The sequence below is a fragment of the Ursus arctos genome, unplaced genomic scaffold, assembly GCF_023065955.2.
Source record: "Ursus arctos isolate Adak ecotype North America unplaced genomic scaffold, UrsArc2.0 scaffold_19, whole genome shotgun sequence".
NCBI classification, from domain to species: domain Eukaryota; kingdom Metazoa; phylum Chordata; class Mammalia; order Carnivora; family Ursidae; genus Ursus; species Ursus arctos.
This window is the reverse complement of record NW_026622863.1, coordinates 13843926-13967776: the sequence shown is the minus strand read 5'-3', so window position 1 is coordinate 13967776 and position 123851 is coordinate 13843926. Positions and strand designations below refer to the sequence as shown.

At 43.8% G+C, this 123851-nt stretch overlaps 2 protein-coding genes across 3 annotated transcripts in view; both read right to left on the bottom strand.

Moving 5' to 3' along the window:
• The window catches only part of SLC12A3 (solute carrier family 12 member 3), a 43809-nt gene extending 36072 nt beyond the window's left edge, over positions 1-7737 (bottom strand). Inside the window, exon 1 of the mRNA XM_057314170.1 lies at positions 7453-7737. Within this exon, the coding sequence (XP_057170153.1) occupies positions 7453-7737 (285 nt within the window). The remainder of the gene's footprint in view (positions 1-7452) is intronic.
• Positions 7738-15114: 7377 nt separating this feature from the next.
• Positions 15115-118867, bottom strand: NUP93 (nucleoporin 93). 2 transcript variants are annotated; one of them, XM_026494801.4, is made up of 22 exons: positions 118758-118867; positions 100751-100943; positions 88707-88824; positions 51874-51936; positions 46795-46923; positions 36334-36408; positions 34282-34371; positions 32637-32776; positions 28328-28460; positions 26480-26637; positions 25129-25294; positions 24767-24860; positions 23830-24021; positions 23093-23219; positions 22907-22979; positions 22570-22614; positions 20836-20952; positions 19946-20064; positions 18952-19069; positions 18444-18527; positions 17699-17827; positions 15115-15379 (listed from the first exon to the last, which is right to left on the bottom strand). In XM_026494801.4, the coding sequence occupies exons 2-22, from the start codon at positions 100927-100929 to the stop codon at positions 15269-15271; spliced, it is 2460 nt and encodes an 819-aa protein (XP_026350586.1). In that variant the 5' UTR covers positions 100930-100943; positions 118758-118867; the 3' UTR covers positions 15115-15268. The 2 variants fall into 2 exon arrangements, with proteins under 2 accessions (XP_026350586.1, XP_057170080.1); XM_057314097.1 differs by having other exon boundaries at positions 15115-17827; positions 118758-118863.
• Between the last annotated feature and the right edge of the window lie 4984 nt (positions 118868-123851).

Sequence of the window (123851 nt, the reverse complement as noted above, 5' to 3'; positions counted from 1 at the left end):
GTCAGGTGTGATCTGTCACCACCCGTGGACTGACGAGTCCCTGGGGCCTGTGGCTGGTCAGTGGCCCTCAGGGTAACTGGTTACCCAGCCTGCACACTCACTGCAGAGGCTCCCAGGCCCTGCCTCCAGGACACGGGTTATAGAGCCCAAGAAGACGGTGCCTCGCCCAGGCCAGCCCAGACAGAGAGCCCCCGGCTCCCACAGCAGGCAGGGGGCAAAGGGCCCATTCTGGTGCTGAGCCAGATCAGGCTTCAGTTATGCCCGCAGCCCTGAGGTCATGCCTTGAAAGCATGGGGGGGGGGGGGCGGACAGAAGGGATAGGGGCAGCCCTCTGGTCACCAGAGGCACCCGAGCCATTGCAGGGGTGGGGGTTGAAATTCAAGTTGAAACCAGAAAGGGGTCAGGAGAGATGAGTTACTGGGGCGGATGCCTGATGTGCCACCGGAGGGAAGCCGAGCTTGTGCTCATGGTGCTGCTGAGTGAGTCGGGGAAAGGGACATGGAAACAGACCAGCCCAGCTGTGCAGTGAGGGCAGCAGTGGGATTGACACCCCTGGAGGAGGGTCAGGGTGGGGATAGCAAAGATGGGACAGACCCTGACCAGGAGTCTTAGAGGATGACTTGCTTGGACGGAGGCCAATGCCAGCTCCAGGCTTCTGAGCTTGCCTTATGCTCAGGTGCCAGCCATCCTCAGGAGGGACATGGAGGGACCCATTTTTCTCTCCCTCCCTGCCCTTCCTCTCGGACTTGGGCTCTCTGAGATGCCTGGAATTCTCCAGACTCCATGACCTCCAACAGCACGTCAGCCCTAGTTGACTGAGAACTTACAGAGGGGCCTTCCTATCCCCTCTCGCTCCGGTCCAGAGGGGCCCAGGACAGGTGTGCCCAGCTGTAGCGCCAGGCAGAAGGGGGCAGGTGGAAATGCTTGGACTGTGTCGCAGTAGCAAACAGTGTTAGAGAGTCACCCTCCAAGATAAGGGTGCTTAAACTGGGGTCCAGGAGCCCCACACAATTGTGGACAAGTTTTATACCTAAGTGCATTTTTCTGGGAAGGGGGACATAGATTTTGCCCAACTTGCTAGAAGGCAAGCCCACAGGCACAGGATCGGGGCCTGTCTTGCTCACTGATAACCGCAAGCAACTGGAACAGCACAGAGTAGGTACTCAATAAACATTTGTTGAATGAATAACGAAGGGGAGCCAGAAGCAAAGAGGGCAAAGAGCAGCTGCCATAGAAACCCTTGGCTGAGCGTATTACCCCAAGTCTGGGCTGCAAGGGGCAGCTCCTGGGCCTTCTCCCCGCTCAGCCAGACCTGGAGGTGAGCCAGGGATGACAGGCCCTCAATGGCAAACCCAAAAGGTTATTACGATCACTGTGTAGCTTTTTGCAAAGTTTATATATTCTTCATATGTGTTAATTTTTTAAAAGACTCTTCTCGGGGCTCCTCTTAGTGACCCCCAGTCTTGCCTACCCCCTTGCCAGGATCTCTAGCCTCCCCCCCACCCCCGAGAGGCTTCTGGAGAAGTGTGTCTACACCCCCACACCGGCTGCCAGTGGGGCCGAAGGCTAGGAGGTGAGGACTCTGGGTCAGTGTTCCACCTTCCCTGCAGCCCCAACTCCGGTCTGGTCAGGGAGAGGCCGGCAGTTACTTATTCCCTCGCATGGTGCCTCTGGGGAGATCTTATCATTCTCTCACCTTTAAACTGCTACTTGACCGGCAAAAGTCACAGCTGCTCAACACTCCCCTCTACCAATCCTACACCCTGTCCCTGGAGCAACTGTGGAAATTTCCCCATCAACGTCTCAGGAGAGGAAGGGGCCAGAAGGGGTCAGGGCTGGTTTCCAGCAGCACTGGGGCCACAGAGAGAGAGGCCCCAAATTGGCCGGGTGACCTTGGGCAAGTCACTTCTTCCTCCCTCCTTGAAACCCAGGCCCGGGTCAGCTCCAAGCTCCATTCCAGCCCCAGGGGAAGAACCTTTGCTGCTTCAAGAAAACTTTCCTGCCCCTCTTCATCTCTCTGGGGTGAGGTGGGAGTTAAACAGGACTCCTTGAAGGGCTTAGCAACGTAAGGAGCAGAAGAGACTCAGAACACCTTGCCCCAAAGCACAGAGCCCCAGGAAAGAGGATTCTTACACGTGGAGGGCATGTCATCCAATCTGAGACACTCTTCCAGGTGGGGCACACAGTGCTGGCTTGGACACAATACCCATCTTATAGGACTTCGGCTTCCACAAGGCCCCTGAGCCCTGTGGGTCTGGGAGCCAGGACTCAGAATCCGATGGACCCCGAACAAAACCCTGAGACTGAGTCTCCAGCTCGTATCTCAGGCTTCAGTTTCCGTGTGACTTTGAACAAGTCACCTGCCTGGGATGAGCCTCAGCAGCAGAACGGAATTGGTAGCAGCACCGGTGTTGGGTAGGACTCACCTTGCCAGTGTCAGCCCGTGGCGGAGAGCCTTAGGGCTCCTTGAGTCTCCCGCTTCTCAGGGGGAAGGAGAACAGAGGCAGGAAAAGGAACTAAGGACTCAGTGGTCAGGAAACTCCCTAGAAGTGAAAACCCCACACACAGGCTGAAATGATCAGGACAGGGCGGTGGGGGGGGGTCTGCTTCAACCCTTGGAGCTCGAGCCTCCTGTCTTCATGGCCACAGAGCCACTTAAGCATTGATTAAGCTCCTCCTGTGTACCAGCCCTGGAACTCAGTCTCGCCTGGCAGACAGGCCAGCAAGGTGATCACGGCAACTGGCTAGGAGAGGGGGAGGCTGCCCGGGAAAGGGAGGGGATTCTGGGGAATGGGGCCAGTGCAAGGGAAGACGTGGCCGGGTCTGGAGCACACAATGCCATGAGAATCAGGGGAGAAGGGAAGAAAGGGGGGAATATGAGGTATTTCTTCATTCACACACATTTATTGAGTACCTACTGCATACCATGCCCTGTGCTAGACAAGGGAGGCACCATGGAGAACGAGACAAAGACCCTGCCCTCCTGGAGCTCACATTCTAGTGGGGAGACAGACAGTAAATAAACAAACAATCATTGTAATACATTTAGTGACAAGTGCTATTAAGAAAACAAAGCTTTTAAAAAAAAAAAAAGTTAGGAGGGTCATTTAGGCCTCCCTGAGAATGAGGAATTTGAGTTGAGCTCCAACAATGAGAAGGAACCACCCATACACGAGCACGTATGAGTTCGGAGCTTCCAGACAGAGGGGAGAGCATATGCAAAGGCTCTGGGATCAGAGAGCAGTTGGAGATTTAAGACAGCAAGGAGGCCGGTATGGTGGAATAGAGGGACCAAGGAGATGGGGTTTGAAACATGAAAGGGGGAACACGGAGCCTGGGAAACTAGGGTCAGAAGTTTGTTACTCTGCTGTGTGATGGTCAGATTTCTATTTGTCAAAGATTATGTTGGCTATTGTACGAAGGCTGGACTGAGGGATGCAAGGCAAGGCGAGGCTAGTCAGGGGGCGCTGCAGGTGCCCCGTGGTGGTGGCCAGGCCAGGGGAGTGGCTGTGGGTGGTGGGGGGGTGAGGGGTGTTAGGAGTTGAGGTGTATTGTGAAGGCAGAGCTGACAGAGCCATGGATTCACAAAAGGGCAAGTGTTGGACAGAAGAAGGACCGTGTGGGGGAAATGGCAGCACCATTTCTGAGCATGGAAACGTGGCAAGGCCAGGGTGAGGAGCCTGGCCTTTGTCCTGGAGCACTGGATGCCATTAATTTCTGGAAAGCTGCTGGGGAGCAGCAGTTGTGTGAGCCACACCGGGCAGAGAGAACAGGGCCAGGGAGGGCCAGGAAGGACTAGGGCAACAGCCCGGCTTGGAGCCCCAGGCTCAGCCCTGACTGCACTCGGGCTTGGGCGTCACATGGGAGGGAACCCCTAGCGGATGCTGACTCTGCAGCCCCTCCCTGGAGATCCTAGGGGCCCAGGGCCGAGGAGGGGTGAGGGGCCGGCCCCAGTGTTTTTGGAAGGCTCCCCAGGTGATCCCAAGGGGCAGACTGACAGACCCAGGGAACCAAAGCGAACACTTTCACACACAGATCACCCCACGTGTGCGGCCGCCCGGTCCCACGAGGCTCGGCTGGAGAGGATGAGTATGGTGCAACCCTGGTGTGGTGAAATAGCCGGGTTAGAGGATGCGCTGCTCGTCGGCCTGATTCACAACACCAGCTGCAGCAGCATACCACAAGTGTCGCGTCCTCCTCTGAGTGTGACTCCGTGGCTCCGAGACAGTGACGGCCTGCGCAGACCTCCTCCCCGATGGCCGGCCGCCCGCCCAGGGCCTAGAGCTGCGGACAGGGGAGGCAGGGTCCCTGCCCGCGGCGGGCTTACAGACTGGATGGTGGCGGGGAAGTGGGGAGCGCGCACATACCCTGTCCAGTGCCAGGGGTGGGGCGGGGGCAGAACACCTGCGGGGGTGCCAGCCCCCGCACACACACAACCCCCCCGCCGGGAAGGCCCCGGGGAGCCAGAGGCGGGACCGCCACCCCTCCAGCGGGCAGGCCCAAGAAACAGAGATTTCTCCCACGCCGACGGACCACGTTAAGTGTGCCTGTGGCGGTCCTGGTCCTTCTACCAGACAACGTTCTAGCAGTTGGACACTCAAGTACCTTGAAGCTGCTGGCAGCTAAAGCAAAAAAGGGAACCATGCTTGATATATTTCCATTGTTAAAGGAGGGACTCCTTGTTCTTTTCCTTCAGGGTCAGACTTGTTTTTTGTTGTTTTTTTTTTTTAACCGATCGAGCCAACATTTGTTCTACAAGTAATTGCAGAAATTAATACTGCATTAGACACAGTCTGACTAGTGTGGAGGATACACAGAAGGACAAGGCGTGATCACAGTCCTCAAGAGGCATAGAGTGCATCAGAAGAGGCAAAGCCAACAGTAACCATAACCCAAGGCATGAAGGCATAAATCCCTGGATTCAGGGACGATTGCCTCTGGCTGGGGCAATGGAGTGGGGTGTACGAAATAGCATAGTTAGAACAAAGGTCAAAAGAAATAAGCAATCATTTAAGGAGGGAGAGTGTCATATGTCCACTTGGAGCTTCCTGGGAGGCAAGGCGAAAAGCAGGATTATGATCAGTAGTCACTACCCAATGAAAGACCGAGATCTCATTTTTCACCCTCTTCCCTTTCTCATAAAGAAAAGGAATCTCCACCAACAATTTACCCCTCCATCCGGGCTTAGCTGAGCAGATCGCCAGTGCAGGGGTGGCCCAAGCTCAGTCCAGTCACATCAACACAAACTGAAGCCATAATTCTAACAAAAAATCAGTCCCGTAGTAATATGACCACATGTCCTTCTGCCCTGATGGCTCTGCCAACATGCGCTCCAAGAGACCAAGAAGCCAAACCCATTGTCTCTCCTACCCCGCAGCCTCTTACTTTTATAAGACTGGTGCTCCAACCCCTGAGATCCAGAGACTAACCTTCCATTTTTAAATACATCTTTAGCTTTCCCAAGTTTACTGTAACCATTTTGCCTTTCTTGGAAGCAATACAAGAAACAGTTCTTTTGCTTGATTCTGGATTCTATGGTGTCTTTCTAAGCAGAATACTCTTTAATGGGCTCTTTCATGCACCCAGGAGCTCCCACAGCTGGGATCAAGGGCCCTAGAATCACAGAGCTGTCTTTAAAAACTCAGCTCCTCCATCCTGCCCCCCCAAGCCAGGCCCAGCCCTAGACACACGGAAGTAGGGGGGAGGATGTGAGCCAAAAGAGGCCTGGCCCTGGCTCTGCACCACATACCTTATGACCTTAGGCCTGTCCCTGTATGCCTTAGTTTCATCGTGGATGGATAATTCCTCTCAGTCAGTGGGTTTTTCGATGATCAGGAGAGGGAATGAAAGAAGTATTTTAGAGGATATTAATGGAGCTCTGCAGTGTAAATGATAAGTATACAATCTTATCCCAGCTCTTCAGCTACCAGGAAAAAAAAGTGGGAGAAAACCAACCCACTTTTGACTGCTTATGGCAGTGTTTCTGGTGAAGGCAGTTGCTAAAGTTTATTAAACAATAAAAAAAGTTGAGGCACGGGGAAGTGATAGGAAGAGTTGCTCAGAATTAGAAAGCAGAAACCCCAAGAGAGTTGGCTTTGGTCTTTTGCAGTAATCAGAGCTCAGGCTTTGATAGAAGCTGCGTCTAAAGGCAGGACACATTCAGAGGATCCTGGAAGCTCAGAGTGGGCCAGGCTCCCCCCTCCATCATTGCCTCTTCACCAGACACTTGAAATAAGCTGCTGACCACCTTCATATCCCAAGGCAGACTCCCAAAGGATCTTCTGCCATGGTTACCCTGCACCCCAGGGGTCAGGTGCAGGGTGACACTTGCCACTGAGGCTGCATTTGTGCCAGCGTGGGGAGAGGGGTTGGATCCAAGGGGAATCTCCCCTCCAGATTGGGTCACTCTGGCTGGGTGAGGGTCCCGCAGGGTGTAGAGCCCCACAGCAGGAAGTTTGAGGGGCGCGTGTGGAACGGAAGTTGGGTCCTTACCCCTAGGGAGTTGTTAGCAGCACCACTGAGCATGTGCACTAGAGAGGCTCAGGGCAAGCCCCCGTCAAGGCATGTGCCTGCCCATGGTGGACGCAGGAAGGGTGAGGGCAGTTGGACACTCCCGGGGATTCAATCAGAGCTGTCAGATGGTCATTCACTTGTGATTTCCTGCAAAATGTGCACCCTTCCCCCCCCACAGTGCTGCTTTTCAACCTCTATTTTTTTACTGGTTAATCACCTAGCACGAAAGACTGCGCTGGACGGCTGCCCTGGACCTTGGTGGGTACACAATGGGCAAGCTGACCCAAGGGTTTGGGTGCAATGCATAGTTTTCCTAACCAGTCAGCATTCTTATCTTCCTATTTAGTGCATCTCAGACATTCTAGGATTTATTGAAAACCTGTGTTGAGAAGCGGGGGAGGGGCTTCCACACTTAGGCCTAGAGGCCGACTTCTTAACTCTCTGCTTTCAACCAGAATAAGGGTTCTTGACCCAGGGAAAATAATCTGGGGATCTTTAAAAAAATACTTCAGTCACTGCGTAGGCCCCTCCCCAGGCCAACTAAGGCAGCAGCTCAGGGCGCAGGGCCTCAGATAGCAGTAGTTTTAAGAGCTCTCCGGGTAATTCTAACTCGGAGCCAGGGCTGAGACTAGAGGAAAGATGTGTTGACTGAGGCCGTGTGCAGCACAAAGCGTGGCTCTTCTTCATAAAGGGAATGCTGATTCAGAGTTTCTTAAAAACTATCTTCCGTGTTGTAAAAGGTTTTTAAAGAGCTTTTTCTCCTGGGTAGACATGTGATTACATAAGCAGGCCACCAGTCTTCTGGCTGAATTCATTGCCCAAGGCCAGCAAACAGCCTTTTAAATGATTGATTTGTGTGTGCCCCCAAATCAGACCACCCCCAATCTCTCTACCCTAGGGACCACACCTCCCCGTTTCCCCCCAGTCCCATACGCTTACCTCTTGAACCAGGTGCTTGGCCAGAAAGGGCTGAAGAGGAGGCCTAGGGCCCTTGGCAGCTCTCCACCTGGCTCCAGGGCCCCTCAACTCACCTGAGTCCTGCTGTTGCTCCTGCTTCAAGGTCGTAGGAGAGATTAACAGCTGCATGTCACGGCTGGTGGGTGCCGGGCTAAGAGGGGAGCTGGGGTTCACTGTGTCCTGGGCTAGCATGACAGCCACACCCACACCACACCCCCCCCACGTCTGCAGGTTTGAATCCCGGTCACTTGCAGACAGCTCCCGCATCCCCGAGCCACAGGAAATCCTGTCTGGGATCTTCTTTAGCTGGCTTTTTCTTGCGGCACTTCTTAAGGCTTCCTATTGTATTATGGAGGGTCTGTGGGTGCACGCACACGCACCTGCTTATCTCTTTCCCCAACCACATTGTGACCTTAAGCGGGAACTATGCCTCAGTCTCAAAAATCGCTCCACAGCTCTTAGCCCCGAGGCCTCTTGTGGATGCTGAATGGCTGAAGGAAGCTACAGGAAAAGGACATTTGCTGTGGGTCTCACTCCAGTAAAATCTAACCTCCTTGAGGGCAGGGACCTCGGTTCATTTCACCACTGTGTGCCCAGGGCACAGGGTAGATGCACCCACATTCTCCATTAGCAGTCAATAAATCAACAGGAATCACAAGCTGAACTTGACATGTCAACATCTGTCGCCTAATAGCAAAGTTTTAGCTTACCAATTTTGACCTAATATTGTTTTTTGGAAAAAAAAAAAAAAGCCATCCCTGGGGTGGGGGTAATTGATCTACCGCACACCCATGTGAAGAACTTGTTGTGAAGGACAGAAGCCAAATGGCAGAGGACATACCTAGAGCCCCAAAGACCCTCTAAAGGAGGCAGGGAGCAGAGTGGCCAACATTAACTTTTCTGGAGGGCCCGCACTGTGACAGGCAGTAGGTGGGTGACTTCTGTAAACTCTACCCCTGCCTTCTACTTGAGCAAACTGGTTTAGAGCGCTCAAATGACTTGCCCTGGGTCGTTCCATCACCCAGAGGTGAAGACGGGGCTTCAACCCAACTTCCAGCCCAGCTCCAAAGTTTGTGGTTGGCTCTTGGAAATGCTGGGGCCTGAGGCCTGGTGGAGCTGTTGCGGGCTCATTCCATTCAGGACTCTGTGTGCTGAAAGCCTTTGCTCTTGGGGCTGCTTTCCTGTCTTCTTTGCCCTGCCCTCTCTGTGCCCGCCCTGGTGCTGAGTTCTTTCCTTTCCGGATGGCGTTGTCTGGGAAGTCTGGAAATCCTTCTTGGGCAGTTTGTGCTAATGATAGCTGCTGGCCACCAGAGGGCCACACCCCAAACATCTGTATTTGAGGAAGCGAAGTGCCCTCTGTGGTTTGGTTTAATTTTCCTGAAAATGCAAGCCAGTTTATCTGTCAGGCTGATCAGCACGAAGGCTCACCCACAGACCCACGATGGGTCCTCATTTGGGGTGACCGATGGCCCTATCCTCTTTCCTTGCCACCTGTGTGGCATCTTACCAGGTTTTAACAGAAGGTTCCACTGTAGAGCCTCTAACTCTGAGACCCCAACAACAGGGCCACACTCTGCCCCAGGGGCCCTCTCTCCATCGGCCTCCACCCATCTCGACAGTTTCCCTCGCCAACCACAGGCTCACTTGGCGCCTGCTCTGGGAGGCACTGCAGGGTCCTAGGAGAGACGATTAAACCCAACAAGGGGGTGTAGGGCACTTGTATGAGGCCCAAATTCTCAGGTGATTCAACAGGAAATGGCTTCCCATGAGCTCCAGGGGCCAGAACAAGCTGAGGGACCCCATACAAAGGGAGTGGGCTGAAACTGTCCCGGAAGCCCCTTCAGGGACAGAACACTCAGGCCACCATGCAGCTGGAGCGGAATCACTTCAGAGCCTCTCACCAGGACAAGGTCCCCCCTGGTGGAGATGAACACCTCCTACCTCAGTCATTTGCATATCCCCAAACCTAATCCTAAACCCAGATCCTGAAGACGCCCCTCCCGGTAGGAAATGCAGGCAGATGCTGTCCAAGAGAGCAGGAAACACCTGTCCTGTGACCAGGCCCAAGTCTTTCCCACCATCTGACCAAAATTTAGCCCCCAATCCTGCCTACACTTCCCTAAGGCCAATAACTGGCTCTCAACCCCCATTTCAAATGATTTCCACTGACAGTCCCAAATAAACGGTCTTCCCAGTGCCAGAACACATGCCACATGCTGGGTTGATCACCAAAGACTCTTATCATCACCCCACCCCACCTCCAGCCAGACTCTGACCTTCCTCAGACCCCTGACCAGGGACTGAACTCAGAGGCCAGTAGGGGAGAGCAAGACTTCGGAGTTGGGATGGGAGTCCTGTACTTACACAGACCCGTTGGGACTTCACAGACCCAGGGACCCGGTAGGCTGTAGCCTTCCTTGCAAGGAGTGGAGAAGGGGCCTGGCTCAGTCACCCCCAAAGGCTGGAAAGAGGCACTTCTGCTGCCCTGTGAGGAGCCCCAGACTGTGCCTCAGCTAAGAACATTCCCAGGAAAGAAGGCCCAAGAGAGGTTTCTGCTCCACTGAAGGACTGAACAAAGGGAGCACATGGCATTTTGGGAGAACATTCCAGAATTTACTGGCTATAGACAGGGGTGGTGGTGAAAGAACCATCCTAAACAGAGTAAATGCAGAAGTTACTTTACACAGAGAAACATGCAGAACACACACACCGACTCTCTCCCACCTGTCCCTTCTCCCCACAAACACCACACAGTGACAATGTCAGAAAAGCAAAGACAAAAGGAAATAATTGAATAAAGCAAAGAATTCTCCCCACTGCATTTCTAATAAAAGTTACTAACCAAGTGAGAAAAGGCCGCACTTTGCCTCCTTCTTCTCTATTTATAAAACACACATTTGAAATTCCTGATGGAAAAATACCCAGTAGATGATAGCAGCTGGGGTCAACAGGGGCCCACAGTCATCCCACGCAGCCAGCCTGCCTGGCTCTTCGAAACTGAATTCCAGTTACTGCCTTCTCTGAAGTGACTTCATATCTCACTGTCATTTCCGCTGCCCACAGAAGCACAAACAGTGCAACAAATCAGTGTAATCCAATTTAGCTGGAGAGCTCCTGGAGCCTCGGCCAAACCTGGACGCCTCTAGGCAGCAAAAGCCAGCAGAGGCTAGCCTGGATAGGGCAGCCAAGTAAAATTGGGACATACAACTAAAAACTTATTGTTTATGGGAAATTTAAATTTAACTGGATGTCCTGTATTTTTACTTGCTAAATCTGGCCCAGATGAAGGGACCTTCATTAGCTGTAGGCCCTGCAGCTTTGGATGCCTCCTTGACAGCCTGTCTAGGCCAGGTCGGCTGGGGCCACTGAAGGGGCCATGATATGTCTGTTTCTCTGCTAGCAGTCCTTTCTGGGATCACTGGCTCCCTGCTTCCTACTCAAATAGAAGCCACTGTCTGAGGCACTCTCTTACCCTCCCATCCCCCAAAAACAGGTCCTCGAAAATCCCAAGGGTAAAGGCGACAAGGAGGAGAGTACGCCAATGCAATGCTGGGTTTTGGCCAGCCTTCCCTACCCTCTTTTTCCTTAAGATCTGGCCTTTATTGTTAATAGTAAATCAAATTTCTACCCCTTCTTCTCAACATCTCCCTGCACACTGTGCAGTTCTGCACCTTTCCTTCTTTGAAGGATTGGCTGTGTCATCTGACCCCAATACACTCCTCTCCACCTTCTTTCCGTTTGAATGTCTATTAAAGACCCCTAGCCTGAAACGGGGAGTCCGAATGCAGGCACGTGGAACTACTACTGAGGATGTGGGGAGGGGGGTGGCATAGGAAGCCAAACCAAAAAATCTGCTTGTTCCAACATTTGCTAAGCAATCCACTGTGGGCTATATATCCAGAAGGCACCCAGAAGTGATTTCAAAAATCGAAGTTAGGACAAAAAATGTTTCTACCTTCCTGGGTTAGCAACTTCAAACCACCAGTACTTCCACTTAGGTGATCGTGACAAAAAGAGGAAATGGGGTGGGGGAGCCCACTTTCTTAGACTTGTGAACAATTCTGGGAGGGCACCGTGATTACCCTGGCTATCCCCAGTGACCTAGCAGGACCCAGTGCATGCCGGGGCTCTGTAGCTGCTGAGCTGAGCCTGGGCTGGCACACAGACTCCTGGGCTTTGTTCAGCCAGGCCCTGGACTCTAGCCAGCCACATCAGCCATCTAACAAGGCGAGAAGTGCAAATCATTTCAGCTTCATTTTCAGAACATTTTAGTTAGTGGTTTTAAGTTTCTTTCCACCAACCTTTCCAGTTAGAAACAAGTGGCAGGAAGACAGATGTCTTTCCCTTCTCTCCCTGCCCTGTGAGGGATACTAGTTTACTATGAAAAGGTCAGAAGATGGGCTGGACACAGGTGACTTCTGAATTCAGCCTAGAATGAAGAAAAGGGGGACATTCAGGACCCCCCAAAAGCCTCATTTTTCTTGAAGGCTACACAATTCCTACTTAATGAGTTGCTGTCTTCTTCCTGACATTTCCAAAAATGCAGGTGCAAGAGCCTTATTTTATGGATATACAGTGAGCACTCTGAATGATACCGTAACATGCACATTTTCTCCCAGTTTGCTGGACACGGGGCCCAGTCTCTGTGATGGACTACTGCTGAACGAGAGTCCAGTCAGTGTGGAGCCTGCCAGCACTTCGGCAGGCCTGGGGCAACCCACCAGCCTGGGGTTTTATGCAGGCATCTGGCATGCTGGAGTCACTTCCTGAGCGGTGTGAGGAAATTTGGCAGTGATGCGAACTACCTAACGAGCTAGACAAAAGTTCTGATGCCTAATGGAGAAACAAGAACTGTGGAGATCCAGTCTATGGTAGTAGGATGTTGGCACATCCGCACGTAATTCCTAGATTCAGTATTAAGGGTTTGGCCAGGAGTTTAACTCAAACAGAGCAAGAAGTGGGCATAATCCAGAGTGAATAGCCCTCAGTTTGGGGGAGGGGAGGGTAAATAGGCCAATACTGGATACTGTGGGGGTAAAGCCTACAATACTGCACGTAAAGTAACCAAAACCCTATTTAAACGTTGCATCAAAAGAGTAACAATAGCTGTACTGCCATGAAGTCTCTAATGAGACTCCTCAGTTCCAGAGGGGCGGGGGCGGGGCCTACATTCAGGCCCCAGTGTGAACGGACACTTCCTGCTCTTGGATGAGCCCATCCAGCTCAGAAGTGATAAAACCAAAGGACCCCATCTGAGACAGCTCACCAGCTCCTCTCGTTTTCCCTTTGAAGTCAGGCAGCCAGAGCTGTTTCACTTAAAAATAAATAGATAAATAAAAGGAACAGAATCCTTGAAATCCAATCTCAAAGCCTCTGAAAAGGACCCTGATCGAGTCAGTACTTCCCTTTGAGTATCTCGGTGGTTGATTATGAGCCACTCTGAGGCAGGCACTAACCCTGTCAGTGTCCAAATGTCCTTGATTTTGTTAAAAAGACTGGAATCTCATCTCTGGAAGATGAGACTCCCAGTGCCACTTTCTCTGTGTCTCTGTGTAAGTGGTTGTAAGATCATGGACCACAGTCAAGGGAAAAGATTTCCCTGAATGGGTGAGCGGAAAGATGCCTTTGACCTAATGACCCGTCACAGGATCACAATTTCTGGGCACAAGCTGTAACCATGGATACACGGGAACCTATTATGTTGTGGCCTTGCAAACTCAGCCTCGGGCTCCTGCGTCTCTACACCAAACAGGCCATGTGCCACCACAGAACCGGCCCATTGGACAAGCCCTGGGATTTGCTCTGGGAGTCTTGCCCTTCTGGTATGAACCCAGTTATCTTATTTCTCCTACTGATGGCTCTCTCTGGGCAAGTCCTCAGTGCCAACCAGGGACAGCTTTCCTTTCAACTCTACAAAGCTCCCCCATCAGGGCAGTTCAAGGTCTGGTTGTTTTTCTAATTTTTTTTTTGTTTCATCCACAGGTCAAAGGGTGGGCGACCCAAACCCCTATGCAGGGCTCACGGGCAGTTCTCCTATTTGGAGCTCTGTAGCAGAACGGCATGATGCAAGGAAAGGCAAATCCACAACGAATTCTCATGGTGGGCATGACGAACAAGTGGTGAGCAAACACGTATTTCAACAACTTGAGCCTCCTCACGTTGGTGGCACTGTTACAGGTCTATCTGTGAGGAAGATCTAGTATTTAAAAGCAGAACACGAAGTCGCACTCCACGCAAAGCCCACTCAGTACTCTTTCTGTAAAGCACTGTCGAAGCGAATTGTGGGACTTGTTTAAAAGATCAATCGGCACATACAAACAGGGTACAACTTGCTAAATCAAGTCCCCTGCAGGGTCCATCTTCTGAGACTTTCTTAGTGAAGCCCCACTGCAGGCGAATGCTCCAGGGGGAACAGGTGGGACAGGAGGAAGGCAGAGGCAGCCCCTGCCGACCCTCAGGCCACGTCCTTGACGGATCACGGATTCCAACTGATGAATAGCAGATGGTCCCATTATTATTTTGGGAAAGATTAACACTTTCCCAAAAGGAAAATTAACAATTATTTTAACATCTATAGGACAGTGAGGGTATCCATGCCCTCTGATAAGAGAGAAACTTCTCTCTAGGAGGAAAAGCACCTTCGGAGACTCTGGGATCTTAACACCCTCCTGGGAGAGCCGGCCTTAGGAACAGTCGGTAAAACCAGCATGGCTGACCGCTGCCCGATTCCCTGCAGCTCGCTGGGCCCATTCAGGAACAAACAATCATCCTTATCTTCTCTCTAGTTCAGTATGGGGCTTCAGGACTGAGGGCAAGAGAAACAAAGCCAATGACGGGGGACAACCTCTGCTCAGGAACCAGGCACCCTCAGTGCTGATGCCCAGTGGTGTCTGGATTCTGCACATCAGCACTTGGAATGTGACCCATGAGCTTGCCTGGTCAGTGGGCCTCCTAACTGGGAAAGCGGGAAGGATGGGTTGTCCAAGTAGAGAAACCAACCCCCAGAGAAGGGAAAAGCAAGCTCTATTAGAAGTCTTCTGAAAGAGGGCAGTGCACAGACCCACGCAGGTGCCTCAGTGGGGCAGCTACAGAGGGAGAAGCACTGAGGTCTGCCCCTCCTCACACTCCAGCTGAGATACCTATAATGTTCCTCTTTAAAAAAACTATGTTTTCTAGGTCTGTTTTCCTCTCCAGCGGGATTTCAATAGAACAGCAAATTAATTAATCCTGGAATCAAAGCAGATGATTTGGAGGCTGGTCTCAGACCACGCGGACCCCAAGGCACACCTGAGAGAAGAGGGGGTTGTGGAGCATTTGCTAGTTCACACACAGATCCTAACTCGCCCAAGGCCGAGGACTGCTTTCACAAATGAAAATGTAAAAAATGAACCATGACCCTGCCATATGGAATACTATATCTGAATAAAAGCAACTCCCAAAGGCTTCATTTCCTTGCTCATTTTGGGTGAATTTTTAATCATTTAAGGTCAACTTTAACCAAATCACAGATGCCTATATAAGCCTATCATTCTCTGGCCCAAGCACTAGAGAAGACATTTCCTCCCATACAAATAAAAATTTAAAAAAAATTTCAAAGTAAAAACAAAACAAAATAATGAAAATAAAAGAATGTGAAAAGAAATACAAATCAAAGAAATTTATTGGTGCTGACAAAAATACATAATACAAAAAACAAAACAAAACACAACAGAAACAAAACCAGAAACTTCCCCTAGCGGGCCCACGTGCCCAAGGTACTGACAGCGTGCAGTCCCAGAAGCCCCTCAAAGCATTGCACTTAATTCATGAGGACCTCCATCTGCACCAGCCTTGCATTGGTGTCCCCGGATGTCCGGTACGGTATCATCCCAGCAAAGGTGATCAGGGCTCGCGCTTGGCTTCGGAGTTGCTGAGAGAAAGGGAAAGAAGAGAAGAAAACTGGTGAACTTCCGAGTCAGGGCACTACTCTGGGAGCAACCACCACGGTCTTCCACTTTCTACCGCTTGGCGTCAGGGCCAGATTTCTGGTGGGTGGATGACAGGCCTACCCTCGATTGTCACGCTGCCCGCATGTTGTAGAGCTAGCAAAGCTCGTCCCCTGGGGCCCCAGTTCCAAAGCCCTTCTACTAAGCAACAGACAGACGGGGTTGCCAGGCCAGCTGCCTCGCTGCCACAGCCCTGTGCTTCAGACGGCCTGCTCTACTCCACGTCTCTCGCTCTCTCCCGGCTGGTCTCTGCCCACCTGCCTCTGTGGGGAGCTGAGGTTTTTAGGCCCCACACAAGTGTCCAGTCCCATTCCAGATCTCTTCCTCTCCCACTGCTTCTCTTCTTCCTTTCACTCCTCCCACCATTTCTTCCCTCCTGACAGAAGTGCTGGGCCCTCTTTTTCAAGGCAACAATATTTATGAGATTCTTAGATCTCTTAGATTTCCAGGAGGGAAAAAGATATTAATTCAGGTGACTCCAGTAACAGGAAAAAAAAAAAATAAAGGACAACTTTCACTCTGACTTCCAGTTGATAAATTACTAAATCTGGAATGCAGAACTCAGAACAGCTTCAGGCTGCCTCATGTTGAGACGTGTTGGGGTTTACAGCAGCAAGAAAGGAAAGTGTATCTGGAGTGGAAAGGGAGGGTCTACAAACATTTTTTAGACCAGTAACAAGAATTTTACGGAAAACCCAAGGGTCACTTACTAGGCTTCCTAAAGACCATTCAAGAAGAAAACTGAAAGCCAACGGATTTTTTACCTGATATGTGAAATAAACTGGCAAGTATATGTCCTAATTAATGTCCAAACCAAAAGAAATGTTTATGACGACAGTACAAATTAGATTTTCTTTAGAAGTATATAAAAGTGCACGGGCTTTCACGCCTGACTTGAAGCTACTTTACCTAAACTTTAGGGGTGTTCAGGCAAAGGGGCCCATCCCCTACTGGGCAGCACTGCACTTCAAACCATGAAGCCACTCCTTGCACAGGCAGCTTTTACACAGACGTCTCTCCTTGACCCTACTCATCTCTATCTTTCATAAAAAAGGAGTAGTGGGTGAGAGGAAGACAGAATGGCTTTACTCTGATGTTTAAAAACAAAGTGCCTAAAAAAGAGAGCTTAAGACACACAGAATGTGAGTTCAGCTGGTCTTGAAACAGTTCCCTTCAAATGTGGGACAAGGGCCTGCCAGGCCATAGCTCTACTCTGCAGGCAAGCCTTCCTCTGGCCCAGAACACCAGAAACGTCCACCACTTCGACACTCGCCCACCAAGGCCCAGACATGGTGAGTCCACCGCTGGCATGTCTCCTGACATTTACTTTTTATGTGCTTCAGGCTTGTGCCTGTCCGAGGGTGGATGGCAGATCAGTGGCTGCCTCGGGGACACACACGGATGGGCCTACCACCAGTGGACCACTCCGAGCACCGCTCTCTACGTGCTAAAGGTGCAAGTTCCACCATCACTCACTAGACAGCCTATGGGGTCACAGCTGAGAGCCCAGACACCCTTGGAGGCAGAAGACAGGATTTCAACATTACATGGGATAGTTAACAGAAAGGTACTCTTAATTGGGTCAAACACCTTTGCCCTTCTGTCAAATCAACCAGACAACACATGCCGTGTGAGTCCCAGACATCTACCCAGACTCGGCTTGACCCACACAATGCTGGAGGCCCCAAAGGCAGCGGAAAGGGACACTTCCAGACATGGCTCCTTCACCTCCCCCTAAGGGACCCACAAAAGCAAACTGCTTCCTGACTCTGGGGCTCAGTTCCTTCAGCTGTAAAATGGGGATTAACAATGACTGCCATAGGGACCTCTCTGGGGTCACTGTGAGGCTCAGATGAGAACAGAAACAAGGGTTTGCATCAAATTCATGTGTTGACCAAAAGTATTTATGGTTCTGATGAAAGCGCTGAGACTCATAAAATAACCTTCCCGTTTTAAAATGGGTTAAGACATTCCTATGGAATCACTATAAATTGGTATTGTTTCACTTTTTAAAAGGTGATATTGGCAGACTTCAATTTTTTTTTTTTAAAGCTTGAGAAGAGCGGCAATCCCATTAACGTTCAATTTCTTCTGAGAGACTCCTGACACAGGGTTTACCCAGCTGCTAAGCAGTAAGGAAAAAGAGTATCTGGGGTCAGGAGTAGGGGTCTCATGAGGTGGCACGGACGGCAGAGCAGAATGGTGGTTCTCAGCGATGGTTCTGGCCAATGCTGGGATCTTACAGAGTCACGGTCCTCGATGACTCGCTGGGGCCTGGATGCCGAGGATGGACTTGTCCCCTTGAGCCTCTTAAATTGTGTGAATAAGATGTTCATGGTGGCAAGAAGCACTTCTGAGAGGTTGTGCCTGATCTGCACAGAGAAAAACACATGAAGTAAGAAAAAAGAACCAAGCCCTGGGGCCAAAAAGTGTGTGTGCGTGTGTGTGTGTGTGTTTATGTGTGTGTTGGGGGAGGAGGGGCACACCACTTCCCACAGCTGTCAGGTAGAGAACTACAGGGTCGCCAAAAAGTAGCCAATGGCACTGAAATGTCAAGCATGAGAGCAAAAGCCAGGCAATGCTGCTCCGGTGATGTGTGTCACTCTTCTCCTCTCCTTTTGTCCCCCCTCCTAAGTGGGGGCAGTGAGCCGAACGCATGCTGACCGTATCTGGCCACCACGTACGCTTGGACTGGCCAGCAGAGTGAGTCGCAAAAGCAGTCTGGACTTCAATGTCAGTAGGTAGGGAGGCACACATTAGTTCAGTCCCCACCACTCGCCACTGTCTTAGACCTGCCAGGCTGTCTCCAGCGCAAGTGCACAGCCCCAGCAGAGTCCTCGGGAGTGCCCACAAGGGCAGGCCTGGTGCATCACTTCAGTCCCTAGAGCAGTGAATGGTCCATTCCAGGGAAGGCAAGAAACAACAAAAGGGCCAGGGGCTGGGGTGGAACTGACAGCAGGTGTGAAGGGCAGGTGGGCAAGGACTCACTTCATCACTGAAATTTCTGAAGGCAGCCACTCTCTCTTCTACACTTTCCTGATTCAGGGGCACCAGCTTCAAACGATCAATTATCTGTTTAAAACAAAACCCCACCAGCCCCATATGATACAACCATCACAGTCATTTCATCTCTTTAAACAAAAGGGCTTCGTAACAGAAAATGCTGCTCCCTCATACACAAAAAGGCTTTGATTCTAATTTGCTAACTTAATTCCTAACCTCACTTTGAGGCAATTCTAAAATTCCAAGATGGATTTCAACTCACTTTGAGGAACTGCCGTTTTCAGACTACTGGGGAAAGGAACAGGGGTGAAAAAGAAGAAAGAAGAGCAACACAGAAATCCCCTTTCAATTCCTAGGATCATGCTTGTCTTCTTCACTTAACAGGCAAAGAATGTGGTAACATTTCCTTTGTTTTAAATGAATCCCATGAAGTGTTTTGAATTTCCAAGGGCATACATTAACCTGCACTTCAAACACGCCTCTTGAAACTCACATCAAAGGCTCTGTCTATGTGACCACTGTGATACTCGTCAAAAAAGGTGATCAAATCCAACAGAAGATAGAATGTAGAGTCCACAAATTTATTTGCACTGATTCCCTGCGCCCTATACCTGAAAAACAAAAAAGAAGGAAGGGGGGGACAAGGGTAATTATGAATTTCTGTGCAACCTTGAACTTGAGAACAGCATTTGAAAAATGTCGAAATATCTTGAATCTCTAGATGAGGTGAATTAAGGCGTGGAAAGTAGTGTTTCTTTTCAAATGGCCAAGAAGTCGATGGTGGATTTGCGAAGAATCCATCTGTAAATATTTTGCCTGAAGCACGCTTTCTCTAGCCTCGGCCACCATCTCAGGAATCCAAGTCTCCAGGAAGGGTGAAAGGTTCTGACGGGCCAAAAGCCTAGCAGCCACCACTGGGGACTGTTTGCTAAACGGACTGTTTTTCTGTGCTACCCTAGGAAAGCATCTCCAGCCCAGTTTTCTCTGGGTCACTTTATTAGGACAGGAGTATCTGCAGAAGGCACAAAAAGTAACAACTTGTTGCCTCTACCTGGGAGTTCCATCAGTTAAAGTCTGATAACTCCGTTTTCTCACCGAGGAAGGAAGGGAGATTCTTAAACACTGGCCACCACCACCTCTAAAAATTCCCCCATCCAGCCATCACCAGCTTTGTTCCAAAATGACTTGGAGATGGCTGCCAACAGTACACAGAGGAGTACAGTGCCTAGAATTAAACCCAGTGTGCATGATTAGAATGATGAGATACGCTTTCATACCCTGCTTTATAGCAAAACTCTGAAATTCTGACAGTATCAAGTATTGGTTATGATGTGGGGAAATAGGAACTCTCAACAGTGCTGGAGGGATGGGAATCTCTGGGAGACTACTTGATGTGACCAGTGAAGCTGAAGATGCATTTGGTAGGCACTGGCGGCCTGGTGCTGGCGGGGGGGCCCGCAGAGCTCAGAGCCAGCTCTCCGCCTTACCGTTCTGCGATGGAGAGCGCCATGTTCTTCAGCCTCTCCTTGTTGGACTGTGGTGCACTGATCTGGGGGACGACAGGGCTGAGTAGCTTGTTCATTAGCTCCAGCACCTTGTCAGCGTTCTGTTCAGTTGTTTTAAAATTAAGGAAGGAATCGATTTAAGAATCAGTAAAAGAGAAAAGAAAAAACAAAGTAACCCAAAAGGGGAGCTTTCTGAGATGATGGATAAAAATGGTTCTGTATCTTGATCTGAATGATGGTTACAGATATATACCTACAGAAAATTCACCAAGCTGCACACTTAGTGTTTGTACATTTTTCTACATCTTAATTAGAACCCAATCAAAACATCTTTAAATTTAAGAAAATGAATTATAAACCTTCTTTTGGCCTACTTTTCTCAGTTTATAAAAAAAAAAGAACATAATCTTTTTTAGGCCACACAATGATCAGCAGTCACCATATGTTCTTATGTCGAAATACTTATTCTAGTTCTCTCAAAACGCCTCAGCTGTCGTTCCCTTCCCTCACACACAGTGCTCACCAGCATGTCTGTGGCTACCAGAAGGGTAAGCAGGAAGGCATTTTCACCCAAAGTTTCACCATTGAAATGTGATGGACGTTTATTCTGCTGCCAAGTGAGACTAGAGCTCAATGCCTGCAGGATATCCTTGCAATATGTTACTCTTGTTTGGCCAGAAATACCTTATGGCAGAAATAATTCTGTAAAATGGGAATTTCACTCTGACCGGGTCATTAGCTGTCTAAGCACTAGGAGACAATGCCTCAGCAGGAGAGTGGTACAGCAGCGTCGTCGTCAAGACGTTTGTGCATTTAATGCCAAAAGGCCAACAGATCTATTAAGTAAGGAGAAGGAAAAGGGCACATTTTACCTTGGCAAGGTCGTAGAGCTTTGCTGCTTCTTCAAACAGCCCTTTATTTTCTGCCACGGAAGCAACTTTGTTGATAATAGGCTTTGTGTCACTAGTAAACTTATCTATGACTCCAGGCTGACAAGACAAATTATAGAGGGGGAGGAAGAAAGAGGGGTGCACAGAGCTGTTATTTTAAACACAGAGAAGCAGTTAGGATCTGAAAGCTACTTTCACTGAAAATGCTCGCCCTGGGCAATGCGTACATGTCATCAGCTAGACTTTGGCTTTCTTGAAGATGTAAGGTCCTATTAAACATATGAAAGGGACCAAGGAAATGACACATGAAGAAGGAGACTCACAGGAGGCACAAAGGAGCCAGCAATAAGGCATCTGTGCTTGCTAATTGTCCAAAATGACCCAGAGGGTAGGTGAAACAACCAATGATCTTACATTTGCTGATGAGTAGGCACTAGGTGGAAAAATCAGGAGGCTCAGAGAAAATATCTGAAAGATTTTGGATTTGATTTCTAAGACAGATGGCAAAAGAAACTCAGTGCTGAAAAAATATATGGCAAGGGGTGTCAGGATATTTTTTTAAAAAAATCACCATCCACAGTTAGCAGCAGCCAATGGTCAGGGGCATGTAAGAGGCCTTAGGAAGCACAGGAGAGCTAGGGTGGCCTGCTCATGCCACCCCGGAGGCAGCAAAGGAGAAGAGTGAAGAGCATGGGCTCCAGGGTCAAATTCCAGTTCCCCTTCTTACCAGCTGTGTGATCCTAAGGAAAAGAAACTCTCTTGCCTCCATTCCCTCATTTGAAAAGCACCTTGTTGGATTATCATTGTGGTGATTAAATCAGAAAACACCAGTACAGCATTCAGTACAGTGCCTGGCAAATGTCACTGCTCAAGAAGCATGGCCATTGTCACTGGCACGGCACTGGCCTTTCTACTGAGCTGGAGAGTGTGAGCCCAGTGAGCCCATCTTGAGATCACTGGGTCCCAGCCACCCGTTTTTACCAGTGAGGAAAGGGAGTCCCTAAGAGAGGCAGGTGACTTCCCCAAGGCCACAGGGAGAATGCTCGAGGGGGGTCAGGACTGGTTTCTGACACCCAGGCCTCTGCCCCTCTGTTAGGCCTCCCCATGTGCGTGACGAGGCTCAGGGAATCACTACGGCTCACAGCTGCATTTCTGGGGGCCATGTGAACTTCTGAGCCCTCACAAACTACCTTCTGAGAGAGGTCAAGCCCATTGCTAACTTTTCTATCTCGGGAGAGTAGGTGCACTAAACAATTTCTTTCCTTGCATATTTTCTGTACCAAGAATGGCAAAAATGTAGGCTTCTCAGCTCAAAAAATGGCAGGCACAAAGAGATGAGTCCTGTGGACATACTAACAAAGCTATCTAACCAGGGCACCTGGCTGGCTCAGTCAGAAGAATGTGTGATTCTTAATCTCTGGGTCACTCTTGATCTCGGGGTCGTGAGTTCGAGCCCTATGTTGGGTATAGAGTTTATTAAAGACAAAAAACTATCTCATCATAATATTACATATTTTAAAGAGAAATATAAATGTGTGTTAAAATCAAGGGCCTTATTTGTGGCCTGTGATTTTCATTCTTTGTTTTTTGAACTAAGTAATTTCATTCAGATCTACATCTTTGTCACCCTGAATCCTGAAGTCTAACTACATTCCTTTGACAATTATACAACCCCAACTGCAAACTCACACATCACTAGGGGTGCATTTAACCCACCTTTCTGCTTCCATCATTCTCCAGTTTCCCAAGAATCATATCGAACTGTGGAGACAAAAAAAGGTTACTCAATTTACTGGACAAGGATATACACGTAAGTCACAATTCTGTGGAGATGAAAGAGGGAAGAAAATAGTAGAGGCAGGAGTTTTACATAAATCAGGACACAGTGAGACTGAATCAGTATTTTCACTCTCAGAAACCAAGGAACCCAAGAGAACGGAAACCCGCCCAGACCATATCCACCACAGCCATGTTGGGGTGACCACACAGTACCATGTGAGCATAGGCGCGTGCACTGCAAATCGTGGGTGGGAGAGAAGAGGGACCGACATACCTCTCGACTTTCTATCACAAGCTCACTCACGCAGCGCAAAAACATGTTTTCTCCTTGACTGTCTTTCTCGTCCCTGGAAGGGGACAAAAGCAACATGGTTTCTGGCATGGCCTTGAGTCCCCCAGTAGTCCTCAGGATGGCAGAAACCACAACCAGCTCAAGTAAACGGTCAGAGGCGAGTTTTACCTGAGGAAGTAGAAGTACTGGAGCGCCTCCCTCGGGTCTGTGGACTCAAACTGGCGGGTGTAGAGCATGAGCAGCCGCACAAAGTTCAGCCGCCGGATGCAGGGAGGGTCGCCGGGCTCGTGGCTGACTGCACCGTGGAGGACAGAAATGGTCACACCCACACTGCCCCTCTGAGCCAGGCGACCGGGGACTATGGGAGCTGAATCCAAAGACCCAGCAGCATCTAGTCCTGCAGCCTGGCCAACATTTGCCAATAGGCTTCAGTACCCTGTCCTCCCTTTCTTTCCACGTAGAGCGGAGGAAACGGCATTTTGTAGTAAATTCCTAGGACGCTGGTCCCTGAATGAAAAGCTGGAGACAACGGACCATGATGGCACGTGTGCTGGGGCGATTCTGCTGCACTGCGCTAAGGAACCTGCAGACATTCGTCCACATGTACGTCCTGCCTCTCTTCTGACTCTCCCACCCCAGGCCGGCATGCACGGAAGGGGGCTGCTGGGGTTTCCGTTAGGGCCGTGATGGGAACGCGACTCCCGACTCTAGGGCCTGCATCTTCCGCTCCATTCTCCAGGCCGTCTGACTGACTGGCCACAGGGCTGGCACTCTGTACAGTGCTGTCTACAACGCTCTGAAAGGACTTGGACCGTTGGCCCAAATCCCTGCTGGCTGCAGTTACGTGTCCGCTGCTGCCCGATGGGGGGTGTGCTATGGTGACGCCCCTGCCGGCAAATACTCACGGAGCTGAGCACTCTGCCCCGAGGATTTTAAAAGCAGCTTCAGCTCGAAGAGCACCAGCGCCACGTGCACAGCATGGCAGCGCAGCCGCTCCATGCGGAAGAGGAAAGCAATGGCAGCTTCGAACTGTGCCGTCAGGAAGAGGACTTGGAAGTAGAGGAAGGGCTGCTGGTTCACCGTGAAGTGGGACTCGCCTGGGGATAGGAGACAAAGCTGACCCAGGAGTCAGACATCGGCAGCCCCGACCCCGGGCAGAAGGCCTTGCTGGCAGGGTGAAGAGGCCCTGGCAGACACAGTGGGCTGCCATGGGAACCACAACCTGGCTCCGCAACCTTCTGCAGCCCTCACAACACAACCAGCAAGTAGGGTCGTGCTGTAAAACCCAGACCACCTGCACTAGGTGGGAGAGGAACAGAGTTCAGGATCTTCAAATGATACATGAAAGAGGCTGTTTATCTCCTTTATCCTGACAAGAGTCACTTAACAAGGACAGGAAGAAGATTTCAAAGAGGCTTCAGTTCACTCAGATTCATTGGTGTGTGAATTCAACAAATGCTGACCACTAGTTGGAATCTTCTTTTCCTCCCAGAATTCTTAAACAGTGAGGAGAAGGAGCTATTTCCCCCTCATCTGTGCTCAGATACAGTCATTATGAGATCCACAAGGAAGTAAGAGCCCAGTCCTTGCTGTGTCTCTCCCTGAGCAAATGTCTACCAGAGCAGTTCAAAAAACTGGGGAAAAGAGCTTCCTGTATAGGACCATATTAGTCACTATACTGCTAAAGCTCACATGGCCTCTACTTGAATTTAGAATCACTGTTTTGTTGTGTTAGGCTTTGAAGATCCAGAATTCAGAGATGAAGGATTTTCCCAAAGGAAAGCTAAGCTGTGACCTCAGGGGGACAAGACAGAGAAGGTGGTTCTGTTCAGGATATCTTACCATAGTCTTCCAACAACTGTTTCTGGAACTGTGAAAGAGTAAGCCTGTCTTGTGGGGAGCTGGTGCCGTCATCATCGAAACACACTTGGTTCAACTAAACCCCCAAGAGAAACACACGCATTGGTACAAACTACTTCCTGAGCCAGGCGTGCAGAGCTGTGGCTGCTCGGCGGCTCGAGGCTGTGCTAATGGCTGTGGTGACTGGTGGGGAATGACACAACAGAAAACGGGGTCAGGGGACAGGAAATCTACTAGCCCTAGCACCCTGCTGGCATCACACGTTAAGCAGGTGCGAGCTGTATGCAGAACACGAGCAGAGGGAAGGGCTAATGCCCTGCTCGGGCAAGGGAAGCAGCGCCTGCCTTCAGCCACAGGTAGTCCTCGGTCTTGTCAGCTACTTCGCTCTGGTTGTCGGTGATGTCACATCTGCCAATGATACAGTACACGGCCCGCTTGTAGGGGTCCGTGTTGTTCCTGAGGGCCCTGCGGTAATGCAGTCGGAGCTTGTTCTCTGTGGCTGGGGACAACCTAAAGACACAAGGGAACAGAGAGACACACGCGCATGCTAAAGACCCTCAAGGGCACTGGAAAGCACCCCAGGTCCCAACCACATAACAGAGTTATGAAGGCTTCCTTCACAGACACTGTCCTCAACCATATCCCCTGGGTACCACCATTTTAACCTGATGGGCAGCTACCAGCACCTGCATCTCTCCACCTGCCGGCTTCCTCTAGTCAAGACCTTCCGGGGCAGGTCAGAAATGCTGGGGAATTAATACTCCAGCCCACCCCCCAGCAGTCCTCAAACTGTGATGACAAGAGTGAGCCCTTCCCTTACCTGTCTTAGCTCCCCTCTGGCCTCCTCACTCCCTTGGACATGTAAGGTCATCTCCCAAATAAACTACCTGCACTCAAATCCTTGCCTCAGGGTCTCCTTCTAGGGGAATCCTAAGCCACGAACCCTACTCTAAACTCTCTATGAAGAGCAAGACGGGCTTATGGTTTAAGAGGATCTCTGGACATGGCATTATTCACACTACCTAAAAACTGCCTTGAAAAGTATCTCTAGCACTCCACAGGAGAAAATGGAGTGACCACCATTTTTTCTTTCAGATACATGTATGTATATTTAAACTGGGTTTGAATGAATAAGAACTAAAGTCCAATTACATTAACAAAATCCAGAGAAAAATTAATCCTTAGCAGTTTCTTAATGGAAGAGAACTAAAAACAAACAAAAACCCTCACTTAGTTTCAATGATTACATTACATTTCAAAATTACTAACTTTCCATTCTAGTCTTTGAGCTACAAAGTGTGTGACAACGTATTTATATTCATAGTGGGCCAACTGGAAAAGCACCAAATGTTAAATGAAATGGAATACAACAGAGTTTCATTTTACAAAGCATCCTTGATATGCCTGGGATTTACAGAATAAGTCAAATCATGCTCCCAACCAGTCCCTCCCACTGGTACAGAAAAATCCCCAAACACAAACACATGTAAGTCTAGACATCAGTGTCAGAGTGGGGCTGTTTTAACGTTCTCAACTGCTATTTCCAAGACAGTTCTACTCGCTTTCTAAACTTCATTTTTTTTCCAAGCAGGAACTTATTTTGAGCCATGCACAGGGTAAAAGGGCAATGCCAGTGGAGGCCACCCTGCTGAGTCCACGTGGCTTCTTCTGGATGCACCGTCTCAGGCACCATACCTTCTGTCCTTGCTGTTCATGTACTCCTGGAACCAGGTTTTAAACTCTCCCAGCTGGTGCTGGGCTCGGTTAACCACCTGTGAAGCGGCAAACAGGTCCCCACAGCGCATGCAGTAATAAATTAACGCCCACACGGGATGGCCTTCCACCTCTCCATCCTAGAAGAGGAAAGACGCTCAAGTAAACGGGCAAACAGAGCTAACTGGTGGCTTTCTGACGCACTCACCTCTCCTCACAGGAAGTCACCTCAGCTTCCCAACAACCCTGTTAGGTGGGGGCCATTAACAGCCTCCTCCTCCTTGTTTTATAAACAAGGAAACTGAGGCAAAGGGATGTGAAGGAACTTGTCCAAGATGAGCTGGTAAATGCAGTCTGGCTCTAGAGCTTTTCCTCGAGAGCACTACATGCCCCAGGTGATCTGACAGCCAGCCTGTGAGTTCACCATAGAATCCCAGTAGCCAGTATCTGGGTGACATGTTCTGTGACAATTCACACTCATTCTTGCAACCCCCACAAAAGCAAGGGCTAAGGACGTTTACTGAGCAATAAGAGACCGTCATTATTGCACTTGAGTTTATAAAATGTTAAGTACTAATGACCAGTCAAATGGATACTGGCACTCTCATTCATTCGTCAGTTGTCCATCCACGGACCATCTTGGTTTTGGACACGGTGTTAGGCACCGCGGAGCTGAGAAGGTAAGCCCATTCCCAGCCTCCCTGTACTCAAGCTTATCTATCCTCAAACTGGTTTTGTCATCGTCTGCATGGCAGCCTGTGATTACTTTTCTCTCCACTTTTTTTTTTTTTTTTTAAAGATTTTATTTTATTTGACAGAGACAGAGACAGCCAGTGAGAAAGGGAACACAAGCAGGGGTAGGGGGAGAGGAAGAAACAGGCTCACAGCAGAGGAGCCTGATGTGGGGCTCGATCCCACAACGCCAGGATCACGCCCTGAGCCGAAGGCAGACGCTTTAACCGCTGTGCCACCCAGGCGCCCCTACTTTTCTCTCCACTTTTTCCCAGCTCCTCCAGAGAGGTGGGTCTCAAACTTCCTTTTTTGGTCCCTCAACCCTTCCCCCAACAGGACTGGTTCTAAAACCAGATGTGATTATGTCACTTCTCCACTTAAATCCCTTTGAGCTCTTTAAATCCAGAGTGCTTAGCCTGGTACTCCAGAACTTCACCTGCTGGCCCCGTGTTTGCCAAGCCCTGCCACACAGCCGATACGCTAGATACTCTTTCCTGCCTCCATGCATATGTTCATGCTGTTCCCCTCCACCTGAAATATCCTTTTTCAAGACCTCTGGCAGGTGAGCCCCTATTCTTTGAGGGCAGTGTGAACCTCACCTCCTTTATGAAGACAGCCTTCTCTGTATCCCACCACCCTAGGCACAAAGCTCCAGTTTAGTGCTTTGCACATGGTATAAAAAACTCTAAATAAGATATTTCCCGCAACTAGACTATGAGCTGAAAACAGTCACATTCTAGGAACTATATCTAACTCCAATCTTTCAGATGTTTGAGCCAACAATCTCAAGAGTCATCCTTGACTCTGCCTGTCACATCCCACATCCAAGTCTTCAACAAGTCCTACGGGGCCTACTTTCAAAATACGTTAAGAACCCAATGACATCCTCCCCCCGTGTCTTCCCCCTATCTGAGCTGAGCAGCTACCACAAACTCAATACCGGCCTCTCAAGGTCCCCCAGCCTCCCTCCTAGCCCCACACTCTCGTCTCTTTTCCATACAGCAGTCTGCAGACATACCTTCATTTTAACTGCAAATGCCTATCTGAGAGAGACTGTGGCAGGTGTGTAACTCATCACACAGAGAAAGATGCCAGTACCTGAAGTCCAGGCAAGGGAGCCGGAAGTTTGATGTTCAAGAAACTTCGAACCAACTGGTAAGTCCCAGGCACCCCGCCTAGCTGGGCCTGATGCAAGTTTCCAAAGACAGTCACAAGGGTGTAATTCTTATAACTGGAAAAATTGAAAAGGAAAAAAACGAGAGAGGTTGAAAACACATATACACATCTATATCCACATCCACGCTATTCCATTAGACTGTGAACTCCACAGGGCAGGGTCTGGACTTCCAACCTCACACAGAAGAGAAAACTGTGTATGCTTAATGAAACAAACTACATTCAGTGCAGAGCAGACCACTGTAAAGATTTCTCATTGCTGTGGATACTGAGAAGAATCCCTAGGGGAACATAATTGCGAGCTTCCACTGCATTAAGGCCTAAGGTGCAGATTGCTTCAGCTCACAGTTGAATGGTTTGGTAGATTCTTTTTAAACTTTTTATTTTGAAAAATTTGAAACCTACAAAAAATTAAAAGAATAGCCCAATGAATGTTCATATACCCTTTACCTAGATTCATCAGTTGTGAGCTTATGTGTATATGTTTTTTCTCTAAGTAGATATGTGTGTGTGTATATATATATGTATACACACACACACACACACACACACACACACATACACACACATACACCCACTTTTTTTCCTGAACCATTTGAAATCTGTAAAAGAACAAACAAAAAACCCTTCTGCAAAAATATAGAACTCAGGGGATACCTCAGCTGTAAACACTGCACCATGGATCTCCAAAGAACTAGGACATTCTCCTACCCAACCTCGGCACCATTATGACACCAAGAAACTGAACAGTAATACAGCATTATTATCTAAAATATAACCCACATTCAAATTTCCCAATAACATCCTTTAGAGTGTGTGTGTGTCTCCCCCCACGTCCAGGATCCAAGCAAGGAAATGCATGGCACTTAATTGTCCTGCCACGTCCGGTTCCTTTAATCTAGGGCAACTCTACCACCATTTTTCACAACAATGACCTTTTAAAAAGAATCCAGGCCAGCTGTCTGGTAGCATGTCCCACAAGCTGGAGAGATTCCTCATGATCTGATTCAGATTCAACTTTTTTGCCAAGAATCCCACACAGCGGATGCTGGTACTGCCCACGGAGCCCTACCACGGGGCAGGTAATATTCGGTTTGATCACTTGGTTAAAAGTGTCGTTCACCAGATTTCACCACTGTAAAAGTACTTTTCCCTTTGAAACTGGTAAGTACCCTGTGGGGTACTACTTGGAAGCCATGTGGATATTCTGTTCACCAACAATCTTCTACCCGATACTTTGTTTCCATTGTTGCCCTTGCTGAACCAATTATCAATCACACGGATGGCTGCCACTGATTTTCTATCATTCCCTCTTCACTTATTTGCTAGCATGCCTCTTTAAACCCTGCAAATCCTTAAAATCTGTAGTGTTTTAAACTGCTTCCATACTAAGATGAAATGGTTCTAATTACAGATATCCAAATATGGGGTTAATATAATAAAGAACTTTCTAAAAATGTTTCTTGTCCAAAGCAAAACAGACTGACTCCAAAAAGTCAGGTGCTCCACATGCACAAAGATATTCAACACCAGATTAAGTAAAATAACAGAATGAGAGAGAGAGTGTGAGAGAGACAGAGAGAAACATCTAAATGTCAATTATAAAAAATAGACTCAATGGAATTTGATAGTTACAAAAAATGATACTGACAAAGAATTAAAAAAGCAAACTACGGGGCGCCTGGGTAGCACAGTCGTTAAGCGTCTGCCTTCGGCTCAGGGCGTGATCCCGGCGTTCCGGGATCGAGTCCCACATCGGGCTCCTCCGCTATGAGCCTGCTTCTTCCTCTCCCACTCCCCCTGCTTGTGTTCCCTCTCTCTCTGGCTGTCTCTGTCAAATAAATAAATAAAATCTTTAAAAAAAAAAAAAAAAAAGCAAACTACATAAAACCATGTATTGTACATATTTGGATCATAACTGTGAAAAACAAAATCAAACAAAATATTCATGTATCAAAAAGAGGGAAAAAGGAAAAGTGAAAATGTACAGGAGCCTCTGGATGTAGTATAGGGGACCTTCTCCCCTTTTTGTCAGGTCTTTTGGCATTTCCCCAAATTTCTATAATAAGCATGTAGCATTTTTATAATGAAAAATAAACAAAATTCAACTTAACAAATGTAGTGATATCCCCCATCACTTAAAGTATTTAAAAGCAGAGGCTGGAAAAGAGATTAGAGAACAGAGTCCTGCAGCAGCCAGGACAAACAGATGCCCACTACAGTCTCTTCCAACTTTTTGAAATAAGACAACCCACGTGCTGATAAAGGCCTAAGTTGAAGAAGCAGCCTGAATTCCTTCAGGGCTTAAGAAAAATATATCCTGTTTTGAATTTGGAATGTAGCAGGGAACAGATTGACCAACCCTGTATTTTCTCAATATTTTCAGCCTTATATGCAAAAATCATTTGGGACTGGGTCTACTTTGCCATGCTGTCACATTTGCATTGGCAAAAATACTTTAAAAGTGAGTATAACTGGGGCGCCTGGGTGGCTCAGTAGGTTAAGTGTCTGACTCCTGATTTAGGCTCAGGTCATGATCTCAGGGTCGTGGGATCAAGCCCTGCATCAGATCAGGCTCTGCACTGGGTGTGGAGCCTGCTTGGGACTCTCTCTCTCTCCCCCTCTGAACCACCCCTCAAACATTCTCTTTCTAAAAAAAAAAAAAAAAAAAAAAAGAGTATAATTATCCTAAAATAGTCCCTTTATCAAAAGAGGACAATGAATTCTTAAAAAGCATGCCACCAGGGAGTGAAACCACTAGGAAGAAAGGACAATAAGGTTACAGTAATTGTGGACAGGAAACTCCCAAGTAGCTCCAAGTGCTGCCAAAGGAATTAACGGGGAAAAAACAATTTTAAAAGACAAATAAAAGTAAATAAGTGAAGTGAAAAGAATAATAAATGAAATAGGATGGCTTACCAGATATAAAACCAAGGAATGCTTGATACCACTGGTAAAGTCAAGCACCAACGTTAAGGAGTAGGTTTAGTAAAGAAAAAGCAGTCATGAGCAGTCATACACCCATTAAAAAAAATCCTAAAGGTTTTTGTATATTCTAAGAAATTTGGACTCTTGCTGCATGTAGCAATATTACAATATACATTAGGATCTTTATGGCTACAGATCAATATACCCAAAGCTTACATTTATAAAATAGCAAAAGCCTGATAAAATACTTTATAAACTCTTTTGCGCCAATGCAAAAAAGAATAAAAAAAAAAAAAAACACAAACATTTGGAGTTCCGGATTTTTCTCAACAAGGGAATGGAAGCTAGTGAGTTTATGTCTGATGGTGTTCATCTCATGTAGTGATTATATAATTATTACAGTACTTGGTATAAAAACCGAGTACTGCTGTACTAAGTCTGAATCACCTCAGTTAATTGACAAGGAAATCCAGGACTTCCTCACCAAGCATTATTTCGCTGATAAAGGGCAGTCACACCACAAGGGCGCTGGCAGCTGCACAGGCTTAGTGGAAAGAGCTGCAATTCAGCAAGTGTATTCAATTCCACTTTCTCTTTTCCAGCTAGCAGAAGGGGCCCAGCAGCCTGCCTCTGAAATAAAGAGAGTCTACTGCACACTCATGACAACCCCTGCTGGCAAATTCAGAGCTGGAAGGAGTGTCTGCAGGGAGGGATGAATGGCACAGGCCCTACCAATGAAGGTGACAAATAGTCCAGGCACAAGGGCACAGCCACAACCACTCGTGACCACCTCCAGTTAGTGAGGTGGCGAAGCGACCCAGGCACAAATCACAGGCATTAACATCTGGGAAGGATCCAGATGCATAGGGATTAACAGAATAGAACCAGAAGGAACATAAAGGTTCAAGGACTCTACTTAAGGCTTGAAGGTGGTGATATTGCCAGGTGTAAAAATTAAATGCTGAGAGAAAACAAAAGAGCCTAAGGAGTAATGGCTGAACTGCATCAGGGAACAGGATCCTGACCTAAGGCCATGGCCTAATAATCCTGATGTCTCCATACTGAGGGCCAGAGAGAAGAGAAAGAGAAAATGAAAAGTCTAACAGAGCTCCCACTGCCATGATTTCATACTGTTGCAGACAGTCCTGGTAAAGCAGCGTTTCTGAAAGCAGGATTCGGTCTCTCAGCCTTGCTCAACCTTGTGCTATGGAGCACTTAGCCCAAGGACTACCGAACGTGTGAGAATGGGCTGACTTGCAGGGACTGTGAAGCCAGCCCCCCCGTTAAGCCATGGCTGCCTTACCTCTGCTCCAGGTAAGCCAAGGCCTGCCTGACAAAGTCCATGCGCACTTCCACGCTGCTGCGGCTCTTCAGGGCATCACTCGCTGGCACCAACAACACATCTGTCATTTGTTTGACCATTGTCCACAGGTCAGAAATGTTCTGCATATAAACGAGACTGCATGTGATAATGCTGCAGGGCTGGAGAAACGGTCTGGCTCTTCAGGGCTCTGACCTCAAAGGCAGAGAAGGTAAGGAGGGAGGAGAGGTTCATGTCTTCTGTCTGAGGCCCTCAGGCTTAGGCTCAGTACAGAAGACGCACCTCCACCCGGTTGAGGCCGGCTGCCAACGAGCACGCTCCTGTCCCGAGCTGGCTTGCAGACCAATTTCTATTCCAGGTCTGACATAATCAGCCACATAATGAAGACCACACAACAGTAAAAGGAACACTGAATCTCAGTGGGTTATTCCTTGTAAGAGAGTGAATACATGGATAATTGTCTAAAGCTCTAGGAGTTTAAACTCAAGTAGCTGCATTTCAGTCCTTAAAAGGTCATTTGAGTTTCTTAAGGCTTAAAATAAAGAATTTAACCTAACTAATACAGGTTTTGTCCTCCCAGAGACTCTCCAGGGGCCGCTGCTCTTACCCCACTTTGTGAGTGTCTCAGCTCCCATTTTCCTTCCCACTCACTCCCTTCAAGAGACGCCTCCATGACAGCCTCCCAGGAAAGGAACGGCATTCTCTCCTTCGTGTTACCACCACACAGATGGGACTCCCTCTCCCCAGAATCCTCCTGGCTGTAAATCTCTCCTTAAAAATGGATTCCCTGAATGCTCTGCAATATTCTAAAGTTAAGAATCCTTGGAAGACAGCACTGATTGGAGAAAAGCAGGTTTACACTTTTTCCAAAGGAAGAGAGAAAATCCTGTTCTGTCTCCCTCAAAAACTAAAACTATAGAAAATCCATCCAAATGCGACTCTTTCTAGGTGTTGAGATGGTAGGTGGATTCTTAACTTTCTTCTTTGGACTTGCTTGCACTGCCTTAGAATTTACTTCCAAAAAAAAAAAAAAAAAAGTCAGATGCATCTTTAAGGACCATCATCATCTGTGTATATCTGCTTCCATTATATCCTTCCCTCCTTTTCCCATTCCTCCTGGCCACCTACCAATCCACCCGTCCACTTTCTTCCCCCCGGGGGGAAAAGGGACAGGAATAAAGATGAGGAGTCAGAGAGGAAGGGAAGCAGCAGCACACAAAGAATGCATCTGAAGACCACATCTGATTCAAGGGGCTCCCTGATGGAAAAACCCCATTACCTTTACAATTCACTCTTGTAAAAGAGTCCGTTAGTCTGTCTAAGGATGAAAACTGGTGAGGGAAGAGTTGAGTCCTGACAGGACTTGAAAGCAATACACCTCAAGGAGACCTCCTGTGACCATAAATTGATTCTGGCTGGGCCTTCTAAAGATGCATTAAAAATACATGCACGTGCCATCATCAAAAAACCACCCCAAAGTTATTTAAAATAAAACTCTGAAGGACAGTGAACATTTTATTCCACGGAGCAGGGTGTCTCTTGAGCACATTTCTGCCCATCAGCAAGCCGCTAATCCCATCTGAACACCGGATGCCATGCTTCTCCTTGGGTTAGCTCTGGGCGCTACCTTATCATCCAGCTCTGCGACGGAAGCACAGAGTTCCACGAGGTTAGGCTGCAGGTGCCCATTTACAATCTTCTCGTTATAGATATAAATCTGAAATGAAAATAAAAATAAATGCCACAATTTCTATTTTCTCCTCTTCTTTTTAAAACCTCTTGAGGCAGTTCTGAAGCCAGCTTCTGCCCAACGGTCAGCAGAAGCTTCAGCCAACCTTTCCTTCCTCAGGGTGGCTGAGCCATCCATCTTGCCTGGAGCGGCAAGGCCTCTGGCCTGTTTCCCAGATGTGCCTTTGAAATTTGGGCGGCAGCATCAACACACCAAGGAGAATTGCTGCCCTGGCCTTCCTAACAGCTGAAGAGTGGAAGGAGGGAAATCCTGGTAGAGGAGGACCACAGGGGAAGATGGGACAATGGGAAGACCTCCACTGCTGCTTCCTAAGAACCTGAGGAGAGTCTGGTAATCCTTCTGGCAAAAGGACTGAATGACCCCAAGCCAGGGCTGGGGGACTGAGTAAGGAGTGTCAGGCTGCAGCCCTTCACACGGTTAGAAGAGCACTTGCTGCATGTGTGGAGTACCCATTTCTCCAGGAAAGAATCTCTGTTCCTTAGGAAAATTTTCTTAAGAAAAAGGAACTATGTCATGTTTAAGGTATGGAAAAACCACTATTACTTCGATTTTTATTTTAAAAGAACTAAAATAATGATGGTAAAAACTTGTAGGTTCTATACTCTTTGCATCTCAAGTCCTTGTCCTGCCACGGACTGAACAAGGTAATGAGGTTAGACAAATCAGGTCCCCGCTGAACCTTATTTCCCTCTACTCTATTTGGGGATGGTAACCCGTAGCCTCCAAGGGCGATACAAAGATGAAATAAGATGGTTTTTAAATTACGAGGTGGTTTTTATTCACTCGATGTGCATTTATCAGGAGCCTTTCCTTTGCAAGGTACTTTGTTCAACACAAAGATTCGCTCTCCACTGGAGGGGAACAACCCTGTAAACAGATATATGACACGGTGTCCTGAATCTAGAAAATGTTAGTTTCACGGAGTCTTAATTTCACAGATACAGAAGAGACATAGTTTCTCTACTCAAAAGCTTATCATTTCATTAGGCCTGAACTCTGGTACTGGCTGTGGCAATGGGAGGAGTCAGCCATTTAAAGGACGGATGGGGCGCCTGGGTGGCTCAGCTGGTTAAGTGTCTGGCTTCAGCTTAGGTCATGATCCCAGAGTCCTGGGATCGAGTCCCACATCGGGCTCCCTGCTCTGCCTCTCTCTCTCTCTGTCTCTCATGAATAAATAAATAAAATCTTTAAAAAAATAAAAAAATAAAGGATGGAGATGTAGCGGAGAGAAAGAGAGAAATCTAAATCTGTTTTCCCTTTTTGATACTATTTTGTGAGGAAAAACAGCAAATTGTAATGAAACACACAGGCAGCCAGCACTGTTTTATTCAAAAAGTCAATTCCAGGTTTGTACTGTCCCCTCAGGGCAGTGTCAGTCCAATAATAGCCCCTGTGCTCACGAGAGAGCACCTCAAATCCATCTCCATGCTCCTGCGTAACCATGATATGCAACCAGAACCACAACTCCCAAAATATCATGAGCTTCTCCAGGACAGTATCAGAGAGTGGTAAGTACGCCATGTTTACTGAGGCAGAAAAGCATTTAGAAAATTTCTATCAACAAGGGGTGAAGACAGATTTCTGGTAATACAATCAGCCTACCAGGTAATTCAGTTAATAGAGAACTCCATTCACTAAGCAGTGCAATTACTCGAGGCTTTACTGTACATGGGCTACTGCCAAATGCAAAATGAGATGCGCTGGTCATTGTAGAGGGCAGATTTCCATTTCCCTAAGGCAAATGTGAGTCATTCTATTACCCAATTTGATGGAATTCTCCAGTGACCTAGGTGGTAAAATATTAACCAGTCCCCTGAACGAAAACCCAACTTGTTTTCAGGTCTGACTTTCCAGTGAAGTCTTGGTTTACTCCCCAGAGCGCTCACATAGAGTTCTCCTGGGTCCGCTCTTCTCTGAGAGCATGCTCACCTGCCGGGCGTAGGCCATCTCGATGCTATCCAGAGAGCTTCGACCAGGGGGTCCCACATCACTGATGTAACTTGGCTGTAGGTAAATAAAGATGTAGCATTGTGAGTAAGAACAGCATTTAGTCATGTAAAGAAAAAAAAAAAAAATCCTACAAACATACATTTGTCTGTAACAAAGCTGTGAGAAGTCTCTTTCATACTAAGACGTCTTCAAAATGAAGAATTTAGGGGGTTTCCATAGGACAAAACTCTTTTCCCATGAACACACAAGAAGGGAGCAGGCATGAGACCCAACTCAAAAATAACAGGAGGCCAGATGAGCTGTAAGGGTGTCTCAATGACTGTTCCTGGAAATGCACATCTTTCCAACAACCGGATCAATGTCAAGCCCCATCTCCACCCCATCCTCTCCCTCCATGTCTTCACACCAGGGAAGCCGTTGTTATTTGTGGGCTTCCTGTTTCCATCAGTCGTATCAGACAGCTGAGGGACTGGAGTGTAAAGGGTTACAATTCAGACATTTCCAGTCTAAAGCCCACCCTAAGAGAACAGCTGCCTATTAACTTTCTACATCTGAAGATACAAACTAGTCTAAGTGGGGCAGTCATTAATTCATTCAGCAAACGTTTGCTAAGCACCCGCCGCATGCATAGCTGTGTGCAAGTCCATCCCCACAGGGATGACAACAGGGCAGCCCACAGAGCCTGTCTCCAAAGAGCTTCCCATCTATGGGGAGAGTTAGACACAAACATATGGAAAAGTTTATTAGACTTTTTTTAAAAGAAAGACTAAAGTTAATCTTTGGTTAAGCTTCACTCCCTACTGTAAACAAGTATGGGTCAAAATTAGGTATATCATCTTATTAGGTATATTCTTATTTCTACATTAGTTTATACTGTACTGTAGCAAATTCTTTTATGTTTCTCCCATTGAAAAAAATTCAATTCTGTATTCTCTAAAACAAAACAAAAAAAAAGGGAGTTTAAAACAAGCAGGTTTTCTGGGAAACCCACAGAAGACAGCAGTAAAACTTCCTGGCACTACCAAAGCTGGCAAAAGGAGAATCTGTGTGGCCAAACGCTGGGAGTAGGGTGGAGAGGAGAGGGGCAGGAGGCAGAAAGGTGAAGTTCTGCAGGGTGAATGCTGAGCTGTCAGCAGGACACCTGGGTTCCAGGAGGGCCACTTCACTCCCTGCCTTTGGGGTCTGGGGCAGGGCACACTCTCTTGGAGCCTCAGGTTCCCCTCAGTCGAATGACGGGGATGTCCTAGACAACCTTCGAAGTCCTCCTCAGTTCTGGTTTTTCAAGCTATTAAAAGCTTGGAACAGTTTACTGACCTTGGCAGATGCTGCTGGCTGGCTGACCCAATGACCATTTCAAACCCCTGCCTCTCACCTCCACTCCCTGCCTCCTTTCAGCCCAGCAAATGGAGCGAAAGACACCTAACCCTGTGTTGGCTAATGTTTAACCACCGGCCTGGGGAAGGGACCTGATGTGTAGCGTCTGCTGGTTTCTGTGATGTAAAGACCCCCACCACGGCAGATGTCAAGTTATCCCAAGGAGTATCAGCTAGACTGCCAACTTTCTGAAAATTTCCCAACAGGCCCTCAGGAGCTGACCTCTACACACCACTGAATGTACCCTTCCCCAGCTTCTACTGCAGGTAGAAGTTCTAGCCTATGGGATGAATCCCAAGTCTGGAGTACATTTTGGGGACAGCTTCTGCTCTTCCTGATAAAGGGAAAATGAAGAGCCCGGCATGGCCTTTCAATCCCCCTCGACGTCCCGCAGTGTAAGTGGGATGCCTACAGCTGCAGCGGCCATCCTGGGAGCCTAAGGCAAGTGATGTGCCAAGGACGGCAGCGCACAAAGGCAGAGAGGCGCCGGGCCTCTGGCGGCAGTGCAGAACCACTGAATGAAGGCCCACGCTCTCTCCGCACCCACAGACTTCTTGTTAGGTGAGAAAAAATAAATCCTTATTCAAGCCACTGAAACTGGTTTTCTGCTACTCACAGCTGAAAGCATTCCTATCTGAAATACAGAGTTAGTGAAAACCACCAGGTTATAACAACAGCCACACTTATGAGTACTCCTATATGCCAAGCACTGTCTTAATTCCCACAACCCTATAATGTACTTTTATTATGTCAATTTTATAGATGAAGACACCGAAGTACAAAGAAAGCAGCTTGCCCAAGGTCACTCCAACAGGAGGCAGTGGAGCCATGGTTTGAGTGCAGTCTGGCTCCGCAATGTCTGTCTGGGCACCCCAGGGCAACTTTTCAAGGACAGCCATCAAAGAACAAGAGAGTAGCGGTTAGAAATCCTGGCTCCACTACTCACTACCATGTGATCTTGATTGCACATACTTCTCTGGAGCCTTGGTTTCTTTAGCTGTAAAACAGGAGTGGTAATGGTACCCACCTCGGGTTTGTGATCAAGATTAAGCAAGGAGAAAAACAGTACTTACCTCACAGCATTGTTGTGAGGAATAAATAGAAAGAACTCAGCACAGGACTTGGCCCCAAAACACTACCTATTATCACCTTTTAAACAAAAAATAAACAACTATAATGAACATAGGAATAAACCCTATTGGACAGATATGAACACTACAGAAACATGACCTAAAATACTTTACTTTGTGCTGGCTGGGAATTCTCATCTCATTTTTCTACAATAAACACATATTCCTTATATGAACAGAACCCCCCAGCAGCTCATTCTCTCCTTCTGGACTAATTCTGAGTGTTCTCAGTAACACAGAGTTGAGGACTGTTCTATTAGCCAGCCAGCCACCCTTCTGGAACAGAACTAACTTTATGAAAGGTGATGATCCCAAAGTCTTTTTAAAAAACAGAGCACTAAGTCTACTAACTCCAGAAGCCTAACTGAGGGGAACGACTAGGAGGACAAAAAGGGGAACACAACACTAAAGCATTTCTGCAAGGACACAGTTGTTTCAGCTACATATACGTAAACAGCCTTGAGAAACACGTTCCAGTACCAAAACCTAATTTTTAAAATTATCCATTTAAAAAGTAGTTGGTTTTCAGCCTTCAAATTTCCATTCAAATTAATTTTGCCTAATGCTCTTGTTTTCAAAGTTACCTTTCCTTCATTTGCCCTTGGTCAAGTCTCCATCACACCACACATAAAGTCAATTATCCCAGCAACAGGATGTGTACACGCACATTCCTGAGTCAAGGAACCAGCAAACATGCACTGGAATTTCAAACCCAGGAGTTGCTTGAGGGCTGGGAAAGCAGTTGCCAATATGTTGTGTGGGAGTAACATTCCAAAACCCTTGGACACTTGGGTTTCTCTGCACTGGGGCTTCATGGCACACAACACGAACGACAGGAGCAGGGAATCAGAGACCAAAAAGGCAGGGAAGATGGGAGGGCAGGGCCAGAGAGGGCAGCAAGGGGCTCACCAAGGAGTCCGGAGAGAACGATAAGTGAAGAAACAGCAGGGAGCACAAGCAGGAGAAGAGTCTTCTCGGAGTAGATGGTAATCCCAAAACCAGTAAGAGAGCATTCCAGAGAAGGTAGGAAGTGGCTGGAGGGTGGCAGCAGGGAACTGCAAGCTTTGTTAAGCAACTACTTTTGTACAAAGAATATCCAGGTATAAATAAAACTCTTTTCCCAAGAAAGGCACATTCTAGTTAGGGAGAAAAGACTGTAACTAGCATTCTTAGCAAAACAGGTATGGGGTGAAAAAATATATATGTAAATACTACCAAAGGACAAGAGTGTTTCATTTCCGAGTATAATGTTTGGTTTTATATAAGCAAAATGGAACCAAAGTGATTAATTCACAATAGCTGGCTACAGAATCTGCACACAAAAATCCAGAACTACTAGAAAAAAACACCAACCGGGGACCAGAAGACCCAGGTTCTAAAGGCAACCCAACTGTGTGACCCTTTGGCAATGACATCTCACTTCTCTGGAGCCTCATTCTTCACGGACAAAGTGGGAAGGATTCTTAGCCCATTTATACAATGAAACCTGTAGAGCCAGTAAAAAATGGCAGACACCTACATGTACTAACCTAGAAAAGGCTCCAAACTAAGTTCAAAAATATCAAAATGTAATGCTAAGTTGTAGAATATATAAAATGGTGTCATTTTCGCAATAAATCGACAGCGATCACATGACGCCGTACGTGTGAAAGTGCACAGGAATGCGTGAGAGGGAGGTGGCAGGACAGCCGCTGCGCCGCTGTCAGAGGTCATGCTTGTGTGCGAGGAGGAGGAGAGCCGCAGAGGTTTCGGAAGTGCATCTGTATCCCTCTACCATCAGAATACTGTGCAAGAAGGTGCTCATGTATGATACAGCATGACGTGAAAACGAAGGGCCTGGTGGGCTTTCTGAACTTCTTTTTGAAAGAACAGCAGAGCACTTTCTATACTTGAAATCCTACTCATGTTGCAATAAGTGAAACAAATCTTCCCTCCAGGAAATGACCAGGGAGCCATAAAATACAGTTTGAAATCATCTAGTCTAGAGTTTCCCGATTCAAACTCTGTTGGTCTCTATTTGACTGCATTCCGCTGAATCTAATACATCACCTATTATAAGACATGTTATTTATGTACCACTAGGAAAGGGAAAATTTTGTCAACTAAATTATGATACTAGATTTAAGACACACCCTGATTTCAGAGATTTTAAGATGTACAAAAAGTTTTGTGACTGGGAACTGATGAAATTTGGTATTACGTCAGTTATCAAAATGAGAAAGTATACTCAGCACTCATTATTCATACCTCACAGTGTGAAATGTTACCTTCACTATCTGCACTGAAGCTACAAGTTCTCATTGGAGCCTGCTGCTTGCTGGGCTCAGTCATTCTCCAGACGATACATTAAAGAACCATCTACTGGGGTGTCTGCGTGGCTCAGTCCTATTAAGTGTGCAATTTTTGGTTTTGGCACAGGTCATGATCTCCCAGATAGAGCCCAGCATTGGGCTCTCCGCTCAGCAGGGAGTCTGCTTCCCCTCTGCCCCTCCCCCTGCTCATGGGCTCTCTCTCTCTAATAAATATATAAATTTTTGGGGAAAAAAAAAACATCTATTGACTACATCTAATACCAATGCAGGCACTAGACCTTGCTTAAGTTAGATAAAAATTGACTTTTAAATACTGTTGTAAAAGTTGGCTAAGATATATCAAGGATTCCCAACACTGCTCAAACCCCATGTGCTATCATACAAGCAGCACAGCACTGGAGGTGTTCTTCCTCCCACTAACCACATGCAAGGATGGCACAGGGGTTCCAGAAGTCTCTTTCTTGCTTCAAACCGCATGGTTTTTATTCAGACCACAACTTGAAAAGTTATTAACAATCTTTCAATTTCTCTCTTCCTTTAAAAATCACACCTCTTTCTTCAATCATATCCTAAAGAAAGCAATTTCCCAAACTGAATTTATGCTATACAAGCATCATTTCCCTTCTTAAAACTTGCTGGAAACAGGTATCGCCAATGTGTTGTTGTTCTTCTGCTATCAGAAGGCTTGGAGGTGAAAGGTTTCAGGAACCCACCATATCCTAGTTCACTTTTGCTTTTAAAAAAAGTCTCAAGGGACACCTGGGTGGCTCAGTTGGTTAAGTGTCCAACTCTTGGTTTTGGCTCAGGTTGTGATCTCAGGGTTGTGAGATCGAGCCCCACGTGGGGCTCCTCGCTCAGTGTGGAGTTTGCTTAAGACTGTCCCTCTGCCCCTCCCCCTACACTTTTGCTCTCCCTAAAAAAAATAAATCTTTAAAACAAAAAAGTCTCAAGCTTCTCTTTATATTAAATTATCCAAATGTGAACATTTTCTTTCAAATGTAAGGTCAGCTCAAAATGATCAAAAACCTCCTTCCTAACAAATGACTCTGGGTAACAACAACCTTATTCCTGACAATGAAGTGCCCAGAAAAGAATGGTTTAGATGGCAAGACATACTTCCTTAATTATTTCTTCTACTTATACACAAAGATTTAATTCCTAGAGATACTTTATAAACCAAGGGAAAGGGACAGATCCCTACTGAAATGATTAAAATAAATTTCACGTGTAGTTTGCCAAGTACTAACAGCCACCATTAATACTGCTCGGATGTGCTGTGTGCGACCTCTCTGCTGTCACCGGGCGAGCCCTTTCCCACGTGTTCTACATTCCTTACAACACTTCTGCCAGAGGGGCCGTTTACAAGAAAGACACCCTGGCCCGGGAATTCCAAAGCCTGTCTCTGGCCTTCACACTATGTTGTTTCCTATAAATAGGGCAGAGGAAAATGGTTAAATTTTAAAAAGGTGAAAAATACCAAGTGTGGCAAGGATACGGAACAAATGGAATTCTCACATACTGCTGGTGGGAGGGTACATGGATACAACCATTTTGGAAAATCGTTTGGCAGTATCTACCAGTGAACACATGCATATCCTCTGACCCAGCAATTCCCCTCTTAGCTATACCCAACAGAGATGCAAACATATATTCACCAAAAGACACGTACAAGAATGTTCACAATAGCACTATTTATAAAAGCAAAGAACTGGGAACTAGCCAAATGTCCATCAACCCAAGAATGGATAAGCAGATTGTAGTTATACTGTTCAGCCATGAGAATGAATAGCCCACAACTACATGCAATGATACACAGAACGCTCAGAAAAGAAGCCAGAAACAAGAGTACATACTGCATGACTTCATTTACATGAAGTTCAAAAACAGCCAAAATTAATCTATGATGTTAGAAGTCAGGACCATGGTTCCCTTGGTGTTGGTGGTTGAGAGGTAGTGACTGGAAGGGCACACAAGGAGGGTTGTTGGGGTGCTGGTAATAATCTGTTTCTTCATCTGGGTGTGTCCCCTTTGTGATAATTCACTGAGTTACGTACTTATAACGTATGCACTTTTCTGTATGTATGTTATACTTCAGGAAAAAAAGTTCAAAACAACAGCAACAAACAGAACCGACAAGGTTCCAGAAAATGGCACATCCCTAGGTGACCTGAAGGGAGAACCATCTGCATCCCTTGCCAGCTGTTACAGCAAAGCTATCCATTCTACTAGGTATCACAACAGAGAACAGCAAAAGTATCGATAACTCTCTTCCAAGGGGACTCAAGGTCAAAGAAGAAAAAGTCTACTAAGTAGACTAATCTATTTTTAAGAGAAGAGCAATCAAAAAAGAACATCTCATTAGCAGCTTATAATTACTTCCAAATCCCAATACAGACCACAACCTATTAACACCATTTTAAAAAATGAAGTTTATAAAACCATGAGCTGTTCTACTTAACTGTCCAGACTCACAAGAAACTGAGAAAGAAACATTAGGCTGGCCAAGGGTTTACACATTAGTTCTTCCTTCCCAAAGATCTGATCTTAGTCTTTGAAGTCTTCGAGTCTAAGAAATGTGCCACAGGGTCCTTAATGCAAAATTTCCTAAGACGAGTGTCTTTAGCATTTATTTGGGGGCTAATTTAATAGAAAAAAACCTGGTTTTTAAATCAGGAGCAAGTGTGTGGATACGGGATGTACGAAGTGACCCTGGCATGACACTGCCAAACTACCCACATTTGATCCAGACTTCAACAGAATGATGGTATAGAAGCCAACAGTCCTGGGTCTCGCCAGTATATTACTTGTCTGTCTGAGCTTCAGCTGTCTTAGCTCTTGTAAGAAAAGTATGCTAGCTAGCCATGAAATTCCAGGAAAAAAGACTTACCAGGAAGCATTGGTATATTACTGGAAATGTCTTACGCTATAATTTTTGTAACATTGTAATTTTTAATCTGTACCTCTAAATCATCTGAAATGACTTTTTTCTATAACAATAGTAAGGGATGGCCATTATGGGTCAGGTGTTTACATTATCACGTCTTCCCAATAATCCCATTTCACCAGTAAAGATACTGAAGGTCTGCATAGTTAAGTCCCTTGAACAAGGTATCAGAACTAGTCAGTGGTGAAGAGAGGATCTGACCCCCAGATCTGTTCACTCCTCAACATCAGAGTGGTACCTGTGTGGCAAGTCATAGCTCCCCAGAGCATAAAGCCACACATGACTGATCAAACAAGATGCTCTTTCCTGTCAATCCCAAGATGCAGTCTCAAAGTCCCTCTCAGGAAAGATCTCCGAGATACGTGAAGTAAGAAAAGCAAGATAAAGAACAGAGCATAGGGAAAGCTAACTTCTGTATTAAGAAGGAGGGAGGATGGTAAGAATGTATAATCTCATATACCTGTGTTCATATAAAGAAACACTGGAAATATACACAAGAAAATAATAATAGTGATTACATCCCAGAGAGGCAAAGTGGGGAGGGAATGAGCTTTTGGGAGACAAGATACTTTAATTCTTGAATCATATAAATACACTGCCTTTTTAAAAATCAGATTTTAGAGAGGAGAAAACCCTCAACTTAGCACTACCACCAGTCAATAAACACTGGCAATTAAAACAAAGCCTATTTAACATATCTACTCTAAAAATCACAGTTTCAGCGTATCTCTAATACTTCAGCTACCACGAAGTTAGCCGGAGCCCAATGATCTGTTCAGCAAATGCTGCCTGAGCATCTGCTCCAGGCACTCATCCAGGCACTGCAGGTATGAGTAAAAGCAAGCCAAACAAAGTCCTTACCTTCACGGAGCTTACCTTCTACTATGAGAAACAGGCATTAAGCAGTATAAAGACATGAAACATACACAATGGTACATGGAAGGAAATGCTGAAAAGAAAAAATACAGCAAGAAAAGGGGATACAGGAAGTGTTGAATGGGGAGAGGCTCTGTTAGATTTCAGGTATCCAAGGCCTTGGAAGGCCTCACTGAGATGGCAGTGGGTAAATACTTGAAGAAAGTGAGGGAGACAGCCACACAGCTATTTGGGGGAAGAATATTCTCAGCAGAACTCAATAGGAAGCAGAGGACCTGAGGCAGGAGCAGCCTGCTGGCTTTGTTCAAGGAATCTGTTAAGGAGTTTGCACGGCTGGAGCAGAAAGAGCATTAGGAATAGTATGAGGTGAGCTCGGAGAGGCAATGCCACAGGTAAAGTGGGGACAGAGAGGTCATGGTGAAGACTCTGGCTTTCGCTCCAAGTGAGGTAGGTGTCACTGGATGATCCTAAGCAGAGGAGTGACATCATCTAACCTGTGTTTTAACAGGGTCATTCTGGCTGCTGTGTTGAAAAGAGATTGTACAGGGCAAAAGTCGGAAGACTAGTGTGGTTGAGCACCTCTAAGATGGTCCCCCCAAATCCCCACCTCCTAGGATTCAAGCTCTCGTATAACCTTTTCCCCATGAGTATAGGCTGGATTTAGCGACTGACTTTGAACATAGGGGATAAGAGATTACTTTCAAGATTAAGTCATAGAAAGACTGGCTTCTATCTAGGGAGCACTTCAGCTCTCCCTCAGATACCCCCTCTTGCTCCAGGGGAAGGAAGTTATTATGTTGTGAGCAGCACAACAGAGAGACCCACGTGACGAGAACCTGATATCCCCAGCCAAGGGCCAGAGAAAACCTGAGGCTTGCCAAGAGCCACACTGAGCAAGCTTAGGAGTGGATCCTTGGTCCCAAGTTGAGCCTTGAAATGAGTATAGCTTTAGCAACACTCTTCGAGAAACCCTGAGCCAGAAATACCAACTATGCGACACACTTGCGTGCAGCCACTACGGTTTGGAGTGATCTGCTAGACAGCCACAGAATTCAATAAAGCCAGCAGTCAGGAGGCTACTTCAAACATCTGAGAGAGAGGTGATGGTGGTCTGGACCAGAGTACTAATGCTGGAGTAGTTAAGAAGTGGCTGGAGTCTTTGAGAGTAAGGTTAATTGGGCTTGCCAACATGTGAGAGAGACTAGGTCTTCTCCCACACCGGACAAAAATGAATCTGAGATATTTATCTGAGTAAGTGAAAAACTGGAACTGCCATTTATAAAGATAATAAATTCTGAAAAGAGAAGGCTGGCAGGCTGGCATGGGAAGGGGGGTGGCGGGCAGTGGCTATCATGACCCAATTATGGACATAGACAGCTTGAGATGGCTATGAGACACCACGGAGAGCCAAGAAGGCCACTAGATAAATGAGTCTGGGGTGTAGGGCTGCAAGGTAAATCTGAATCTTCAGCATAGAAATGGTATTTAAAGCTACAAGCCCAGATGAGATCAACAGGACAGTGACTGAGGGAGAAAGCGCGGGTCAAAGATTGAGCCCCAGAATGCTCAAATATCTGGAGGTCAAGGAGTTTGAGGAAAACTCAGCAAAGGAAGCTGAGCAGAAACAGCCAGACATGCTGGAGAAAATCCCAGCAAACGTGGGCATCCTGGAGGCTAGGGGAAGAAAGCATCTCCAGGGGGAGATGGTGATCCTCTGTGCCAAGACTGCCAGTAGCCGAGTAGATAAGCATTCCTTGACCTCACATTTTTATTAGTAGTGGCTTATCGTTTGGACTCAACCTACCTCACTTTCTTGAGTAAAGTCCAGGGCATCTTCTCCTGATGCCAGCAGTGTGTGGAGAATTCGCTGTTTCACTTGCTCCCACTCAACCAGCATGGACTCCCGATGGTACTCCTCAGCCATGCCAAAGGTCTGTCAGAGAGGAACAGAGGAAGATCACCCAAACGGGAAAACAACATGGTTTCCTTCAAAGTTCAACGGAAACTCAAAGCCCCTCTGATGATCATCTCTCTGTAAGTAGAGCAAAAGTAACCTATTTTAAAAATTATCCTTAGAGTCTAATGCATTAAAAAAAACGTGTTTTAATAGTGGTAAAATACTTATAAAATTTACTTCTTAACCATTTTTGAGTGTACAGTTCAGTGATATTAGTACACTCAGACTGCTGTGCAGCACCACAACCATACAACTCCAAGGTTCTTTTCTTCTTGTAAAACTGAAATTCTGTCCCCGTTAAACACTGACTCTCCACCCTCCCCCTCCCCCAGTCCCCAGGAACCACCACTCTACTTTGTCTCTGTTTTCGACTATTTCCAGGTACCTCGTACAAGTGCAATCATACAGTGTTTGTCTCTTTGTGATTGGCTTATTCCATTTAGTATAATGTCCTCAAGGTTCATCTGTGTTGTAGCCTATGCAGTTTCCTTCCTTTTTCAGGCTGAGTAATATTCCATTGTGTGTATATACCACATCTTGCTGATCCATCCATCTATCCATGGACACCTGAGTTGCTTCCACCTTTTAGTTATTGTAATGTTGCTATAAACATGGAGGTGCAAATACCTCTTCAAGCTCCTGCTTTCAATTCTTTGGGATATATACACCCAGAAGCAGAACTGCTGGGTAACATGGTAATTCTGTGTTTAATTTTTTGATGGACTGAATAGTGTTTCCACGGAGGCTGTACCATTTTACATATCCACCAACAGAGCACAAAGGTTCCAGCTTCTTACACCCTTGCCAACACTGAACTATTTTCTGGGTTGTTGGGGTTTTTGTGGGGGGGGGGGTGGTAGTAGATATCCTAATAGGTGTGAGTTGATTTCTCATGGTTTTGTTTTATTTACATTCCCCTAATGACTTCATGTGCTCATTAAGATAAATACCTTTTTAAACCTCTGAAATTAGGCTACGTATTATAAGTGATAGCATGTCACAGTGAAGTGAAGTACTTTTTCTTGGATTATAAAAATCAATGGTTTTTAGTAAATATCTAAGACAAGACAAAAACAAGAGATTCTCTCAATGCCTTTATTTTTTGAGACAGTAATATTTTCATAGGAGGAAGCAAACCAGTAAAAGAAAAGTGGCACCTTCTACGATTAGGTTTCCTACCACTCTACCCAAAGTGATCACGGAAATGTCTGGCAAACCTCACGCCTGTCTAGTGGTAATATTGCAGGTTGGTGCCAAAACAAACACGCTCAGAAAGAAAAGGAAAAAGAGAAAGAAAAGAAGGGAGGAAGGAGGGAAGGAGAAGATAAAACAAAACCTTCTTGAAGAAATGAAAGCAACTTATAGGTACACTGAATCATGACCGTTCTTAGCCTGTTATTCTTTAACTGGCAGACCAGGTTTCCCAACAGCTTCACCCCACTTTTCAAAAAGCCATTTCATTTACAATCAGATTGGCATCTAATTAGGCAGCACCAAGGGAATGAGTATTAGTAAGGCCTACTTTATTTTTGGCAATGCAGATAATTTATACTGATAATATCCATATACATGAGCCCTGGGAAACTGTCAGAAAAATCATATACACTCTTCCTACAAATGGGATGTTAAGTATGGACCAGTATTTATTAAAATGTGAAAAAGACAGATAGTAGACACACACAAAAATGTGTGGGAAGAAGGCTGGCATATTCTGCAAGTCTGATTTTGGTCCATCTATCAATGAAGGCCTTCTCTAATATGTATTCTTAAGACACAAGGAGGTCCATCTGGTTTGCTTCTCACTGGAGTCCGACAGAATGGACTAGTCCAGTCAGTTAGACTGGGGTGAAAAAATACCCACGAGAAAAATCATTTTCTCTTGTTACATTAGTGAACTTCAATATGGGAGCTATGCATTTTGAATAGAGAGCAGTATCCTGGAAAAGAAAGGCGGCATCAGGCATAGGAGAAGAGGTGGTTTCCCTAGAAGATATCCAGAAATGGTACACAAGTGAACCACAATCTCTTCTCAACTCTTCCTATTTAGTGGTCAAACCAACAACCTCCTCAGCCTTGAGCCTCTCCCAGCAAGGAAAAATGAAGGGCGATGTGGCACGAGGACCAGGGTGGGCAGAAATAGGGACGTGGGGGAAGGCTGGCATACCACAAAGCTTTCTAAGCCTGCAACAGGAGGTGCGCTGCCTAAGCTATGGTATTGACTTAGGACACCAGAGTGTCACGAGAGTTTTTCCTAAGGATAAGTCCTCTGGCTGGTAAAGAATGGCAGAATAGTAAAAGCAACTGAAGAAAACAGACAGTATACTACCCACAGACGCTGCTGCTGAGGACACTGGGGACAGACTTCCAGCATCATTTAAGGGGTGGAGTGACAAGAGTGGGAATTAACCAACACCTGTTAATCAGGCTGCCTACCTACATGCCAAGAACTCCTCTTTCAGGAACACAGGAAGTATTCTGAAAACTGGCAGCTTTCTGGGCTCAAATCCTCAGATATATCCTGAGCAGTATGCCAGGCTACTCATTTAGAAATAGCCCCACAACCTCAATGAACAGCACTGTGGTTCCATTCATCATTAGTGTGATAAGGAGCTTCCAATAAAAATAAATGGCCCAACATTAAAATTCTCTTCCTTTGACCACGCAACCCGGAGCTTATCTTAATTACGTTCGAGCTAATGAAAATCTAATTTGTGGGCTAATCAGAGATGATCAGCCACCCATCTGCCCTATTCCAGCTTATTCCCTTTAGACCCACAACTGAACCACTGGATTAGGTGCAAAGAAAATGTCAACCAGGAGAGCTAATGAATGAGAGTCAACAGAGCTACTAACTGACAACTAAGAGGAGTGAAGGTCTGAGGCAAGGTGAAAGGTAGGGAACAGTAGGGACAAGAAGGAGAGGAATCCAAGGGAAGAGAAAAGGGACAACCTGGAAGGGTGTGCGGATGTGTAAAAATTAAAACGAAGGAAAGACAAACCACAGAAAATGACAAAGCAGTGGAGAAATTATAAATTGCACTGGACTCTTTCAAGTTATGTGTGGACATCTATCTCTGCACACGGTTAAGAAAGGAAGGCAGGAAGAGAACTGGGCAACTGAATTAAAAACAGGTGGGGAGCACTCAAACCCCATTTTCATAAAGGGAATAGGGAAATATGCTTTGACTTCACACCCGCTTATTACTGAGCTGTTGCTGGCTTTTAGAAACTCTACATATGTTCCGATAATGTTGTTCTGTTTTTGCTGGGATGCACCAAATGGAAAAAGATAGGACACATTTGTGGTTTTGTAGCTTGTTTTCTTGGCATTTCAGCAGGACACTGGCAAGTTATTCAAACATGAAATTACCACCAATATGCCAGGAAGTTGCTCACCTTTCATTTGAAAATAATTCTTGCTCAGTGGTAGTCTCCTGGTATCCAGACAGGTGAAAGGTCTCCCCCCAGGCCGGCTCCCAACACCGGAACATTCCCTCACAGACACATACACACACGTTTTGCACTGTGGTATGTCACTTAGATGTTTTGGCTGGCTGCACATTTAGTCTCAGTATGGCACAGTGTTCAGAGACTGCCAATTCCAGAAACACATTCCGCAGGGTAAATGGATTAATAAGGCTCAGTGGCATTCGACAATCCTAATTTAATTTCACTGGTCCTTTACAGCAGGAGAATCGATGCTGGTGAGTAACTCACTCAAAGTGTGAACAAAAAAGCCTTTTAAAAAAAATTTTTTTCCCAAATCTGAATCAAGTGAATTTCTCTATTTCTAGGAATAAATACTATTGCCAAAAATGTACCTAATAAAATTTCAGGGATTTCTTTTTACTCTGATAATTAAACGTACCAATCATTTAAATAAATGCCTTTGGAACATCTTATAAATTAGAGCTGGCAAGCCCCCTGCTGCCCTATCTCACTCACATCAGCCTTCCTGAGATAGTTCCACCTGCACAGAACATTTTAATAAAGCACACTGAGAAGCAGTTTTTTATTTTATTATTTTAAACTACATAAGTAATTTTAAACTACATAAATAATACATAAATATATTTCACTTGATATAAGAGTTATAAAGTAAACAGCAGAATAGAGGTTTCCCCTTCGCCCCTATTCACTTCTGCAGAGACAGCCACTGCGGGCAGACTAGAGTGAACCCTCTCCGGCCTCCTTCCTGGGGAGAGCTGCAGTTTTTAGAACCAACTTCACATGACTGCTAACCTTCCTCCCCCCATCCCCAAAGGACTCCAGTGGCCTAAAAAAAAATCCCTTACCCCATAATGGGACCTTTTGGAAAGGTTTTGCTCTTCTAATTCTTGTCAGAAACAAATGGCGATAACACATGTTAGTAAACAATCTTTGAGTATCTTGAAGGAATGCCTGATGCAAAACATTGCTACACATATAATGGCTGCTCTGGCTGACTTCTTTACCATCCTTTGGAGAGCCAAGCTGGTTTTCTTTCCTTTTTTTTTTTTTAAAGAGCTTGGAAAAATTGTTAATATAAAAGGTAACACAGAAAGTCAAGTTGTATGATAAAAGGAAAAATTAAGGAAAATTATCAATGATCATAACTGCTTTTCTGAACTGCTGATTCAACAGAAATCAAAATATCATTTTATATGCTGTAACAATGAAACCAAAGAACTGTCTGGTCTTCCATTTTAAGATTAGTTTAATAATTAATTGACCATTCTGTTTCAGATGCATTTCAGTCACTAAATACACGCAGAGTTACAACCATGATATCTTCCTCAAAAACAGTTCCCGCAGAACTCCCTCTAGTGAATTAGCTAAGTAGGAGAGCTGGGCCTGGACCCAGGCTCCAGCTTCCAGAACCTGTGCTCCCAGCAGACACTGCTGCCCTCACAATGGCGTCCATCCTCATTTCGATTCCTTTCTTACCCTCTTCCGGGACTCCTCAATGGCAGACAGCAGGGCATTGTCCTTCTCATTCTTCAGGAAGCCCTAGGAAAGGCGGAGAAATGACACAGCTTAGGTTAAAATCAACCTTCAAACAATCAAAAGTATACTGTAGGGGAAAAAATAACCATCAGGATATCTGCTATCCTGCCCATCTTCAACCTGACAGAAATTTCTTAACTCAGAAACATCAAAATAGATGTTTTTTCCAGGTGTTTCCTAGTTTCTTTCATTTTGAGAGCACATGATGATTGTTAGAAGCTAAAGTCCCCAAGAAGCAGTAGCTCGAGTCCCATGTCCTGTAAACATATAAAACATGAACTAAGAGTCAACACTGACCTTCAGTATTTCTGAATGGCCCAGATTATAGACAATTTTGGCTACACAACAATCACAGTCCTTCTAACTGTTCTTCAGTCTGTATTTCTCTGTTGCTTTTTCAATTCATTCTTCAATTTCTTGAAGCAGCACCTCACACTGCAGAAGCAGCACCATCCACTTGTCTGGGTGTTTTCCATTTATTTGTCAATGGCTGGGATACTCCCCCAAACAAACAAACACACACACACAAAACCCCACACATTTCTTTTGGGGTCTTGCCATGTGCACTCCCTATTTCAGGCCTGATGACACTTGCTTGTTTGATATAGATGGGATGAACAGAAGACAGTCAAGACTGGTTTAATATGCCCAGGGCTAAATGCCCACAAAATGCAACTACACAGTAACACATTGATAGACTTAGTTTCAAATCATGGTGCCTCCATTTACTGATGGCATGAATTTAGCCAAGTCACTCAAACTCTCTAAACCTTAGTTTATCTGTATGTAAAATGAATATTAAATGAGATATGCAACCAAGCGCTTGACTCAAGGTTCAACACACTTATTAGAATCAATTAAATTTAGGGGCGCCTGGGTGGCTCAGTCAGTTAAGCATCCGACTCTTGATCTCAGCTCAGATCTCCATCTCAGGATCATGAAGTCAAGCCCCATGCCCAGCATGGAGCCTATTAAAAAAAAAAAAAAAGAACCAATTAGATTTACATCTGTTGGTGACATCAAAGAGGGAAACACCCAGGAATATGAACTCTCTGGGGAAATATAACACAACGTAGAATTAAGCTAAAGTTCTGAAGACATACTAAATTTTAAAACCATTATTTGACAGTTTTGAAAACCTACTGTCATGGTTAGTTTTTGATCACCTATTATATTTTAACAACTAAAACATTTTAATGTACCATTAATGTACCATTCCTTTAATGTACCCATGTCTACACGTAACTCATGGGCACGCACACACGTGCAAACACACACACACACACACACACACACACACACAGTTAAAATACAAATGCAAAGCAATAATCAGACATATTTGTTTAAAAGCCACATAATATTCTTTAAGAAACACAATTCCAAACTTTCTAAGAGGTGAAATGTCAAATAATGATGAAAGGTAAGAAAAAAAGATACTGCTTTAGGGGCAGATGACTCTCTTCCTGAAAATATTGATTATAAACCCACATTTCAGAAGTCTCACTAATAAGTCAATCGAACACTTGTGCATGAGAATCAGATTTTAGACAGCGTCTTCCTATGAACAAAGACCATAAGCCATTATGCACCTCAACAACTGGGTTTTCTCGATAGCACAAATTGGGCCCACAAGATATATAGATTTTGGATTTCAATTTTTCATCCTTTATTCCTCTCTAAAATAGGCTACATATGACATTTTATTTTAAAAAAACAACATATTAATGGCCTATCTTTTGAAAAGAATCTGTAACAGAACTATAACATATACAGTCGGAATAATGCCGGGGTCTGGGTGCCATCTAGTGGCACTTACTTTCTTTTAAAGAACACACACACACACACACACACACACACACACACACACACACACACACGTCGAGGGAAAGTAACAAATTAAAAATTTGTTGAGGGGCAGAAAAATACCCTCCTCAGTCCAAGTTTCCCACGGATCTCTCCCTCGACTTCCTTTTTCCACGTGTGCTTCCTTTCCTTCCCATTGCTTCTGGGAGGCACCTCTCACACCCCACATCCCAGAGATACACTTCTAATAGCTCATCAGAAAATGGGTTTTCTGGAGGACTGAGGGCGTGAAGGGTGACCTGGGAGGTGCCTTTGCCTGGTCACAGACACCCAACAGTCCACCTCCCAATCGGAGATGCCAGCCCTCTAACTGTGACCCTCAGAGTACCGCATCACTAACGTCCCCTCTTCTTGCCAACAAGCACTTTTCAATTGGTCATAGTCTCCCACCCAACCCGTCCACTGCTGGCCCACTCAATAAAGAACATTCCACAAACATCTGCAGGCCTGCTAAGTAAGACAACTACTCCTGACTTTCCCATCTGTATACTGCTCCTCACTGCCAGAGTCCTGGAAACAGACCCTCTTTTAACTGGCTCCTTGAATGGGTTTTGGTTTCAAGCTTTCTATAACATATAATAGCTCCCATTCAGGAAGCAATTAAGGGCCAGACACTGCTCTAAGCAATTCAAAGACATTACTGCTAATCTTTTAACAATATGAAAGAACAGACATGATCACTCCACTCTCCCCCCATCCACCCCTCTCCGTTTTACAGGTAAGAAACAGAATCTCAGCATTTAACTAACTGGAGCACAGTTTCCCAAACAGGAAAAGGAAGAGGCAGAATTCAAACACAGTTCTGACTCTCAAGAGACCCAATGTTTCTAAGCTACTAAGGGAACAGTACACTTCTAAATCAAAAAAACAAGAAAATAAAATCAAAAATCAAGGAAAAACTTCCTTTTCTCTCTAAAAAGAATCCAAGAAGGAAGCAAAATATCTTTAAATTTGTTTTCTTCGTCCATTATCAGTTCCCCTTTATGAATGATGAAGTTGAAGCCTCAGAGAATACCAACTTTTTTTTTTTTAAAGATTTTATTTATTTATTTGACAGAGATAGAGACAGCCAACGAGAGAGGGAACACAAGCAGGGGGAGTGGGAGAGGAAGAAGCAGGCTCATAGCGGAGGAGCCTGATGTGGGGCTCAATCCCATAACGCCAGGATCACGCCCTGAGCCGAAGGCAGACGCTTAACCGCTGTGCCACCCAGGCGCCCCGAGAATACCAACTCTTATACCAGTACTAGTAAGGGTTAACCCTTTCACTGCTATGGGGGTCACTCTGTGCTAGATGTGCGTTACACGCAGCTGGTTCTAGTCCTCGCTTTGAACTCAATACTAAGCTGTCTTTCAGTGCCACTTAACTGGATCATACTTTAAAGTATGTCCTTAATTAATATAGGTTTAAACGTTGAAAGGGCCATTCGAGATGACCCTGAGATCAAGACCTGAGCTGAGATCAAAAGTCAGATGCTTAACGAACAGAGCCACCCAGGCACCCCCCCATGTGTCCCACCTTTAACAGAGGAAGTGAGCTGCCCTGTAATGTTGAAAGGTGCCCCCCCCCATTCTGAAAGTAGAACATTCTTTTGAAACCTTTCGTAAGCCAAAAAGACATAAAGCAAAGAAGCAATTACCATTAATACATATGAAAAAATTGTTGAGTGTTCCCGGACCCCCAAATAACCTCTCTTTGGCTTTTCTGATACCTTAGAATACATCTTGTTAACGGATGCACAAAATAAAACCAGATAAAGCACACGTGCTCACAGACAGAGCTCAGAGCTATGGCGGCTGGGACGCTGAGTGCGGCTCTCAGGGAAAGAGCTTGGGTGGTGCTGCTCTCACCGCTACCGCGCGGGGTGTGTGCTCCCTCTATGCTACAAAACAAACGCTGAAGGCTTTTTTGCTTTCCACCTTTATCGTAAAAACAGAAGTCTGCTTTGGATTTCTTTTGGTTAGCAAAAACAGGTACTAATGCAGGTCTTCTGCAAAAGCAAAGTGGTTTAACACAAACTTTTGAAAAGTACAGGGGATATCTGTACTAACCAAGAACAACCCAGAACATAACCACAGGTAAGCCAATTCTCCTTTCAAACATGTGGTTACATCTCAGGAACCTGACAGCCACGCTGGCTTTTAAGTGGCTCAAGCTGGGAAAGACAGGCATGAAACGCCCTTATTTTTAGTCACCAGGCAGGCTGGGTTTCAGAATACAAGTGGCAGCTAACTCCTACTGCAGAAGAAGGGAGTGGGCACAAGGATGTTTGTTTTTGTCAAATGGCCAAATTCTCTTAGCTTATTTGCTTTCCAAAAGTGAAAACTGTAAGAAATAAGGGTCTCTGTGTGAAAAATTTCTGTATCCACTTTAGCTAGGAAAGTAAGATGGCAAAAAAAAAAAAGCTTACAGTGACTCTTTCACAGTTCTTTGCTTCCCACCTACAACAAATAAGTGACTTGCTGGATGGTTACATAAACAGTTTGAAGATTTTGAACACAGATTTCCTGACCATTAAAACATAAAACAAAAAAGATATAATAATTAGTCTAGCTTGACCCCACCAAGCAAAAGCCATATTTTACATGGTCCTCAAAACACAAAAGACCATTCCACATCTCTTCCCCTTCAACAGATCAACTGGCAATCTACTCTGACAAAATTTAAAGTGAAGCACCCACACCGGGCCAGACTTTCTGAGAAGGTATCTGACATAAGACAAAAACACATAGTGAGTGCTTTAAAAGTTTTGTATCTTCTCTCATTTAATCATAACTATACACAAATTAATAGGGAATCTGTAACCAACATTCCAAATCAAAATAAAACAAGTAAACAGTGACAGTACAAAATGGTCATCGTAGATGAAAAAAACATTGCCAAGACACAAGCAACAGCTAGCAAGGCAATGAAGAAGGAAAAGAAAACTAAGCTGACCAAAAAATAAACTTAAAAACCAGAATAATCCAGACGGTCTGCTGCAAGATGGACACAAGACTTCCAATAAGCACTGCGAGTAGCTGTTAGAACTTTAGATAGTGAAAGGGAGAAGTGTCTGATTTCTAGAAAGACAGGAGTATGAGTTGTATCCACTACTGTGCTTCAGCTCATTCTAAGTAAAATACCTACTTCCCCCTTAACCTTGCCTAAATTCCCCTTCTTCCCAATTTCTGAATAAACGACGTCTTCTGAAACCTTCTCTTGGGTGAAATTTTTACAAAGGTAAAGCTGCTACTTCAGGAGAAAGTGAGGAAGGACAAAGCGAGATACTGTGTTCAGACGGGCACAACAGAAACCCTGCCAGTACTCGCAGCCGCTGGGCTTATCAGATGGTGTGGACACGCTTTTCATTAGCTTCCTTTGTGGAGCCTACAGAGAACGCCTCAAGGAATTTTCAGGTGCAGAGAGATGTTCATTACTGATAAAGCCTAAAAGACGAACAGAGAAATTTTTAAATTTAAACATTTTCAAGATTTGGGGGGATTTCATATGGTTTTATAGCATGTTTGGTTATTTTATCAGAGCATTATTTAATGCAATACAGTAAGAATACATAAAATGCCAGCCTAAAACACCCAAGAGATAGTGAATCTCCTTTTGCAAGGAATACAGATGGAACAACAAATCCAGGCTTTATTCTGCAACTCAGGTATTTAGAGTAAATCCCATAGCTTGTTTTCTACAAAAAAGTTTAATACTTTAAATTGTTTCTTCACGGACCGCATTTAATTTTAAGAAGTAGATATACAGAGATTAAAAAAAAAAAAAAAACCCTGCAGAAAGCAGTGCTAAGCCAGCAGCTGACATTACCAATTGTAACATATTTTTAATGCTGTTGTATGATTTCTCACTGCGCATTTATGCAAAAGCCTAGCCGCTCTCATTCAGCAGGTGGCAGCAGACCCTGAGAGAGTGGCTGCGGAGTTCCACCATTTGCCAGCTCAGCAGATCCAGAGGCCTGCAGGCACTCTGCAGCCACAGGTGGCAAACGCTGTCACTATAACATGGCGCTGCATGGGCACCAGGCCATCTGTCAGTGTCGGGCTGCAGGGTCCCATTTTGTACACGGTTTCTACTACTGGGCTAAACAAAGGGTCACACAATTAAGTGATGGATCTGGGTCCATTAAGGCAAAATAAATCACTTCTCCCATAATTCAAACTGGTTTAAATGATGGTCTACAAATTCTCACAGGTTAAAGCTAACCCAATGTGTCCAAGAAGGTTCTAAACCTAAGAACACACAGCTCTGAGAAAGTGCCTTCTGGATCCACCCAGGGCCTTCCAGGCAGCACTGACTTAAGTGTGCTGGCACGCCTGGTCTCTTCAAGGGCATGCCAGTCCAGGCGTGATGAAATTCCATCTAACCTGTGCCTTCTGCAAAAGCCACAGGCCTCTGAGAGAGCCACTCATACAAGCCCACCTAACTGCCTTTTGTGGACCCCTTCCTGTTATCCTCCCCAACCCACAAAAGAGGAGAAAGAAGAGGGAAATCACTACCGTGTAACAAAAATCCAACTATCAAGACTCAGTATTGAGTGAAGAAAGAATGTAAGAGGCAGGACTCATCACGACCCGGTAGGGGAAGTCTTTGAGGACAGGGATGTGCCATTCCTGTGTGAGGCAGTGAGGGATGCAGAGTGCATAGCACACCTCCCTTGTCAACACAACGGAGGCATGTAACTACCGGATGCCTCCTCCTAGTTCTACACCCAGTCATGAAGCTGCGGCTGCTTCTGAGCACACTGGGGTACTGCCCTTGCAAAGGCAGGCCAAGGGTAAGAGCTGCACCCTTGTGAGGGCCAGTTCAATCTCTTGTGCTACTGCTACAAAACCAGTTGTGCCCTTTTAGGGAGGAGTCCAGGGCATCCTGTTATATGTTCCCAATCTCTGGCCATCCAGGAAAGGAAAGCAGTCTGTCCAGCTCAGTCACTGGAGACTACGTGCAGAGGGGGAAAAAGTAGTAAGAGCATAATATAAATGAGTAAAAGAATAAACAACGGCCATCTAGGCACTAGTGAGAAAAAAAAAAAATGTCTTCAGCAGAACTCCCTCTTCCTCCCAAATCCAGCAAAGCCCCGCAGTGACCTTTTGGGGCTGCATAAATAACTTTCCCCTGCTGGTCACAAGAGGTCTGGGGGAGAGGATGTGGCTTGCTCAGTGCTGACAATCTCACCACTTCATAAAAAACAAGCCAGAGCCTGCGTCCCAGCGAGAGGCGCCATGATACAGCAGGATGCGCCATGCTGCAGGGGTTGGGCCTCAGCTGGCCATCCTCTCTCTCCACTCCTAGAAGTGGGGCAGGGAGGAACAGGAACACTAGCAGCCAAGACAGAGATGGAGGGAGGGCAGCCAGCCAACTGTTCTCGGACTGCTGAGGTGGCCCCATGGGAAAAAGCAAGGACAGCAACTTTGAACATTTTATCTCCCTGCCCCACCCCCCGCCCTGGTAAAAAGCTAGTATACTTGCTAGGGCTAACCTTTGGGGACACAAGAACAGGGAGGATTCTAAAGAGAAAACTTCAATCTAGTTTTGCAAATGGGATATAATAGTGTGACAAAGTATGTCTGGCTTCAAAAACCAGCACCTGAACCCTCTCCTCGCCCAAAGGTATGAATAGATCTAAAAAATATTAATGCCATAGCCATTTGAAGTGACGGTAAGGTAAAGATAAGGAGGATACATTAAGGGATGATAAAAATGTTTTCGTATGTCTTTGGGAAACTGATTTCCATCTTGAAGATGGATCAGTCCACAGTCAAAGAACTTTGGGTACTAAAACCGCACTGCAGTATAAAATGGGAATGCATCAATAATGGCCTTTTATCATGGCCGACATCCCCTGCCACTGTCCCCCAAACCCACTCTAAAATAACTCATTAAAACAACCTTGTATTTTATTAAAAAACACAGATCCCCTGCTTTCCTATCCAGTGTCTTTTCCCTTTGGAAATAGGAAACAGAAGCAAGATTTGGGGGCTGTGAGAACAGACAGCAGAGGGTGTGTCTCCGAGCCGGTCAGGTGGAAACCAAGCAGTTTTTGCCAGGCTGGTTTCTACAGCACTCAGGATTAAGTTCTACTTAGCAAGCACAAGGAGCACTGTTAGTCAAGACGATGTTTGAGAACCACGTGTCATATTAATTCCCTGCTGGTACACGGTGTCAGTCATTTACACTGCAGTCGAAAATCACAGCTCCTCCCGCTATGCAGCATTGCTTATGCCGATGGGATTGGAGCACTGATCATCATGGCTGTCAGAGAAAAGGGAGCTTTGGTTTTGCTGCAGTTTCTTCTTATTCGGAAATTCTTTTTCAAACATTTGTCTGGAGTCCACTAAAACAAGCAAGAGACTTTTATTTATAACTTCCGGTTGTCTTACATGGAATTTGTCATGGTACGCCTCTGCTCTGCTAACAGTACTTGGGATTTCACTCTCTCTCTCAAACCTTAAGTTTGGAAACATTTTGACTTTACCCTGTCAGAGCTGAGGAAGTACCACAGGATACACCACTCACCATTAATCACCACGAGTAGAGAAAATAGAAAACACTGCCTAGCTGGAGCGGCAAATACAAACTACAGGAGGAGAGAGCAAGACCATTTTATGAATACAAATAGCGTGGAACTGACAGGAAGCTAAAACCTTCCAGCCAGCCCTTGGATACTAGGAAAAGGGCAATCCTGCACTATGGGACCCCTCATACCTATAGCTGAAGGAGTGATCTGCTGGAAGGGCGTGTCAAAATGGCCGGCTCCATCCCAGCTCAGGGCAGATGGATGTGATGTCCATGCCCGTCCCAGGAGATGAGTACTCCCCTCCTTCGAACTGAGCCAACATGATGGACAACCTAAAAGCTCAACTTGCAGAATGTGTCTTATTTTTAAATGTTTGTTTATAAACGATAAATTTGTAAGTGCATTTTGACTACAACACAGGCCCAGGAAGATTCCACGCACAGCTCAATTAAGTCATTTCTGGCACGACTGTGAAGGAACATCTCTGTGAGTTAGGCTGCTCAAGTAAAGACAGGTTCTGCTGAAAGCTCAATCCATTAGGCCCATCAGTCACCAGAGAGCCCACAAAGAGAAAGACATGGAGTCAGATGCGGGCAGCCGCATAGTACAGCACAGATAAAGAATCAGGTGGTCTGAATTTGGGGCAAAAGCAATTGCTTTGCAGATGTATGACCTTGAGAAAGTTGTTCAACTACAGCAAAGCCATACTTTGTCTACCTATAAGATGAGCTGATTATGCTTCATCAACTCCGAGGCCAGCTCTGAAATTCCAACTCCAGGAGAGAAGGGAACAGGTAAGAAATTAGCACTGTCACTACCAGTATGACTCCAGGTCACTTCCAAATTAATCCATACCTTGAACCACAAAAGAAATACAGTGAACTTTGTTTTTGAAGGCAGCAATATTTATTTTACATATAAAATAACCTAAGCCCACACAGAGCTAGACTGAAAACCAGAATCAAAGGCAAATAACATCTTTTCATTGGAATGCTAGTTTCATCTTGCCATAAAGAAGACTCATACTGCTCTCTGTTTTCTAAAAAACCATCCTATATTGGAAGGAGTTATGTTTCTACATAAAAAAAAGAAGAAAACACAAAGCAAGGGATTTCAGAAATGCTGATATAAAATAACTATTTGAAATTTATTTTATCCATATCTGCCACCAATTTCTTAAAAGTAACAATTGGAAGCTATTTAGATACAAGTGCTAATTCAGTCTTTACTTCAGGAAAATCTCAAAATTTCTCTCTTCTAACAGAATAAAAAGTAACTGCAAATTGGCAAAGCAGTGCTACTAGAGGTGTCTCCAAACTTGATTGAAGAAAAATGACTCGTGCGGTGCACCTCTTATCACAGCGTTCCTGGTGACGCCATTTTACTCCTTCCTCACTGCCATCTTAGTGCCACAGAATGCTTCTAGAGCGCTGGCCGACATGCTTGCTTATCTACATTGTGGCACTGCCAGAGCATTCAAAGGTTTGATATGAATACATTTTTTGTAGCAAAAAGAGCCAGCCCCTGACTCTTTACTACCAGCCAGGCTAAAATTGCGTGAGAAAAGCGAAGAGCTTCCAGATTGAAGAGATTTGGGAATCTCCTAAAAGTACCAGAAAGGAGAGCCTCTTCCCAGTAGCCAAACTTGAGTAGATCATGAAAGAGGCAAAGAAACTGGAAAGCAACTGGGTCTCTGCTATCTCCCCCAGAGTACCTCGTACATGGCTTCCATAAAGCCAGAGAAAGAAAACAAGACTAGAATCTTCAACCAAGTTTTACTTTAAAAATTTCAAAGGAAGGCTTTGTGACACCCTTCATGCCATCCAACCAAACATTTTATGCAAGCAAAGCTGCAGTTAAAATGGAGTTCTAATTTGCTGTCCTAAAACTCTTTTATTTCAAAGAGCAAGCCTTATAAAAATCAAGGGAAAAGAATCCCTTTGCATTCTACCATATATCCAAACAATGAATATATTAAATGTCCTTCCCAGGGTTAAAATAATTATATTGAGATCTAGGCTCTTATGCTGCAACCCTAAGATTTATGTAAGATTTATGGAATCTTTGTAGGATTCTGAACAGGGCTTAGGATAACTGAGCCTTCCTATTTCAGTGAAAAGACTGATATGAAAATCTTCCTCTCCCTTAGTTTCAAAAACATCTATTAATTAGAGAAAACCAGCATTCGGTGAGTAGGATGAATAACAGCTAGTGCAACAAGACCTGGAAGAACAGCTGGCTTTATAAATTTGATATCAAGTGAAAAGGATTCTCAGATACTCAGTTCTGTGAAGATTAAACTCCTGAAACGGCTACTAAAGGCTTTTGAGCAAATTCTTCATGGTACAGTTTACTGTAAAATACACTTACTACAAATTCTTCAGCGTTAAGTGCCGTTAAAAAAATAAACACACAAATCAAAGTTAAAATCCACTTATTTCCTCTCAGTAAGAGCATAAAGGAACAAAGGAATAAGCCAAGTCAAATCCAATTAATTCTAAGAATCAAGATTTCTAAGCTTACAATCACAAACAAGAGTTTTCCACAAGTAGCTTTGAAGTCAAAACTATTAATTAACAGAAGGCACTAAGAATTATCCCCATTAATGAGAGTGAAAGTCTCAATCTATTGATCGTTTAGGACAAAATCTTGTTTTGTTAAAACATTTTTTCTTATATATTTCAGTCAGCTACTATAGATCATTAACACGGAAGGGTTTTCTTCTAAAAACAAACAAACAAAAAAAAACCCAAAACAAAACCTAAACTAAAATCCAGCAATTTTCTTCAGGACTGGAAAATAAACTGTTTGTAAAAGACAGTGAAAAAAGAAGCCTGAACTCTTAAATTTATCATATTTGGATTTTTTTTCCCCAAGTGTCATTTTCACCTTTTGACTGGTGATAAACTCATACCTCTCATTAACTTAAATTATCAGAGAAGAACTAATTAAAAGCATGTGTTAAAATCACTCAGACATATTCATTGTATCATCACACTTGGTTTCTGACACACACATAAAAACATACATCCAAGAACCTACGTCTTACACCTTTAATATCTGCAGCATTCATTCTAAAGTCTATTTTGCCCATTCAACCAAAGACAAATCTTCAACCTCTCCCCGCTATATGAGTATATGAGAAATACTTACTGTAGACAAAAGGATTCCATTTTCTTTCTGGGAATATTCTCCACCCTCCTAGAGAACTCTTCTATGCAGTGTGCAAATTCATTTTCTGAGTTTTATAGTCACAAAGCTCTTGTGCCACAGAGCCGAACGTAAACGAAATGGCCCTGCAGCTTCCTTCAGAGCGCAGCTCACCTCAACCATGATACAGCTAATTGTTAAAAATGGTGGCTGAGACATTTTCCATACATTAAATTAAGGAGCTCTGATGAAGATGCTGGCATCCACCCACTTCAGACAAAGGAAAATAATTTGCAACTGTACCAAGGCACGGATAATTGAGTCATCTCCCATACAGGGTCAGTGTGAGAGGTTTCCTCCATCTTTACAAAATGCAAACCACAGCTTATTGTCTCATCTTAGAAATCAATTCCTTGCAATGCTGCACTGGGTCAGAGTTTTAAAGGAATCTTTTAGTCATGGGTAAATCCAGACTTCCACTGCCAAGAACAGCAAAATTCTCAGGTCCTCTCCCTTTCCTGAGCAGCTCTCCTCCATTCCCCACTTGACAGCTCCTCAAGTCTTCCTATTGTTAAGAGTACAGAAAGTCCCCCACCTCTGAAGGGAGCTAAATCTCTCAACTAGGTGAGCAATTTCCAAGTCCCTGCTTCGGAAAGAAGTCCAGACCCTACAGGTCCCATGACACAAATACATTCCTTGGGATAAAAAGCTATACATCACTGTCTTCTCCTGTTGTTTGTAAGGGAAGACAACAAGCAAGCTGCCTTTTAACACTGAATCAAAAACATTTTCATCTCTGATATTAATCAAGGTATTAAAAGTGTTATAGGCAACATTTATAATTTCATTACCTCCAGATAATGCTTACATGACTTAGGAAGTTCCAGCTCATGTACAGAAATCACATTCTCTACACCAAAAATGTGAAATATACTTAAAGGACTTACACTCTTTTGTGAATAAATTTAAGAAAGAAAAAGTAACTATCTTAATTGAAATCGCCTACATTTGATAATACTTAAAAGTCCACATCTTTGGTGTTACTATTTAATTCTTCTCATTTAAAGCCTTATGCTAAAGCATTTTCTGTGAGATATCCCAAATACCTCCAATAGTACTTTTTCCCTATAACAAAATATAAATGACTGAATTGAGGCATCCTACATACACACACACACACACTCACACACTCACCTAAAAATCCCAAAGGATCTGGTTTTAGCAAAGAAAAGAAATTCTATTTTAATGCTTGACCTCATATAAGAATTCTGCACTTTACATGCATCTTTCAAAAAAAAATCCTAAAGAAAGTCCACACTACTTACTACTTAAAGATGAAGTCTGCAAAAATCTGAAATATTTAAATCTTTAAGTAAATACCTCTGTGCCCCACCCAACAGATTTTTTTTTTAAAGAAAAATATTAGAATGACAAGGCACAAATCTGAACAATTCTCAGGAGAATCAAGTACTTTTTCTATCAAATAAGTTAAATCTTCTGAATTTATCTTGAAATTTTAAACAAGCCAAGACCCTGTCTTTCGAAGGTACTGCAACAACATGCTGTCACTCTATTTACCAGCGTGCATTTATCTTAATTTCTTTACAAAACATAGACAATCCTACCTGCAGCTCTCAAATTTTAGGAGTTACGGACTGCTCGATGCTGTGGGTCACTGCAGCTCTTCCATACCTTCTATGTGGGATGAGCTGCGCCGGAACCAGTGCTCAAGTTTTTCCCACTCCAGACAGCCACAATTGAGGGGGTGGGGGGGTGGGGGGAGGAAGAGGAAGGGAGAGAGGAGAGGGAGGGAGAGGGGAGAGAGAGAAAGAAGAAAAAGGAAAAGAGAACACTCTGCAAATGTTGGTATGACTGAAGCATTAAAGAGTCCAATTAGACAATGAGATGGCAGGGTCCCCTTAAAAAGGGTACACTGCAGCCCCTGGGGCACAGCCTCATCATTTGTGCGGCTCTACACCAATTCAGAGAAGTCAGCCATCAGTTTGAAAGCACAAACTGAAGGGAGTAACAGTTTATAGGTTACAGAAGGGTATTTTATTGTTAACGGACTGTACCAAGTTAAGATTTAAGAGGGGGAGAGACAACATGTAGCCAAGGAATGCTATGATACTTTTTTTTCCCCGACCCAAGCCACTGCAATTACTCTGATGTGAATTTTTGATGACTTCCGACATCTTGCATGGTTAATAATCGCTTCAGCTGTCATGTTTGGTTAATGTGGAAAGTGCATTTGCTGCATTGTGATGCAGTGCTGTGGCCACAGACTGTAACACCAGTTGTGAAGCTGGTCCCTTAACTGAGCAGCAGGAATTTGCACATGCCACGATGCTAAAATAAATGGTAGTTAAAAGATTTTATACAGCAGCAGACAGATTCTGCCATTTTAGCCTACAGAACGTGCAGATCCAACATACACAAGCATCTCAGATCGCCGTGCCCTCGTCAGTTGTGCCGTCCTTCAAACAGAACAGTAAAATCACCAGCTTAAATGTTTGGCCTCTCAGTAGTTAAAAGATTTCAATACTGTTTAAATAACTATTCAGATTAATTATAGCTTTGAACAGAACTGAGGCTATTTGCATTTCAGGAATATACAGCCAATGAAACTGTCAGTGACACAGGAAAATGCAGACCTTTTATTAACATATGCTCGGCTCAACTGTCACTTCTTTGTACAACATTTAGGGGAAAATATATGATGTGTAAGTAATGAATATTCCCATTCTACCGTAATGGTTTTTAAAAGAGCTCCTCAGACAAGGATTTTTTTTCCTCCATGTTTTAATGTATAACCTGAAAATTAAAGACTACATTAAAATACCAACCTACACTTTTCATTGTCACTAAAAGAAACTCAATGCAGCAAACAACTGTGCAATTGCAGGAAAGCTCGTGAAAAAGCAAAGATCAAGCCACATGAAGAACGAGGCATCAGATGATTAAACTCAGGCCAGTCAGGTAGTGAACCATCATTACGGTGCAGATTGAGAAAAAAAAATTTTTTTTGCGAGAAAGACCCTTCCATCTTCAAAAACAAAAACCACAAACCCTACAACTGCAATCTGTTGGTTGCAAAACCAATACCTACACTGCAGAACCAGAATGACACATGACATTTGCCAATTTGTTATATATTTTTATACAAATATTAACTTGGCTACTTAGCATCTAGAATTTGGCTACTTAAGCTTCTTATTCAACTACAATCATCATTTTGGTATTTAAAGCAGAACCAAGATCTGTTGCTTTAAAAGAAAAACAATTAAAATAATTAACTTACATTTCTTAAATCAGAACTTTAGCCAATTAAATGCTCAGAGCTGAAATGTTGCAGACATTTCTGCCTTTATAAAAAAAATAAATAACCGAAAAAGAACGTACATAGGAACACACGGGTATCTGAACAGTGCATAACAATGAAAGAACTTCTGCTACGAACATAAAAATCAACTCATGATTTCCTTTGTTTTATTCATTGTGATAGCACCAAATGCATAATTTGGAGGTGCATGTGTTAACAAGCGCTGTAAAGCGGAAAGCACTCTAGTTTTGTTTCTTTCCCTAACTTAAAATTAACTGCACCAACAGGGCTATTAGGTGCCATAGCAGATGTCACAGTAGTTGTAGCTAACATTCAACAATTCAAGTTTTGTTTTTTGGGTTTTTTTTTTTTTGTTCCAGACCCAATACAAGGTACCACTAGCAGCTCGGAAACTGCACAAGGAAGGAGGGAGGGAATGTGTGCTGGGGGTAGCTTTGAAATTAACCAGGCTCAGCTTATGCTCCAATTACCGAACAAAAGACAATCCTGGGGGACCTCTCTCTGAACCAGTGCAAGAAGCAAACTCTTTTGTTTCTGATCAAATAAATACTGCACTGGAGCAGAGTTGGTATGCAATAGGAGTCTCTGCCTGGGGATGGAAGGGGCAAGAAAAAAAAAAAAAAAGAACCCCCAAGCCCCCGTGTGGTTAAGTCAAACCATTTCAGTGATGGTTAAAACCTATTCCCGAGGGAGACATCTGAAGTTCACTACAGGAGAGTGAGAAAACCCTCCTTTCATTACTAAAATTTAAAACAACAACAACAACAAAAAAAAACCCCACCTCATTAAGTCCCTATTAAGACATTTTTCTCCGACAGTACGGCCAAGAAATAAATTAAGAGGATATTTCTTTATGCTAGGATCAACTGTAAACCAGCTCACACTCTGTCTTCCTCCAAACTATGACCATGCCAAAGTAACCAGAGGAGTTGTAGAATATTCCCACTACAAAGGACCCTGGAGCAGAGAGTATAGAGAAGTGTTAACTAACCTGCCTCAGACCCCAGGTGCCTGAACATGTATGTGGAGGTCATAAAAAAAATGCTGAAAAGAAGCCACCTTACAAAGGAGGTACTTCTCCACTTGTTTTATCACTAGCTGAACATAAAGTGATCAGTTCTTAAATGTTTATTTGGTAGTCCATTATTTCTGTTTTGGTTTTATATAGACCTAAGCACCAAAAACTAGAAGAAAAAAGGGTAGGTTACTAGTGGACCTAGCATTTATTAATATAAGGGATAAAAATGGGCTTGCTTATACAAACGGAAATAATGTTTGATCCTTTCTATCAAAGGGACTGACACCACATTTCAAAATCCTCTGTGCACTGCACCATTCTTAACTACAACAGCTAGTTGTACACCAGATACACACTACATAAAAAATCTAGACACCCAAAAGTATAAAGACAGATGGAGCTTACTACCCAAAGTGGATTAAGGTCTCTGTGTACTTGAAAGATCTCCGAATTTCAGGTGAGGGCCTGAATTCCTAAACAGTGTTTTATGGAAAATCCAACAAAGCATGCCTTTACATAGCTCCTTAGAATTCACTGTAATGAGAAACTTCAATAGAAAAGCTTCCAGTTTGCTATTCCTATTTCCATCTCTCCACAGATTCTACCAATCAGTCCATTAAAGAACTTCTTAGCAAAGTACATGTATAGGAGAAAGATTTTTCCTAAAAAAAGTAGGACACTTTATCCAACTTAAGGTATCCAGATTCCAAAGACTCTCTGACCTTCATGTAGTTAACTGGGTTGAAAGACTTCTAAATAGGAAAAAAAAGGATGGCGGGGGGGGGGGGGAGCTAGTTCCAATTTCTTTAGGCCCACACTTGAAACACACCAAGGATGAGACATTTTTGAAGGGGTGGCATTAGTACTCTTTCTTTTTTTCTACTTGTTATCATTAATAAATAAGATTGTAGAACAGAAAAGGGAAGCCATTAAAATTGTGAGGTTTAAGTAGAATTATAATCATAATCCCCAGGTGAAATTATCATGTTCAAGTGAACAACTATAAAGCTCTAACATACCCTGACAATATGCAGGGCTCTATCCAGAAATCACACTCTGACAGATTCCTGGTGAGCTCTGTTCTACCTTCTGCCAGGTTCACGGGGCTGCTGGGAAGATAAAGCAATATCACTGGTGGGTAAGTGCTTTTAAGAGTTAAGAATAAGAGGCCATGTGAGGCTGGGCAATTACTGTGCCCTATCCCCTAGCCTTCTGAGGCATAGCTGGATCCTGCTTCCCTTCCCCGCCATCACCAACCTCCTCCTGGCTCCTTTCTCCTCGCTGAGACCTTGTTCCCTTGCCCCACGCCATACAACTCCCCTCCCATACGTTCATTTTTACTGCCACAGTTCTTACCTCTAGACCAGTGGCTCTGGAAAATTCTGTCTGGAGCTATTCTCTGAACAGTGCTTTTTATCCTATCTCTAAATGTTTCAAGGGCATTTCCATGAGGATGTCTTGCCAGAACATCAAAAACTGAAATGAAATCTCAACTCTCCATCCAGTTAATCTTCCTAACTTCTCTGCCTCGACCAATAGCACCAACCCTTATCCTCGTTACAAACTTCAAGTTATTTCTGAACATCCTTCTTAAGCCCATCAGGCACCAACTGTGGCAGATGTTTTATTCCAAGTGTCTCTCACACATCTTTTCCTCTGTATTTTCTCACCAACCAACCTGGTCCTGGTGTCATCACCATGGCTGGATTATTACAATTGTCTCTGAACAACACCTCAGCAGGTATCTCTTCTACTGGCCAAGCCAACTCCCATGTGTTTCCACAGCCCCCTCTCTTTTCTTCTTGACATTTACCTGCTCCAAAACTTTTGACAGCATGTACTGCCTACATGGCACTGCTTGGCAGTCACTCCTTCCACATCTGATACCCCCTCCCTGACACATTTCATTTCTTAGCACATAACTTCTGTTCTCACCTCCCTGACTTTGGTCAGGCTATTATGCTCACATCCTCTTTCACTTCCTACAAGCTAAGCCCATTTAATCTTTCAAAGGCCCATTCAAATCCTGTCTGTTCTAGGTGGTCTTCCCCAGCTATCCCAGAATTCACCCATCATTACCCATTCCTCTCCTCTGAAGCCCCATGTCATCGAGAACCTCATAGCATTCCCACCCAATTCTGCCTGTCATTTTACACTCTCTTGGACAGTTTGATCCTATTATAGCAATGTTAGTCAGTCTTGACTCTCCAGGTAGAAGATAATGAACTTAGGAATTTATGTTTATTCTAATTATCACCAGTGCCTACCATAGTGTTGTCCTTACTGGGCACTCAACAAAACCACTTCACTGATTTTTATCGGTGCTCGCTAGACCCCACCCAGGTAGACATAGGCAACGACTTCAAGGGGAGCTAAATAGTACTTATGCGTGTTGTTTGTTCTTTCTTTCTTTCTTTTTTTTTTTTAAAGATTTTATTTATTTATCCGACAGAGATAGAGACAGCCAGCGAGAGAGGGAACACAAGCAGGGGGAGTGGGAGAGGAAGAAGCAGGCTTATAGTGGAGGAGCCTGATGTGGGGCTCGATCCCAGAACGCCGGGATCACGCCCTGAGCCGAAGGCAGACGCTAAACCGCTGTGCCACCCAGGCGCCCCAACGTGTTGTTTGTTCTTTCAAATCTCTTTAGCTCCCTGAGATCACTGCAGCCTTAGGTAGTAAGACAGATGCTGAGGTGGTTCTTGGCCAATGTGCAGAGGCACCAAACTCTTTCTGTGACTAAGCATCATTACCAACAGTATTCAATTCCCAAAGTCGGCTTCCTTCTCAGTTGCATCCAGCGCCAAGGAGGTTCAGGGAAGATGAGATGGTCCTGGCCCAAAGTCAGTGGTGTGGCATTCACAGCTGATCCATCCTGACAAATCAGCTGAGAATGAAAAAGCAATCTGCTAATTTTATCAATGACATTTCACCTTGAGTATTGTTTTAAGTGAGGGCCACTAGATGTAGGCAGTCAATAAAAATCAGCTGATTTCTGTATGTCATTATTTAGCAGTAAAACAAATTAAAGTTCCTTCTCTGTTGCTCATATGCAAACTTGTCTGCCCAAGGGTCAAGAAAAAAACAGGGAAAAGAAAGCTCCCTCTGCACTGAGGAGCTGATGAGTTTCTGCTGCCCCAGAGCAGAGTTCTGCCTCTGGTATGCCTATAAACCAAAAAGGGGGGGAGCAGGGTTTAGAAGTAGGCCAAAACTTAACGCTCTGGGGTGAAAGTAATTTCAGAAGTAATATTTCCACTTTAAACACGTTCTCAGGTGGGGCGCCTGGGTGGCACAGCGGTTAAGCGCCTGCCTTCGGCTCAGGGCGTGATCCCGGCGTTCTGGGATCGAGCCCCACATCAGGCTCCTCTGCTGGGAGCCTGCTTCTTCCTCTCCCACTCCCCCTGCTTGTGTTCCCTCTCTCGCTGGCTGTCTCTCTCTAATAAATAAAAAAAAATTAAAAAAAAAATCTTTAAACACGTTCTCAGGAAGCAGTTCCCCAGTAAATGCGGTTACTAACGGGAATAGGCTAACATGGGAGGAGGAAGCGTCTCTCCTCAAATATTCCTCCAGGGCAATTCACTGCAGTCCCAGATTTCAGAAACCTAGAATAAGAGCTGTCAGTCTGTGTCTGTCTGTCTGTCTGTCTCTCTCTCACACACACACACATACAGTGTCTATCAGGCCTCAGTATTCAGACAGAGGGAACAAGTGATTTGCCAAGAACTTGTAGACTATATGAAGAAGTTCTACCTCAATTAAAAGAATATATGAAAAAATAAAGTATATGAAGACTCAGAGTCACAGCCATGAAATCTCAGGGGTGATTCATTTCCCCTGTGGCACAGATTAAGAAAATAAGGGACAGAGAAACTCAGATTCTGGCCAAGGTTACACAGTGACCTGGTCTAGGTCTTGGGTTCAGGTTCCGGGTTTCTTGTTACAGAACTCTTTGCACAGCACTATGGGACACTGTACCAAGAAAAACTACTCAAGTATGTATCTGAACCCCAGATTCCATGGAATCTTAAGTTATGACATGGGGATAATGGTGGATACAAAAGAAGGGCTTCTAGCTTACTAGTTCTTATTACTGATGTACTTTACACAACAGATGTATTCCTTACCAGGTTGATTGTAAACAGAATTCTGTTAAACAAATTCTATTTTAAATTCAGTAGGGAAGCTGTTTTTTGAAGGAATACTAAAGCTAAATATCACCCCAAGATTTCTTTTATAAATGCAGACATTCAGAGTTTGGATTTGCTTACTGAAGCAAGGTTCATCATATGATTACTGTTATTTTAGAAAAGAGACACTAATTTAACTTTCATGTAATTTTTTTTCTGTACATATTTTGTATTTCTGCTATTAATTAGAAAACACTAATAAGATGGAAAAGTGATTTTAAAAAAAGACTCCTCAATAGAAAGTAAAGGATTACTAAAATTATCCAATCCTCAACAACTTAAACAGGAAAAAACTGTATTTATTCCGTTACCTGGTCAGATTTTCAAATTCACTGTCATACAAAACAGAGTTCCTGAAATTAATCTATGAAGGAAAATTGTAGGCAGGATTCTATTTTCTCATTAATCCTTATTATAAAGTTAAATATGGCATTCCTCAAAGCAAGAAATAAATTTTGGCATTAAGACCTAATAAAACTATACTCAAGGATGCAAGCCTTAAGAAAATTATAAAAGAAACTAACCAGAATAAAAATTATATGAGAATAGCAACAAAATGAATGTGAAACAGAAAACATGGCAACGCCCCACAGGATACTGGCCATGCAAGAGGGGCCAGAAGAGGTGAGAGGAGGCCTTGCCTTCCACCCCTGATCACTTCAGGTCAGGACAGACAACAAAGGCAAGCCAGACAAGTGGCCCTGTCTAGACCCCAGGAACTTACGTTGCCTTCTAAGACACCTGGTCAGGTTTTCATCTCTGTACCTCTCACCTCTACAATAGGAATGCAAGGATTTGCAATTCTAAAACAGTTTTATGAAAATTAGGCTGATTTTAAAATCTGCTTTTCCCACACCATTCTTCTCTCCACCAGCCTTCCAGCAGTGACGCGGGTGGAAATCATTTTAAAAACAACAGTCTAGTTTTATTAACGTGCTTCTTACCACTAAATCCTCCAGCAAACTACTGAGGTGACTATAACATTTCCAATTCTACTACTTTGCCATCTCGCATCCTTAAGTTGATACTGGGGCATTCCAAGTAGCCAAACCCCCTCAGGTAAACCTAAAAACACTGAAAATCTACTAAAGATGGCGACCATATTATATCCACTTGGGGAGCTTAACAAAGCATCATGCACAGGGTTAGGTGCTCAACATACATTTACTGAATAAGCTATAAATTGTTGGGGGCTGTTATTCAGAAGCTCTAGAAATGTCTACGCAAGTGCAGACTGTCATCAGCCTTCTCACTGTGGCGCTTCTTGGCTAATTTACACCCAGAATGTAATCAGAAGTGTTCCTGTGAAGCTGGCTACCTATATATTATTTGAACTTAATCTAAGTTCTATTTAAGTCTTACTAATGAAACGAGTATGATGAAGTATGGGTAAAATGCGTCCTTAAGGCTACTTACGTATGATTTCTAAAAGGAAGAGGTAATGAAGTCTAGTGGAAAGCATACTGATGTTGGAATGAGAAGTGGGTTCTAGGTAGCCCACTACACAAGTCATTCACTTCTCGTCTCAGGTTCCCCATCTATAAAATGGGGAACTGCCACCAGACCTACCTGAAGTAAGAACACTGTGTGTCTCTTCAGCTGCCTATACAACACAATTACTCTTCAAAACAAAGAGAAGCCATTTCAAATGATTTCTAAGACACAGGCTTTGCACATTTTAATACATTTTTCAAATATGCAGACTGATTTAGACATTTCCAAGGAAATAGTTATTCTGCCTCTCTGCTTTCTCTCATGGCATCTGTTGTTACTAGCAGCGAAGGAAAAGTAAAATCTAATGTCATTAACAGTAGACCCAAGATCCCCAGCACTCACTAAATGCGGGAGGAGAGCACACAGAGAAGCAAATGAAAAGGTAAACAAAAGGAGGATGAGAGGAGCTGAAGAGAAAGGCAGAGAAAATCAGGTTAATGAATAAAAACAACAAGTCCATCTTTCATCTCTCCCGGCTCCTACTGATGGCAGACGGTATATTTAATCTGCTGAGAGACCAGATTTAAGGCCTCCCTTTGGCATAGTCCATCCATGAATTATTAACGTTTGCAGAAGCAACAGCACATCCGCTCACAGCGATCAGAGAGGATAATGATGATTAACCAAGATGGGATTATTAATCCCTCCACTTCCCCTTCCTGTCTCCCTCTCTCCTTCATTCCCCTCTGGGCTCTGACTGCTTTTTAGGCAGTGTATTTTGAGCTACAGCCTCAGTATCAGAGTCAATACCTCCGTAGTGAGAGAGTAATCAAAGACCAATTATAAGTCGTAAGTTTTTAAGATATACACGTTTTTCAGATATATTTTATTGACTGCTAGGTCCTTGATGAAGCAAAAATACAAACGAGGGTAGTTACAAATTCTTTATGGACTCAAACACTCAAAAGATAAACATACTGCTTTGCAGGCTCAAAGTTCAGGGTTGGTACACAAGTGGATGACGTTTAAAAGTTGGCAGGGATGGCTAGAAAAGCAAGATTTACCCCACGCTAGAGTTCTGTCATCACTTAATCCAGCTGATCTCAAACTGGAGGACTTGTTAAACAGATTCCAGAGATTTGGATTCAGTAGATCTAGGGTGGGGCCTGAGAATCTGCATTTCTAGTAAGTTTTTGGTGATGCTGATACTGCTAGTCTGGGCACCAGGCTTAAGAATAACCAGCGAAGACTTCCTTCTGTTTGTCGAAAGCATTCAGAGCATGAGAGGCATGGAGAAGGAAATTAAAACCAACCTGAGGCAGAGAGCTAATACAAGAACAGAGATGAGATCTGCAGCTCCTTTCCCTTCTTATCTCCCAGGGAAAAACCTAGATGCCTGAAGGGCTCTGCAATATGTCTGCTGCTCCAAAATTAACCCCGTTCCATAACACTCCTCCTCCCCCACCAAAAAATAAGCTAGTAGGATGAATAGTTAACAAATAGTGAAGAACACATATGAAACTGAGAGATAGATTAATTTATAACTTAATTCCTAAAACATGAGAAACAAAATCAAATATTCCCCTTTCTTTGCTCATTTTCTTCCCCATCACTCCCTCTTCTTAGGATTTGGCTTTAATGTATAATCAATCCTCAAAAAAAAATGAGTAAGTTGTAACACCCTCACCTAAAACCTTAGTTTGCTACGTACAGAAAATTCTTACACACCCTCAATAGCTAGCTGAGTCAGGCACCAAAAAAACAAAAGGAGAATATTACCAGAAGCTATTAGGAAAGGGCCCCAAATACGGAAACACACTTTGGGGCACCCATTAGAAGAGCAAAACATAAGCAGGTTAAGTAGATGGATAAAAGTAAATACCACTTCTCTGGGGTTAGCAAATGCAATTGAAAACACAAGTAATGAAAGCACATGAGGAAGAGGCAGCCAGCAAGGCCAGGCTCGCACAGAACCATCTTTCCACCTGGCCCAGTTCAACGACACACCTAACCGGGGTTCACTCTACACTGCAAGACAGATGTGGTGTTGCACGCGTGAGGCTGCAGGAACCATTCTAAAAGCCATGATTTCACAGCTAAGAGATGCTTGGAAAAAGGGAGGTACACTCCCCCATTAGCAATGGCTGCCCTTGATGGGATAGCCAGTTTAAAGGGGGAGGGGAGGGGCGCCTGGGTGGCTCAGTCGTTAAGCGTCTGCCTTCAGCTCAGGGCGTGATCCCGGAGTTCTGGGATCGAGCCCCACATCAGGCTCTTCTGCTGGGAGCCTGCTTCTTCCTCTCCCACTCCCCCTGCTTGTGTTCCCTCTCTCGCTGGTTGTCTCTCTGTCAAATAAATAAAATAAATCTTAAAAAAATAAAAATAAAAATAAAAATAAAAATAAAGGGGTAGGGGAAGGAGAGGGGGAGGGATGTAAAGGACAGAAGGAAAGTGAGAAGAAAAGGAAGACAGAAGAAAAGATAAAAGAACAGACAAAAGGAATAGAAAGGAGGACAGCCTAAAGGAAGGTAGGAAACTGGGAGGAAGGGAAGAATAGAAAGCAAAAACTGGCAAAAACAAAAAAAAACCCAGAAAACCTCCCCCCTAATCTGCTCTAAACCCTGATAGTCTAGTCACCTAAAGTTCCAAGTATGACGTGTTCCGGTCTGCCACTCTGCATTTGCTTGTCACCAACGACCTCCTCAGACAGCATAAACCAGGCTGCTTGGCTCTATCCAGTGCACCAAGTCTCCAGAGACAGAGCCCCTTCACATAAAGGACATCTGAAAACTTTTCAGGGGCAGCAACAAACATTGGTATCATTTTTGTTCCAAAGTGTACCTCGGATGGGAAAAGTGAGGTTTGCCAGCACTCGGTTTACGGTATTACTCTTCTAAGTAGCATTTTCGTCCCTACAGCTGATTTAGTTAACCAGCAAAGCTTTCACATGGAAGGGAATAAATGGAAATGTCACTTCAAAGAAACAGATAAAAGGTCTGAGAGGAAAGACAGGACCAAGACATCAAGAAATGACCAGTGGCAAAAAAAACTAGCTTAGCATCTTTGCAAACAAACAAAATCATCGTCGTCATCATCGTCATCCTCATCATCAGGAATTTACCCAACCAGTCACCCATGACGCCTTCCTCAGCAAGGCATGATAATAAGGATACAGGGCAAGGAATTAAGAAGTATCTGGGTTCAAGTTCCACCTTTTGATAGTAAGTAATCTCTCCATCTTGGTTTCAGTATGTTCCCCTTCTAAATAAAGATGATGCCAACACCCATTCAACCCACCCCACCTCGAGGAATAAGACAGTGATGGGCAAAGCCCACTGCAAGTTATCACCAAATGGAAGAAGTATTATGGTGTGCCACTCAAAGTTCACATAATATTTCTGGTCTGTTACTTTCCCCTAGATCTTCCAAATTAGGACAAAGTCACAGATAACCATTCTTTCAAATGGCTCAAGGGGAGCAGCAAAATGACTTAATAATTGTTCATGAAACCAGCATGTCTCAGATTCCTTTTCACACATTAGGAAGCTTTTCCATTACAGAATAAAGGAAAAGACTCTACATCGTTTTATAAGAATTAACAAATTCTGATCTACGAGGGTCATTTTTATAGCCGATCTCTAACACATGCTTTATGGACTGGTTCCTCACCTCCCCGTTAAGTCAATTTTCCTTGTCCCTTCAAACAGATGTTCTACAGCCTCAACTACCTCGTCCAAACAATTTAACACTTCCAAAATGGTGGCTGTTCTGACAACTTTGAGGGGCAAATGGCAGTCAAGACAGCATACGCGGGGGCCACTTTCCAAGTTCTCTGAATTAAGCATGTCTTTCTTACTTTTGTAATTGGGGGAAAAGTGAGTTTTCTCTCCCAAAGCCAATCGGTTCCCACTCAGACTCTCAAAATCCCAAATTTAATGTTTCCTTGTCATCTAACTCCCTCAGCCCTCACCCTCTCTTCCAGTCAAGAGGTGTCCAGGTTGTGAAAGACGAGAGGAAAAGTCTTTTGCAGACAGTTATTACTTCTCCTCCAACCACTCTGAGCCTAGCTCCCTCTGTAAGCAGAACACTTGACAGGCCCCTTGGCTAGATTCTAGTCCCAACTTCATGCTAGGAGAGTGGCACCAGCCACACGCTGAGGGCCACTTAAGTGGGAGCGCCTAACTGTGACCTACACTCTGGACCTGCTTGGTCTTCTCTTCAAGGTTCGGCTACGTTAGTCTACATTCATTTGTAAGAGCCTGTCAGTCCAAACAGTAACAATCTGTGTGACTCCAGGACATCTCACTTTTATGTTGTCTCCCAGCAGTGAATGAATAATTTTGCTGTAGAGAAATTCTTTCCTGTATTCTGGAGCACACACAAAGTCAAGGGCTTTGTCTGTGTCTATAAAAACCAAACACACATAATACCCTTAGACAGCCAAATCATATTATAAGACGCAAGATTTCAACATTCCGGCACACTGCCAGAGCTTAATGGCCAGTCAGACGCTAAGTAAGGAAATGGGTCTGCATTAAACCTACAAATAAGTCAACAATCAATAGTTCAGGATTACAGTAAAAACTTTGATGTGCCCTTTAAATTGCTTCTAGCATCATTCTTCTAACTCAAGCTCAGCTTCAGAAGCAAAACAAAACAAAGATGATCAAGCAAGAAGCTGAGCACAACCTATTTTCACAAGCACAAAGACTTGGCATTTTGAAACTAAAAGCTGCTCCAAGATTTCACAGAAACCCTTTACAGTATACCTGTAGGGCAGCAAACCTGAGAAATAATAGGGTGAGCTTTAGACAGTAAATTATACTGACAGCTCAGCAAGCACAAAACTATGGCAAAAAAGCAAGCACCTGGAGATAAACGGATAAAGGACGTTTGGCCTTCCTGCAAAATTCATCTCCTCCACCCCTCCAAAAGCCAGCAGCACTTTGTATAAAGGTTTAGAAAGCATGTTCCAGCTTTTCCCCACAGTCAACATTATTTTACTACTAAGTGGATGTAAATAAGAGCAATGCCCACCCCATCCATTCGCTGTGGGCTTGCTACTCTTTATTTTGCTCTAAATGAGCAATCAAAGAGCAATATTTCTATTGTAACACTTCCACTACTTTCCACTTTCAAATATATCTTGAAAATTACTTCTTTACTAAACAGTCTTGATATACAATGAAATTTAAAACCTAGGGGACTAAGGGTTCAGTACTGAACTCAAACCAACAGAAGGGAGTTCAAATCTGGCATATCTAGCCTCTGTAGGCCTTAGGTTTCCCATCAGTGAAATAAGGTTAACAACAGTATCCACTTCAAATGGTTACTGGAAACGCGGAAGTGTTTATTACAGTGTCTTGATGAAATAAATGTTCAGTAAACCTTAGCTCTGCCTCCTGGATTTTAGCTGGGGTAACACAGAAGACGGGAATTCAAACTTTAGTGCCACTATTTACTGCACCAGCAGGGATACTTAAACTAAAGAAAGGAAGGAAGGTAGGGAAGCAAAGGGGAAAAGAGGAAAGGGGGAGAGGGGGAGAAGGAAAAAAACACAACCGTTTAAACTAGTCCACTCAAAGTGTGGTTGAAGGAGTACCAGACCCTAAAGAGTTGGTGCCCAGTCTGCAGCAGGTAAGTACAAAAACGGAGAATAAGCATTTAGAAACTTTTAGAGGAAGCTGATAGAGTAATTTTGTCTACTGAATTTAATTTGAAAAACTAAGGCTTGTATTTTGCATGTCTTTTATTTTGTGGGGTTTTTTTCCCTAGTAATTCATTTTTACTGTATTTTCCTAAGATTATCTCTCAGCCTCAGATGAACTGAGGAAAAAAACCAAAACTCGTTTGGGAGGCACTGATTCAGTAAGCAAAGCACCTTCTCAATGAAGAACACCCATCACCACGCCCATTCAAGATGAAGACCTCTGGGGCAGTTTGGGACCTCATAATAGAACAAAGTGCTACTGTGAATGCCCATAAATCCTCAAGGATCCACAAGGTAGTGCATGTGGGTGGCTCAGTCAGTTAAGCTTCCAACTTTCTTTTTTTTTTTAGATTATTTATTTATTTATTTGACAGAGAGAGCGAGAGAGAGAGAGAGAGCGTGCACACAATCAAGTGGAGCGGCAGGCAGAGGGAGAGGGAGAAGCAGACTCCCTGCTGAGCAGGAAGCCCTACATGGGGCTTGATCCCAGGACCCTGGGATCATGACCTGAGCCGAAGGCAGAAGCTTAACCAACTGAGCCACCCAGGTGCTCAAGCTTCCACCTCTTGATCTCAGCTCAGGTCTTGATCCCAGGGTCCTGAGTTCAAGCCCTATGTTGGGCTCCACACTGGGTGTGGAGCCTACTTAAAAAAAAAAAAAAAGATCTACCAGGTCCTGAGCTGGTCCTTCTGAGACAGACTGGTATGTACTATGGATAAGAGAGAACCTAGTAAGAGAAAAAGTACTCCCAGATAATATCACACCAGAGTATTTTGGTACCTTGAACAAATCAAGCATATTACAACCTTCCATGACCATTTCTACCTGTCATTTAGATAGTGACAGCATTTTAAAATGTTTTCAATTTTAAAATTAAAATTTTAGACAATTTTTTCTTTTTGAAAGAAAAGAGAGGAGAAAACTCTTCCTCATATCCTACTGCTCATGCCATTCAAGAAATAAAGCAAAGCAGGTAGTAATAATAAAAATCAGCCAGTAAATGCACACTCCCACTTAAATTCTGCTGACCTAATCCTCCCCTTTGTTTTTTTATTTATTTATTTATTTATTTATTTATTTATTTATTTATTTATTTTTCTCCCCTTTGTTTTATAAATGAAAGGAATGGCTCTGTCTGTCCTGGTTGTAAATATGTTCTATAAGACAAGGCTTCTTTCCATACAAGTTCTCAGAAGCTGTGTCAGCTCAGTCCTGCTTAGCAGACCCACTGCAGTGCTTCAAGAGTGGTGGCTCTCTGAAAAGCAGGGGCAGGATTCGGCTGTGGCATCTCGGCCTCGCAGCCACTCCGTGGTGAGAAGCGAGGCCTCACCCTTCTGTCCTCCAAGATAATTAAAGTGGAGCACGCACCACTGCTGATCGTTAGAGTTGCAGACCGGGGGCTGTAAGTACTGAGGGCCTGAGCCTCAGCTCGGCTGCCAGCAACCTGAGCTGGAGAGACTCACTCAACCTCTCCATATCTGAAGTGCACAACAGAAGCCAAGCAACTGGGAAATGTGGAAAAAGCTTAAAAAGAAAGCAATATATACTAGTTCTGAGAGCTCTGCAGCAAAAGAATTCTACTACAGGTCTTGTCAGTAGAGGATATTACCCATCCTTTCTCCCAGCTTCTGTTCCTGGTCCCCAGCAAACAAATAAAAAGAAGCGAAACCAGGATCTCCCCTGTCTGGGCCCTCTCTCTCACTTCCTTCACAGAATGTGGATTCTTAGTGGAGACTGTGGGAACCTGGGTCCCAAAGTTTTGTATCCAAGGAGCCACGCTGTGCCACCCCCAACAGTGCAAGGAGCCACATCAGGCTACAGGCCTGGAAAGCTTTAAGATCGAACGTTCCAGAATGGAAATAAGAGATCACAGGGTGCTGCAGCAAGCGGATCAAAGTGGTGCACAGGGTCAAGGGCTGCCATCTGAGAACGACAGACTGGTCTACAGTAATGCATTCGATATTCGATGAGGTTTTAACCCCATTTAAATTACATCCGCTCCAGTATCAAATAGTTCAGCAGATAAAAAGACATGCCCATTTCTGCCCTGAAGCCAAGCAACTTAAAGACACCAGACTGCAGATGACAATTTATGTGCCCCCCACCTCCAGAGTGCTGGGGCTTCAATAGGTATCGGCAGGTTTAGAGACAGCTCATGAAGGAGGGAGGGCACGACTCAACCCGGTTCAAAGGCACCAGGGCTGGGTCCATATGTGAAGTGCTCTAGTAAATTGTTAGATAAATATTTTAGCCATCGGCTTCTTCCAAAACACTCTAACGGAACCATTCCAACTTCTTTCTTCTTTAGTTGGTAATTGATATTCCTTTGCTCACTACAGGATATAAGAAACCTCAGAGAAGACAAAAAAGCCTGTCATTTCCTGCTTGCTCAGAATGCATTCAGCATCCATTTACTTGCTTGTTCTGAAAGCCCCGCATTCAGGAGTAAGTGTGAATGGATAAGTAAAAAGGCTGAAATCTTATATCCTTGGCTCACATAAAAGCAGTTTTTCACATTTTCCACAGACGATGCCTTTAACACCCATTTTTATTCCAAAGTCACCATTTTTAATTCCATTCACAGGATACTTTAAGGTAATTGCATACTTTCCACCAGACCACAAAGCCTACCTTTTCCCTTATCACAGACAGGCAGAAAAATTAAATCATTTCAGTACTTACCCCAGCAGTCAGTCTCAGACTACCTAATTACAAACACAAAACCGGATGGTACATTAACCTGCCTCTGGGAAGACACTATTTTTTCTTTTTTACATGTTTACTGGTTTTCACCAGCTCTGAGATTTACAACAGGTCAGAGTTTAATGACAAAGAACAGCAAATGTATTTGCTAAGGAGGGGTGATGTGGACACTGCAGTGTTCACACAAGAAGACAAAGCCTGGTACCGTGACTGCCCCGAACAAGCAGACAGGGCACAGTGAGATGTAGGTCTTTTCCACATGCAGTTCGGTCACTACAACTGAATGCTGGCTTAAAATGTAGCTGGCGTTTGTTCCAGGAAAGTGTTTCTCTCTAACTAGCAGGCTTAGGATCCAGTGAGAATTGGGTTCATTATCTAGTGAACTCAAGAGCATTAACTATAGGTTGTTTAATTTAAGTCCAGGATAAGCTGCAAAAGGGCAAGATTCGAATATCCATTAAAGTCTTCTAAAAACTCCAAACAAAGGCTACCATGAACTTCCCACTGACTCTCTTAGGGACAAGAGGAATATAAGCAAGGAGGTCAATAAACACAAACGCTTAACTAAAAACCTTCACACTGTTAGATTCTCTTATATGTTTATATGTGAAAACATTTAAAGAGAAGGATCTTATTCCTTCAGAGTCCCATCAATTAAAAAATTTCTAATCATCCAATTTGGGATAGATCACCACTGCAGAAAAGCCTGCTCGGGCATATTAACAACAGAAACAACATGGGAGCTAGGTATGTTTTGCCCACTTAAAAACATTTCTCAGACTGTTATACAAATGATCAGCATGCCAACAGATGCCAACTCTCAATAAATGAACCCCATTTCTTCCTCAGATTTACGTTTCAATGACTACTTAATAACCCTGGAGTTCAGATACTATTCATCCATTCAGACTGCACTTTCCTGCAGATCTGAGCAAGGGAAAGCTTACTGCACTTCTTCAATATCAATATTTTGCCAGTAATATTCCTGAAGAGCTGCTATTACCACACTAATCATTCTAGGCAAGGCTGACCCTCTTTCCAACAAACAAACTGCCACAGGATTTCTGGAACCAATTCCCCACTAACAACTTGCCAGGACTACAAACACACAATTAGCAAGCAACACAACCACTTTTCCGCTTAGTTGTTAGATGTAGCTGCATTTAAGCAGCAGTCTCTTAGTTCTGAAGATATAAAATTAAAAGATAAACCATGAAAATAACAATTTAGGTGATAATGGGTTACACAAGCAGTGATTCATTTTTATACTTAACACCAAAGCTATTTAGTTCTTTCTGATTACTTAAAAGATAAGTTAAGAGTGGTCTGAGCATACTCTACATTTCCAAGGCCAAGGATAGAAGGAAGGAAATAATGAATATTTTATTATGGATACAGTGTGGTAAGCAAAACAAGTTTCTAACAAAGTGAATTATTACTGCATCATTATCTTGTATGTGATAAATCAGTTTCCCGACTCTAATTTTTTTATAGTTATTTTATCCACTATTTAAGATTTCTTTTGCTTCCTACTCATATAGGACAGGACAGATTTCCACCTGGAAATTTAGATTATGAAGACCTTTAATATAGGATCTTTTCTTTCTTTCTTCTTTCTTTTGGTAGAAGGGGCTGAAGAAATAAGAATCACTTATTCAAATCTAAGATTTGAATGGGCTGCCAAGTTAATTCTACAACATAAGCTAAATTTCTTTTTACTTTGTGGAAAAACATTTGGAAAGTTTTGTTTTTTCCTAAGCAGTAAAACTGACACTGTATTTGGAGGCTATGGTGAGAGAGATCTGAGAAGACCATGAAAGAGGGTGTGAGGAAAGCCTCACAGGGTCAGACTGAAATGAGGGCTCGGACATTTCAGAAGCACTACTCCAGGCTAAGGAAGGTGATAAGCTAACGCCTATCGTATAAAAGAAGAAAAGAGTTAGGCAACCTGGTGGCTGAAGTATGAATATGAGCGCGCGCACACACACACAAAGATAGCTCCTCCTACTGCAAGAAAGTATCGCAATTTAGTCCCATCTGTACATACTCCAAACGCTAGGAATTTAATACTTAAGAAAAGCAGATGGTTTTTCTTTTCTTTTTTTTTTTAAAGATTTTATTTATTTATTTGACAGAGACAGCCAGCGAGAGAGGGAACACAAGCAGGGGGAGTGGGAGAGGAAGAAGCAGGCTCCCAGCAGAGGAGCCTGATGTGGGGCTCAATCCCAGAACACTGGGATCACGCCCTGAGCCGAAGGCAGATGCTTAACGACTGCGCCACCCAGGCGCCCCAGCAGACGGTTTCTATTTTAAAAATGTCTCTGTAGAAATCTCTTAAACATATTACAGAGTGTTAGCCTGTTTGGAAACAGTAACTACTATTTAGCATGAATCAGATATGGGTCTTCCCATAGCCTGGAAAGAGAATGTTAAGGGTGAGATCAGATACTTGGTTGAGGTCTGTAGTCACTGGAACTAGCAATAGACACCTTAGCCCGATACTCCATACAGCTATTAAAGAGTGAGATTTGACAATGTTTCATTAATTACAGTTAATTTAGTCTTAAAATTCCTGGCGCTACAAGTGTAGTAGGTTGACATGTGCCCCTCACCAAAAAGATATGTCAAAGTCCTAACTCCTAGCACCTGTGCATATGGCCTTATTTGGAAATACGATTTTTGCAAATGTATTAAGGATCTCAAGATGAGATCACCCTGGATTTAGGGTGGGCCCTACACCCAATGACTGGAATCTTTCTAAAAGAAAGGAGAGGGAGACTAAACACACAGGAGATAAACCTTGTGGAGAGGGAGGCAGAGATTGGAGTTAAGGAACAGCTGGTGCCACCAAAAGTTAGAAGAGGAAAGATTCTCCTCTACAGCCTTCAGAGGGGGCATGATGCTGCCAACACCTTGATTTCAAAGTTCTATACTCCAGAATTGTGAGAGGATAAATTTCTAATGTTTTAGGCCACGGGGTTTGTGGAAACTTCTTGTGGCAGCTCTAGGAATCTAATACAGGAAATTTAGCAATAATATTATTATACTTTGGTCCAATGCCATCTGGAAATAATACAGCCTAATGCAGAGAAACTGCAGCTCCCATTTTTATGGCCAACTCAGGCAATTTCTGCACAGCCTTCTTGAAATATACATGTAATCTAGTGAAAAAGCCCATAATATAACCGAACTGTGTAAATCTGCACTTTATTACTACGTGACACACATCATCCAAGGTACACTAGGTCTGTTCAGATCATAGTAAAGACATGCAATCTGCCCTTGGTAATTTTTTTCCGAAGACAGAAGCGAGCAAGTGGACCTGTGAGAGGACTTGTGCTTGCAAGCACCACGAAAGCACGTAGAGCAGTATAATCGTTTCAGTGCCATACCTTGTTAACAGTTGCTCTTCACCACTATGACACAAATGTACAGGCCTTCTTTATGACCATTTCCAAAAAATAAAATCAATAAGCATTTTTAAAAATTCTCCTAGCATCAGCCATACATATATTTAAGTAAATCTTTTTTAATATGTTACCTTTGCTGGCCACAGCAATCTTTCAAAAATTACATTCTCAGTGCATGCCAACATCCTCGATTATGACAAACAACGAAACAGTTAACAGTGGAAAGCCTATATTAATTTCAAGCTTTCCATTAGAAACAGACGGAATATAATCAATGTCTGCCAGACAGAAAAGGACTACATGTATCAATATATGTATCTATACAGGGAGAAATGCCTTTTCAAGCTTATAAGTAATACAAACAATGGATGGTACAAAGTCTTGGACAGCATTTGTCAAAGAATGCTTCAGCATTTCCTTCTATGGATTTATAAATTGACATAATAAATTCACTCTGATTGATACTTGGCACATGGAATTAGGGTGCACTCTCATCTCGAAAACTGCACTGCTTGGAAAAATTTATACACAAACATCCATTAGATTTATGCTATGTGAATCCTGTATCTCAATAAAGCTGTTAAAATAAATGAGGTAAAAAAAAGTCCATGAAACAATATATATGGCTTTTCTAAAAACAAACAACTGAAAATGACTAAGTTAACTCTTCTTGGATAATCAACACATGATGAGAAGAATTAAAAGGAAGACTGCTCCATGCTCAGGCCGAAAGCTGACTTGGCTCTTACATCTGACTACTAAACAAGAACTCGTTGATACTATATGTATGGGGGGCTTAAACATAGGTGAGCCCCACAATAAAAATAAAAATTAAAAATTAAAAAAAAAATTTAAAACTTCCAATTCCTATTAATAACTAGAACCACCTCAGATTAAACCAAAGCCTCAGCTGTTTAAAATTCAAATTTTCTCCTTTAAGCCTTTGAAGGCAAGAAGATGAAATCAACAGAACAATTATTTTGAAACTAGTCTTTTTTTTTTTCCTTTGAGAGAGCACATGTGCAACCAGGGCTGGGCGGGGGGGCATGCAGAGGGAGAGAATCTTTTTCTTTTTCTCTTTTCTTTCTTTTCTTTTTTTTTTAAAGATATTTATTTATTTAAGAGACCGTGAGAGAGAGGGAGCTCAAGCGGGGGGAGGAGCAGAGGGAGAAGGACAAGCAGACTTTGCACTGAGCTGGGGGACCAACACAGGGCTTGATCGCAGGACCCTGATATCATAACCTGAGCTGAAACCAAGCATTGGCCTCCAAACTGAAACCGACTGAGCCATCCAAACGCCCAGAGAGAAAGAATCTTAAGTAGGCTCCAAGCCCAGCACAGAGCCCAGACTGGGGCTTGATCTCACAATCCTGAGATCATGACCTGAGCCAAAATCAAGAGTCAGAAGGTTAACTGACCAAGGCACCCAGGTACCCCAAAACTAGTTAAGTTTTAAATCTTTCCTTTAGGTACAGATGATCAATTCCCAATTAATCAAAAGTTACCTTGAACTCACCATTTTGCATTTTTGAACCTATTCTGGAAAAGCTCGAGGTAAAATTTTGAAATGAAAGCAACCTTCCTCTCAAAGTTCAAAGATTTCCCAGTGGTGTAGGACGAAAACTCTTAGCCATGCTCATTCCAAATTAAGAAACTCTCTTTGATGTGACCGAGCATGCACTGCTGGGAAACCATCAAATGGGGGTGCTGAAGGAGAGTGTTGATGCATTAAACAGAAGATTAGAAGAGAAGATCGTCATGATTCGATACATTTATAAACCTGTCATTAATATCTCAAAGCAGAAAGTGGAGTACCACATCAGAGGGAATTCATGAAGTACATCACTAAATGTGCTGAGTATTCTAAATATGTATGACAAATATGCCAAAGAACATTTAAAAGCAGTTGGTTTTAAAAATAAACAACTTTTTTGGGGGTGCCTGGGTGGCTCAGTCAGTTTCGCCTCCAACTCTTGGTTTCAGCTCAGATCATGATCTCATGGGTTGTGGGATGGAGCCTGACTGGGGGCTCTGGGGCTCAGCGGGGAGTCTGCTTGAGATTCTCTCCCTCTGCCCCTCCCCCCCCACACACATGTTCAGGCATGCTTTCTCCCTCAAATAAATAAATAAATAAAATCTTTTTCAAAAAATAAAAATAGCTTCTTTGGTACTTTAAACGTTAAAAACACACAACCTCTCAGCTAGTGCCATTTCTTCCACACTATTAGGGATACTCCCCAAAATATATGGTTATTCAAATTAATTTTTTAGCTCTATCCCTTTTGCCCACCCCATCCTTATTAAAAGTATTAGTTTACATCAGTAAAATAGAAGGGACAAAAAGGGACAGCTAAAAATAAACAAAACAAAAACAACAGTTAAGTACACATGGCATTTTAAGATTACATGGAAATACTAGGCATCCATAAGGTGACAAGCTAATATGATTTAGTACATAAAATTGTAAAAAACTAGAGACTATGGGAACATATTGATAAATGAAAAATAATGAATTATCTATAGTTAACTCTCAACAGAAACACAGGGTTTTCAATTACTGAATTGGAATAAATACAGTAGAACTATGGCCCTTAAGTGGAAAAAAATAATTCCTGGGAAGGATAGTAGGGTAGAGAGTTAATTCAAACTGAGCCCATATACTAACACAATTAGTACCCATCTGTACAATGATTTGCCTTTGCAGAACCTGCTTCCTTTCATTTCAAAGGTAAACCAATGATTAAAATGGTAGCTCACGGTCCCTTCACTCTAACATGAATGCAGCATCCCAATTTCTCAAAACTAAATGAGTCACACGTTTTTTCCTTAACAATGTATGTGTGTGTGCACGCGCACGCACACACAAAGCAGTTTCTGATTAGATTAAAATAGCAATCAATTATGCCAGTGGCATGTTAGGTTAAATGAGACTGGAGTGCTCTATTAGACCATTTCCTGGTGCCACTAATGCAGCCAAATACTTCCTAGAAATCGATGAGTAGGTTTCAGTAAATAGTACTCTAAGTTTTCCCCAGCTCTTTGCCAACCAATACAAGCAAGATGTAGAAAAGAAATGTGGAAGACGAAGAGTAAAATTATTTGAGATCCAGCAAAGAAAGCAAGAGAAACTTACAACTAATGTCTCTGTGCCTTGGATTAAACCCAAGGAAGGAAGAAAAATCTGTTCTTATAATTACAATAATCTAAAAAGTGCAGGTTGGAATTGCTTTCCTACATTCAGCCTCTCAGAGCCTCTTAAAGTAACCTGTGTTCCCCACTATACCTCCAAACCGGAGTCTCCCATTCTCTTAATATCTCAGGGAGAGAATTAACAAAGAAATCTAGAATTCCTAAATGAGCTGGTCAACAAAGGGCCAGGGCCTTCAGCCTGGTGTGCATACTCAGGGTTCCACCTGCACCAGTGCTGCACCTGGAAGCCCTTACCTGAATGTCTGTGTCCTTCACAGGCTCAAGAGGCTCAAAGGTGGTGGCCGCACTCAGACTCTCCAATCGCTGGGAGATGTGGGATATGTCAAGTCCCCGAGACCCAAGGAGAACCGACCTATATGAGGATATGGAGCAGGGAGAAAAAAGCAGGATTAATACTAGAGACTATTTTTTATTCAAAACATCCTATGTACTGCTCAGACACTTTTATATGTTTTTTTTTTATACCTTTCCATAAAGATCTATCACATGGAATAACATATACAATATTGCATCTGGTAATGACAGAGAGTTCTGGTCATGCCTGAATTAGACTAAAACTTGCCTAGAATAAAATGATAGTGTATCAATAAAATAATAGGCTAGACGACTCTACACATTTTACAGTAAAGAAAATCATGAGGTAGATACTATTCTCAATCCCCATTTTACAGATGGGAGAACTAAGGTGCAAAGAGATTAAGTGACTTCTCCAAAGTCAAAGAGCCAGGAAATGGCAGAGCCAGGTCATCGGGCTCCAGAGCACAAACTCTTAACCACCATCCTGTATTCATAGCCTCTGTAAAGATAGTATGTGAACCACAACATTTGAGAAGCTTCAAGAGTAACCCAGTCCAAACTTTATTCATTAGTTGAAGAAACAAAGTGTCTGGGACCATCAATGATTTGCAAAGGGCAGTCAAACCAGAATCCAAGGTTGGTTCTCCATGGCTTCTCTTTAAAAGCCAAACATCATATCTAGTACATCTTCAAGTTCCCTCTCTGCTGCCCAGTCCAATAATACAGGAGCCTGCCACCTAATAAATGCTTTGAAGAGAGACGGGAATAATACAGCTAGCTTTATTTCTACTCCCTTGGGGGAATGTAACAGAGGAAGAGTTTTTTAAAAAATCAGAGTCTCACTAATATCTAGTACACTCTCTGGAAGAAAGAGATTTAGGAGAATTAGATGCTTAGATTGTTGTTTTTAGATTACGATTTAGTACCAAAAATTCCACTGACAAAGTTCATGTTCCTTATGAGGAACTCAGAAGCTGTACCACCGGGTAGTGCAAGTAACCCTAACACCTCCGGCTAAGACTTCTACTTCGGAAGTAACAGACTTATTGGAGAAGAGAAAGGACTTCGTGTTTATTTCTATTCTACTAAGTACTACAGAAATAGATGATGTGCGCCCAGAGGGCTCCCCACTATAGATTTTTGTCTCTTCCATGTAGACAGGTCAACTAGAATGCCATCCTCTAGGCTACCATGTCAGATAAATAATCTTGCCTCTCTCTTCTAACATCCTTAAAGCTAACTTTCTAACACAGAAGTTCCCAACCCTTGGTTGCACATTAGAGTCATCTAGGCAACTTTCCTCCCAACGATTCTAAGTAGTGCTGGGTGAAGCCTAGAGCATGGGTAACAGTGTAATGCCCTCCCTCCTTTTTTAATAATAGCTTTATTGAGATATAATTCACATCCCATACAATTCACCCATTTAAAGCGTACAGTTCAGATTTTAGTATATTCACAGAGTTGTACAACTTCCGCCACAATCAATTTTAGAACATGTTCATCAACCCCCAAGCCCCTACCCACCAGCAGTCATTTCCCATGTCCCTTCCCAAACTCCCCCCAACCTGATATCCATTAATCTGTTTTGTTTCTATTGAGATTTGCCTATTCTGGACATTTCGGATAGATGGAATCATACAATATGTGGTGTTTTGTGACTCCCTATTTCACTCAGCATAATGCTTGTCAAGATTCATCCACATTCTAGTATGTATCAGTACTTCCGTTATACTGATACATCACATTTTATATTTATGAATGTATCCCTTCATCAATTGATAGACATTTGGGTCGTTTCCACTTTGGGGCTATTATGAAAAACGCTGCCATGAACATTCACGTACCAGTTTTTGTGTGAATATGTTTTCATCTTTCTTGGATATGTACCTAGAAGTAGAATTGCTAGATCATACAGTAACTGTTTAACCTTCTGAAGAACTGCCAGATGGTTTTCCAAAGCAGCTACACCATTTTACGTTCTCATGCACAATGTACACGGGTTCCAATTGTTTTCTACATCCTCGCCAATACTTGTTATTACCTTTCTGATTATAGTCACCAGAGTGGGCCCTCCTTTTTAAAGCCTTACAGAAAAACAATTTTAAATACAAAACTAAGTAGTAAACCTTCTTGTACCATTACCCAGCTTCAACAATTAACATGTCATAGTCAACCCTGTTTCACCTGTATCCCTACCTACTTTCCTCTTTCCACCACCCAGATTATTTTTAAGTAGATCCAAGATAGTCCTCCAATTATTTAATAATTTAAATTTTATGTTTTTTTCTGAATGGGATACAAATACGATCTCTACTTGTGAATGATATGCCTTAACCTCTAGGGTGCTCCTCCACCTCATTTTTTTCCCTTACAATTTCTTTATTGGGGACTCTGGATTATTTGTCCTGTGGAGCAGTACTACTTAAACTTGAACTGTACATGTGAATCACCTGGGAAGCGTATTAAAATGCAGATTCTGACTCAGTAGTTCTGGGATAGGGCCTGAGATTCTCCATTTCTAAAAAGCTCACAGTTGGTGCTTTTCCTATTAATCCATGGAAGGATACAGTTTCCCACATAACAGGTTTTATCGACTACATCCCCAAGAAGTCATTTGACATGTTCCTCCAGACTCTGTATTTCCTATAAATTGAAAGTAAGCTCTAAAGTTTTGATCAGATTCAGGTGTCATTATTTTTTTGGTTAGATTACTCGAGACTTTCATCAAGAAGTCTGTAATGTCTGGTTATTTCTTTTGGAATGTTAGCAGATACTGATGATCACTGCGTAGAGTCATTAAATGGTGGTATTCTATTTTTTTTTAAGATTTATTTATTTGAGAGTGAGTGAGAGAGCATGTTGTGGGGGGGGGGGGCACCAGAATCTCCAACAGACTCCCCACTGAATGCAGAGCCCTACCTCACAACCCAGAGATCATGACCTGAGCCGAAACCAAGAGTCGGATGCTTAACCAACTGAGCCACCCAGGGGCTCCAGGTGTTCTATTTTTATTAGCTAGAATATTTCCTTTCAGAAAAACTCCTTATCCACTATGTGGTTAGTCTGAATAATGACATGGTTCTCAGGGCGCCTGGGTGGCTCAGTCGTTAAGCATCTGCCTTTAGCTCAGGGTGTGATCCTGGCGTTATGGGATCGAGCCCCACATCGGCCTCCTCCACTGGGAGCCTGCTTCTTCCTCTCCCACTCCCCCTGCTTGTGTTCCCTCTTTCTCTGGCTGTCTCTCTGTCAAATAAATAAATAAATAAATCTTAAAAAAAGACACGGTTCTCAAAGTGACTGATGAGTTTTGTTTTAGTATCATTATGAACTCATGAATTTAAACAGGCATAAACATATGAACTGAACATATTAAACACTTACTGATGTGTTTAATCTATTGCAGTTACTATCCTTATCCTTGTACTCAAATTGTCTCCTCCGCCAGTAGAAACCTTTTGAGGATGGTTTCGAGTTCTTTTGACATGACTCAAGTAGACCTTCATGACTTCCCTACTATATCTGGTATGACAATATGTTTCATGTTCATCTTATACAGACCTGGAGTCAGCCAACTATCCAAAGAGCCCCCGTTGCTTTATTAAAAGATGGATTTTAGAGGCAACTATCTGGGTACTAGGATTGCTCACTGCTACACTGTTTCTAGGCCTTTTCCGTAAGTAGAGCTAAAAATGAAGTTTTTACTTTTGTTTCAGTTTTCTTAAGAAAAATTACATGGTGAGCTTATACTAATACTTCCAATTCAAAATTTAAAGCAAAGTTTTGGGTTAACATCACAGATTTTCTATCTGCATCTCCTTTCTCCCACACCACAAGTCCTAGTTCCAGCATAACCATCATAACTACTTATTTGCTTTATCCTACACTACACACACAACAGTCTCAAAACAGCAGTAACACCTCCAAACATGATGACTTATGACAGATTAAGATACCACTTGGAACTGTTCCTCTCTGTGTGGTTATGTCACCAACTGGATTAAGCATTTATTTTCCTTTTTTAGGAATTCCTTTTTTGAAATTTAAGTTTGTTTTATAATAATGTAAAATATTTACACAATCCCAAAGTCAATTAAAAAAAAAAAAGGTCCCTGTCTTCTCCACCTTATTTAAGGTTACTTGAACCTTTTGTTTGTTTACCTCCTATATAAAGCACGCCTTTTTAAGAAAGGAGGGAAGAAAAGCAAGGAGGAGGACCGGTCTGAGTGAGTTCTCAGCAACGGTGTCAGGATGGGGAAAAGTGAAGAGTACCAGCACAGGGGAAGGGTAGATTGGCACAGTTTATGTGAAGGGAGAAAGAAAAAAAAAAAACCTGAAAAAAAAAATCTCTGAAAGCAGGAAGAATGTAGAATGGAAACTAGTGGACAAAAGGTAGAATCTCTTTGTATATACAGCACCTTGTTTTATATATTTGGCCAGAGACTCATGTGAATATTTTGCATCAATTTAAAAGACTAATTTTAAAACTCGAAATTCTTGGGGCGCGTGGGTGGCTCAGTCGTTAAGCGTCTGCCTTCGGCTCAGGGCGTGATCCTGGCATTCTGGGATCGAGCCCCACATCAGGCTCCTCTGCTGGGAGCCTGCTTCTTCCTCTCCCACTCCCCCTACCTGTGTTCCCTCTCTCGCAGGCTGTCTCTCTCTCTGTCAAATAAATAAATAAAATCTTTAAAAAAAAAAAAAACTCGAAATTCTTAACACCCAACAAAGATTTACATTTCATGAACCTCTGAATCTGAATTCAAACAAACAATCTTGAAAATAATTATTAAAGCAACTGCATTGTAAGCAGTGACTAAATTATTTTATATTAACAAATTTAAAAATTTTAGTTGTAATTATGGTGCTGTGATTTTATTACTGTAGTCATAACTTAAGAGATATATTTGATGTCTAATATCTGTTTCTAAATCTGAGTGGGATTACAGATCAAACAGGGGTAATGATTTAGTAATTACTGAAACTGGGTGATGGGTACATAGAGTTTCATTAAACTTTTGTCTCTACTTCTCTGTATGTTAAACACTTCTAGTAATGAAATTATTTAAGACAAGAAAAAGTCATATGAATCTACTTACTAGAAATAACTATGAAATTAACAGGATTTGTAGGGAAAAAGGAAGCTACTAGGTGAGAGTATGCAAAGCCAGACTGTGGGAAATTCTATAAGGACGAATTAGTTCAGTCCTTCATTACAAAATAGCTCCAAGGGAAAAGACCAAGTGAGCACTTACTGAATAAAAGAAATTTAAGAGATTTATCAAGGAGTCACAATACATAGGGCATATTTGGATTTTAAATCAAACAAATTGATAAACATTTAAGAGATAAGATATTTGAACACTATCTAAAAATTTGGTATTAAAGTATTATATTTACTTATATTCTAGATATAGAATTGTAGTTATGCTTAAAAATAGTTTCTAGGGATTCACTTGGAAGTATCTATGGATGAAATAGTGAATTGGGTGGGATTTGCTTAAAAATTATTAGGTGGGGGATATAAAGAAAAACTGTCTCTGACTGGTAATTGTTGAAACTGAGTGTGAAGATTCAAAATCTAGCCATCCCATGGAATGTGAGATACAGGCACTAAAAACTCATGAATTCGAGAGAAGTAAAACAATATTCCGAAGAAAAATTAGCCACAAGCTAGCTTGTTTTTGGAAAGAATACCTCTACAGAACTGAGGTACCCTGACTGCTTCATAAGCATTTATTTCACTTCTTTTAAAAACCTCTTCAAAATATATTCTTGGTCATTAAAAAAAAAAAAAAAAGCCTTTTTCCCCCCGTATCTGATGCATTGACAACCGCGGCCTTGCTGGCACTGGAAGGGCTGCCCCTCCCATGGTCAGGTAATTCTGAGAGGCGAGTGAGTACAAATTTCAAATGCAAACTAATGAGTCCAGAGCCCATACCCCAACCACCTCCTTTAATGGGCCACTTATCACCCCACAGCTAGGTACCAGACAACTAGAGACAGCCCCTATGCCCCAGAGCCCACTGAGGTTAAACTAACCAATCCTAAGCTTGTTGACCCTGCCTCCCCTCACTTTCCCATGGAAACCATAATACAGGCTCTTGCCCACATTTTCCCCTTGCTCTCACTGCACCCCGGCTGACCCCAGTGCTGACCTATGATGTGCCCTGCCTCATCTAGACAACTGTGGGTAGAAACTCCCCCCTTCATGACACTCATTTGCTTGTCTTACTATACCTGATGGATGCAAATACCAGGTACTTTTAAAACAACTTCCTTTTTTATCAGTAGATATGTATATACATTTTTATCACCTGCTTTTTTAAAACAGCTTTATTGAGATACAATTCACATACTGTACAATCGCCCATTTAACTGACTTACTGGTTTTCAGTATATTCCAAGTTGTGCAACAGTCGCTAAAACTGATTTTTAGAACACTCTCTCCACCCCACAAAGAAACCCCCAACCCATCAGCAGTCACTCCCCAGGACCCTCAATCCACCCACCCATCCCAGGAAACCACTAATCTACTTTCTATCTGTATCAATTTGCCTATTTAAGACACTGCACATAAATGGAGCTCTACAATACGTTGTCTTTTGTCATCTGCTTCTTTCACTTTGCATAATGTTTTCAGAGTTCATCCACGTTGGAGCATGTATTAACAGCTCATCCTTTTTATTGCCGAGTAGTATTCCATTTTACAGGATATGCCCTGTTTTATTTATCAATTGATCAGCTGACAGACATTTGGGTTGTTTTCACTTTTTGACTATTATCAATAATGCTGCTACAAACACCCACATACAAATTTTGATATGGACAACTGTTTTCATCTCTCTTGGGTATACCCCTCGGACTGGAATTGCTGAATCATATGGTCACAGCGTTTAACCTTTTGAGGGACTGCTAGACTGTTTCCCAAAGTGGGTGCACTACTTTACATCCCACCAACAGTATATGAGAGTCTCAATTTTTTCCACATCCTCAGCACTACTAGGGTCTGTCGTTGGACCACAGCCATTCTAGTGTGTATGTGAAGTAGTATGTCAAGGTGGTTTTGATTTGCATTTCCCTGATGGCTCGTGTGTTGAGCTTCTCATCATTTGCTTGCTGACCGTGCGTACGTCATCTTCAGAGAAACAGCCATGCAGATCTTGCTCATTTTTAAACTGGGTTGTGTTTTTATTATGTTGTAAGTTTTTTACATATTCTGGATACAAGTCCCTTATCAGGTGAGTAATTTGCAAATATCTTCTCCCATTCGTGGGCTATTTTCTCACTTTTTAAAAAAATATTTTATTTATTTACTTGTCAGAGAGAGTCAGTGCACACATAAGCAGGCTGAGGGAGAAGCAAGGCTCCCCCTGCCCCTGAGCAAGGGGCCTAGTGAGGGACTCAATCTCCGGACTCTGGGATCATGACCTGAGCCAAAGGCAGCCGCTTAACTGACTAAGCCACCCAAGCATCCCTATTTTCTCACTTTCTCAATAGCGTCCTTTGAAGTACGAAAGTTTTTAATTTTGATGTTCAATTTATCTGTTTTTTATTCTGTCACTTATGCTTTCAGTTCATATCTAACAAGGTTCTGCCTAATTTCAGGTCAGAAAGATTTATACCTATGTCTTCTTCTAAGAGTTTTAAAGTTTAGGCTCTTACATTTAGGGCTGTGTTACATTTAGAGTTAAGGTGTCCAACTCTTTCTTTTGCATATAGATATCCAGTTGTCTCAGCATCATTTGTTGAAAAAACACTGAACGCCCTCGGCACTTTCTGAAAATCAGCTCATCACAGACACATGGATTTATTTCTGGACTCATAATTCTATTCGATTGTCTATCCTTATGCTAGTACCACATAGTCTCGATTATGGTAGCTTTGTTTGAAGTTATGAAATTGGAAGTGTGAGCCTTCCAACTTTCTTCTGCCTTTTAAAGACTGCTTTGGCAACTCTAGGTGTCTTTTTATTTCCACATGGATTTTAGGATCTACTTGTCAATTTCTGCAAAAAAGCCAGCTGGAATTTTGATAAGGATTCCACTGACTCTGTAGATCAATCTCGGCAGTATTAACATCTTAATATTAAGTCTCCTGATTCGTGAACACTGGGCATCTTTTACCTGCTTCCTTAAATAAATAAGAGACCTGTACACTTTTTCTTCACCTTGTATTTTTTATTTTACTTCATGGTATGTCCTGGAGTCATTCTATGGTAGTGTATATTCTCATTCCTTTGTATTACTGAAAAATACTCCACTACCGAGATGTACCACATCTATTCAACCAGTCCCCTACAAATAATGCCACAATGAATATCACTGTGTACACATCTTTAGTACTTTTGCCAGTGTGTCTTTGGGATAGATCCCTGGAAGAGGGATTGCTGGGACAAAGGTAAATTCACCTGATACTGCCAAGTTGTGTCCTAAAGGTGCCATACCCCACCGGTGATATGTGAGAATGCAGCCAGTGCCCAGGCAATTTTAAGGTGTACCAGGGTTGAGAACCTTGAAATTCAAAAAACTGGCTGTTAGAGTATTCAGAAGAGAAAAGTCATCTGAGTGGGTGGTGCCTGCAGGAACTGTCCAGTGAATAGGCAGAAGCCTTGATGGGGAGAGGTGGACGGAGAACTGAGGAAAAAGGGCAGGGAAATTTAGGGTAAGAGGAAGGCTTTACAAATAAAGCCTCTACCAGAAACTTCCAACTTCTAAGGGTGGGAAAATCCAAAGGCTCCTTGCCTTCTACCTGCCTCAATTTCCATAAACCAGGCAGCTTCTCCTGAGCAAAAAGCGACAGGGGCTGGAGTCAAACAGAAAAGTAGGAGGACAAAAGGTGTCCTCAGTACACACGGGGAGCAGAAACAGAGTCAGGAGGCCTGGGTTCAAGTCTCACCTGTCTCTTACTGCCTGAAAATTTTAGATGCAGCAGTTTTCCCAGCTTCATCTTCTTCCTCTGTTAAATCTAGAGAAGAATCCCTGGCGCACTCACCTCTCAGGCTTGTGAAGACCAGTCAGGAGAACGCCTGTGACAATTCTTTGGGAACTGAAAAGTGCCATACAAATGGGAGAGCTTCTTACTGAGCAAGCTCGATTTGAATTCTGGCTCGGTCACTTGCTATCTGATGTTTCTCAATTATAAAACAGAGATAATAACATTTATTTCACAGGGTTATTTTAAGAAGAAATTATATAATGCATGTAAAGTGCTTGGCACAGTGCCTGACAAAGAGCAAGCGCTCAGAAAGGTTGCTTAGTAGTATTACCACAAGTACAGTCATAATTTACTGTAAAACTTTGGGCAAATAAATGTTCGTATACGCTTCGCATGAACATGGAGAAAAGTGTGAAAGCAGCAGCAAATCAGTAACACTGGTTACCTTGGGGGATAAAGTTAAGGAGAGAAAGTGATTGCTGGCTTGCTCTTTGTACAACTCTAAGTTGTTTGGCTTCTGAGTCTGACTGGAAAAATCCAATGAGGCATCTCTGATGGGAAAAAAAGGGGGGATGCAATTGAAAATGGGTACCCAGGGACGGCTTCACAGCTACTGATGATATTCTATGTCTTCACTGTGCAACGTGCAATTCATTTTATTATTATTTACACCAGGCGTCAGCAAATTTATCCTGTAAAAGGCAGACAGTAAATATTTCAGGCTCTGCAGGCCATACGGTCTCTGTCATAACTACTCAACTTCACTATTGTAGCACAAAAGCAGCACAGACAATACATAAATAAGTGTGGCCATGTTCCAATAAGACTTTAACAGGCAGCGGGCTGGATCTGGCTCACGGATCATAGGCTGACAACCCCTGATTTACACCTTTATGTATGTTAGGCATAATCTTCTTTATGTGTGAAGAAATTTAACAATTTAAAAATATCAAACACACATGCAAAGAAGCTTTCAAATCTGTTCCCTAAAATGAAAAATCCAACAAAGTATATTTAAACAAATGAATTCAGCACAGAACAATTCAATCTTAAACCCACAATCTAATCTTAACTAAAATCTTAAAGACACATTTTCTTCCAAAATTTATTTCATGTAAGAAAATTTTTTCCTACTCAGTTCTCTCCTCTGCCTTCACCCTGTACTAAAATATTCACATCACACTTTATGTCTGCCTATCAAGGTGGAAAAATACAGTCATCAGCCCTTTGGTTTCTTTTTAAGCACCTGCCCCACCCTATACCCATTCTTTCAATGTTCCAACTTCCTCCTCCCTAAAATAATGAATTTAATGTAGAAAGAAATGAGGAAGAATGGAAATTTACAAGAAAGAGAGCATGACTGATAATTGTTACCAAGAAAACATTTTCCCTTTTTGCTCTTAATAGGCTGTAAAGCTGATGCAATTAAATTATAACTATAGCAACTCAGCTGGCATCACGGTCCTTTTGCTCCCGCAGCATCCTTGCACACAAGCACAGAGCCTGCATGCTCAAGACTGAGGGTAACTGCAGGCAGTCAGCAGCAACAGCAAGGAGCCTGCAGGAGGACAAGTAAGCAGAGATGTCTAAAGGCTGCCGGGGGTGTTGGGGAATGGTGTAGAGGAGCAACTGGCTAGATCTAAAAAAAAAAAATATCCCTGCCAGGGTTCCTCTGATTTGTCTTTGCCAACACCGATGGAACCAAAACTAACTAGTATTTTAAAAAATAAAATTCTGGGGAGACCTACAGAAGAATTCCCACAACATCCTTACTAACTCAGCAGAGCAGCCAAAGCATTCAGCTTTCAAGATTAGTTGGGAAAAGAATGTAGCCCTTATACTCACTCTTGTGACATTTATTACAAACCCAAAATAACGTCCCTGGGGAAACATCAGCAATTAGGTCCTTCTCAAGTTTAAGCAATGAAGACTGAGCAGACGACTGACAATTTCCCACATCTCCCACACAGAATCTCAGTGATTTTCCAGACGCACTGAGGTCACAAGACCGGCACCCCTCCACCCTCCCCTGGCCCTTCCATCAGGGCTCAAAGAACATGTGCTCTGGAGTCAGCCTCCCTAGGTTTGAGTCCTGGCTCAACACTTATCAGCTGTGCAATCTGACAGTTACCTGCCCTCTCTGAGCCTTAGCTGCTCAACTGTAATAAGGGGACAACAGTCCTAATATTCGTTATGAGGATTAAGCAAACTCTGAAGTCTAGCCAAGTTTCTGACACACCGTAAGTCACCAGTAAATCACATTTCTTATGGAAAGCAGCAAGGGTTTTTTTTTTTCTGTCTCCCCAAATGACAAGCTCCTTGACGGCAAGAACCATGTCTAATCCATGGTTGTAGCCCCAGAGATGGCCCAGGACTGGCTAGTGGGGCCCCCAACACGTGACTGTGAAATCAACAGCCCACTGTTGATGCTGTGTGTCAGCAGAAGTCACTAGCCAGACAGCCAGCACTTTTCTTCAGCTGCACTCTCTTGGGGCTGCCCACTCTCCCGTTCTATGGTCACCTGGCAGGCACTACGCATCCAGGGCCTTGTAGCAGCAGCTGTTGGGGACGCTAACGATGACCAGACAGAATCACACCTCACTTGGATGGCTTTTCATCACTGACTGCTCGTCAATTTCTTCCGCGTGCTCATCTCTGAGTGCTCCCTGGCTTTGAAAGTAACACTTTTCTGTGTAAACCACACTTACTAATACAGTAACAGGAGCCATTTATGACCCAGTGGTCAGCAAACTCAATCAGGAACTACTCTAACGGGTTTCTGTGTGACCAAGCTCTTCATCCTCTCCCATCCTGATCATCTCCGTCTGTGATAAGGGCTCACAGCTTGGTCCAGCAGACAAGCTGAAAAACCTGGGGGCAGAGAGACAGAGCAAGGCTGCTGACCTATTTACAAAACCTTTCTGAATTCCCAAGAATCAGGCTTGTGTCTGTCATTTACAGACTGCATCTTAATTCAAGGGAGGAAAAGAAGAATCAGATCCTGCCCCTGAGCCACCCAGTAGCAGCGCTGCCTCCCCACCAGTACTCACGCCTTGACATCTGCTGTCTCCTGGGACGTGCGTGTGAGGGTACGGGAACGCAGGCGCTCGCCCGCCTGCTGGATCTCCTGTAGATTCCGTTCCACATGGGGAAGCTCTGAGATGCCCTCAGTCTCAGCAGCAAGCTGTTCAGCTTGCTGAAGGAGCTCACCAAACCCCTCAGTATCCATTGGAGTTGCAGATCCTAGATGGGGGAGGAAAAGAAGAGACCTAAATCAAGGGGAGGACAGGCTTCGAACGCTGCCCGAGTCTGTTATAAGCTAAACGGAACACGAGGACTTTCTGTAAACAGACAAGGAGACAGCTCATCAACAAGCAGGATTTGTTCCTGAACAGAGCCCAAGAACAGGCCTGACAGAGAAAATGAGTCAGACTATGAAGAAATAGATAATTTCTGTTCATATTGACAACCCCAAGATTGATTCCTGCCACCAGAACAAATGCAAAGATATTAAGCTACAGACCAGAATTCCTGCCTCCTTCCACAGACTCAAAGCTGACAAGGAAATGGAAACCATGGTGGCAACCTCTGGGAGGCTAAAGAACCACCACCCTGCACCTCCTACTCCTCCACCTTTCTTAGAAAAACCCCGCGATCCAGAGGGTGGGGCAATTTATAAGGCCCTAATCTCATATGATTGTCAACAACTCTATGAGGCTCCTGAGTGGACAGGAGAAGCAACTCCAGTCCAGAGCTGTCATGTGCTAGGGTCCTCTTGGTGGCAATGTGGCTGGGTGGACACAAGAACACAGGTCTCCTGACTAATCCCATGTTATTCTCACATACCTCTCCTTCACTAACGTAAAAGACAGTCTTTGAAAATTCATGTTCAAGTCTCCATTCACACATTCTTTAGCTTACAAGGTTATGGAGAGCAGAGATCTATGTCTGCTGGTTATAGATGACATTCAGGACATTAGACTTAACTGTTACCATACCTATTACTTTTAGAAATGACATTGCTGGGGCGCCTGGGTGGCTCAGTCAGTTTAGTGTCTGACTCTTGATTTTGGCTCATGGCATGATCTCAGGGCTGTGAGATCGAGCCCCTCATCTGGCTCCGTGGGGGGCGTGGAGCCTGCTTAAGATTCTCTCTCTCCCTCTCCTGCTGCCCGTCCCCCACTCCCCTCTAAAAAAAGAGAAAGAAAAAGAAATGCCATTGCTAATAATTATACTAATATAAATAGCAGCTGGCTTCTAGACCATAAATATTAACAAGACCACCTGTTTCTCCAACAGTTGACAGAGTAAAGTCCTATGAACAGTGTTGCTATTTAAAGGATATTACACATTCATGAATCTTATATGTACTGTACCTCCCTTGTGTAAGATTCTTGACCAAGAGAATGCTTTTAACTCTACCACTACTTAAATCAACAGAACATAAACAGTATCACCATCATTTAAAAAAATTGACATTGTTAAAAGGTTAACAAAACTATTATTTATGAAAAAAATAAAATTCTTTAAATAGTAGCTCTTGTTGATCATACTTTTCTGCTTTTGTTTTAAACCCATGCCTTCTACCGCACCTTTGAAATACCACTGGTCTACAATGGTAGTTATGATGGTGATATATAATTATATCTCAGCTATAAAGCACAGGTTAATGTTAAAGGGTATGGTTATCACCATAAATCCACAGCAGGAGAATGAGGACTTTTTAAATCGGACATTAAAAGACAGTAACTTTAAAGGTAAAGGCACAAGGTTAAAACAAAAATAGCTCAGCTGGGGTAAACATAAAACACTTCGGTATTCTTTAATCTTTATAGACAGAAAGTCATATACACACTAACTCTTTTCCTAAAGTTTCTACATAATCATTGTTTTGTTTTGTTTTGACCCAGTAGAATGAGGCTATAACTGCCATCTTTACCTGTGGGAAAATGGGTATGACACAACAAGGAACACATTCTCCCAAATAGGAGAAAGAAACAAGTATTTTTAAACAACAGCTCCTGTCTGATAAGAGAAATGTTTTTCCTCAGAAACCAACAGGGCCAATAACATTCTACTAACAGAAACATGGTCGCTCACCAGAAAGGGGAAAGAAAAGTAATATGCTGCCTCTTCCCCCTACCCCTTTTTACTCTAAGATAAAAATAATCTGTCTAACAGAGCCAAGGAGTGGGAAATACTTTTTTTCTTTCATAAGGAAAATTTTAGAACTCCCCAAATAAAGAACTGAATGAAACAAACTTTTCTAAGTTTAAAAAAGAAAGAAAAAACAGGAAAAAGAAGTACATCTAACATTTTACATCCATGCCAGATAAATTCAGACAAAGGAAATGCTCAACTTCTCAAAGGACCTGCCCATACAAAGAACTTACAGAGTGATGGAGTTGAATATAAATAATAAATGCAAAATAAAAGTCATGATTTACTTTAATATGGTCCAGTAAATAAGATTTTTTTTAAAGATGTATTTACTTATTTGACAGAGAGAGTGCGTGAGCTCGAGCAAGGGGAGGGGGACAGAGGGAGAAGCAGGCTCCCTGCTCAGCAGGGAGCCCAACATGGGGCCTCAATCCCAGGACCCTGGGATGATGACCGGAGTAGAAGGCAGCCACTTAACCTACTGAGCCATCATCCCCTGAGATCTAATGTTTGTCAACAAAACCTGCTCCTCGGTCTTCTCAGTGTAGAGCCACCACTACTCAGCTGCTTGGGCCAAAATCCTTGAAAGCCTCCACCACTCATCCAGGCCAACAAAGCCTTTCAGATCTACCTGCAAAATGCACCCAGAATCTACCTCTTCCCACCACCTCCACGCACTCAAGTCACCATCACCTCTTCCCTGGCCTCCCTGCTTCAGCCTTTGCCTCCTATAGTCTATGTGATCCTTTAAAAGGATCCTTCCTCTGCTTAAACACTCTTGTACTGAGTGAAGCCCTCCAGAGCAGCCTTACCTCCTCTTACCTCCCAGACTCATCTCCAGCCCTGTCTCCTTTTCCTTTCCTGGGCTCCAGTCCCCCAATGGGTCAGACACATTGCTGCCCTGGAGCCTTTGTACTCATTTCCTCTATCCAGAATGCTCTTCTCCCAGATACGCTCCTGATTCCTTATCTGTTTCAGCTAAACTGTCACCTTGCCTTTGATACTAGCCTAGAACAAAATATTTAAGAGTGCAATCTGCAACCACCCCTAGCACACCCTCATCTCCCTTACTGTCATCCCTGCTAGAATGTAAGCTGCACAAGGACAGGGATTTTGTGTGTGTGTGTTGTTCACTGATGTATCCCAAGCTTCTACAACAGCTCCTGGCACATAGTAGGTACTCATTTGTTGAATGAATAGAAGTTTTATTCTTCCATTTGTAGAGAGTCTGTTCTTCTTGAAGGCTTCCTGCACTCTCCTGCCAAATCAGCACCCACTGGCAAGCAAAGACCAGAGCAAAAACATTCCCTTCCGACTACCAACTGATACTTAACATTTCTGAGGCTGCACAGCATAAGGCAGTGACAGTATAAATGGCATGAATTCAGATCACACTTGGTCCAGACTCGTACTTCCCCTCTAAATACCCAGAAAAAAACCAATGGTATTTTCGAGAAACAAACACCCCAGTTTTCAGGTGAAGAAAATACCAAACCAAAAGAATAAATATACATATAGAAAGAATTTCATTATACAATTTTGGAGTAGAAAATAAGCCTGTTCCATGTCTGAGAGAAAAGAGCTATATATTTAATACAATACTTGGGAAAAACTGGATCTGTCCTGCACTATAACTCAACCAGTGGAAATTAATTTATAAAAAAGTTATTAAAGTTTCCAAATCTATACTTTAATGTAGTCATCATCCCATTTCATTAAAATTTTTAAATTTATGATTAATTTCATAAACGTTAAGGACAATTTTTACCCTCTCCACAAAATATCAATTCAGCCATAAAATATATGGGTTAAACCAACCAAATATCAGTTTTGACTCAAGATACTAAAAGCTGATCATGAAAATAACCTCACTAACTTTGTCCAAGAGAGAACTTGGGGGTGGGGGGAATGAAGTCTAAGCTTTGTGTTGGGAAATCTGGCCGGGACACATGCAGAGACTGGACGCCAGCTGTACTCTTGATGAGCTATGGAGGAGGAAGCCAGGAAGAAACCGCATGGAGGACCCACAGAAGTAGGATGTGGAACAGTCAATGCAGCAAGACTGGGGCTAGATGGGAAAAGGCGAGCACTAGGGCTCCTCTGCTATCAATGACTGAGCCTGACTGAAGAGGCCTTTGGAAACGCTGAGAGGTGCTTCAGAGAGCATCACAGGGTACCAAGGCCCTGGGCATCAAACCTCTCCCATGCCACTTAGTAGAAGTCCTACTGAGCCTCCACAGACCTCCTCAAACACCAGGGCAAAGAAAAGCTTTAAAATGAAAGGCAAAGGTATCACTGCTGCTAGAAAGCAAGATTGGTTACTCTTGGGGGGAGGGAGCCAGTGTGACAGAAGGGAGAGTTCTGAGAGGCTGGTAATTTTCTGGGTTTTTTTTAGCCGAGTGCTGCTTAACAGTGTGTTCACTTTGAGAAAATTCACTGAGCTGGACTCATGATTTGTGCACTTTTCCAACTGTGTATCATACTTCAATGAAAAAGTTACTCCCAAAATGAAAAATAATAACCCACGGTTTTTCAGAGGCTACAGCAGGACACCCCTCGATGTTAGAAATAAGGAATGCTCTTAGTGTGAAGTTTCCCTAATACAGATCTCTTCACCACCATGCAGAGGATGCTGAGAAAATTAACCAGAGAAAAAATTAAAGCCCACAGCTTTAGAGAGACAGCTTCTACCTACAGCTAAAATCAAGGGCTGAGCAGACTTCCATTTCCTCAAATTAGTCAGCACTCACCTGTCATTCGCTGTCCAAAAACTGCCCCTTCTAGACACATAAACATTCTTAAATGAGAGGGGGAAAAAAATCTCCAAATTGCATATGGGATGAAATGAACTAGGTAAAAAGGCAGAGCAAAAATGCATCAAATAATTTCAGTTCACTTGCTATTAATATGTCTTAATTATGAAAGATATGGTGATTTTCATATTCTCAATATAACCATGTTAAATATTTAATCAAGCCAGAAAAGAGTAGTGTAGTATAATAAAAAATTTATTTGGTCTTTGTCCCAGTTCCTGGCACAAAGCTCCTAAAACCCTTGGAATATCCTGAGGTTGGGAGTCCTGTAACTTGCAAGGAGGCCCCCTTGAGCACACCTGAGCTTATGTTAATGAGGTGACTTGGAGTAGGATGGGAGCCTGGATAGCCTCAGGATGGGCCAGTCACCAGAAAGACCAAACAATCTTAGAGGGTTGGAGCTCTCAGCCCCAGCCACCAACCTCTGGGAAGGGAAAGAGGACTACAGATTAAGCTCTACAAAAACTCTTCAACAATGAGATTTGATGAGCTTCTGGGTTGGGGACCACATGCTGGAAGGGTTGCACACTCCAGTTCCATAGGGACAGAAGCTCCTGCGCTCAGGGTCCTTCCAGACCCCGCCCTCTGTATCCATCAGACTGCTCATCTGTATTCTTTATAATAAACTGGTAAACATAAGTAAATGTTTCTCTGAGCTCTGTGAACCTCTCTAGCAAATTAATCGAACTTGAAGACAGCCTTGCGGGAACCTCCCATCTACAGCTAGTAGCTCAGAAGCACAGGTGACCACCTGGCCTTCTGACTGGCTTCTGAAAGGCGGTGAGGAGGGGTGCACAGTCTTGTGGGACTGAACCCTTAGCCGGTCGGATGTGATGCTGTCTCCAGGTACACAGTGTCAGAAGTGAGGTAAACTGTAACAGCCAGCTGGTGTGCAGACAATCTCAGAATTGCCCGATGTGTGGAAAACCCACACATCGGGTGTCAAAAGTGAAGCTCTATAGTGGTAAAGTAGAGTAGTGTGAGAGTGAAGGAAACACATCAAGAGTATTTTTCCCTTGCAAATGGATAATTAAATATTCAAAGCGCTCAACACTTCTAGACCATTTTACATCAGTATTCTCAGAGTGGCCCCTTCAGGATTTTGCAGATGGTCTGAGTCTTAGTTTCTTACAGTATTCATGCTTATTGTATTAAAATGTCTACACATCTGTTTTCTGGTATTAATTATTAGTTCATTAGTGTCTTTTCTTCTAAAGCACCAGCCACAAGTAGAGTACGTCTTCCCACTTTCCCAAGGCTTTGTGGGCTCCCAAGCTGGGGAACCACCGAGTGCTTTAAAGACCACTGGGTCATCTCAGAAATGGCTGTAATGCACTAGTTCTCTTGACAGAACCCCACGTGACTTCCAGGACATACTTCCAAAAATTAGCACCTTCAGTGCCTCAAAGCCGACAGAAAACAAAGTAAGAAAGAGCCTCATAGCCATCCATCCTAGACCTGTCTATCAAACACTTTTCCAGTTTCTAGTCTTTGAGACTGGCATCCTAGGGCAAGGGTCAGCACGCTTTTCCTGTAAAAGGCTGGACAGCAAATTATTTTAGGCTTTCAGGCCCATTCTCTGTTGCAACTGCATAATTGTGATTGAAACTGGATAATATGTAAACAAATGAGCATGGCTGTGCTCCAATAAAATTTTAATCATGGCCAGTTAAATATGAATTTCATATAATTTTCACTTGCCACAAAATATTCTTTGGATTTTTTTTCCCCAACGATTTAAAGATGTAAAAACCCTTGTTAGCTTCTCAGGCCTACAGGTTATAGTTTGCTAACCCCTGCATTGCCTACGGTATCTGAGCTAGACTTGGTAAGTAAATCCTGGTTCAGCGCTTACCAGCTATGTGCCCCTAGCTATGTGCCCCTGGCACAGCTACTCTCACTAGACCTGAGCACTGAAAATACTGTTGTAAAGATTAACACAACAGGCCCATCATCATTTCCCTTCCCTCTTTAAACTGTTTATTTAGAGACTATATTTGGGGGAAGAAATCCGTTTTGTAAATGAAATCTATCCAGGAAACATTCTTTTGACCTAATGCCCAGAATGCTAGACGGAACTCTCTGCCCTTTCCAAATGCAGTGCAACATATCAAACCCATGTGCATTTTTCCTCTTCCTTATCGATAACCCACAATCCAAACAGGACAGTTATCCAAGGAAAATGAACCGGGTAACAAAGAGACGAAAAGAAATAGCAAGGACACCTGTCTTTCCTTCAGTGTTAAAGGAATGTCTCTCAGTTCACTGACTGCACGGGGAAATGACACCAACTATTTTCCCTGCAGAATTTCAATACACTCAAGCAATACTTTTAAGTACTCATTATGAAATTCTAATCTTACCACACACCCAAATATTATCTCTTTCAACTGCAAAGATCCTGCAATCTAAAAAATGCACTTTTAGCACTGCTATATTTTTATGGATGTCGTGGGGGAGGGGATTTTTTATATACTTCAGAGGAAATAACTGGTGCTAGTTATCTCTTTCTTCAAAATATACAACAGTGTAATTCCTTTTACAATTATTTTTAAAAGTTTTAATGTGACAGTAAGATAAGTAAAATACACGCGCGCGCGCGCGCACACACACACACACACACACACACACATATATATATTTTAGACAGAATGGGTAGCACAGGAGAAGACTGGACTTTGAATCTCCTGGTTTGAATCTACAATGTTCACTTACTAGCTGAAAGTGGTCAATTTATCCCTGGAATAAAATCCAAATCTCTCCTCCCAATTTCCTCATCTATAAAAAGGAGATGATAATCCCTATCGCCTTCAAGGCGTTGATGATACACAGAAAGGATTTTATAAACTCTACCGACTTATATCATTGTAAAACATTCTTTTAGCTTTTATTCCAAAGTTGTCAATTTGGCAACATTTTGTTAATTATAAACATCTCTGTTTCAAAAATCTTCTAATAAATATTTGATACCAAATTATAACTTATTTAAGCACAACTTCATATCATTCAGTAAGAACTTCTGGAAATTACAATTTTTAAATGTGTATTACCCACTGTCAAACATGATTTTTATTAGAACTCCAAATTTCCACAGGGAAGGTGTGATTCAAAAGAAATTTAGCACTGAATTTTGAGTAGAAATCTTGCCCTCAAACCTTATTAATTGGACCTAATAGGATTAAAACACAAGAAAAGTATTCAATATTCAACACCAAAGATTAATGAGTAAAGCCTCACTCGAGGTATCAAAAGTTTAAGACTGATTCTGCTCTCCTCTCTTCTTTTGAAAATGTAAACTACGGTTCGATGACTATCATTCCACTTTTTGCCGTATCTGTCAGCTGTCATTTATAACAACAACCAAAGAGAAAATTACATCTTAACAGATACTATTGTTTCAGCTGCCTTTAGGAAAAGGAGGAAAAGGAGGGGGAAAAAATCTGTTGTGGATAATTCTTTCTAGTCCTGTGAGACTAAGTAAAAGAGACTTGGATCTAATCATTATTCAGAAGGTAGACTTCTGGAGAAAACAAAGAACTAAAATAAATTATCCTAGACAGAAGAGAAATTAAAGACCTGGGTGATTCAGTACTAGTACTGGCCTGGGTGACTCAGTGTTTGCAGTTAAGGATCGCACAGTATCAGCTGTCCTGATACACAAAATGCCACTTGTATTTCATCTCCAATGAGCAAAGAGGAGCAACCTGGCATAACAGAGAAACATAAAGTGTCCACGTGGGAAACTTTCTGATAAACTCTTCAGCTGTCCAGTGGGCTGTCCAACCCAACAGCACAGTAGAAGCTGGGCCTGGAATGGAAGAACTGTGCACCGCGGCCTGGCTTTGCCCCACACCAGCCTCTGACCCTGGGGCTACCTTCCCAGGCCCTTTCCCCTCTCTGGATTCCAGTTTCATCACCACTGAGATGAGGGGGTTGGCTCAGGTAATTTCTAAGAGCCTGCTCCTCATGAAGAATCTACAAATGCAGAATATTTTAAGTCAGTCTTTAACTCACTTCATGTATCCTTGGAAGGAGCAGTCTCATTTTACTGGTGATGGAAATTATCTGTACATAGAACCTTATGAATGACACCAGCCCCATCTTACAACTGGCATAAGCAGGGGAAGATCACCAAGTCAGCCTCTAAAAGGCCTTTGGCTCTGGCTCTTCTCTCTAAACCAATGTTTCTCAACTGGGGGCAATTTTGCCTCCCCAAAGGTCACTGGCAAAATCTAGAGATATTTTTGGTTGTCACAATTCAGGGAGACAGGCCACAGGCTACTGACAATCTAGAGGGTAGAGGCCAAGGGTGGGGCTAAACATCCCTCAATGCACAGCACAGTCTCCAAAACAAAGAATTATCTAGCCCAAAATATCAACAGTGCTGAGGCTGAGAAGCCCTGCTGTAAACCAAGGAAGGCTTCTTGTCCTGAGGGCATGACACCAACATCAAAGGCACTAGGAACCCCTGGAAATATATGCATACTGTTTTTCTTAATTTAAGAAAAGCATTGCAGCTTTTATCAGATTCTAATAAACGTCTGAGTCCTCCAAAACCACCAAATAATCTTAAAACCACTATATATACAGAATTCTCTCACTTGGGATTTTTATGGTGGTATATTCACACCCTGGTATATCACACAGCAACAGAAGAGACTGAACTACAGCTACATGGAATATGGATAAATTCTGCAGACACAGTGGTTAACTAAAGCAGCCAGATTTACTTAAAAAAACAAACAAACATACTGCATGATTCCATTTATACGGATTTTAAGAACAGAAAAACTAAATCTATGGTGCTGGAAACCAGAACAGTAGTTATTACAGTGTGAGAGCGACCAATTGGAAAGGAGCACAAAAGAACTTTCCAGGCGCTATGGACTGTAACGGGCCCCTCCAAAATTCCTACATCAAAGCCCCAAGACCCAATGTGATGGTATCTGGAGAAGTGGCCTTTGGAAGGTAATTAGGTTTAGATGAGCTCATGAAGACGGGGCCCTTATGAAGGGATTAGTGTCCCACTAAGAGACACCAGAGGACTTGCTTCCCACCCAGTCCTCTATATTGCATTCACCCAGGAAAGAACATGCGAGCACACAGTGAGATAGCAGCCATCTAAAAATCAGGGCCCAACCACGCTGGGGCTCTGATCTCAAGATTTCCAGCCTCCAGAACTGTGGCAAAATAAACTTCCGCTACTGAAGCCACCCAGTCAATGGTATTTTGTTATGGCAGCTCACTCTAAGACGCCGGGGTATTGGAAATGTCCCATGCTTCAGTATGACTGGTGCTCACTGAGTGAATAAATACATAAAAATTCACTGAGCTGTACACTTAAGGTCTGTTCACAGGTCATTTACAGAAAAGCAGGAAACGTTAACATTAGCAAGAAACTTAACTTAGCATTGCCTCCAGAAAGCAAAGGGAAGAGTTGGGATTTTTCATTTTATACCCGTCAGTCTGAATTCTTTTCCATGGCTATATGTGACCCTAATTTTAAATAACTTGTTAATTTCTAAATTGCTCTAAACCCTCTGCTTCAGTGTGTTTGTCTCACCACTGGCCCCAAATCTTTGATGGCAAAGACTATCAAATCCACACTCCCACTCTGCTCCCTACACTCCCACTCCAACCCAGAGCTTCCAGGCACTGCCTACGCGTTTCCACTCCAGCACGTAACTGTCACACCTGGCACGTCTCAAAATGCAGTTATCCAGACGCGCCTCCCCACCCCGCCATCTCTTCCTCTCTGTCCCCTGGCTTCTCTCTCTCCCTCCCTCTCTCTCTCTCTCTTTCGGGTTCTAACTCACCCTTCTCTTTTACATCTGTGCATGACCTCAGACTGTTTGTTTATGGGTATTCTCCACTCTCCAGGCTCAAAAAACCAATGAGATGCAGATACATTTTTTGAGAGAAAGAGTAGGTATTCCTCGTTATCCAAACTCAGGAAACCAAATACTTTATATTCAGCTGACGGGACATCATTCTGTCTCCAAACTTGCTATCCAAACTCTCATTACCTAACAGATTTAAATAGCAAGGGATACTTGTATTTTTGCAGCATCTTCTAACCTTAGCTTTTTTCCCCCAGCTTTATTCAGATATAATTGATACATAACATGGTGGAAGTTTAAGTTATACAGCGTAACATACATATTTCTGCACATATTGGGAAATGATTACCACGATAAAGTTAGCCTAACTGTTGCTTCCACCTTCCTCACTATCACAGGAGGCCAGACTTCCATCCCTTTAAACCCAAGTTCTTGAGAGAAACTAGGACATATCTTCAAGCTCCTCCCGCTCCACATCACTCTGCTTGCTGTGGCTGCCTCAACCTTTCCAGCACTTTCTCTATGTTGCTCCTGCTCAAAAGCCCTCCAAGCCTTCCACTCACAGGGATCCAGATGAGGCAATGCTTCCGATGAAACCCTATGTAACAGTTACCCCATCTACTCTGCCCCAACCATCCTTACACATGCCTTGCTGTATGCCCTTGCTCATGCCATTTTACCCTAGTTGGGAAAAATGTACCCCTGAGCTCCTGCCAACTCCTTCACTCTCTGGTGGGGTGATGGCGGACAAGTTAATTACTCTTGCTGGGTCCATCTGTGAAATGGAAAAAGAGCTACATCTCCTACATAGGCCACATAGCAACCGCTCAGTAAACCTTGGCTATTATTTTTTACCACCAGTTCAAGTCCTGCCTACCAGATGGTTTTCCTCAACACCCACTGCACAAAAGCTCCCCTCACCAAAATTCTTTTCTACTCCATTCATTTATCTACTTACAGTTTTCCATGTGCCCAATCCTCAGTTTTGGTGCTCCATGGGATTTCTGCAGCCTCCTTATTTCACTCTGGAGCTCTTTTTTTTCTCAATATGTAGTTGTCTGTTGGTAATTCTGCTATTTTTATGTGGGGACAAGCATCAGGACCTTGCCATTTTGCTGATATCTCTCTCCTTTGTTTGTTGTACTTTATTGTGTTAATATCTAGACCCCCAAGTAGCCTGAAGCTTAAAGCATATTGTAGCTTTTTTTTTTTTTTTTTTAACTCCAACAGTGTCCTCAAACAGTAGCTAGATCCCCGGCAGTCACTGACTGGCAGAATAAATTTCTGCAAACTTTGCCAAGAATGGCTAACTGAGATAGGGAAACCGAAGGGACCCTATGAAAGACTGCTTTTTTTGCGGCTTTTATGCTTGCTAGGACCTGCACCTCCACCTTGAAAGTACAGATAATGTATGTCCCCCTTGTACAGGTCAAGGAGTTGATGATTTCTCTGGAGTCTTCCAGCACAGCAGATAACATCTAAAGAGTGACCAAGAAGGGGCGTCAGGTACGTTTTCCAGACCACTGCCTCACCGAGACCCCTGGCTCCAGGGCATAAGTGACTTGTGGAGGACACCTAAACACTCATCCATTTTAAACAGTTCTCGGATGCCTAAAAAGACACTTACTACAGATCTCAATCCTCAATAAAAACCCAAGGCCCAAGCAAAAACAAGACTCACTCTTCTTTCCTGAGTTTCCCAGACTGTCTGTATCCACACTCTCTGTCTTTAATAAACCCTGCTCTCACTTCCTCTCGGCTCACATTTGATTTCTATCCCACGCAAAGACAAGAACACTCTTGGCTGATCCTGCAGGACATCCTCTGGGTCTTTGGACCCAGCCCTCCTGCACCATCATAACTCCTTATTTTTAAAATTCCTGTGCTGACATTGTAAGGACCACCAAAGTTAGAACCCCTTCCTCCTACCTTCCTGTAACAAATATTTATTAAGCATCTCCCATGTGCTGTTCAAGGCACTAGGGATGGAGCTGTGGAAAAAACAGGTAAGATTCCCAGACTCAAAGAACTTTTATGTCAGGAGAGAGACAATTAAAAAAAAAGAGACACATGATGCCAGGGATAGATTAGTGCTACAAAGGAGATAAAAAGGTAGATGTGGTAGAGTGGACAGTGGGACTGCTTTAGCTGGGGTGTTCTATGAAGCTTCTTTAACAAGGAAACCGTTGGGGCGCCTGGGTGGCTCAGTCTGCCTTTGGCTCAGGTCACGATCCCAGTATCCTGGCACTGAGCCCCATGTCAGGCTCTCTGCTCAGTGGGGAGCCCACTCCTCCCTCTCCCTCTGCCGCTCCCCCTGCTTGTGAATGCGCGCGCGCTCTCTCTCTCTCTCTAATAAATTAATACAGTCTTTAAAAAAATTTTTTTTAAATAAAAACAAAAAGGAAGCCACTGAACAAGCCCTAAATCATGTAAGGGAGTGAGCTACACCAATTACCTGAAGAGAAGAATGTTCTTGCAAAGGAAACAGTGAACGCAAAAGCTTCAAGGCAGAAACATCTTCAGCGTATGTGAAGAAGAGCAGAGGCCACATGGCTGAAGCACACAATTACAGGGTAGAGTAGGGGGAGAAGGGGTTAGGGCAGGGGCTGGAAGGTATTGACTTCACAGCACAAGGTAATAAGAACGTTGCATTGTAGTCTACGTGTGATGGGAACTACCGAAGGCTTAAGCCTTTTTAAAGGCCCATTCCCACTTCTGCATGGAGAATAGACTGGGGGGAGGAAGGGCACAAAGTAAAAACAGGGAGACCAGTCAGGAGTCTGCTCTATCACCCAGATGTGATACATGAGAGTGGTGTGGACCAGGATGACAGTGGTGGAAGAGACAAATAGTGGGTCTGACTCATGTATACATTTTAAGAATTGATTCCATGTAGATATAAATCACTATGCAGAGTGTGAGCGCAAAGAAGTCAAACACAATGCCAAGGTTTTAGGCCCAAGTAACTTGGGAGCATGAAAGTGCCACTTACTGAAATGAGGAAGACAGGGAAGGGAGCAAATTTAGACATCAGAGGGCTACTATGATGATAACACTAGATTATACAAGCAAAGCCCATGGCAGAGACTCACACACAGCCACAGCTCAGGAAATGATGGTTGTCCTTATTTTCACTGTCTTTGGCTCCTTCTCCTAGAGTTCAGGTCTCTTCTTTCCTAAAATAATTCCTCATCAATAGGGGAAACTGGGTGAGGGGCGTAGAGTACTCTGTACTTATCTTGCATATTTTCTGTAAATCTAAAACTATTCTAAAATTAAAAGCTTATTTTAAAAAAATCCGGAGCGACTGGGTGGCTCAGTCGGTTAAGTGTCTGCCTTTGGCTCAGGTCATGTTCCCGGGGTCCTGGGATCCAGCCCCCACATTGGGCTCCCCGCTCAGCGGGGAGCCGCCTTCTCCCTCTCCCCACCCCCCACTCTGCTCTCTCTCGCTATCGCTCTCTCCCAAATAGGAAAATCTTTATAAATAAATAAATAAATAAATAAATAAATAAATAAATAAATGTTAAAAAAAAAATCCTCAACCCACATGCTCCTCTAGCTCCAGCTCTCTTTACAGAGAGCGAGCCATCCTTTGTCATACCTCATCCATTCATCACCCACTACAACCTAATTTCTGCTCCCCCCCCTTCCTGAATTCTTCTTCAGCCACCAATGATCTAACTGCTAAGTCCAGTGGACTTTCAACCCTTCCTCTCTCACAGCCTCTGATACCCTGACCATTCGCCTGAAACACTCTCCTCCCCTGACTTGAAGACAACACCGTTTCCTGGTTCTCCTCCTGCTTTTCCAGCATTTCCCTCTCTCAAGCCTCTTCTGCTGTGGCTTCTACATCTACCCAACCCTTAAATGCCAAGCTTCTATCCTTGGACCCCCTCTTCTCACGCCGCATATTTCTCTGGAAAAGAGCTACCCACTGGCCATGGCTTCAACTAGAACCCTACCAGTGGTTATTAATCTTTTGGGTGGCCACGGACCTCTGTGATTCCAATGTTCATGTACACACAAAAGAACTACACACACACACTCTTAAAGATACACTGTCAGGAGGCTCACAGGACCCCTCAGAAAGGCCACCCAAAGACTTCTGAGTACTATCTGGGCCCAAATGAGAACTTATTTTTTTTGAATTTATCAAAACTAAGGTTTGGTAGAAACTTCTGGGTTCAGGCCAGCTCTCTCACCTGAGCTAGCATCTCCAACTGCCCCCCAGACAATTGCACTTGCGTGACCCATGGGTGCCTCAAACTACATGCATCCCAAACCAAGCTCAACATTTCTCTCTCCTCTTAGCCACCAACACCACCACTTCCTCCTCCTGGGTTCCCAGTCTCTCAGTAAAATTACTAGCAGCCAACAAGTCAGCCAGAGACCACCTGGGAGTCACTTCAGGGTCCTTTTCCTCCACTCCTGAACATCCAGCTAATCTCCATGTCTACCTCTCATACCTTCTGCAAAAGGGAAGCCTCATCTCTCTTGCCCCCACTCTGACCCTCATGCTTTTCTCCCAACTGCCTCAATAGTCTAAGCCTTTGTGTTCCTCTAACTCATCTTCCCCTTGGCAAGAGTTCTTTCCGAAATGTTCTCCTGCCTTAATCCCACCAGGGACACCTTCTGTCCCCTCCAGGAGGAAGTGCTCCTTTTGACACTGTCACCCTTACCATCCACATCTCTCACTACCCTTCCCCAAAGATACCCTAGTAAGTCTCTTCTCCTGGGGGTGCTTCACGCTCTTTCCTCCCTACATACTCCTGCATATGTAGCTGCACACTCTGCTATCACCCACCCCAAACCTACATTGTCACATGGGGAACTCCTAAATAACCTGCAGAGTCAGCAAGGGCAGTCCTCCCCACCCCAAACCCTTCCCAGTTATTCTGAACCTTCTACTACTGTTGTTCTCTGGTGGAATAGTTGTAATTTTTTCTTCCCATGTCGGTCTACTTCTCCATATGGCAAATTCCTGTAGGGCAGACTGCTCAGCTCTGAATCCTCAGCAGCCAAATTGGCATTAAACAGGTACCAAATAAATGTCTCATGAATTAAAGTGGCTTGTTCCCTGAATACACCTTGGGCTCTCTCCTTGGAACATCTGTATTTCCCTCTACCTTATTTTCTACTTCAGTCCATCAAGAAGCAGATTCAAAAAAAAAAAAGCAGCAGATTCAGACACACAAACTCACCACTTCTCCAACTGTTCCTACCTTAGGGTCTTTGCACTTGCTCTTCCCGTTCCAGGAATGCTCTCCCACAAGACATTCCCATAACCTGCTCTCTCATTTCAATCAGGTCTCTCTTCAGATATCCTTGTTTTCCTTTAAAAAACAGCGCTGACACTACACTCTGTATCTGTGTGTTTACTGTTGGTGGCATTCTCCACAAGAACGTCACTTCAATGAGGGCAGGCCTGTTTCATGCACCACTGTATTCCCAGGCCTAGAACAGTGCCAGGAGCATTCCTTTATTTCATATTTATTGAGCACCTACTGTGTGCCAGATCTAAGTGCTGAAGATCTACCAAGGAACAAAACAGAGAAAAATCCTCCCCACTTCACGTTCTGGAAGGAAATGACAAACAATACACAAGGTAAATAACTAAAATATAATTGCTAAGAAGAACAACTAAAGCAGTAAAGGAAAACAGGACCTGGGGAAAGCCTCACTAAGTGACCCCTGAGTAAAAACTTGAAAAAAAGTGAGGAAGCAAATCACATGACTATTGACCTGCAAGCACAAAAGCCCTGAGGCCAAAGCATGTCTGACACGTGGAAGAGAAGGGCAGCAGAAAATGAGAGTGGGAAAGTCACAGTAGGTCAGATGATGTAAAGTCTTACGGCTCACTATAAGGCATTTGTCTTTAAATAAGATGGAAATCCACTGTAGGGTTTTTACGTAAAGGAGTGATATGATCTGACCTGTGTTTCCAAAGGATCCTTCTAGCTACCGTGCTGAAAACAGGGCATGAATGCAAGGGCAAAAGCAGAGAGACCAGATGAGAGACTATTTCCATAATCCAGGTGAGAGGTGGTGGTGACTTGGCCCAGGGTGGCAAGCACTGGATGTGGAGTGAGAAAGAAAGAGCAGTCAAAGGTGACTCAAAGGTTATTGGCTAGAGCCTTTTATGTTACTCAGAAAAAACAGCAAGAAGAGCAATTTGGGAGGGGAGATGACGGAAGCTTGCTAGGCCTATCATGACATGTTCAGTCTGAGTTCCCTATCAACCATCTAGGTTGAGAAAGAAAAGAGGCAGCTGGGTATAGATCTAGGGAGAGCCCCCCCCCCCCCCCCCGCTGGAGATACAAATAGAGGATCTGTGCCTAACATATACGTATTTAAAACTATGAGCCCTGAATAACAATTCATCATGAAGGAAAAATCAAAACGTCCCAAACAGAAATGCACAAAGAACAGATGAAAGAAAGAAAAGCTACGATGTCCAAGAACACCCTCTCACGTTCCGCAGGCAGATTTCAAAAGGTGACCCTTGCTCATGCTGAAAGGCATCTCGGCCGAAACAAAAAAGTTACTGGGGCAAACCGGTACCCACGGCTCTGTGAATGGGTGGTCCAAACTTTGACCGAAAATCCCTGGGGTCCGCCCCGTGATTTTTTAAAGAGACCCCGTAAACACAGGCATTGCCCCTGCAGAGGATGGGGTGTTGTGAGACCCAAGAAAGTGCAGGCCACCTCCAGGTTCTAATCTCCAGCATGTCCCCAGATGGGGAGCAACATTCCCCTAATGCCGGTACAGGAGACAGGCCAAGGGTTGGGAGAGGCTAAGAGGGTCGTCACCCTCGCCCGAAAGACCCCCGCCCTCGGAGGGCAGGGTACGTCCGCAGGAGACGAGCAAGCAGGCGGAGAGCTGTGGCGGGGAGGGGCGGCGATCCAGCCCAGGGTGGGCTCACAGGACACAGAGTGGGGGTGGGGGCTTGGCCCGCCGCGGCAGAGTGCCGTAGTCGGAGGAAGGGGGGAGTCATGGGGCCAACCTCCATGTTCAGAAAGAGGGCAGATAAAAGGCACTCCCAGGGCGCTGCCCGACGCTGTAATGGGGGACGGTTCGACAGGGCGCTGAGTCGCCAGCGTCAGGCGTGCTCGGCTGCCATGAGGCGAACGGGAAGTGAGAGCAGCGTGGCTTCGAGCGTGGGGACCAGGCTCCGCCCTGCCTCCGAGCCCCGGGTTCAAGGACAAGCCCCCAAGTGGGAAGGACATGGACAGAGGAACCCTTACCTGACACTGCAACCTTCTCAGCCGCTCCGGTCCCGGCTGGAGAACGCGGCCGCCGCTTCTCGCGCCGCTCGCCCGCGCTTCCTGATTGGTCGAGGCCGGTCCTCCCAGAAGCCCTCGCGCGGCGCGCAGCCAAATAAACTTTATGGAGACCCGCGGATGAGAACAAGGACAAGGGCGGGGCTAGGGGCGGGGCCTCCGGGTGAGCTGTCACGCCCCCCACGCCCGGGGCCACCGCCCTCACCCTTCTCTAGTGGTTAGAGTTGGCTCAGCCTGGAGAAAGCGAATGCATGATCCCTTGGGTGGATTTCTTAGCCTTTACTGAGCGCCACCCTAGTGCCAGGTACTCTTCGAGGCGCTGGGGCACAGTGGCGACGGCGACAGACAAGATCCCTGCCCTAATGGAGAAACAGACTGTATTTAACTGCCAGTTTGTAAGGAAGGCTATAACGAAAAAAGGATAATGGGAGAGAGAATGCCTTTGTGTCCCCAAGGCCTCTCTGAAGAGGTGCTGAGCTGAAATCCAATGGTGAGAAAGGGTCAGTCTTGCAAAGTCTTGGCTGCAGAGCATTTCAAGCAGAGGAACGAGTGAAGGCCCCATGGGTAAACAAGCTTGGTGTGTGAAGAACAGGAATGTAAAATGGTACAGCCTCTTTGGAAAAGAGGATAGAGATTCCTAAAAAATTAAAAATAGAATTTCTATATGATCCAGCAAGTTCACCTCTGGGTATACACCCAAAAGAATTGAAGGTCTCAAAGAGGTATGTGTACGCCCATGTTCACAGCAGCACGATTCACAAGAGCCAAAACATGGAAGCAACCCAAGTTGCTTCCGCCAAGCAATCCGCCAATGAACGGATAATCAGATGTGGTACATACATACGACGGAGTATTATTCAGCCTTAAAAAGGAAGAAAATTCTAGGGGCACCTGGGTGGCACAGCGGTTAAGCGTCTGCCTCCAGCTCAGGGCGTGATCCCGGCGTTAGGGGATCGAGCCCCACATCAGGCTCCTTTGCTATGAGCCTGCTTCTTCCTCTCCCACTCCCCCTGCTTGTGTTCCCTCTCTCGCTGGCTGTCTCTATCTCTGTCAAATAAATAAATAAAATCTTAAAAAAAAAAAAAGGAAGAAAATTCTAACATATCCTACAACATGGATAAAACTTGAGGATATACTAAGTGAAACAAGCCAGTCACAAAAACATTAATACTATGGTTCTATTTATAGGGTGGTGGTGGGCCGGGGAAGGGGAACAGTGGGGTTTTGTTTAATGAGTTTAGTTTTAGTTTTATAAAATGAAGAGTCATGGAGATGGATGGTAGTGATGGTTGCACATTATGAAAATCTTTAATATCCCTGAACTGTACTTGAAAATGGTTAAGATGGTATATGTTACATTATGTGTATTTCAACAGAAGAGGAAAATTTTTTTGAAAGGATGTGGAGCAACTTGGACCATCGTATACTGCTGGAGGGTTAGAAATAGGGACAACCACTTTGGGAAACTGGCAAAATATATGAAAGCTAAATATACACGTGCTCCATGACCCAACAATTCTACATATGCGTATATGTATGTATGTGTGATCTATCTATTCCCAGCATAAATGTGTACGTATTTTCACCAAAACCACATATAACAACGTCAATAGCATCCTAACCCAAAAGTGGAAACAACCCAAATGTCCATTAACGGAAGAATGGATAAATAAATTATGGTGTGGGCATATAACCAAACGCTGCAGTAACTAAGAGAGTGAACCACACCCACAACGACATGAATGAATCTCACAGATGTAATGGTAGGTAAAAGAAGCCAGACCCAAGAGCAGGACTCCATTTATATAAAGTTCAAATCAGGTAAAACTAACTTACGGTGGCAGATGTCAGAATAGTAGTGATTTTGAAGGGCGGAAGGGCTTTTGACTGGGAAGGGAAATGAGAGAATCTTCTGAGGTCTGTTAATGTTCTGTTTCTTAATCTGGGTGCTGAGTGCTTGGATGTATTCACTTTTTAAAAATTCATTGAGCTGCACATTTAAGATTTGTGCACTTTCCCACACATATATTATTCATTACTCTACAATAAAAAAGTAAAAAATAAAGTGAAATATTCCCTACACCGTGGAATGTTACACGTTTTGCTATCCAGAATTCATAACACTTCCCCTCCCCCCCTGTTTGCAGTCTGGAACCTTGTTTTATTTCTTTGATCTTCCCCACAATCCCCAGCATGGGGTACCGGGAAGGCAAGCAAGAAATATTTCTTAAATGACAGACGAAATCCAGCACCATGATTGCCCCCTATCCCAAACTGCGCTGCCAGAGATGGGTTCTTAGTGGGTGGCAGCAAATTACATAAAGCTTCTGGAACTGTGGCTGAGCGATCAGCAATATTCTTTACAAGTCCTTAAAAGCTTAAAAGGCAAGCTTCTCACTATGCACTTCAGATGAGTTTTTAATATCTGGGCTCTCTACTAGATGAAATTATTTCTCAATAAAAAGATCAATACACTTCACATTAAAGAAAAAGTGAGTTGCATCTAATATTGCACTAGAACCCTGCAACGACCCAGCATTGAGCAGAGCAGGGCTGACCATCGTCACGTATTCTGTGGGGAACCTAAACTCCAGGAGCATTAAATGACTTACCCAAGGTTACACAGGGAAATAGTGGCAGACCAGGGCCTATACTCTCTAGTCTTGGGATGTCAAGGCCAGTGTTTCCTAGCCCAAGAAGGCCTCAAAGGTGAGCTTAGAAGCCCTCATGAACTATAATAATAAGAGCTATTCAGTGGATTGGGATTGGAACAAATACCACATTCTCATTAACTATCAGCAGCTATCAGATGACATCGTGAAGGTGGTAGAATTTATTAAACATCTGGTTGTTTTATTTGTTATTAAACATACTGACTGTTGAGAGAAAAAACCCCATCCTACACATCTCTGCATTGCTGCTGTTTTAAAACAGCTTTGCCGACATCTATCAACTTTGTTTATGTCAAATTGTGCAATTTGTCACTGATGCTGCATTTGCCAAAAGAAAAGTGAATTTGATTGACAAGGCCCCAGGGTTTCTCTCTCTTCCTTTTCAACATTCCAGATGTTTAAAAAAAAAAAAAAAGTTGGATCCACCCCCAGGAAGGCTCATCTGCGGGTGAAAAATATACCAAAGGAGCTTGAGGGATGTGGTTTCAGTTTCTGTAAAAACTTTGCCTCCAAGAGACCCCATCCTCTTGATTGGTTCAAATTACCCTCCGGTTTCGATTGCTGCCTTTCAGTGGAGCCATCTGTTTCACGGCCCATCTGTCAGGGGCTCTGTTGTGGTTGATTATTAGATGTGTTTGCAGCTGGAGGGGTTGGGGGGGGGACTTAAATGACAAAAGGAAAGTGTCTCCAAGAATGAAAGTAGGAAACAGAAGCAGTGGTAGTTATTACCACTCTTAGAAAGCAGAAGACTTCATCCTTCCCTGCAAACTCAGGAGAAAACTAAGATCAGCAAACAAACATGGTGGGCAATAGTGGACATGGGTGGCTTTGGGGCTTTCCACCACTCGTTCTCCCTTCTTTAGTAACCATACCCAAGAACACCCCACTTTACCTTGGGGGGATTACCTGTTTCGCACTGTGGGTTTTCTTGCAAGGAGAATAATGATCTACCACGAAGGGTTGTTCCAAGGCTTAAAGTAGTTACTACGTGTTAAAGGCTTAGAGCAGAGTCTTGCACATAGTAGATGCTCCATAAGTGTTAACTGTTTTTATTTCTGGCGAGGCCTGTTGCCACAATATTCTAGAATTGAGTAGAGGCTTCCCTGACTCACCAGGACACAAGGCTGGCGTACCAGGACATTGCAATTGTCCCAAACTTTCCGCAGATTTGAAGCCCTGCAGGGCAGGGGCAGGCATTGGCAGCTCTGTGTCCACCAGGGGGCTCTCGGTGAACAGGATCCCACACGACCTACCTGCCAGGGGACCCTCAAAATGGAGGTTCCAGCCCTCCTGACGTTGTCAACTGTGCTTAAAGGCAGAGCCCAAATCTCTCAAATAGAATTGGCACCGCCAGCATCTGCCCCGAATAGGGGCCGACAGTGGCGTGCGTGGCCTAGTGTGGCCGGGCCAGCTCGTCTGCGTGGTCTTGGTGGTCAGCCACTTAAGCGGTGCTGTAACATTCCTGGACACTGGAGGCATTTCCTGAAACGGCGGTGTGGCCAAAGCTTGTCTTGCCTTGAGAGATAAGACTGCTAAATGCTGGCCACCCAGCAGGGCTCAGACTTCAGTGAACCAACGCCGGAGTTTACCTTTGTGAAAACCATCGCGTCCATACTCCCCCGGCTGCAGTCCCTGGCTGATGGCTAGCTTAGATGTCTCACTTTAGAGTAGAAAATTAAAAATCATCCTTAAAAAGTAAAAAAAAAAAAAAAAAAAAAAAAAAAGCCCTTGAAAGAGGGCACTCAGGTGAGAACGAAGCTTTATTTATCCATCGGCTGATAATTTTTTACTGGAAAAATATGTTTGCTTTTTTGATCCATACGCGTCTTCACAGAATTTTTGTTTTTATGATGCATTTGCCTTTGTACCATGAGAAGTCTGATCTTCAGTTTCATGCTTAAACTGGAAGATCAGAAAGGGAGAGTCGTTATCCAATATGGTCCCAATTTTTATTGTTAGTTATTTTTTTTGAAGATTTTATTTATTTATTTTACAGAGAGAGCGAGCAAGCAGGAGTGGGGTGGGGGGAGGAGCAGAGGGAAAGGGAGAAAGAATCTCAGGCGGACTCCACTCTGAGCGTGCAGCCCGACAGGGGGCTCGATCCCACGATCCTGAGATCATGATCTGAGCTGAAATCAAGAGTCGGACGCTTAATCCACTGAGCCACCCAAGCACCCCTGGTCCTGATTTTTGAAATTATCAATTTCTTTGGCGTTTTTGTAATATCTATCCTGGCAAGAAGCAACTTTTCTGTTTTTTTTTCCCTGAAATGTATTACTGCAAATAAAATTAAAATAAGCACTTAATAAATGTGTCAACTGAATGAAAGAAAGAAAAGAACCTGAGAATAGGAATAACTTCTGTGTTGTGAGTGTGAATGGGCTTG

Bases quoted from the DNA above. Each gene is read 5' to 3' on its own strand.
- NUP93 (XM_057314097.1), bottom strand. From the start codon at position 100,929: ATGGATACTGAGGGGTTTGGTGAGCTCCTTCAGCAAGCTGAACAGCTT. The intron at 20,065-20,835 runs GTAAAATGTGCC...ACAACTGAACAG, and splicing joins AGCTCTACGACCTTGCCAAG to AACGCTGACAAGGTGCTGGA. The intron at 19,070-19,945 runs GTAAGGCGGAGA...TTTGTTTTTCAG, and splicing joins GCGCTCTCCATCGCAGAACG to GTATAGGGCGCAGGGAATCA.